At 22.6% G+C, this 144179-nt stretch overlaps 2 protein-coding genes across 5 annotated transcripts; one reads left to right on the top strand and one right to left on the bottom strand.

The window, feature by feature from the left end:
- The first annotated feature begins 38987 nt into the window (after positions 1 to 38987).
- On the top strand, positions 38988 to 131128 carry LOC129609301 (glutamate-gated chloride channel). 4 transcript variants are annotated; one of them, XM_055521245.1, is made up of 13 exons: positions 38988 to 39045; positions 79001 to 79741; positions 100243 to 100331; positions 100455 to 100519; positions 100592 to 100812; positions 100895 to 100977; positions 102227 to 102364; positions 103970 to 104122; positions 104400 to 104614; positions 109886 to 109924; positions 117637 to 117687; positions 128096 to 128206; positions 128505 to 131128. In XM_055521245.1, the coding sequence occupies exons 2-13, from the start codon at positions 79017 to 79019 to the stop codon at positions 128649 to 128651; spliced, it is 2037 nt and encodes a 678-aa protein (XP_055377220.1). In that variant the 5' UTR covers positions 38988 to 39045; positions 79001 to 79016; the 3' UTR covers positions 128652 to 131128. The 4 variants fall into 4 exon arrangements, with proteins under 4 accessions (XP_055377220.1, XP_055377221.1, XP_055377222.1 ...); XM_055521246.1 differs by lacking the exon at positions 109886 to 109924; XM_055521247.1 differs by lacking the exon at positions 117637 to 117687.
- An 8188-nt stretch (positions 131129 to 139316) lies between these two features.
- LOC129609066 (nibrin) lies at positions 139317 to 143123 on the bottom strand. The gene is made up of 4 exons (XM_055520926.1): positions 143014 to 143123; positions 142105 to 142917; positions 140508 to 141814; positions 139317 to 140433 (listed from the first exon to the last, which is right to left on the bottom strand). The coding sequence occupies exons 1-4, from the start codon at positions 143039 to 143041 to the stop codon at positions 140362 to 140364; spliced, it is 2220 nt and encodes a 739-aa protein (XP_055376901.1). The 5' UTR covers positions 143042 to 143123; the 3' UTR covers positions 139317 to 140361.
- Positions 143124 to 144179: the final 1056 nt, after the last annotated feature.

The following is a 144179-nucleotide window of genomic DNA, read 5'->3' as shown; positions in this document are numbered from 1 at the left end:
TGCACTTGTACGTTTGCCGTATTAAATTTTAAACTTCATAAATTTTAAACTTCATACGTTTGTATCAAGGATTTTAGGATTTGGTTTTGTATTCATGAAATAAGGTCTACGAACAAGATTTTATATACGGGTATGAATAGTTTGCTTGTTTTAAATTGATTTCGATATTATTATCGCAAATTTTTATCTGATTACTTAAGTATTACTTATATTTTTACTTAAAAAAGTAATTTGGTGTTTTAATATGGCGTTTTTGATAATTAGAAAATAAATTTCAAAACTCAGGTATTTTCTAAGAATTTTAATTAATGAAAAAATTTCATTCGAAATCAATAACCAAATTGTTCTAAAAGGACAAAATAATAATGAAAAATATATTTACAAGAGAATACAACAATAAACATACTTTCTTTTTAATATCAAATAATGATATTTAAATTATTAATACAGGAAATAATATATAATTTAGAAATTTTCATTGGAAAACTCGATATGTCATTAAAGAGCCTGTAATATCTTCATAGCTAATTTTAATTTTATTTCATATTCATATTCGTTGTAAATTTAAATTACATACCATGAAATATATTATCAAATATTCAATTAATCTATATATAATAATAGAGTATTATTAGAACAATATTACAATACGTATGAAGGTTTATAAATATTAATTAAAAATTTGTAGATATGAACAACAAACACGTACATAAGTAAATTCCTATTAATTGAATTAACGTAAATTTTGAATACTTTGCAAGCAAAAATAATAAAATAAAGTTTTCTATATTAATTTTTTTTTTTTGTTATTTATGAATATAAGACATAATTTTCTTTACATAAGTAATAAGAAGATAATCTCGCTAATATATGAAAATAATAATAAAAAATTTAGTTCTCATATTTTGAAGTTTGATTTAGAATTGAAATTCCCGTTAATGACTAATTTGTATGAAAATTATTAAAATTGAACCAACATCAAAAAGCTAAACAAACATTTGCATATTCTGGTCGAATGACACCTCGCTTAGCAAGAACAGTCCAACAATGACCCGGGAAATAATAGAAATTGCTCTAAATCGATCATATCCATGAAATGTTGGTATAACATGAATTTGTTATACCAACATTTCAAACAGTCTTGTTCAATTACAAATTTCTAAAATAATATTGAGACGGTTCAGAACAATTTCATTTCATTGAAAAATAGGATTGAGTTGGTTTGCGCTTCGTCACCTTCTTTGTAAGAATCCTATTTTTCTTCCTCCTTATGAGGACAGGCTCAAATTGATTGATTTACCCTCTTTAAGTAAAAGACATGATGTCGCGAACGTGATATTCATTTTTCAGTTTATGAAATCTGATTTGATTTCTTTCTATATTTTCAACAAAATCGTCATCAATTCTATTGTTATCTAATTATCATAGAACTAATTATTGGAAACACGAACATGTGAGTACAATGTTGAACCTGTGTAACAAATTAAAGAACATACTTGACAAAGTATGTTCTTGAACTTGTTACACAGGTTCACTTAAACAAAGGACGCTATAAAAAAACACTTATGTTCTTATAGATAATTCATCCTTTCTCTTGACGACTCTAACTTCATTAATAATAATACATGTATTGTCTGTAATAATATCTGTAATCTTCTCTATTGTTTTTATTTTCCATTTGGAATTTCATACAGATTTTGGTTTTCTGTAAATTAAAATATTTAAATGAATACGTATATTGTATTGTAATATCTTTGAGCTAAGCATGTAAAATAAAAATAAAAGAACAATTTATCAAATAACTTATTTCCACATTTACTTTACCAAAAATTTTAAAATTTTTTAATGAACTTCTAAAAAAACTAACATTCAAACAATATAAATGACAAATTATTCAAAAATTTCAGGTTATATTTTTATCAAAGGTCTGAAAATAAACCAAAAAGAAAATATCAATGTTCTTTAATAATTTTACGAGTTAATTCGAAAAATATTCTTCAACATTTTGCTATCAATTTTTTATTCACTTCTTGTTCTTTGCTTGAAATTTTTCAATCTTCTCATACACACTCTTTATTCTTTTATATCGTTTTCATACCAAACAAAGAAACCCTAAATCCAATTTAGTAAACAAAATGAAAAATAATCAGTTCCAAAAACAAATTTTTTTTCCCTTTTTATACCCTGCACTTCGTGAAGGGTATATTAACTTTGGTATGGAGTTTGTAACTACTTGAAGGAGTCATCTGCGGTATGGACATATATATATATTCTTGCTCAGCGTAAAATTCTGCGTCGATTTAGACATGTCCGTCTGTCCGTCCGTCCGTCCGTCCGTCCGTTCGCACGATAACTCAAAAACGAATAATGCTATTGACACCAAACTTTCACAAGTTTTTTCTTTTGTGCCAAGGACGAGCCCTATTGTTATTGGACTAATTCGGACAACGGGTTCGGGTAGCTGCCATACAACTCAAAGAGTTTATTTTGAATATTTCAAAAACTAATAAAGCTGTAAATATAAAACTTTGTACACATGTGTCCAATTATATTCTACACATGCTCTAAAAATTATAATGGGATAGCTGCACCGGTTCGGGTGGCTGCCATACAACTCCAACAGCAAATTTTTTATATTCGGCAAAATAATAAAGTCAGATTCATGAAACTTGGCAGTCATGTGTCCAATTATAGGTCAAATATACTTCTGAAGTTTTAGAGGAATTGCTTTACAGGTTCGGGTACCTGCCATACAACTCCAGAAGCTAATTTTAAATATTTGGAAAAATAATAAAGTCAGATTCATGAAACTTGGCAGTTGGATGTCCGATTATAGATCAGATATATTTGTGAAGTTTTAGAGGAATTGCTTGACAGGTTCGGGTAGCTGCCATACAACTCCAGAAGCTAATTTTAAATATTTGGAGAAATAATAAAGTCAGATTGATGAAACTTGGCAGTTGTGTGTCCAATTATAGGTCAGACATATTTCTAAAGTTTTAATGGGATTGCTTGACAGGTTCGAGTAGCTCCCATACAAGTCTTAAAGCTTATTCTTAATATTTGGAAAAATAATAAAGTCAGATTCATGAGACTTGGCAGTCGTGCGTCCAATTATAGGTCAGAAATATTTCTGAAGTTTTGGTGGAATCGCTTGACAGGTTCGAATAACAAGTACAAGTCCAAAAGCTTATTCTAAATATTTGGAAAAATAATAAAGTCACATTCACGAAACTTGGCAGTTGTGTGTCCGATTATAGATCATATATATTTGTGAAGTTTTAGTGGAATTGCTTGACAGGTTCGGGAACTTGCCAAACAACTCCAAAAGCATATTTTAAATATTTGGAAAAATAATAAAGTCAGATTCATGATACTTGGCAGTTGTGTGTCCGATTGTAGATCAGATATATTTGTGAAGTTTTGATGGAATTGTTTGACAGGTTCAGGTACTTGCCATACAACTCCAAAAGCTAATTTTAAATATTTGGAAAAATTATAAAGTCAGATTTATGAAACTTGGCAGTCGGATGTCCAATTATAGGTCAGACATATCCGTGAAGTTTCTATAGAATGACTTCACAGGTTCGAGTAATTGCTACACAATAACGAAAGGTGCAGGGTATTATTCAATCGGTTTATACCGACTGAAACGTTTTTACTTGTTAGTTTATTCATTACCACATGAATAGTGTAAATATATATTTATGTATATATGAACATATCGTAATTATCATCATGAAATTCATATGACTTTTATTATTACAATTTTCATCCTTATTTTCAATATTATCATATTCTTTTGTTTAAAAAATTATGTAAATTTATTTAAAATCCTTTCGGGAAGATTTTAATGTTTTTTTTTTGATTTTCTGCTTTTTTTTCGTTTATTTGTTTGTTACACAGGCAAACAAACATGCAAATGTGATGAATAGGTACATTTTTGTATATCTATTTTTTTTTCTTATCTCTCTTATGACACCAGACAACTTATTAATTCATATTTTACTTAAATTTCACATAATATTCATATACATCCATTCACATGGCATGTTAAATGATTATTAAGAGAAAAATAAATACATTCGAATAAAACTAAAGTTTTTCAAAGGATCAAATTTCCTTCTAAAAATTGAAAATACTAAAAAAAGCGATCCTTTATTAAAGTTATTCTCATCAATATATCAAAATATTTCAGAATCATTTTCATACCTTCAAAATCATTTCAATACCTTCAAAAATAGGTAGGGTGTGAGGAAAAATTTTTTTCTTTCAAAATTAATTATTCATTATTGTAAAGGATACAAAAACTTCGAATTCCTATATCATATCGTCTAAGAAAAAAATAATGATTAATATATGATTCGCTTTTATGAAAATTTCCCCTTAATATTTTCGTACTTGAAAATAAACTACTTAGATGTTTTCTAATAAAATCTGTATGAAGAGCCAATAATGGATCATTTTTTGCTATAAATTGAGTAACTTCTTCTATACTCCAGTTCTTTAAAGTTGATTTTAAAAAAGGTATTGAATTGTTAGAAGGAGCGGAAGAAAAGTAGATTTTAAATAAAAATGGGTTTTATGTAACAGTTAATTTGAATGATCAGTTTGTGACTGTAAAATTTCCTTTTCAAATGTTACGAATTATTTTTACAAAATGGCACATTTAAAATTTTAAGTGGTTTCAATTTTTTAACAGAAGCCGGTAGATAAAATATTTTTTTACAAAGGTTTCTCAATAACATCCGCTTGTTTATGCAATTTGATCTATCTATTTCAAATAGGGAAATATTATAATTTAGATTTTGTAAAAAGACGTTCCGTCGGACAAATTAAAATTAACAGCTGTATTTTTTTCAATTTAATTAAAAAATCTTTTAAAAATACCCAAAAAAAAAATCCATAAAAGTGATATAAATATTTTATATCTTAATAAGTCCCATAAAGGTAAACAGACACACAAATATATTATTTAATTAAAAGAAAATAAAAAAAAAGAAGAAAAATTAAAAGCGGTTACATGATACGAAGAAAATCATTTTATACATGTATGTGTGTGAATTCACACTTTATATAATAATCGCATATATACATGGACTATATACAAAACTATATAAGTAAATGAAATATAATGTGTTGATAATTATGCAAATAATATTTTTTATCCTTTTAATAGGCTTTCATCTCAGTTTATTTTTCATATAATAAATTAATATAGCAGATATATATAGCACTTAATGCCTCAAGTGTTTATTTTAATTAAAATAAAATTTGATAACCTAAAATTCTTATGTTGTCTTATAACAATTAAATGAAAATTTGATAACTTACAGATTGTTTTGTGGTATTTGTTTTTTTTTTTTTGTAAAAATACTCATGTAATAAAATTCTTGAATATATTGGATATATTGTCGTATGAGTAATTATTATGAGCTCTTAAAAATTAATTTTGATTCATAAATCATTGTACGTATTTATAATTATTTAATTCATTAATAAAGTTAATGAGCATCTCTCATTAGATAAATACTTTCGAGAAGTGTATAAAACGTAAAAATTATTTTTGGATAGAAAATTTAAGGACTAAACACCGATTTTAATAAAATCTGATTAAAAATGATTGAAGGAGTTGCAAATTTTTTAAACTTTTCTTGATTAACTTCAGCAATAACTTAATACGAAAACTCTTAATATATTAATTAAGTATTAATATATTTACAGGCAATTATTCAAGGAAAATTAATTTACATAAGGAAATGTATTGCTTTTATTCATCACTCTTGTCGAAGAAAACGGAATATTGAATATGAAATTAAGTGATATAATTTCTTTTTATTACAATTAATTTAAAATTTTTGTTTACCCAAGTGTACATATATATAATTATATACATATTATATAATTTACAAGGTATAAATTTTAAATTTTGGACAAAACTTTAAAAATTTTGTTGTTTACTTTTATTTTTATATGCACAAGTTTCAAAATTTTAACATTTCTTAAAAAATTTCTAAAGAAATACTTTGAGGCACGAATAAGATTTAGTAATATCCGTTTGGATAAAATTATATTGCATTTATCCAGCCCATTAAATTTCCTTGTAAAATAAACACATAATTCGTTGAATCAATTTCAAAGCAAATATATAATTTTATAGATTGGACATAATGCGTTATATATACTCATAGTTACTACATTTGACTTTTCGGAATATTTTAATTATTCATTTAATACATAATATAGACCGAGAATTATAAAAATCTAATTATAAAAATTATATTATCTCAATCTAATGTGAATCATCTAAGTGAATGTCTTAAACCTGTATAGTAAACCATGAATATGTATATACTTTACCTTTACATATATATTAAGGATTTAAGACATTTTTAATTTTATTTATTCATAAACTTATAATACATTCGAAAAAATTAATATTTTACATGAATATTACAAATAATTTATTAGTGTATTATAAAAATTCTGGAACATGATATGTGAACAACGCTTAAACCCCTATTAGACATATATATACATCGGTGATGTATACACAAAATACAATACCTTTATTATACAAGATAAATTTATTTTGAAATTAGCATATTTAATTACTTTTATTTTATAATCCTTTTTCATATTTTTTCCCACTTCTTGCATTTGTCTAAAGTTGGTAAATATGAAAATTTTTGTATTGATAAATTTTCTTTATTAGAAAATTCTCCATATATCCAAGATAGTTAACATAAAATATTGTCTTTCTAAAGGAATTTAAGATAATAGCCTTAAGGAAACCGAAAAATTCTCTTTCATCTTCGACATACACATAGTACAGTTCGTTATGTATTAGTTGTGTAACACATATTGTAATATGCATACATATATATTTCTTTTATATGTATACGTAAGAGCTTTAAATATATCGGCAGTTAAACTGGGTCGTTTTTATTCTTTATTGAAAGAGATTACATGTAAAAACACAAAAAAAAATAACAAACAATGAAAAGAAAAGGAAAGCTAGATAAGTATTTGTGTATACCCTTCAAATTTTATTATCAGTAAGAATGAATTTAAGTACCATTTCTATTATCCAACAATTCTTTGGCTATTATTCTTATGTAGTAAGAGGCATTTAAAATAAAGGTTTCTCTTTTAATTTTTTACTTATTTTTTTAAAAAAAAAAAAAAATAAAAATTATTATCAGACAAAAAACAAATTGAAATCCTTTTAATGTGTAAGCATTAAATATATTATAAACATATATATATATATAATTATACATACATTTTGACTATAACAATTTATTTGCAATATTTACACATACATTCAATTTTAAAAAGGGTTATTAAAATTGTATTCCTAATATGAAGACTGGTTTTTCATTAAAAGGACTTTGAAAAAATTAAATAATCTAATTAACTAATTATATTCTACATCTAATCTAAAAGCTTTGCGCATAAAATATTACAATATAGGAGTTCGCGGAAACTGTATTCCTTCCATAAAAATTTCAAATCTTACACTATGTGATAATTACATGCTACCATTTCAAATTTAATAGCTCGTACTCGCAAATTTTTACTTTTTTCTTACCTAAAATAATGAAATAAATTAAGGGGCTGGCATCTTATACAAAATTCTACTAAAACTTTTAGATATTTAGATGATATTTTTATCTTCGAAAAAATTAGTTAGTTAATATATGCAATTTTTTTCGAAATCCGAAAAATCATGTTTGGAATGAAGCAAATTTAAAATTTATTATATAGATTTATGGATTTTAAAAGTTGAGACTCAAATTAAAGAATAATATATCAGTTGGCAAATGCTTGAATAAAAACATGCATTTTTTGTGTGTTCAAGAAATAGTCTGAAATAATTTTTTAATGTTTGGAATAGAATCACATAAAAATTAGCATCTAATTTTGGTTTAGTGCTACGGAATTTGTGTATTAACACTACACCTTTACTCTTTTTAAATGATTTTTTCAAGGATTAGATAAATTCGATAAATGCAAACACTACATAATAATACAAGATAAAGCTATAATCCTTGTCTTGCTGACACAATAATTGTTGAAAAATTAAATTCATTCAATGAAGATTGGTCCTTCTTTAAAATTGAATTAACATCTAAAAATATATCGAGTAACAAAATGTAACAAAAAAAAATAATCATATTTTTATTACTTATTTAATAACCTTTTATATTACTCATGTACAATTCTTCGCACCCATCTTCTTTAGTATGTTATCATTTGCTGTATAATGTACATAATTCGCTATAATAATATAATATCATAACCCCCCTATCTTTTTGTCCTTTATTTCAAAAAAATTTTCTTTTACACACTTACCTCTTTTTGTACATGGTTCAATAAACATTATATTGATTATTAATGTGATCCATTTTGTTACTGTAATTTTCCACTATAGTACCCATGTACATATTGAAGTTTTTCCTCTTCGTATGCTATAGTATTCTTCGTACATTATAGTATTCGCCTTTACTTATGCTATATTAAGTGCATGTCTATAAAAAAAAGTAATAATAATAACAGGAAAAAAATTAGTATTTATATTCAATTATATTGTAAAAACTACTTTAGAGCTTAAGTGTAAAAACACACTTTAAAAATATTAAAGAGATGCATTTTCATTTTCATTTTTATTACATCCACTAGTATGGATATAAATATCCATAATATTTATAAATTATTTATCTTTTAACCTCATACATTCTTACATATTTATATATAGAAACAATAAAAAACAGTCATTTGCAAAATTATTTTATCATTGAATATTTTGTAAGTTTTAGTAAAAATACAAAAATAATGTCATTAAAATTTTATTTTAAATGAATTTAAAAAATTTGCATATTTCTAGGGGCACCTTTTTTTTATTTGAGACGATATATTTATATGATAAAATTTAAAACAGAAGATTAAAATGTAAAACTAGAGTTGATAAAAAGAAATAATCCAAGTTATTATCAAAAAAAATATTCGTTACGATAAACAACAGCTAAAAGATATCGTTATATAATCGATTTACAAACTTTCTACACTCTATCTTTTTTAAAATCGTTCAAACTTCTTCACGATCTTACTTACAATGTCAATAAAAATTAATTATTTCTTTAGAAATATTCCTTCAGCTTTGTTTAAGAGGAGGTCAAATTTATACCAGACTCCCAACAAGGTACAATTTTTCCACAAATGACTGTAAAAGTTGTACTCATAGTTATTAATGTATGCGTTTTTATTGCAAAAACAAAAAAAAATTTTTTTTAAATAAATTAACAAGTCGTATTGGAGAATTTTTTCACTTTGATGTTTATTTGTTTTTTTTTTTATTTGTGCATGTGTAATTGTGAAAATTTCTCTTATTAAAGCAATGAATTTTATTGAAATATTGAATTGTGTTGTTAGTTTAAAATGGAAGAAAAAGAATGGAAAAATTTAAGGCATTTGATTTAATCAAAAATTCTATTGATTTTGTTGTTTTCTTTCAAAATGTTTTGTAAATTCTTAATATTTTTGTAAACGTTTTTAAAATTTCTAAATTAAAAGTTCATTTTGACTGTTCATATGTGTAAACTTTAAATTGAATTTAAAATTTTAAATCGAATTTTCTCCAATATCTTTTATACTTCATATTTTATTACAAATTTTAAAATTGTTCATTTTTAATATGGTAAATGAAAATTTTTAACATTTATACCATTTAATGAATAAATTAATTTTTTAAGAATTATTAAAAAACTTTTAATGGCGAGTTTTAAATTTATAGGTATTTAAAATTTTTATGTAATTTAGGTTCGTATTGTTTCTTCTTGCTCGGGGACTTGGTTTTTTAGTTCGTTGAGCGGAATCTTATATATTATATAGGTTTAAATTCTAAAATGTCTCCAATTCTTTCTGATTGATGAAAGCTTTAATAATAAAAGAAATCTCATAACTAATATTTATTGCGATTCACCAAATTTAAAAAAAAAAAAGGTTTAAATTTTTTAAATTGTTTTTTTGATACAGAAATTGTCTTCCTCAATTTTCTAATTTAAATATCTTGAACTCAACTTAGTTTGACAGCCCCAATATAAACGATACTCTTTTTCATTAAATTTGCTAAAATTTAATATTTGCATTTATTAAGAGATTGTATTTGTACTTTAGTAGATGATGTTGAATATAAATGAAAAATTGAATATTTGGCAATTCATTAATTTTGCATGCCAAACAGTTTCTTTTTGATGTTATTAGGCACATTTTTCTGAAGCGAATCAGAACGATGAACTGAATCTAGAAGAACAGTGGATAATATATAAAAATTTTGTTTTTTCTACCCTCTCCTACCGTTCGCAAATTGTATGTGCTTTTACATTTTCGCTTGTAATTCAACAAGCATGACAAATACCAGGCGCCTTATTACAGTATTATTTTTATATCGTTGTTCGCTAATTTTACACTCAATTTTATAATATACACTAAACCTTATAATATCCATTTCACAAAACCTTATAATACCAGAGCTAAATATTAAAATTTACACACATACATATACACTTAAGCATCTACACCTATAAAAGTTCTAACTTTTACTAAATATTAAGAACCACAAATAATTTCATAAATTATACCATTTACAGTTTAAATAACGTATGTCTACATAATATATACATACATATAGAAAATAATTAGCAACATGTGCTTCAACATATAATTTTTAAATTAAATTTTACACATACCTATACGTTTTATAATTCATATGAATTTTTTTTTTAAATAATTACTTTCATTTTGCACGCATAGTACAAAAATAATTTTATATTCTTCTCTAAAGACTTTTATATTAAATTTATATTTTTATTATATATACATACATACGACACTCTACATATTATATAAGTGATATAATGCAGAGATGATATGAAGAGAATAAAACTTTCTATAACTTTTGATTATAATTATTTGCGTATGCGTGTATAAATTAAGCAGTAAACTTAATTAACACCAATACAATTACGTGCATATATAATGTAGAAAATTCCCAAAACACTTTATAAAACACAATATAATTTAGAAAATTTAGCACAGTTTTATTTATCTGTATATAAGGAAATATATAATGCACATATACTACGCACTTACAAAATATAATTTATATGGCTATATATGTGTTTGTATAAATATTCTGGTAACGAAATTCTGCAAAAATATTACATGCACTACAATACTTTACGGGCAACAGAGAAGAGCAAATAATAATGTGCGTTGTGTTTGTAGTTAATTAGGGCATTGATGCGTTAAAAATTGTTTTGTTCTTTTGCTTTTTCTTTTTTGAAAAATTTTATGTTATTGTTTCCCTTTTTCTCATACAATATTGTTTAGTTTAACATTTCTGAAAATGTATGAATTTAATTTGCAAATTTTAACAATTTTATGTTTTCCCGTTTGTGTTTAAAATTGTGATTGTGGTATTGATATATTGAACTCAAATATTATTACCCTATTATTTTTAATATTATTTTAATTCATTTTGATATAAAATTCTAGATAAATAATATTTAATAAATAATTTCTGTATTATTAAGTATAATCAATGTAATCTATTATGTAACAAACTATAAATTACGAAATATGTATGTATATCTCTTATTGCCCTGAAAGTATGCAATTTTTTAAAATTTCTAAAATATTTGAAAATAAGTGTAAATACTTGTTACTTTTCCTCTTTTCAACTACTTTAACGTCTCTAAAATTTTAAAATAAAATTAAAATTCAATTTTGATATTCTGAAATTCACTAACAATCCATTTGCGTGAATCAAACGTAGTACAAATATTTACAACTCGAGAATTCTACTGGTATTTAATTATTATTGACAAAAACATCGGTGCTATTGCTGTACTTTTATTGAAAAAACCTACGCGTTGAAATGTCTATACACAGCTAATGCTATATAAACGAAAAATATATAACATTCACATATTCCCACTATACGTATATAATATATTTTGGGTTTATTTATTCTGCGCCTATATAAAAAATAAATAAAAGAGGAGTAAAAAATTGTTTAATGTTTGGAAAATTATTTGTAAATATTTTCAGTGTACATTATGTATATTTGTGTAAACATTATAAAATACAAATTAAATCAATAAAGGTATTTTATTTTTTATATTAAGGGTTCAAAAACACATTGTAATGTCTTGACATTGTACTCGTATGTGCATAAATTACAATAATTTTTTTTTTTTGAAAAATTTAAAGGATAAATCCGGGAAAAAATAATACTTTTTCCTACTTCTTAAAAATTTTCCGCTAATCTTTAATTTATGCGTCCTTATATAATTCCCATTAGTCTTCATCAATAACACTATTCCTCCATTATGCTGCAATGCTCCCAAGCAAAGTACGAGTATTCAAATAATATAACAGTCCAACATTTCAATTCAAAGCAATTGTTTAAAAACTGCAGTAGATTACAGAATTGTATTGAATTATAATGAAGCATTTTGAATCTGCACATCCACATTTCTACAAAATTCTATAATATTTTACAATAATCTTAATTATTAGAAAAAATTCTTTGCAAAACTAAATGTATACATAAAGCAATAACACAATTGGAGAACTGTAATTGTTATTTTCACCTTTTTAAAATAAGTTTTCGAACCACGTACTTGTTTTTTGTTTCTTTACCTACCGCTTTTTAGCAGTTTTCCAAAAAAAATTTTGAAAAAAAAGTGCTTATTAGTTTCACTCTGTCCGTCCGTCCGTCTGTCCGTGTGTCTGTTTACAAAACTTCTACACCCTTTAAAATAGAAAGCTGAAATTTTGTATGTACATAGATCTTTACTAGAAACTTATTTCCGTAGAACAAAATTTTTACCTATCTCCCACCCTCTAGAAGTTATACCCCCCCAAAACCCTAAAAATGACCTTTTTTAATTATTTGTTGCAATGAAACCATAAGCATTTTTGAAATTTTGCAAACGCAAAAAGGCAGCGACTTGCTTCCCCTAGCGCGATATACTCTAGTTAATTTTTAGAAAAAGAAAGTGGCCGTTCAAATTTACCCTTATCTAAAGTCTTTTTTTTCCAAATTTTTGATTTCGTTTTTCTTCTAGACCCCAGCCTGTAGAAGCTTGAAATTTTAGTGGATTATTTGTTAATGTTTATTAACAAATAGTTCATTTCGTTAGAGGAAAATTTTTTTGCATCTCCACCCCCTCTCAAGTTATCGCCTCTTGAAATTTGTAAAATTTGAATTTTTGACACCCTATATTTCCGAAACCGCAAACGTTTGCAAATTTCTATAAACATAAAAAGCTAGCGGTAAATTCCATGACATTAAAAAATAAAATTATTTTTCTTAACACACAAAATTAACCCTTAAAATCGAGCATTATGTTAACCCCTCTTTATATTAATTTTTGCTTTATTTCAAAGACTGCATGAATGCATCATCCGAAATATATGCAATCCTAGAAATAGTTAAATATGAATGAAAATAATTTTAATAGTGTGATAGGTATCCGTAGATTGTATTTAAAAGCAGAATTTTCACTTGTTGAATGGAAAAGTGCTACAATACAAACCATTGGTTTGAACCAACTTTATTTAGATTATTGTTACTTAGCTTGCATTTAAAGTTAACTTAAAAAAGCTAACTTAAATTAAAGAAAATTTGCAATTTTATTCTTATTACGCCATTGTAATTTTATAACCAACGATTAAGAAACCAGACTATTTTGTAATTAAATAAAAAGTAAAGCAAATAAAATGCTGATAAGTTTGATATTTACTCAAATTAATTTATAGTACAAGACCTCATTCATTTTTAATTTTCTTAAACATATTTATATAACAATATGCATATATAGCATGTTATATAACATATTTATATAACAGTATTTTTCACAATTTCGATTTTACAAAGACAAAATTCCGATTGAATTTAATTATCAAAATTTTTTAATAGCTCCATAACGTTGGTAAAGTTAATTTTTATTTGAATGTTAGTAATAAAAAAATCCTTATATTGTATAAAAGCAAATAAAAATAAATAAAAATTACAAGAAAATATGAACAGTTAATTTGGTAGATTAATATTTTGAGTTCAATTTCAATTCTGACAAGAAAGTTATCAGGATGTCACTATTGAAGTATTGGGAATTCATGAACATTCTGTTACGGCAACACTACACAATTTTAGTTTTCTCATTTTAAAGTTAAAATTGTATGGATTCAGCGCATTTTCGAATGTTGTTGGAATTTCAAATGCAACTGAATTAAATTCAAGCTCAATAGTATTAGTTAAAAGTATAACAATACGAAAGAATCTGATGTAAAAGCACATAACCGACCGCTTGTTAAATACTTTTCTCTTATTTTTAGGACATTAGTAAGCTTATAATTAACACACCTAGAAAAATATAAATTTGGATCTTAGTAGAGTTTCGCTTTGTGCCAGCCGAATTCCCTGAAATGCTTGCCAGTTAGTTCCGGTAACAACCAGAACTCAAATATCAAATTTCAAGAAATTCCATAAATTCGTTCCGTAGATATGGTGAAAAATGTAAAATCGGCCCGCAGATCAGTTTTCGAGCCCCGATCTTTCAAAATGATTATATGTTCATTGTTTAATACCATGATAGAATTTAAATATTAAATTTCAATGACATCAGTTGATTATTTCTATTTATATACGCAAAAATGTATATTTGACTCGTAGTAAACGGAAAAGTGCGTTCCCACCGAAAACTCGATATGCAAAATTTGTTGCCATCACATAACAGTTTCGTAAAATTTTCTTAGATTTTTTATAATTTCAAAAATTTCTTATCTAACACTTCGTTATAATTTCTTTGTTAACTTTACTTTCTTATCTATCCATTTTATGTTGATTTATTCTGTCTTTTAAAATGCCAAAGCTTCTTTAACTTCGAAATTGAATAGAATCAAAATTGAACAGAAGTGAAGCCAATATTTTCGTCATTATTGCATAAATGTTGGACTTTATTTTGATTAAAATTCTCATAAAATTCTAACAAAAATAAGTAGCTCCCCCAGTGGTCGAAAACTTCATAAAATTTTACAGAAGCTCTTATTTTGGAAATGACTTTTATAAAAATAGAAACACTAAAACCAACGATGTCATTATTGTACAAAAGTTTTCTATCATTCACACTAAATCCATATTAAAAAGTGTATGAAATTTCAAATTTACTTAAGGAAAAATATTTAAAAAACCTTTTACATTGCATAGATTTTCATTTCTGTTTTTTTTTTGAGGATTAAATTGAAAAATTTTTATGTTTTTTTTTTTTCATTTCACAAAAAATGCATATTTAGATATTTTTTTTTTATTGAACGAAAAGAAATCCTTCTTGCTTTCAAGAAAAAACATTTCCAAAATAGGAAAAAAAAAACAACAGTACATGACGTATGTAAAAATATCCTTGAAAATTAACAGATTCTTTTTGTTTTTCTTTTAAGTAAAATATCAATATCCTTATACAAGTTTATTTAATTTTTTGTTTTTTTATTTCTATATTTAAAAAAAAAATATATAAAAAAACATAAAAGCACATTATTAAAGTACCGTATTATTAAAAAACTTTATGAAAATTGTAAAAACACAAGAAGAACAACAAGCAAGCAAAAAAAAAACACTGAGAGTGAAATTTTAATATGGTTCGATAGTTCAAACCCAACAGGGATATTCAAGACATATATATATGTATAAATAGCTTCAAAATCGATATTAAAGAAAATTGGTTTTCGAAAATAAGAAAAAAAAAATTATTTCTTTTCCAGGATTTCAAAATTGTTTCAAAAACATAATAAAAAAAAAGCAAGAATTTTCTCGAATGTTTTTCAAGGACACTTTAAATATACTTGTAATATACATTATACATATATGCATGTATGTAACATAAAGTGCATAAGTAATGAATATATTTTATATATGTAGTTCTACCCGTATATTTTAGATTTTAAATGATTTGAAAATTTTCTCTAAATTTTGAAATATTTCTACATGAATACCCTATTGCTCTATATTTTATATGTAATATTATAATAATGTTATAATGTTATTGGAATACTATTTCAAATTTCAAGATTCAACGAAGGTTAAGTTAATCGCCACAAGGTTTAAAATAAAGTAGTATAAAGTCACGAAAAGTTATTAGTTTATTCGGTCTCTTTTTTGAAGTTTATAAAACTGCATTTTATTTATATAAAACACAATATTGTATGAATAATTTTTATATATTTAATTAAAAATTTAAAAATTTCAATTGTAAATTTATTAATTAATATTTATTAAATTTTAAATTTTTTTATATAATTTAAACGGAAACTTATTTTTTAAGTATAATTTTATATTAATATTAAAATTTTATTAAAAAATTTTGAATTTCAATTAATTTAACCTGAACATGCAATGGCTATACCAAGCCACTGTATGTACATAGGTTAAATTATTAATTAGTCCTTGTGATTTTTAAAGACGGCCGTCTTATTTTTTCTTTTAAATGTAATTTTAAGAGTTTCTAAACTTTTTGTTAATATGGATTAAAAGGCGCTTATAACTAATAAGCGTTGAGACAGAATTTCTCTAAACTCAACTATAAAATTTAATCTAATAAAGAATTTATCTCTATATTTATCATTCTAAATTAAAAACTTTTAGAATATCATATACAATTGTTAGTTAGTATAAATTGTGTGGTGTACCTTGGGTAAATATATGTAGAGTATCGTAACTTGTAATATTTCCAAAATATTATATTAAAAATTTTTTATTAAATGTATTAAACATAAGTCCTAAAAATTCAAGAATTTCTAAAATATTCTTCTTTTCTCAAATTAAATGTAATTTATTCTACTTTATAATATAAAATACGTATACATATACATATGTATCTGTATTTCTTCTCGTTATTTCAAGAAGAATGTGTATATAATTTAAAACATATAACGAAATAATAATAAAAGATTTCAATTTCACACTAAATTAAAATTTAAATGGCAGGACATTTCTTTCAAGATTTCATGTATGTATGTATGTATATATATTCGTTTATATGAAGTATATTTCCACGTTTATGTATGCATTTAATATAATCATAGGTATGTACATATATTATACAATAATATAACTCTTTTATATTAAAGGATATTTTAACCACAATTATTTAGCCACAATTTAAATTGAACCTTCACATAACTATATAATATAATGTTTGTCCATATATAAGTAAAAATAATACATATGTATGTATGTAACTTAACAATTTATTTTATATTTCGTTCAGTTCAGATAGTTCAATATAGCAAGAAAAAAAAAACACAAAATAAATAAAATAATAACAATTATAATAATAATAACAATAGTAATAATAGTAATAACACTAATAATAAAAAAATAATAATAAAAATGTAAAAAAAAAATTAAAATAAAACTTAAAAAAATCTAGGTCAAAAATAATGAAAAAACAAAAAATAAATAAAACAAAAGCCTAAAAAATGAAACCATGACAAAAGAGGAAAATAAAATACAAAAAAAAAAAACAAATATACAAAAAGAACAAAATCAAATTGATGTGGATAATTACAAATCAACCGCAACATACACATAAATTTTTATACTATACAAGATATTCCATTTTAACAGTCAGTCAGACTATATCAACGTTAAAATATCAAAAAATATATGACGAACAAGAAAGTATTCAAAATATCCTTGTATTAGAATTAAAAGTTTTAAGAATTAGCATAATAAAATACGCTCAATTGATATTTGAACGTGCTCAATTGCACATAAAATTAAATTCGAATTACTTTTCTAATTATGTACTCCTGCCTCATAACAGCAAGAAGATATATGTAAAATTTTTACCATTTCAGGTAAATATTTCCGTGGCAATATGGAAAAAAAAACATACATAGGCCGTCATATCACAGAACCGAAGTATGAATATAATTTAAATTATAATTCTTTAGTTTCAAATTTAATTTTAAAATTTTTTTAAAAAAATGTTAGCATAAACTGCCTTTTCCAAACTGAGGTTGAACAATTAGAAAAAAATAAGAACTTATATTACGAACTTATATTAAGAACAGTCTTTCGAATAATTTTCAATACGGGGTAATAAGCCTTTTAAAACTAGAATTATTCGATAATATGAGTTATTGGTTTCACCACAGATTTTATTTTTGTAATTATAATATTTATATCTATTGCAATGCTCTTTGGCATACTTGATACTATGCACAAATTGTGATAGCAAAATTACTTTCTATTATAAAATCAAATGCCTTATATTAATTTCGATATTATAGCTCACATTAATTTTCACAATTCATATATTTATTTAATGTAAAATCTAAGAGCCCAATTCAGTTCGCCTTGTTGTACAATTATAAATTTAATCTAACTGGAATGTAACAAGAGTTCTCTTAATTTAAACCTGTAGAATTATTATTCTTCTACCTTATATTCACAAATATTTAAGCTGCATTTAATTGAAAATATGGATTCCTTATACATAATTCTTTTACATTTTAATAGTTCTTCTTATGTATTATATAAAAATTAAATTTACCACGACTTCTTCTTCGTAAAATTTCACACATTACCAACAGAGACAACTTGTATATTATTAAAACACGAACCATATTATATTACATGAACTATAACACAAAAAATAGAAAACGTCATAACATTATTATTGTATGCGCGCTTTAATAATAATACAGCAAAAATAAAAGGATATATCTTATGATTCATTACACCATAACCCGCATAAAGTAAAATTAACAATTTGTTTTTGTTTACCCTTCTTTTGTTTTCCCTGTAAGTCAAATCAGTGTCGAGCCTTTTGGAAATTCAACAAAAACAATATTTATATGCAAAAATACTCGTATATTACTTACATACATTTGTTTATGACGTATTCATTACCTTCACAATTTAATTGAAATTTTTTTCAATAAAATACAAAAACTTGTTCTCAATATTTTTTTTTGTTTTATAAAATTATTAAGAAGAAAATTAAAAAAAAAGTAAATAATATAATTGAAATATTACATTTTATTGAATAGTAATATTGATTGAGTTATACAATGATATTGGAACTATTTAAAAACTTAATTGGTATACAAGTATACAAATTGTTTATTGTATATATATATACTACATTATATTGACTTTCTCTATTTTATCACAGAAAAAGGGATTATAATAATCTATATGTTCAATTAAAAAAAAAATTAATTAAATTCTAAATCCAAAATTACTTTCTCATAATTCATAAATTTTAACAGAAATACAAAAAATCAAAAATATATAAGACTGATTTGTAAAAATCTTACAAGGTTGCAACTTCCATAACGCATAATTAAGAATATATGTACTTCTTATGTAAGGTAATAAGGTTTAAATTATAGAGGAAAGCAATTTGGAAATTTAACACTCAAACTTAATGACTTGCATATTTATAGGCTAGTTCGTATCAGAAAAGTTCAAAAAATAATTCTCTACATTTTGCAATATTTTTAGTGAATATTTTTAGTGAATGTTTTTAGTGAATGTTAATGAAAAAATGTGACTTTCTATCACAAGCAGTCAAGAAACTACAACGACCTTAATCACGTATAACAGCCCTTTATCACACATAATAGCAAATATACGAGTATACATATTACTGCTTGTGCTTCGATATTATAACTTCAACAATTTTTGAGACATAGCCAAATAAAGACATAGCCAAACAAAATAATTTTAAAGTTATAGGGTAACTATCCGAACCACAGCCTCGATTACATCCAATTCAAATATGTTTCCGCTATTTACTATATATAAATTATTAGCGAAAATTTGGTGGGCAAAGGCATCGTTAGAATGGACAAAGAAACAGGTGAACAGGACAGGCAAACAGACATGGTTAAATCGACTTAGAAACCGACGCTGATCAAAAATATATACTTAAATATGTCTATATCTCAGACCATTATTTCTTAACGTTACAAACGGTAGTGCAAATTTATAATACCCCTCGAACATATATTCGTACGTGTATAAAAATAAAATATTAAAAGTGCCATCTGCACATACGTATAAAAGTTGAACATATAAGAAATAATATAATTAATTTAACTTTATTTCTAATAAAATTTGTTTATATATCAATTTCCTTTCTAAATTTTTAAGCTGCAAATTAATTTAATTATATTTAGTATTTTGTTCTCGTTCTAATTTCTGTCATACTAATCCTATCAAATATCAATTATAGGCTTAATAGAAGATTTTATACTTAATTGTATAATTATATGGGAAAAAAAAATTCGGCATAAATATTGTTAGTTTATGTATAGATATCCTATATGCAGACACCTAAATGTCCTTATACAATGTGCTGTAGTACATATGTATATAAGGAACAATACATATAATTTCAATGAAAATAAAATAGTTAAAATAGCCATAAAAACGTTTTCATTTCGGATTTTTGGTTTTTCTGTTTTTATAATATTAAAAATGGGTTGGGTAAAATATACTAATGAATCCTGTATTGTGTTACCAATTTTAATTTTTTCAAGGTAGACATGCGAACCAAAAAACCACTATCAATTAAAATATTTTCTTCTATTTTGCTTTTTTTCATATGATATATACTTATGTGGATATAAAATCCAAATTTGTATTTATGTTTGTATTCACAATACACAATTACTCATATTATTTACAAATACATAGTCATATAAATGTACATACACACTGAATACGCGTATTTGTAGTCACAAACTTGTTAAAAAAAATTCTATAGAATCCTGTGTTATTTTATATTGTTTTTTTTTTCTTTAACTTTTGTTTTTGCTTTTTAAGAAATGAATAATTTTTTTATTACATGAAAGGTCATTCCTTGCGTGTATATTTTATAAATGTGCGTGTTTGTACATATGTTCTGTTTAAATTGTGGTATTGAAATTTTATTCTTTCTTTAAATTTGTAAAATAACAATGTATTGAAGAACGTTTTCGTTTTTCATAAAAATATTCTAAAAATAAAATTAACTGCATACAATTATAGGATATTTTCAACAAATTTCAACAATTAAATACAATAATAATTTGAAAATAACAAAAAAAAAGAAGAGAAAGGACGAAATATGAAAATAAAGGATATGTTATAAAATAAATTAAAATTTAATAAGACATTTAAGTTAAAAACTTAATAAAAATTTTTCATACATAGTAAGTAGACAGATTTTTTTTTATATATGTGTGTTTTGTGATAGTAAGGATAACTATGTATGTATATGAAGGAAATAAAATAATTTTATTATTACAAATAATACTGCACTGCTGTACAAAAAAAATTGATTAATGATGTAAGGAACTGAAAATAATGTACATTAATTTTTACATTGAGAATTTTTAATATTACCATCATGTCAGGATACAATTAATATTATTTTCCCTGTTTTTTTTCTAAGTGTATAATTAAAAACAAAATCCATCATGAAAATAATTTGCTGAAATACAATTATTAAATGTAACAATATTGTAAAATTTATAATTGGAAAATGCTTTAAAACAATTAAAATATTTAATTAATTTTATTATACGCGCTGCATGATCTCTTTAACTAGCTAGCAATTTTACATAATTATAGATTTCTTGAATAAAATTGAATTTTTGCTTAAAAAATGCGAAATAATTTTATTTTAATACAATTTTAATATTTAAATCAATACAATTGATGCATAACCAAATATTATAAGGTCTCTTAAATTTTCATAATGATAGTCAACTCAAAGGAAAATTATTAATCTTATTTAAACCAAAAATAAAATTATTTTAGGCATGACTCTTAAAAATATTATAAAACAACTGAAAAGTAGATAAAAACTTAATTGCATTATAAATGATTATTAAGCATACTAATTTAATATGTTTTTGTACTACATAATAATTGTTATTAAATAAAAACCGAAATAGAAAGGAGGAATTTAAATTTAATGGGAATTAAAACTCACACCTTTTTTAAGGTTAGGCATACAAAATTATTTAATTGTTGGGAAACTGATTAAACGTTTTACGCGGAATAAATTACTTTTTGTTTTGTTTGTAATTTGTTGTAATAAACTCTAGTGAGAATTGGAAATTTTAAGTTTTTCTTAAATTTTTCAACAGCTTCGGAAATGTTAGATTTATAAATTGCAATAGGATAAAAATTGTTTTTAAAAATCAATTTTTCATATTTGGAATCCCTTAAATTCATAAAATACTTTGATCAATATCACTTTATTGTTAGCATATTATTCAATTTTAAATTTCTTTAATTTTTTTTTACAACACAGACGTAATTATTAATACTTTAAATTTTAAGACGGTATAAATAACGTATACCTACACAATTCAATACAATATACAATGCTACAGTTATAATATGTATTATATACCCTGTAGATATGTAAATTTTCAAATTATAAAATAATTAAATATTTATTAATTCTTAACATTATTTTATTATTAAGAATTAAAAATTTATAACATTATTTCATTTCACGCCACTGATAATTGCGTGCTATTTTATAACGATATACTTACAATTTACATTCTTGAATGCACATTTGCGAGTATATTGCATACTCTAGTACAAGTTTATTATATACATACCTAAAATACAATGCAATTATTACACAATAAAATACTTTGAGATTTCACTTTTGAAAATTTTGAATAATAATCTCTTATGCTTTATACCTCCCCCTTTTCGAAACATAATTCCAAAGTTCTTAAATTATTAATAAATTCTAAGTAAATTTAAGAAAAAATATTTAAGAATATTTAAAATATTTAAGTATAGGTACTCACATTAGATGATTTGATTATATGTACTCACAACTTGAGATTATTAGATCAAAATATTAGAAACTTTTGAGAAAAACTAAGAAACCTTGCAAATGAAAAACGGGAAATAATTGAAATACTTATACATACTTAATTATCACTATTTATATTATTTTTCGTCGTCTGCAAACCTCTAATTTCAAACATATTATTTATGAACAATTGAGCAATAAGGCAATTTGATAAATTTTCCTGAAAATTAGATTTTAATTATGAAATTTGGTAGCGATATAACAAAAATACGTGTATCTTATGGTTGGTCAAGATAACCTTCTAGGTTTTGTCACCTTTTTCAATGTTGTAATTTAAAAAGAAAATATTTTCCTTATTTATTTTCATTGTATGTGTAAGAAAAAACGAAAACAAAAAAAAAACTTTTAATATGTACACAAGTACTTTTAATTTCTTTTAATCCTTTTCGTTGCGGTAAAAAACAAAATTCAGTTTGTAATGTGATTTTCTTTTTACTGAGAATTAAAAAAAAAACCAATGTATTTATGTACATAAGAGTGAATTAAAGGAAAAGAAAATTAAAACACAAAAAAAAATATATAAAAAATGCTCATACATTACACAAAATAGTGTGCGATAATTAAGTGTATATCCTTGTTTTAGTACTTATAAACATTAATTTCTTCATATATATATAACATGATGTATGTAACATATATATAAATGTTTATACACAATATATGAGTTATAACATAAAAGGATTAAATGAAATTTCAAGCAGGAAGAAAATAAAAGTAGGGAAATTAAATTATTGACTGTAATTCAAAATCTCAGATTGTACTTAAGTTTCACATATATACAATTATTTTTTATGTATTTATTTTAGTATATAAAAGTGTACATGTACACAAGGAAATTAACAAAAAAAAAATTGGTTTTTTGTGTTTTTAAGTTTCGAATAAAAAAATTTTAAGTTTTCTCTCACAATAATAGTGATTTTAAATTTAATTAATTGAAGAAAATATATTCATGGTCTTAAACGAAATAAAGGACAATTACAATTGAAAAGTTTAAGTTTTTCTAAGCTGAATTGTTTTAAGGCTGTCTGTAATTTGTATTTGTCTCACATTCATTGTTGTACACCATTATTACATTATGCTTATATAAAAATATACTCAAATTTTCGAAATTTTAAAAACATACTATCTGCCTCTAATTTCTTAAAGTTTAACAATTTTTTTTTCTGAATTATTAATTATAATTCCTTCGAATTTAAATATTTATATATGTATGTATATAATTGTAATTCAGAATTTAATCAAAAATTATGATTAAAGAAAATGAAAAGACGCAAAAGTTAATTATGCATTTCCCCATTAAGTTTTCTTTGTTTTTTCCTTCAAGGTTATATGGGAAAATAAACTATCTTGGAAAATAAATATTAAATGTATAAGAAATTTTGAATATTGAAATTTTTATTTTGTTTTCGAAATTTCATATTTTGTGTGAATGTGAACGTTAAAATATAATATTTGCATTTTGTAGAATATTACATAAAATTTTCATTTCTCATCGCTAAATTTAATTTGTATGAATTCTGCACCATTTGTATATTAAACAAAATTTTTTATAGAATAAATGTATTTTATAAAATTTAATTAACAAAAATTAAATAAAAGTGAAAAATGTTTATTTTTAATTATAGTTTGGAATACGATTCATTAAAATAAGCTTGAAATTTACAAAGTATTCTATATATTTTTCATGAAAATTGTTTTGATATAGAATGTGTACATTTTAAATTATACAATTATTTTAATTGGAAAATTCAAATAGCTTTCATTTATATTACATATTTTATTTTAAGACTGATTAACTTTTGGATAAAAAACATCCAGGAATTCTCGCAAAAGTTGCTACTTCAATTCGAAAAAAAAAATTGTAATTCCCATGCTCATTTTTATAAGAATTTTATAAGAATAGGTGGACACCTGAGCTTTCATTCAATACTTTTGAATTAAAATTAACCAAGTTTTTTCCCTGCACAGTTATTATTTTCCTATCTCGTCCTCCTTTCTTTTAAAAAACACTCGCCGAACTATATGATGTCTATATAGAAATTCAAGATTCCGAATTTGACTCCCATGCTTAATAATTATTAATAATTTTGAATAATTTACAAAGTACACATGTAAAAACAATTCCCTATGTTGATCAAAATGTCTTTTTATTTTTATTAACATAAAGTGCATCTATAAATATTTGTTATTAAAAAAAAATAAAATTAAATGGAATACGTCTTGTATTTTTTACTTTGTATGAATTTAATTTAATATTCCATATAATATACTCTAAAAATACATACATGATATCAATTAATAAATAGATTGAACGTTGTATAAGATCTATAAGTATGATTATAGTAAAATATTTAACTGCAATATTCAATTTAATTTAGAACATTTCATTTTTAATACCCAACTACTAAATGTAATAAAAACTCTACATGGTGCGGTAGTAAGTTTAAAATAAAACAATTTTTTATTAATAACTTAATCAAATATTGATTTTAAATTAAATAAAATGATAAGGATAATAACATAATAAAGTATATAATCGTATAAATATAAACAAATACTGACAAACAAGCAAATTTTCAACATTTAATATTCGATTCAATACATCCACCATATTGCATGTTAATTCGTGGTAAGCACTGAGACCAAATGAAATATGATCAAATCAGTTTTATTTACCATAGACCATAAATAAGAATTCATAAAATAAATATTTTATGAAGGAACTGTTGAAAAAAAAATTCAATTAAAATGTAGAAAATGAAGGTTTTACTTTGAAATATTTAAATTTAATTCTTCTTCATATTGTTTAAGTAACAAATTAAGATTACAGAATCCAAAAGTGTTAATAAAACGAGATTTCTTGAAATAGACAAAGATTCTATGACATATAAAAATTGTAATTGTTGCGTAGAATTTGGAAAATTCTATTCTACAAATTTTGGGCTACTTTTCTGTAATTGTTTTAAAATGTTTAAAACTCTTTCACACCACGAATTTGAAATTTTACGGAATATATTACTTTAGTATTATTTCCTATGATTTTGATATATATAAGAACAATCGCTTCTGAAACATTGTATATATATTGTTTACTACGCAGATACTAATTAAGTAAATTTGATAAATGAAATTAATTCTTTCATATACATGTATAGTACATACATGTACATATATGGATTTTCATATACACATAATAATATTTTCTACGCTTATTTGATGTACGTCATTACCTTCAAAATTCATATTTTACCCTATTGTCGTTTCGTTGAATATAAGGTCAAATCCCATACATATTTAAGAGTTGAAACTGGTATATGAAAATTATTAAAAATATTTTATTAATAGTGTACACGTTTCTCAACATTTTTTAAACTATTATACATCATAAAATAACATGTATAACAATAGTTTTTCTAATAATATATAGATAACTTAAAAGTTACCTTATTGCTCAATTTTTTACACTCTAAAAGTCGTTTATTAAAATCACAAATAGCAACTTTTTGGCAACAATTTTCACGTATTTCAGATAATTAAATACAAAAAGTAAAACATGATCACCTACATATTAAGTATATTAAAATTTTGTAACTGGATCTTAATGGGTTTCTTCATTGTAACTACTATAATTTGTGTACAAAGTATTAAATGTCAATTTATGTTTCTTGAAACACAATATTGAATGCAACATTGAACATTATTAATTTTACAGAAAAGTTAACAGAATACAAAATTTCGTCTTGTACACTCAGAAAGAATTACTTACAAAAATAAGATAAAGTAAAATTTACAAAAACAAAAAAAAGGCTTTGGAATCTTTATAGTCAATTACATCAATAATTAATTTCGCTTATACGTCATTTGAATTTGGCATAGTGCTAAAAATGAGTGGCTTATAATCTGTATCAAAATTTCATATTCCAAATTATTGAAACCTCTGGCATATTTATTTATTTATTCCTCTGAAGAGCAAGGCCTGCTCGTATAGAGTGTATGAATGCTTAATTACATAACAGCATATTTTATAAAGAAGCATATTTGAAAAATTAATCCGCTTTTTGTGAACAAAATTTCGAATATAGACTACCCTGCCTAATGCAGTGACATAATTAATTAACTTCTACATGTCTATAAGTAGAATAAATTATAAGGAAAGCCCTCGTTTATCCATACAATTATTATAAAATAAAATCATGTCTTATACTTCCCATGTTCTCGATTTAACATGATTTTATTCAAAAAATGTTAAAAAAAAATCTGATTAATTTGCGTAATAAAAAGGCAATTAAGACATGAAATCCAATTAGTTTGTTTTTTTTCTTGTGTTTCTCTCTTTTTTTTTGTAAATAAATGAACAAATTAACTGGTAGAAGACCATAAATCAGAAAAATAATTGTTGACATAAAAACATTGAAAGCTTTACTCTTTTTTATTTAATTTATAACAATTTTAAAATTATGCCGGACTATACTTACATGTTTTCGAATATATGAGAATTATTTTAATCATATTAATGAATAAAAATCATATATAATTTAAATCGTAATTTAAAAAAAAAATTAACTTATTTGGTAATAAAAATTGACTTAAAGTAGTTAAAAAATATTATATTTTAAAAATAGTCCAATGTATGATGCCACCAATTAATTGATATGTCTTTATGTAGGTCTACATTTATATAAAGTAAGGGAGTAATTGAATTGATGATTTTAAAATACACATTTGAATAATTGAAGTTGGAAAAGAATCTGGAAATTGTGAAAATTTTCCTTGAATAATTCGGAATCGCCATCAGTGTTATTTTGTTTTATTTGATTCTCCATAACTCAAATCCGGTTTTTAAGCTTGTCACCTTACTACAAAATTATTTTTGCTAATAAAGATTCAATGTCCAAAATATTTATTTCATTACTTATACTTATATCGTAAAAATATTTACTTAATCACATCAAATAATTTCTTTTGATTAAAATATTTTACTTAAAATTAGAAGGAATTTTTTTGAATATTACGATTCTGGCTGCCTCATAAATGATTAGAATAAATTTCTAATATAATCTTTAATAATATTTTCGGACCAAGGAGCTTATGTGATGGTACCAAAATTTTGGGTGTCGAATTTTCGATGAGAACGCACTTCCCTATGGTAGAGAAACGTTTATGCACTATTTTCTGAGAGATGTCGGTAAGTCGTTTTGTCTGTCAGTCTGTCGATCTGTCTGTCGGTTTTTGCGTGGGCAAATATCTTAAGTTCGATTGAATTGATTTTGATGAGATTTTATATGTGAGTTTATTTCGGTTATCGTCAGGTCTATATATCAGGCCTTGTAAATTGGATCTTTTTCTGCGCCGATTTAACATTATTGTCCATATTAAGAAAAACTATAGTTATATAACTATAGTATAAAATAATAAATAAATACGGGTCAGAGCTCGAAAACCGAACTATTAATTACAGTAGTCCAACTTTACATATTTACCGTATTTACAAAATTAACTTATGAAATTTCTCATTACAAATTTGAATTCGAAAAGCACAAAGCAAGAGTTTACTAAGTGTAAAATTTACATTTTTCTAAATATATTAATTAACAAATTACCAACTTCCTGACAATTGGTAAAACATGTTGAAAAGGCATTTTTTTACTTTTGTGTAACTAAATTAAACTCACTTTCCCTAAAATGAATAGCACACATTATTGTCGGTTTTATGCTGATTGATCACATCAGATTTTGTTTTGAGTTACAGTCAAATCAGCTTATTAACATTGCCTTTATACCAAAATTCCTTACAATGTTTTTTTATAAAATATTTCAATAAGCAATTCTGCCGAAAAAAAAATCAATATTTTTTTAAAGTGCTTTGATATTATGGATGCTATTGTTTCATAAAAATGAATTGAAGTTAATTTCTACTTATATAAAATTTTTATCGGGATATATCTGGTTCAGTTTGGATTTTTACACCGGGATCGGTAACAAGATCGATTTTCTAAATTTCTGATTTTCTTTCAACGGTCCCCTATATGACCACATTTAGCAGAATATTTGAATTTTGGCAGAAGAACGTCTGGAACGGATATTTTTTGCTCGAATACTGCGTTAACATCAATTGTTATCCACTAAATGTGAATTATAGTAAAAAACTGTTAAAATATCTAAATTAAATTAAAAAATTTTCAAAAGTAGAATTGTTTTTTAAAGTTCACTTTTTCTCATGGAATCACAGCTTTTATTTCTTTTTAATTTACGATCATGGAAAAATCATTATAAGAAAAATAATGCAACACAATACAAACTAATTTACCCTATTAATTAAAAAATAACCTGTTTTTTGTTAATTTATTTTTATAACCCTCATAATTATAGTGTTATAAGAATTAATTAGCTTCATCTTATTAAAAACTCCAAGAAAAAAAAGCCTCTTTAAATAATACTTTAACCTTTAAAAAGCCTCTAAAAAATGAATCACATCCTTTTATTTTCACGTTTTTATATTAAACATTCTTTAAATTAACAAATTACGTACAACTTAAAGAGAAATTATAAAATTATTCTGCAATTTAGCCAAAAAAAAAACAAAATAATTAGTAAAGCAAATTTTTTCATCTCATATTTATTAATAGCATATAATATACAAACAAAAGGTTCTTGTTATACCACAATTATGTGACTATTCTAATTAACCTACACACACATTTATGTTTTAAGTGGTTAATAATAATAAATTTTATTGTTTTTCGTCACAAATTTATATGTTCTATTATTTTATAAGTAAGAGGAAATGTCACATTGTATCCATGTTATACGATAATTATGCATACTATACGTGTATAACATTTATAACTTTCCACATACTTAACATTTTTACATACTCAAATTTCTCAACTCTTATAAAAAGCTTCCTTTTTTCCTTTTTTAAAAATAAAGGGTATTTAAGAAATCCTTCATTTCTTTATGTATGTGTATAACTTTTCTTAATATTTTTCTTTCATTATTTTATGAGGACATAAAATATAACAAAAAATAAAATAAAACAAAACACAAATGCACATCACACATTACGTAATTAAAGAACAAAATAAAAATAAAACATTTTAGTTTCTTATTTTGGTTTTTGTATTTTTTTTTTTTGCTTTGGTTTTCTCTGTATCCTTTCATTACATTAAAATGAGAGCTTACAAAGCAATTTACCATATACAAAGAAAATAAAACCATACACAGAATTAAAAAAACTACAAAACTACTACAAAATATTTAAAAGATCAAACAAAAGGAACTTTTTTTTCCTGTCAGGATATATCAGGATAAAAAAGAACTATGAATACTTTAGTTTTTTTATTTTATTCTTTGTTGTTGTTTTTATATTTTATTGTTGTTGTGCTCTGAAATTTCATTCTTGTTTATACATAAGTGTTGAACTCATTTATAAGCATTTTAGAGAGAAAAAAAAGAGTAGAGTATAAAAAAAAAATAAACTAAAAAAAATAGAAAAAAAAAATACAAGTGGATAGAAAACTTTTATATTTTTAATTGCTTTCCCCCAGCTTAAATTTTTATAATAATTTTGTAAAGCGAAAAACTTTTTTATATGATCAAATGGACTTTGGGATCTCGAAAATTTTATGAAAACAAAATTAAAATTTTTTTATCTATAATGAGAATTACCTAGGAATTTAGAATCGAAATACCAACATTAATCAATATAAGACTGTTATACAATAGTTTTTTATAGTTCCTGTGTTATATTGTGCTTGCGAACTATATGACTTATGCAAAAATTTAATTCAAGAAACAAAAAACAACCCTAAATACTGGCATCATTTCAAAACGGACAAAGAATTTGGTTCACATTTTCTTAAAATGTCTGACTAACGGCACGGTGATTCCTGATGTTCAATCTTCGACTGGTGATTGAAACTTGGGGTTGAAATTCCACCCTAATAGTAAAAATATATTCAGAAATTTTAATATATTCAAAAGTTTTGGCAAGCACTTATACATATCAGGCACAGGTAATCAGAATAATGAAAAAAATTGAAAAAGAAAACTTTTGCTTTCAACTCTAAAGAAAATTTTATCTTTAAATGAATCTAAATTTTACTTATTATTTTCTATATTTAAAAAAAAATATATTAAATTTGAAATAATTAGGTTAATGAGTTTACATAATGACTTTAATTTTTTCTTCAAACTAGTTTAAATACAAATTTTATGGGAGGAAACTTTGTCAAAGTGAAAAAATTTTTCCAAAATAACATGCCTTTTCAAACATGGTTTTCTATATGTAAATCAGTTTTTTTTAAATCAAAAGGATTTTTTTCTAGTAATTTATTCAATTATTTCGGCTATATTCAAATAATTCTACAAAAAACGCTCTTTAGTCACCATCGCAAAGGCATAAAATAATATTTTTTAATTGAAAAATTCAATAGAAAGAAATTGCACTTCAATATTATTTAATTTATTAAATTTGGTTCGTTCGATTTAAAAATATTGTTTTTTTTTCTTGCAAATTCTTTTGTATAAATTTCTAGAGTAAGGAGAATAAGTAGATTTGACAAACCAACGGACAGACGTGGTTAAATTGGCTCCGAATTTGATACAAAGCAAGAATATAATACACACATGCTTATATCTCAGGTACTTACTTACTAGCGTTACAAACGGAGTGACAAATCTGCAGGACCCCTCGAACATTCATTCGAATATGGGTAGAAAAGCAAAAACAAAATTAGTACACAGAAATGCTTTGCAGGTGAATTGGATAATTACGCTTATTCATTGTATTTGAAAAAATAGATTTATTATATACGATAACTATACATGAGACAGAGGTAAATGAATACACAAACGACTTTGCATAGATGATAAGTTATTGCATATTTCAAGTACAATCCTGTTAAAAGGTTCCATTTTGTGTTACAATGATATTGGCTAATGAATTGAAATCGAAATTCATACTCCTTCTTCGATTAAAATATTTCAACTCGATGTTCTATCCTCAACTTTTAATTTTTCATAAATTTTTTTTCATTATTAATAAAAAAATACTCATTTGAACATTCTCCACTGAACATAATTTACATACTACTTTATATTTCAAATATTTTTAGTTGTATATAGTAAAAATATTACACATATCTATTTATGTTATGTGTACATATTAGAGTTATTTTAAATAAAATACATAGATGCCCCAAAAAATATGCAATATTAAAATTTAATTTTTCTTAAATTAATTTTTGTTTTTAAAATCTTAAAATCTAAAGTACAAGTATTCTCACTATTAAAATTGTAATTAAAGTAGTGTTTCTTTTCGAATACACATAAGCTTATATGCACATATAAACATTGTATGTTAAATTTAAACAAGAGATTACAATTTAATTTGTTAATTTATCATCATGACAACTCCAGTTCCATCTTCATGTACATGCATATGTATATGTAATTCATTTCTTTTCATACCCACATTTTACATTTAAATAAGTTACATTGTATCATAACTGTTTAGTAGCAAATTTATATACATATACATCCATGATACATGTACATAAAATACCATTAGAGTAAATTTTAAATATATATAATAAGTTTTAAGTATGTATATATGAAAATGCAAAGGGTTCCTGAATAAATAACTATGTAGATAAAATGTGGTTTTCTTACATGGCAAAAAAATAACAGCAAGAATGTTACTTGATACAAAATTTTTACCTTTAAGCATCACTTACATGATGTCAGGATGTTTGCTTTTTTTTTATTTTAACTTTCTTTTTCTTTTTTTAAATTAAAGAACATACTTGCAAATGTATTTATGTATTAATGTAATGCAATTTATTTTTTTCCTGATGTTGTATAAAAAATAATACAAAATTTTCTTTATAGTTACTTACATCAATTTTGTGTCAGATCAAATGTTAAAAATGAGCAGCATTAAAAAGTATATTTGATTTAAAAAGTTTTAAAAAAAATAAAATGGCGGTCCAATTAATCAAATTTGCTTTGCTTGATTGATTATTATATTGGTAAATGCACTGAAGTTAGTTCAGTTTTTAAACGACAATTTTAGCTGGTAAGGAATTCATGGTGAATTAAATCTTATGCTATTACAAAACTACCTCTCTTATTGTACAAAATGCGGTCTGTTAAAATTAAAGTTGCGATGCGGTTATTATTAAATGATAAAATTATTTAACCAAATAAGAAAAATTTACTAATTTTAAATTGTTATTTGAATAATTATTCGTTGATCATAGTAGTATAGCGTTACGGTTTTCGAATATTGCTATAGATCGGATTTGGAGACCATGTAGTTAAATTATGTTACGTTAACGAATGCGAATTGTAAAATATAGTTTTACGTTTTCCCAAACAATATTCTCAGCATCAACATAAATTCACACAACATATTGAGTTTTAAAATTTGTTTTCTTAAACTAAAAAACAGTTTTTATAGAGTCCAAAGTCCCAATGGAATATGATTCGGAATATTTTTTCTATCATTTTAAACTCATTATCCTATTTTCTAACGCTACAGCTTTAATTTATATAACAAATAAACATAGATAAATTTCATTCAAATTTCTTTTCAAAATCTGCACTATTTTTAGTTTACTAGAAAATTTTTATTAAGCTACTGTTATTTTATGAACGTTTAATAGTGTATAATTATTAAATTTTCTTTTCTTCTTCATTTAATTTTTCTTTCGTCTTCTATATACAGCTACATTATAAGGCTCTAATATAGATAAAAACACCGTAACGGTAGTTGATTTTTCTACCTTATTTTTCAATTATTTTTTTTTTATTTTCGCATTTTGTTTAACGCTTATTTCTTTTTCTATTAGTACTCTACTCTTTAAGGTTTCGTTTAAAATGTGTATAGATAACGAAAACATCAAGTTTGCTATTTTAATAACTGGTATGTCCCACAGTTTTTCACTTGAAAATTTCCAAGGATTTTTATATTTAGAGTTGAATAGATCATATCACAGCACTTGAAGGAATTTTACGTTATACGTACATGTTCTTTTCATCTGAAATATTTTTTTTCTTTCGATAAAAATAAAAGTAAGAAGTCATTTCAAGGATATGCAACCACCAAAACTCGACAGTTTAAATACTTCATGATTTTAAAAAAGGAAAATGATTATACACAAACAAATCTGAGAGAGGAATGAAAAAAAAAAAGAAAAGGTAAATCTTATCAAGATTTTCAATTTTTAATGGAATTCTTGAGTTTAAAATAAAAAGAAAATCCTGTTTTTCCTTCCTGTTGTTAGAATATTTTTTTTCCTTTGTTTTATTTTTCCTGTTATTGTTTTTTCAAACATGTCTTGAATTATTTCATTACAGATTATTGTATACAAGCATTATTTTTCTGTTATATTCTATGTACGTTCAGCTATAAGAAAGTAAAAAATAAAAATAATGAAAAATTAAATAAAACAACAGTGTGTTGTTATGATTAAAAAGAAAATGTAATTTAAAATGAAAATCATATCTTTTAAAAAATTGAATAACTTTATATAAGTACAAATAAATAAGTGTGATAAGAAGTATGAAAAAGATTAGTAATTTTTGTTGAATAAAAAAAATATAATGGAAAATAAAAATATTTTGAACTTGTATGAACTCAAAATTTTAAGTTCATAAATTTAAATTAAATTTAAACTTAAATTTAGACTCAGCAGCAGCTCTGTTGTAAAACTAAAGAGATGAATAATTCAATAATAGGAGCGAACGTTAGGGATAGGCAAAATGAAGACAGTTTTTAATTTGTGAGGGATTACATTAAAAATTTTTTTAATTCATGAAGCTCTTTTGCGATTAGTCTTATTCTAATTTCGTATTATTAACTTTAATTTCTAATTTTAAATATTATCAATTACTTCAAACATGTGTGATAGCTTATATCGTAAACCATACCTTAAAATCTCTTTAATTAACATAAATTTTAACAGTGTCTAATGTGAACTATCTTTGGATTATACTCTTTTGAGAATATTTTGAAAATCTTTTGAGGGGCTGCACAGATAAATTGCATGGAGAATATTGAGTAAAGAAATTTGCTAAATACAATTACCATGCAATTCATAGGCATACTATTTTTATGCAAATATTTTATAAATTAAAATTTTACTCCTACATATTAAACTTCTGGTTTTAATTACTACTGAAATTGAAATAACTGAATTGATAATCATTGTATTGAAACTGGAAATTGTAAAAGAAATTAATTAAAATTCACAAGTCCAAGAACTGCTGCCTAAACAATCAGGAATTAAAACTTTATCATTAGACATTCTGAATCAAAATTTTGCTATTTTTGCTAAAATTCTAATAAGAGTAAAATAAATAACCATATACATGTATAAATTCCAATCATTTTTCACTTAAAATATTAATTAGATCTAATGCTTGCGATTATTAAGGTCGATTCTATTGCCATCGAAAATCAATTCATATTTTGTGATTTTATACCGAAAAAGAATTTCAAACCAAAAATTTTGTACAATATGTTTCAAGTCTTTATCATATTTTTTAAGATCCTTAAAGCTTCAAAATCAATTGAAAGTCAAATTTAACACTTTAAGGTATAAAAGTCATATGATTTTAGTTAAAAATAAGGACCACCAACTTTGTTTAAATTACTAACTTTAAAAATTTAATTCAAAAACTTTAGATAAAAAATTCGTTCAATTTATGTGAACAAATGCACTTTTAAGGTCAAAAATACTTTTTTGACATAATCGAAAATTTAATAAAATTTTTTCACAAATTTCCCGTAAAAGTTTTTTATATCAAGGCAACTACTGCTATAAAAATTTTTTAGTACATCTTTTGAGTAAAATACAATTATTACTATTGTTTGTATAAAAATACTAATAAAGGAAAAAAAATCCAAAATATGACGACTTGAATATTTTTATGATTTATTACATTTGTTTCATATATGCGGTGTACATAAATTTTGCGAATAACACCTTTTCACTTTACTATAATGTTTCATTTAAACAAAAAGGATACAAATTATAATAAAAGTCAATAAAACTAGAATAAAATTCGTGGTTTTTTGTTGTTAAATTGTAATGAATTTCTTTTATCCGCCATTAAAGAAATCAGGTAAATTTATAATTTATCATCGGTACTAGTATAGTGTACAACAACTTTTTATCTCTGAATTGAATATAATTTATTGGCGAAAGTTATAAAAGGATACATAAAATATAAGTTGTAATTTTCCCGGCTTTCAATTTTTGCAAGGAAAATGTAAATTTCTGTTATTTTCCGGCAATATAAATAATTTAAATGCGATCATTTCAAAATAAAGAACTCAAAGCAAGCAAATATTTATAAAACAAAATTAGTAAAACAATCCGCTTCCTTTATACTACTAAGTTTGTTGAGAAACATTGGTAATACCTACATTGGCTGAAAAGTATTCATACATTAAATTCATTACTGCATCGGATTACACTATAAAAAAAATATAAGAGAAAAAAAAAACATTAAAACTTAATAATCTTTAATATTTCAAAAAGAAAAATAGGAACAATAAACCACCAATTCAAACGTATAATAATCACGGGAGAGTAAAACCACTAACAATAACAATTTCTTACAATCAAGGTGAAAAAAAAACTTAAGAAATAACATTCTTTTTTAACACTAAAATATTTTCTCTAATTTTTTCCCTTTTATATTTTGAACGTTTCACCCAAAACTGTATACGTTATTTAAGGAATCTTCAAAAATGAAAACGTTTTTTTTTTTTTGTGCTATACACGCCCTCAAGAATTCTTCCAAAAGAAAAAACAACCACTTAGAATTTTATCTACAATATATTTTTCAAAAACTAAGATTTTAATACTAAAAAGGATACTGCAAAAGAATAAAACTATTATAAATGTAGGATATTAAACTGTTATACACTATATACGATATATGAATATTTATTATAATATTTATATTAAGCGAGAAAAAAAAAGTTTTTTTTTTTTGTAATATCCTTGAATTGCAAGCAAAAAAAGACAAAAGCAAAATATAATAACAAAAACATTGAAAGAAGAAGGAAGAAAAGAAATATTTAAGATGGTTGTTGCGGTTTCCCTTCTCATGGTGTTAAGACTGTATAGTAGAAAACTAAACTAACAAATATTATAACGTTGAATATTATGTAATTTGAAAAAAAAAAACATTTCCACATTTAATAACTTTAATAGTTTTGTGATTTGAAGAAAAAATTAAAGTGAAAATGAAGACTTTTAAAGATTATCTAAAACGATTATTTTCATGTTGGTTGCACTTTATGTGCAACATATATATACATATATATTTAGTATTATTATTATATGATGATTTATTTACACCCAAGTGCACTCAAGGTAATCTGTTATACGTGGGTATACGATGGTTTACAATATATAAAGAATTTTTCAATTTAAATTGTAAGTTATTTTTAGTTTTGGAAATTTAAAGATAGTTTTCTTGAGTTATGCAAACAGTGTGATATATATTACAAATTTTATGGAATATTTATTTAATATCCTGTAAATATCGATTATTTTTACAAGCTATTTTATTTTCAAAAATATTTTTTTTATATATATATATAAAGAAGATCTGTTTCATTTTTAATACAAAATATTTCCTATACTTATTACAGAGCTTTGAAAGAACTATTTCAATATTGCTTACAAAACTTACATACTAATTCAATATTTAAAATGAAGATTATAATCACATTCTTTAAGGTTGAAATCTTACGACATTCTGCTATATGTCAATTATATTCGAATATAATTTTGCGATATAAGAATTGCAATGTTATATTTCATTCTTTTACCATTAAAATAATTCATTATTTAAACAGCATAAATGATCACAAAATGATACAGAAGAATAAATATAAGCAGAAAACGAAAATTCAGACGTAATGATTTTTTTGTTAAAAATTTCAAAAATCAGCATTTATTATGACTTGTTTATTATTATTTATAACGCAATAAATTCGGGAAACCAATCAAGTACACTAAATTTCGTAAGCTTCATAACTTATGCAATCAATAAACTATTATAAAAAATATAAATAATTATGACAAAATATTAAGGTGGGGTTCAATTAACACAGCAAGCCCTCTTAAGAGTTATAACTCCCTCTTAATATGGGGTTCAGTTAAAACAACAAGCTCTTAAGAGGTAGTTTTCAATTCATGTCCAGGTTTAAAACTGCGGCAATTTTAAACAAAAAAATTATACTTTTGATTGAATTTGTATCTAATAGATATTGCCTTTAATATTTTTTAATATTTTTATGCAGAATTATTGCAATGAAGTTTTTAGTGAAAAAGTTAAATAAATATCAATATCCAATAGGATGGACCCTGTTTGTCTTAGAACATGAAACAGGTACAGCCTCGGCGAAATCAAATTTGTTAAAATTTTATTTAATAGATAATGAAAATTTAGTTTTCTTCCTTAGTTTTACTTTTTTCATCAAAAATTTCACCATTCTAAACTTAATATTATTGCAACATAATACAGTCACAAAATTTTCATTATTTTATACAACACAATGCGAAATTCATTTTCGCATGTTTGAATTAAAGGAAATATTTTGTACATTGAAAAATTAAAAAAAAAGATATTAATTTTAAAAATACTAGAGATACAATTCTTTTATTTTGATATTGCAGGATTCTCCGTAGTTCCCACTTTTTCCAGTTTTATTGTTCATATACATCTATACATACACATACATATTTAGGAATACATATATGAATGTACACATGTATTCATTTTTAAAATAATTTTTTCTTACAACTTCTAAGAACGTCAGAGATAAGATTGTATATTATATGTGTAGAATATACACTTAAAATGTCATCTCAAATAATTTTATTTTTTAAATTTAAAATTTAACAAAATGAAAATTCAATTGAAATCTATAAAAATAACAGAAATTAAATAAAAGCTGACTTTCTCTTTTAACATTTCGTTATTTTTTTTTATATTGCAGGAATTTTTATGGAAATAGCAACTAATATTTTGATATCATAATACGTCAAATGTAAGTACATACATATAAATTTTTAAATTCTTTTTTAAATAAAAATTTTTATTTCACTATAATTCTTTAATAGTTTTGTATAAAAATTAATAAATTCTCAGAAATCTTTAAGGTTTTGATGTGAACAATTTTTGCATACTTAGCAAAGTATACCATATTTTATTACTTATTATTCATTATTATACGAGTAAACCTTTTTAATTACATTAATGAATTCTGAAATCATAAATTTATTATTGTTTTTACAACCCTTGTATAAACCTCACACCGGATATTTGGGATTTTCTAACCGATTTTTAAGCTATTTCTACAAGTCCGATTAGCTTCAAATTCTGCACGGAGTTCTAAGTCTAATGACAATGCAATATTTTTGTTTTTTTTTATTGGAGGGGGTGGGAGCTCGGTTCGATGAGCTTCCATAAAACTCTCCTCTAGCGGAAACCGATATCTTTCAATCTATTCAAGTTCCATACTTCAAATTTTACCGAAAGTTGTCGAATAATGTACCTAAGTACATATATATTTGCATATAAAGATTATATTAAAAGGAGTTGTTCGGAAAGTTCAGTTTGATGAGCCACCGAACAATTCCATTTCTGCCCATCCTAATCTGTTACAGCAACATTTTTGAAATTAGAAATTTCAGTTTGTTGGGCTTACAAAGAATTTTTATTTCGTATGTGATCAAAATTATAAACTTAAAAATTTCATATGATATTGTCGAATATTGTGCCCAAAAATATACTTCAGTGTGGGGGTTTAAAAAAATGCTTTTACAAAAAATTTCGTTTAAAATTACATACATACGCATCTATGCACACATATGCATACGTAAAAAAGTTGGTTAAGGTCAATATTAAAATCGAAAAAACTATAGGTAGCAAGGTGCAATAGAAAATGTAGAATATGTTTTCGGCAAGAAAACATGTAAGAAACCTTGTGCAAAATGCAAGGAAATACTATATAAACGACACTGAAAAAATTTTCACTATTATTTTAATAAAATTGATATCAAATTAATAAAAATGTCATTAAAATACATCCAATAATGAATAACTATCAAATTAATAACGAATTATTAAAATAATAACACTTTAGAAGAGAGAGAATGAAAAATGAGAGAGAGCTTAATTTAAGTGTTGTTGTTGTAAATTAATTGCAATGATTATTAGTTTAATGCATAAAAACTTTATTTTAATTTTTTAAGACTATTGATTTAATAATAAATAATATTTTATTAAAAATTGATTGCTGTTGATTTAATAGCATCTACTATGGATTTAATAATAAGATTACTAATTTTAATAAAGAAATTTATTAAATTGATTGGCCAAAATGTCAATTTAATAAAATAAAATTTTTTGTTTAACAGTAGCAATTGTTAATTTAACAATACTCTCTATTAATTTAATTGCAAGTTAGGGTGATATTAATAGTAAAAACTGTTGATTTAATAAAAGGAATTGTGACTGTTAATTTAATAATTCGTTGATTATATTAACAATATTTATTATTATGAAATTGAATTGCTGTTGTTCCTAGTGAACAAAAAAATTAACAAATTTTTTCTATGCTAAAAAAATTTTTATCAAGATATAATAATTTTATTACCACATTCAAATTATTATCTTGGTAAAATCTTTTTTATCATAAAAAAATTTAACATTTTTTTTAATTACCAGGATCAACAACAATTCAGTTTGAAAGTAATAAGTATCGTTAATATAACCATCGAATTACTATCTTTACAGTAACAATTTCTCTTATTAAATAAATAATTTTACAATAACTTTCTAATTTAGAAAATAAAACATTATAGTTATACTTTGAAACTGAATTTAACCAAATTTTATTTTTCATTATTGATGAACTAATTCATGACACTATTTCATATTTCATATTATTCATTACATACAAAAATATTAAGCTCTGTAAAAGTTATTTTTTACATCTAAATTAATTAATAAATTGATTATTATATTAAATTTTTTATTGTTGGGTGTCCGTTATTTTCTTTTAATTCTTAAAACAAACTCTTGAAGAAAAGTCCAGAATGATGATGCTGGCTGAGTATATTTAAGATGAAAAACATGAAATAATTTGAAGCATATATCAATAGCCCTTGAATTAAAATGTTGAATTGAATAATCTGAAATTTAAATTAAAGTATTACAATAACAATTTACTTTCCCAATTAATTTCTCTTTGATAGAAAAAATAGTTTAAACTTACTTTCAATTTTTTACCAAAGCAAAATGCGTTCTTCTAAAAGCACTTGAGCTCCTAATTGTATATACTTCTATGTCTTAAATTAAAAAAAATATGGTGTGGCTGCAAGTGTAAAAACGTTTGCACATCTATGTTTGCTTCTACGTATACACATATTCAACAAGAAAAAAAATAATAAAATTTAATTTAATCTTTACGAAAATTTTCGTTTATTAACTTACCTTGAAAAATTTCCTTAATTTTACATTTTCCTTATTTTATTCTATTTTATAACTTATTTTATTTTTTTATTCCTTATTTTAAGTTATAAATACTTTAAAATTCTCACTAATTTTTTTTTTGACAATTAGAACTGAATTTTATTTAAAGTTTCACAATTGTTACTGCAACAATACAGAATATGTTGTTTGTTTTGCTTCTAGATGACTACTAAAATATTAAATGAGAAATTTGCAAAACTCTTTCTTTTTATTTTTATTTTGATAAATGTTTTTATTAAAATTATAACATTTCGTCAAAAATAATAAATTTGTTATTGAAATAATAAGCAAAGTTATTATTTAAACAACTTGAAATTTATATCTCTCAAAAAATCCCGTTATAAAGAAGTAGACAACTGTCTCCACTCCCAAAATATTTGAAAATTTTGTAAGTAATAACATTAACGTATAATGATATTTCAACAAAAATAATAAACTTGTTATTCGAATAATAAGCAATGCTATTATATTAATGACTTTAAACATACATTGCTCAAAAAACTCGAAAGATCTCTTGTTAATAATTTACATTATTCTCTCACTCTCAAAAATTTCGAAAATTTTATTGAAAAAATTATTAAACGAACAAATTGGCTATTATTTTAAAAATCGATTCTAATTTTAACAAGAAGTAACGTTATACTGATGATTCTTATTATTAATTCTATGACTTGCGATCGAAATAACAATTTTTGTGATCAAAATAATAATAAATATTTTTTTTTTAATAACAAATTTTAACAATTTTTGTTATTATTTCAAAAGTAATATTTTCAGAGACTATTTCGGAGAAGGTTGTACATTTGATAATTTTTTGCATAGTTTTAATAATAACGTTTATTATTTCAAAAACTTTGGTGATTATTTTAAAAATTTTGTTGTTTAAATGTAAGTTTGAATGGGCGATTATAAAAAAGATAATCTTTTACAGTTCAAATAATAATAAATGACATTACTTTCATAATAAATGACATTATTTTAATAAAAATGATTGTTAAGGTTTTTAATAAACTTTTTAACAATCGATTTATTAAAAAAATAGTGAAATTTTTTTGAGTGGAAGCTGTAATTGACCTTAAGTCTTCGTTGTTTCAACTTTTAACACAATATTTTAATGAAATTTTTTAACTTTGTTTTTATATGATGTATTTTCGAAATTTATTTTTTACCTTTTATTACATTTTTTAAAAGTTTTTTTGCATTTTATTTTAAAATTCAATTGTAAGGCTTTTAAGGCCTTTAATATAATAATTTTATTAATTATTAAAGTAATCATTATAATTTTATAATTATTACTTTAATAATTAAGTAGGAATCTACGGTTCCTTCTTAATTATTAAAGTAATCTTTGTTTTTTGTTATGACTATGAGTTTACATCAGTTTGGGGCTAACATCAGTTAACAGTTCTTATACATCTTTTCAATTTCTTTCACTTTTTAAATTCTTTACACAGTTTTTATAATTTTCTCTAATTTAAAATCAACATTAAAACGTAAAAATAATACTAAATCTGATTATTATCTAAATTATTATGCAAAATATTTAACTCTAAACTTAAGCGATAATATCAGGCGTATTTCATATAACAAATATAATTCAAATTAACGTTAGTACATATAGGTATTGAAAAATATTGTTAATTTCCCTAAAAGTATGCAATTAAATTTTAATATGTAAATTTAAAATTCGAATTTTTACAATTTATGAAAATGCTATAAATCACAAACACAATCATGAATATTTAAAGATATTGCTCATATTATTTTTGTAGTTGAACATCGTTGTATATAATAAAAACCCTTAATAATAAAGCAATCATAGAATATGTACAGGTACATCTAAATTCACATCTGATTTAAAGAAATTTAGAGCAAACACTTTTTTCTAAAAGAAATGCTTAAATTTAATAATGAGGTTACCCAATAAATAAAACTATTCAAAGCTTAGCGTTTATATAGTGTATTTTATAGTGAATCGTAAAATTGTGATTCCTTACATTAGTATACCAACAATTTTTCCATATTCTGTTATAAAAGTATAATGTAAATTAGCAGTACGTACAAATTTATATGCATCCGACCAATGCACTCAAAAATTGTCACTTAATTTCAATTTAATGAAAAAATTTCTTTTAAAGTCATGAAATCAAAAACAAATAAAAAGTTGTATCTAAATCAATTTCGAAAGCAAATCAAACACATAGGGAATAAAAAATTACATGAAATCTAATATCATGTAAATCCTTTTATTAAATATAAATATTTTTGCATTAAGTTGTTACATTATTAAAATCCGTTTATAGAATAGTAAATTTTTAATTTGAAATAAAACACTCAATAGTCGAAGGAATTAAGTTTTTAATGGAAATAATTTACTCTTTTTTATGAATAATAAATGCTCAACAAAATCTTTGTGAATTTAATAGTGCATGAAATGTAATAAATGTTTAAATACATGTTAATATTTCAAAGAATGTATAAATAAAATTGATATTACATTACATTGAGTGTTCAAATCAAAATATTAAATGCATATACAATTTACATACATTTACAGTTTAGGTACTAAAATATCTGTGCATTTCTGAATATTCAATTGATCTAGTTATAAATGTTTAAACACCTAATCGTTTTCATTAATTAAATATTAAAATTACACTTTTTTTTTGTACTTACGTATCACTAAATTATGCAAACTTTTCAATACTATTATAACAGAATTTTTAAAGTACCATAAGAATGAAACATTGCAAATAGCATGATTAACTTTTAACCAATTTAGTTACCTTTACAAATTAATCACTGTGCATAGCTTTAATTTCATATTAGATTTTTCTAAATTCCTAAAATTAATTGGAAAACTCGAATATTTATGAAAACTGATAAATGCTCTTCCTCAAATTTGACAAGACAATTGAATTTTAGATTAATCTTTTAATTAATAATTTTAGAAATTTCATATATATTTAGATCTTTACTAGAAACTTAAAAAAAAACCTAAAAGAAAATTTACGGAAATAAAAGTTTTATTCACCCGAAATCCTAAAAATACAATTTTTACCACTTTTCGAAAAAAATTTGGAAAAAGGAGTATTTATTAGTTTCATTATGTCCTTTCTTCCGTGGACATGTTTACAAAACTTTCACACACTTAGCATTACAAGCCATTTTTCAACTATTTATTATAGTGAAACCATAAGCATTTTCAAATTTTGCAAACGTACAAAAACAGTGGCTGGCTTCTTCTATCGCGCCATACCATACTTGACTTTAAAAAAATAACATGGCCGTTAAAATTTGCCATTACCTAAGACCCGCTTTTACCAAATTTTTGATATCGTTTTTCTTCTAGACCCCAGGTTGTGGGAGGGTGTTAACAGCTTTTAGGCACTAACAAATAGTTTAAGTTATTGCCTCTAGAAAATTTGTAAAATTTAAATTTTTGACACCTTATATTTCCGAAACCGTAAGCTTTTTCAAATTTCTATAAATGCAGAAAGCTAACCATTAATGTTATGCTATTAAAAAGTATAATTTTTCTTAACTCACGCAATTAACCCTTAAAATCGAGCAGAATATTAATCCCTCTTTAAAGTAATTTTTGTTTTATTTCAAAGACTATATAAATCATTAGTCCTAAATGTATGCAATCCTTGAAACAGTTTCGTATATAAATCAAAGTAGTTTTAATAATGTAATAGGTACATATAGATTGTTTTTAAAAGCATTTTTTTCAGGTGTTTAAGGAAAAAGTGCTGCATTGCAAATCATTGATTTGATCCAACTTTATTATTTTTACAATATAACTTCAAATTTTTATAATTTTAATATTTTAAGAAAGAGCCAACAAATTCAACATATTGATAGACATGAGAAGAGCATAATAATTCTAAAACTAAATAAATTATTGTTATTTAAAATGGTACTTTCGTCTATATAAGTTTTTATAGTACATTTATGCAAAATTTTCTTATTAAAGTCACAAAAGTTCCTTGCATATTAAATTAATAACAAAATATTTAACATCGAATTGATCTTTCTTGCAATTCTATTTGAAAATTTAATATAAATTTAAACAATTATTAGCTATTTTTAATTTAAAGTATCAATTAATAATAAAATCTTCTATAATTTCAACAAGTTTATTTATTCAAAAGTTTTGGTAACAAATTTTTCATATAAGAAAAACTTCAAGTACCAAATTTAATTTGTTGACAATAAATTATCATATAAATTAAAATTAAATTTTATTTCTATTTTTCAAATATTTAAATTTTTCAATTTTAACAAAATAAGTAAATATTTTAAAATGTATTTTTGTCCAAAATGGGAAGTATTCCATATTATACAATTTGATTATTTATATACAAATCACTCTATTATCCTCAAGAAAAACAAACAAATTTTTCAATTATTTTGACAAACAACCATTTATATTAGCTATCTATGTACTAGAACAAGTACTACCATTTTTTTTTGTGCTTATTGTATAAACAAGTATATATATATACAATTGAAATTATTTAAAGAATATTTAAGGATTTATTTTGTCTTCTTTTATATCGTACTGCAAATATATACATGATCTCACTATTATTACCCTTAATAGCTCTGTATAACAAGAACATCAATGTTATTTTACAAAAAAAAAAAAAACGTTCTATGTTCTGTTCCTTTTGAAAGAAAACTTTTTTTTTCAGACTTTCACATTCTATTTGAAATGAGAATATCCTTAAGAAATAATAAAGACCATGTAATAAAAACAAGAATATAGAAAAACAAAGTTAAAAAATAATTCAATGAATAATAGAATATAATAGAATAAAAAAAAATTTTTTTTTTTAAAGAACGCACGTTTGTCAATTAAATAACAATAAAAAAAGAAAAGAATCCTTGAAATAACATAAAGAATAGAATATTCAACCAGAAAAGCAAATAACAAAATTAAAATAGGCAACACTGTAATGCATATATTGTAAATACACACGTGTGTGTACAAATATAAAAAAAAACCTAATAATTCTCCTAGGCACGTTCAACCATTTACCTATTTAATCATTATTTTATTTGTGTGTTTCATCCCTTAAGGTAATTTTTATTCTCTTTTACATTTCGCTCTTTTATATAATTTTTCTTTACATTTTTTTTTTTTTGTTTTGTTTTTATTCCTTCAAGAGAATTTTTTTTTATTGCATATGCTTAGGAGCAATTGCTATTTAAAATAATATTTCATTTGTATATGGTACGTTTTAATATTATTATTTGTGTTAAAAACTTATGGTTTAATTATTTATTTTGAGAAAGCAGTCGAGTAAAAAATGAAAAAATAAAAATTAATTTTATGAGAACAAAGAGGGTTTATTTTTTTGTTTTGCCGCGGTTTATAAATATGAATTTTTTTGTTTGAACTTTTTATTTTATTAATTTTTTAATGTTTTGTATAAAAAAAAACTTAAGTTTATCATGACTTTGTTTTGAATATACATACGCAAAGCTATTTTTAATTGTAGTGAAATCGCATAAAACGTGTTCATAAATATAATAATATTTAATATAGAATATTGCAATTATAGGAGCAGTTATATAAAAGCGTAATTTAAGAAAAAATGCGGCTAAAATGGCGCACTCATTAATACAACTTAAATCTATCAATTTTCATAACGTAATTTAAAAAATTTTCGTTTTATTGAATTAAGGAATATTTTTGTATCTTGAAAAACAAATATCTATAGTGTTTTTCTCCTAAACTGTTTGATTATAGTAGGGATATAATTTGTATAACAATTACAACATACTTTTGTACCTACCTACCCTTCAAAGTTAAATTGATAAAAATTTGATATTTTTTTACAAAATTAAAAAAAAAATTTTATAGAATTCCTGAAATACGCCAATTGAATCAAAACATTTAAAAGAACCAATCAATTCAACTATTGAATTATAATAGCAAATATGAAAAGTAATTTAAAAACTTTATTAAACATTAAGAAATTTTAATTTTATTAACAATTTAATTGATTCTACTCAAATTTGAAGTTATAATTATATAATATGTTATTATATCACATGAATAACAGTAAAAAAACAAAGGACTTCTTTGAAATAAATAGGCATTAGAACATCAAATATGAGTACATACAAATTTTATAAATCAATAAAATTATATATGAAAAGTATGAATATTTTTAATTTTTTTAGGAATTTAAATTTTTAAATTTCTAATTTAATTTTTAATTATGTATTTTATTCTATTATATACAAATTGAACAAGTTGGACAAAATTTGAAATTAAATATAAAAATTTTCCATTGATGATGTGAAAATTTGCATAAGAAATTTTCCAGACTTGTAATCAAGTACTTGTTTTTAAAAAGAGATACTACAAAGGTCCTTATTCTTGCTTGAATTATAAACAACATAATACTAAAGAAAAATCTTATGAAAATTTTTAATTATCGTAAAATATGTAAATTTTTATTTTTTTTTTCTCTCTTACGATTTTCGTTAAAATCTTCCATTTATTCAAATATTGTTCGAATTATTCAATGAAATAAAAATTATCATTAATTTATTACAAAAAATAAAAATCAATTTTATAAAGTATAATTTCAATTTTTTTTTTTTTTCAAATTCAAAAGTTTACTTGTATTTTAAAATTAAATTCCAATGCAAATTATAATAATTTAGAATGCCGAATATTTATGTATGATGCCTCATAAAACCTAAGTATTTTAATTGAATACACAAATGCAATGGATGAAAATAAAACTGTAAATTACCATAAAAAAGAATGGAAAATTACAAGTATAGAAAATGGCGACTTTACAATGTTTTTTTCCTATTTTCAATTTACATATAATTTTATTATCCTGTTTTCTATAGAAGTGCTTTTTAATATCCTGTATATTTCTTTACGTTAACAGTAATTGAGAATATTGCAAAATGAAAATAATCAATTGCGTGTTAAATATAGGTTGATTGATCTTTTATTTCCTTTCTTCTTTCACTTTTATTTTACACTAATTTTCTCATCTCTTTTTTTCATCTCCTTTGTCTATTAAATGTACAGTATTTTATAATTTCTAATTTTGCAATTCTTACTTAGTAAAGAAACCGGCAATTGTTAACTGTGAGAATGCTATAATCACTTTAAATCCCAAACGTGAATTAATTTAAAAAATTGTGTTAATATAAATATTTTTTATAGCTCTGGAAATTTTTTTAGGTATTTATACTTTTTGAACAACACATTGTTTATAAATTGTAGAGCTTTTAGGAAATCAAAATTTTTCAAAATATTTGCGAAATTCACTAAAATTTGAAATCCAATAAAATAAAACTAGAGTGAATCTTAAATCTTACAGAGCATAATAGAAAAAAAAACACATTACTTAAGTACGAGCTGCAACAAACATTTGAAGAACATAACGAATATTGAAGTTATATAATATTTTTTTTTATAGATTGAATAAGCTGGAAATAATCAGTATCGCAATCAGTTAAGGTAATCCAAATGTCAAGCACTTTTGTTTAACCATTTCAAAGAGACCCTATCATTCTGTATACTGGTACATTGTAGTATTCTTTAAAGACCAGCCATTCTTTGTCACAATATTGTAGTGTACCTGGCCCTCCTTTCTATCGTGAGATTGTACCGTACTCTCTATTAGAAATAAAAATAGAGAGGCCAGTTTCGATTTCTCATAATTACAATCAAAAATATAATTTACGCCAACTTTGATTGCCGTTTTTCCTTAACTTTCTTTAAATGTAAAATGTCTATTGATATACAGCAAAAGCATTTTATATATGTGTTAAACAAAGTTTGAATTTTAATATAGCTGTAAAAATTTAACTAGTTTTTAATTATTTATTCTTAAAAAACGAATTAATTGAATTTTAACTCAATATACACAGCGATTACAATCATTCGTATATTTAAATACAAGTAACGTCTGCATGTATTTGTGCTGTTGGCATTTTACGCTTTCTAGAAATCTCTATTTTTTCAAATGAAAACAAAAACCGCATTTGCATTCCAAAACGTCATGTCATTAAAAATTTTATTTAATTTGAAAAGTTTAATAAATTCAAACATTTTTTAATGCATTTTATATTTATTGCAATTTCCCTTTCGTTCAACTATCTTAAATCACATACATATACATATAAATAATACCATTTTTATTCTGGAATCTGATTTTAATCTTTAATTCGTTCTACTTTTGAAATGTGTGCCTATTGTATACCACATTCATTGTAAAAATTTAACTATTTTAAAAGTATTTCTTTAATTTATTCAATCATTTTCTATTCCATTATAATTTTCTTATATTGGCTGTGCTATTTTATAAATAAATTTTCTCAGTTTTCATCGTTTTTTATTTAATCAATGAAGATATGTGTATTACCACCATTATGTAGAAAAATATTTTGTTTTACTCTTTCTTATTTTTCTTGTTAATTCAACAGCATTTTCAACTTGGAACTTAATAGTTTCAATAAATTTAATGTGAACATGTAGATGTAGATATAAGTTAATCTATATAATAATATCGTTATACATATTTATGTAAGTATATGTAAATAATGTTCCTTTTATGTAATTGAATTTCATTACATTATAGGTACATTGATACATTGGTATTTGTTAATTATTTTACTATTATGAAGATACACCAAACTTAATTTATACAATACTAGAATATATATTATGAGCTTATATTCATTGTACACAGGGTGTTTTGCATAAAGTGGCAAATAATTTCAGGGATGATTCTTTGATAAATTTCTATCAAAAAATTGAACGGTTGGGGGAGGGAGGGGGATATGCCTTTATCGCATGTTTTTTGAACACATTTAATACGTTTTACTACAAAAACTATGAAATTTCGAGTTTTGTGATAAAAAAAATTCAAAAGCAAAAATTCTGACTTTAACGAGCTGTATCTCGAAAACTACGGCTTAAATCAAATGAATTGCAAGACCAAATACAAAAGAACAATAAATCATCTGTAAGACAAACTCCTAATCATAACCCTGTGTCATATGGTTCGAATTTATAAGCATTTCTTTTTATGGAGTAACAGTCTGGTAGCTTTTTTTTTAACAGGCTAAACGGGTATTTGCACACCCCCCCCCCCCATACACCCATACAAGTTTGAGCTGAAAATTGATCAAAGAATCATCTCTGAAATTATTAGCAAGCTTATGCGAAACACCCTGTTTATAATATACATATGTGGAATATTACTATAGAAACTTAATACTGTTCTTACTGTATATAGAAATTTACTATATTGTATATAGTACTTATATGTTGATGATAGTTATATAGAAATATATTATTATTACTATTATATTCAAACTAATACAATGAAATCAATGAACGATATTAAGAATAAGTTATAAATTTATTCCTGAATATTTTTTGTAAATATTTTTACACAACATCGCATTTTGAATTTATTAATTAAACTTTTTATGTGTGTGTGCTTTAACTATCATTTAAATTTCTTTGTTATTGATTTAATTTAGGTATATTTACGCATATTATGAAAAAATTTTTTACAGATTTAATATTTGCTTTGAAAATACTATCTTTTTATGCCATTCAGGAACAATATTTATTCGAACAAAATAACCCTGAATGGTTAAATCGATCTCTTTAAATAAAATTCGACCAAGTATTTAATAAAAAAAGGTTACAATTTACAAAAACAAAATTGCTCTTTAACGCATTTCTTACTATTTTTTAAAGGTATAATGAATTTAACTTTCAAATAATCATTCGTTCCATAAATCTATATATTGTGCTCGTTTTTATTCTCAACTATTGGGCTATGCAATTTTTCTACATTTTGAATACCAAAATTAACCCTTTCATTTAGTCTGTGCTCCGATGAGAGGGAGTAGTAAACGCTAACCCACTTCCCGTGCTCATGTCTGGTTCTGGCAAACTCTAGGAAGGTATTTCTTGGGTCTTACTTCTTCGATTCTGCTGCGGACCTAGCGGATGTAAATGTTAGTCATCTTAGCCGATTTGTGGGGTAGAGATCTTAGCAAAAATCTTAGATTAAATGTGTACCCTTCTATTAAAGAATTCTAGCTCTTAGATTAAATGTGTACCCTTCGGGAAGTTAACCTAACCTAACCTGATCTAGTCTAAACTATTAAGAAGATGAGCTATCTAACTAACAAAATTTCATTTTCCTCTTACAACATAAATTTAAAATCGTAGTCTTTAACATTAAAATTATCAGCATTATAAAATTTTGTTCTTGTATAAAATATTGATTGGAACTAGGCCCCAATATAATAATATGTATTTCTAGTTTTTATGTAATAATATCTTTGATACGATATTAATTCTGCAGCACACTATAAATTAAATAAAATGCCTGTATTAGTTCTCACGATTTGTTTATATTATTTGCTTGTACAAAAGAAGAATTATTGTTGTTGTTCTTGCATACAGAAGATACCATTTGGACATTTAATTAAAATATGTGTATTGTGTTAAATATTAATGAATACCATATGAACATAAAAAATGTGACGTAAAGAACGGCATAATTATGTAAATCAGAAAGATTTTTATGTACATACACAATGCATGCATACAAAATGAATAATTAATTATGATTTTATTTTAGCTTCTTTTTATTCCTAGTTCACGTTTAATCATTTATTACTAGTGCATATACATACATAATATGTATTTAAATATATACAATTCTCATTTACATATATATAAACAATTATAAAAATAAATTTTGCATACTTTGTTAATTTATTGTACTTTGCTTTTAAAAATTTTGTTCTAGAATGGCCGCCAATTTTTAATTCTAAAAATAACTTAAATACATGTATATACTAAGATGTAAACAAGTATGAACGATGAAAACACTATAAAATTAATGAATGATCTAATTTTTTCAGAATACCTTAAATCGTATTGTTGTTTATAGGGTTTCGTCCTTGCACTAGTGTAAGGTAAATGAATTACAACAATGAATTTTTCAGCCAAAAAACAAAAAACGAAAAAAGCTCACAATATAAAAGGATATTTGAGTCTCCCCTTATTGTTAGCAGACTATTAATTATTTATGTCAGTTAAAAAAGGAAAAACCAAAAAAAAAAACAAAAAATAAAGAAATATATAAAAGAAAAAAAAATAAAATACAAATGTAGTGTGATGGGAAAATTACTCTAGAAATTGACTCATATAATATGAAAAGCTCATTCTCAATTTATATTCATGTATAAAAAAAATATAAAAAATAACATCTGTTGTATTTTTATAGTATAAAATTTACATTAATCTTTAAATAAATGAAAAGAAAGAAAAATGTTCATTATGAAAACTTTTACGCACTTGATATTTTAAACTCTTGGTTGAGTTATAACAGTTAAAAATAAGAATATTCGTTTTGCCTGATTCTCACTTTTTTTATTCAAATAACAACATTAAGATTTAACAGCCTACAACAAAAACAATGTTCTACTGACATATTTCATATATTATTACGGTAATTTTTCATACATATAGGACGTGTTTAATGTGATAATTTAAACTCTTTTTCTCATCTAATTAAAATTAAACTAAATTACTATTAAATTTGACTAAGGCATATAAGTTTAGCAGAAAAAAAGGTAATTTTTACTATATACTGCAATCAGTGTTGGGATATTCGGTCGAGAAAATTGTGCTAGATTAGGTACAATACAATGCCGTTTCATGCCAAATTTCAAAACGTTGGTAGTTTAATGAAGTTTAATTAGAATTACCCAAACAATTTCTATTTTATCTACCTTATAATCTTTAATTATGTAAATATATGAAACCATCTTTTTAGTTTTAACATTTAAAATAAAAAATGATAAATTTAGAAAATTCGAGCCAGTGGCAGATGTTGAATAAAATAGATAAAATACATATATTACACAACGAAAGCTGTCTATAAAAATTGAAATTTCTAGAACTTTTTTTTCAAAGATGTTTCAATGCTTTTGCAAAAAGTGATTATGTAAAACATGCACTTGATAACGAGAGTTCACTGTTCACAATTGCTCACTACCCTTTTATTAAATTTTCTTTTTACTTATTAATAAAAATAAAAAGTACAATGTACTCTTGTAAATAAATTTAATGTAAAATAATGAGTTGAGATAAAATTGATTGACAAATAATTATCGCACCATAGGCAATATCAAAGAAGGAGTACAGGACCTGCACTACATATTCATATATATATATATATATATATATATATATATATTAAAAATGAAGTGGTAACAAAAATATTTTAGTATAGACAGAAAAAGTAATAAATATTCAAGTGACATTTACAATGTATAATTGTGTATGTTAACAAATTACAGGGTTGTCTTAACATTAAAAATAATATTTTTTATTGTTTTTAATTTTTTTTTTTGTTTTCATTTTATTTACTAATAAATTAATTATGTTACTTACAACAGCGATATAATTAGAGTCAAAATAAAAATTATTATTAATTTAAGAATGGTTCTAAAAAATTTTTATTTTTAGTATTTTTATTTTTTGCTGTTTTATTCTGTCAATTCTATAGTAAATTATAAAAATAAGCTCAAGGTTTATTAACACTGTATATTGTAATACAAGAATAATACAAGAATGAAAATTGTTAAGTGAAATAAGTACATTTTTTTTGTAAATGAGAATTTTAGCTCTCATTACAACATAAAACAGAAAAAAGGCAGAATTTGATATTCCGTGAGCTTTATTATTTATTGTGTTCATGAAAATCAGATAAAAATATTGTTTTATTTTTTTCATTTATTATTATAAATTTTATTACAAGTTATGAAAATAAGAAGAGAATTCCGTTGTCATTAAACTTAATGCAATTAAACATAAAATAAATCTAAAAAATGACATATAAAATATATACAATTACCGAAAAAAGTATTAACACTGTACCATCCCTAGGTAGAAATAACTCTGGTTATCTTCAGCTTCTGAAATATTGTTTTTAATTGTCTTCGATTAAAAGAAAATTTATTAACCAAATTTGAAGAAAAATTAGAAAATTATTAATTATAATACTTATAATAAAAATCATGTAATTAATACAACTATAAGAGAATATGAAAAATATCATAGCTTCTCTTAATTTCACCAGATTATCATAGAGAATCAGAAAAAACTAAGCGATTTGAACTATAAATTATATTTAATTATTAATTTGAAACTGTTTTTGAACCACTGCTTAAGTTACTTTTAAAACTTATTACTTTTCTTTTTCTAAATATTATACTGATAAATTAATAGTAAGCCAAAAATATGCAATTTTCAATTAATTTTGTTTTTAAATAATAAAACTCGTTAATAATTGTTAAAGTATTTTTTCTAATTAATGCACAACATTCGAACTAAATGTCAAGTTTTAAGATAATAATTTTCAAACTACATTAATGTTGAAAAATTGAAGAATTTACGGATTCTTGCTCTTCAAAAAATCTTTTTAAAAATATACTTTATTTATTATTACATTTTTCATTTCCTAATTCAATAGCGTTTTTCATTAAGAAAGATGAATTTTCGAAATTGCATTCAGTTTTCTTTAGTTCAGTTACAAAATGCAAAAGGAATTGGTATTTCGGTGTTTTAATAATTTCAAACAGTTGCATTTTGTAGGGAAGACAGTTTCAGTATGTATTTAGTTTTCAACTAAAAAATTAGAATTATTGATAACATACCCAATATTATCAATCATATTATATAAGAAATAAAAATATTATTCAATTTTATATACATATATTATATGCTCAAATAAGTCAAAAACCAATATCAAAATATTAAAATATTACGAAAATATATACATATATATATATATATATATATATATGTAAGAAAATCCTATATTAGGCTGCAAAGTGTAAATTATATTTATTCTTAGAAATCTCAACAGGGTAAAATTTATCATCACCAAACATTGTCAATCATAATTTGCATAAATAAATTACCTAAATTTTTATATTCTATACAAAATATAGATGTACATCATGTACAAGCATACATATACTGTGAACATTACATTGATTTCATATATTATTATTAGTGATATACTAAATAAAAACAAGATATGTTTTAATTTCCAACTATATAAATAACACATACAAGTACTGTGTATCGACATTATATAGATTTCGTACTCATATTCAAGGTAACATTTTTTTCAAAAAAATTTAGTTGAGCTCATTTCTGAATTTCCTCATGATCAAATAAATATGACGAACAAGTATGGTGATCCAATATAGTAAAGTTGTTGGAAAACCTTATTTTCTTATCCAATTCTTAAAAAACTTTCATGATATATACATGCACACCTACTCCATTTTAATATTGTGCTAGCATAACAGAAAACTTTCAAATTGCTTTTGTGTAAAATTTCATTTTTCTTAAATTATAAAGAAGGTGCTCACCGCGATATCGATATTTTGTATGAATTTTACAAAAATTAAAAGGACATATTTTGTATAAAGTTTTGGTTTTTATTATCAGCAATTATTGAGGAATTGCTAATAATATATGCCATAAATTTGATAAATGTCATGTATATATGTATGCATGTATATTTATTTCATTTAACAAACCTTAACATAATAGGATTATATATTGTACTTTAAATTTAATAATTTAATCATACCTCCGTGTATGTATTCATATATGCATGCATATACACATATATTGTATGTAAATATATTAGTATAAATATAATAAAGTAAAATTTATTTAATATCCTGAAATAAAGTTTTATGCAAAACAAAAAAGTAGGAATAGGAAAAGCAGATAGCAGGATAAAAAAAAATATTTTCCTTTTTCTCAATTTTCCTCATATATTTATTAAAATTTTAATATTATATAGAAGAAAAAAAAATATATATATATACATAGTAACTTTAATAAACGTATGTCAAGCATAAAATTATGTTAAAAAGGATTTAGATTATGTATATGTAAAATTTATTAGAAAACCGCATTAAAAAAGAAAAAGAAAATAGATTTAAATGAAGAAAAACCCAATTCCATGTTGGGGATGAAAAATGTCAAAATGTATGACATATATATATTTTTTTTGAAATATAATATAGGAAAACAAATCTAAAATCGATTAGAAACCAATTTAAATATTTTGCTTTTGTAAATTTTATCTATATATTCGATTAATTTGCTTCTTGTAACAAAGTTCTTAAAAATAAGGGATTTTTATTCTATAAAATTTTTTATTGTTTTCGTTATTAAATATTCAGAACTTTATATCCTTTGTAAGTTTTGTAAATAATATATCTAATTTCCCATGAAGCAATTTATTTTCGAATTAATGTGTTTTTGGGACTATAAAATTTAATTTTCTTTTTCACAAATTTAATAAATTTTTTCAGTGTAATAAATGTAATTTTTGAAAAATTTATCAAAACTATTTTATTATTTAAACAATCTCAATTTATTCTTTAATTATAAATAAATTTATATCATAAATCATAAACATACAGCAAAATTTATTTACGGCGTAGTGATTTACGGTACAAAGATATTGTTTGCTTACAGGGGGTGTAATGCAGTATAGATATTACACAGGGTGTAATATCTAATTGATACTCTAATATTACGGTCTACAATTTAAAAATTTTAAAATACACATACTTTCTTAAATTTTTTTAAAGAATTTAAAACGTAATATTGCAATCTTCTAAGATAAATTCTGAATTCTTAAATTTTAATTAAAATTGATGAAAAGTGATAAAAATTCTAAATGAGTTTTCTTGTCTTACATGATAAATTTTTATATTTAAAATAAATTTATATAAAAATCAATACAATTTTTTTTTTGTTATCTAAAATCTAAGAATTAAATTAAACACCACAAAAGTAGGCCACTACATAATTACCCTCTCCTAAAACAAAATATAATAAAATTAAGAAATTCTGAATAATTTAACAATAATCGTATAAGAAGAGTAGCTTTATCATTTTTCATAATATTTTCTTAATATATTCATTTTCACAAAATACACAAATACTATATGTATATGCGATATATGTAAATTATATTTTATATAAGCTGTTCTTTTTATCCTTTTGACATCGCATAAAAGAGGCTACCACATTAATATTGAATTGCTTGTTTTGTTTTTCTTTGTCATAAAAGTTGTATCCTTTCGCCTGTTTTCTTTTGTTTTCTTTTCATTTTATTGTTTTGTGATTTTATTACATTTTTGTAAAGAAAATGTTATTCTTATACAGTTGTTTTTTTTTTCTTGTGTTTTTGCTTTTAGCTTATTTTCATTTTTTTTATTTAAGAAAAAGATGAGAATATTATATTCTTTCTCTTATTATTGTATTGATTAGACTGACGTATTCGATTTCAGTAATTGCTTGAATTTTCGATTGTAACAATTTTTGAGTATTTTATAGTTTTTATTTTCCGAATGCGGTTTAGCAAAGTAAATTTAAACTTTTCTTGCATCAAGAGCCCTTGTTACCTTAACTTAATTAATTTTATAATAATGAAATAGCAAAGCTCAGGCTGGTATGGCTTTTGGCTGAATTCCTGTTATCCATATCCTACTTATAAATTTGTGAATAAATATAATAGCCTTACTACATTTAACATTTGAAATAGCTTTAAACCAAATTAAACACAGTTTCAAACTGGAAAAAAACCTCAAAAAAAACCTCTGGTAAAATAATCCGCACAATTGAGTGGAACAAATGTGAATTTTTTTTTCTTTTGATTTTATTCAAATCCACTCTTCTTAATAAAGCTTCAAATAACCAAGAAGATCACGTTATCAAGTATGACAATAAAATAAAAGAAGAAAAGACACAAAAATAAAGAAATAATACAAAAAAAGAAAACTCAAATGCCATAAGCATAACAAAAAGCAGCAAAAAGATGCTAAAAAGAAAATAAATAAATAAAATATAAAAGTTTTCTTAAATGTAAAAATAAAATAACAGCAAAAATTTTCAGTCTGTATTTGTTTTCTATATACGTATGTATATATATAAGAAGTGAGATAAACAAAAAGAAATAATAATAAAAAAAGCAAAAAATTTAACTGGCATTTTCTTGTAAATTTTCCATTTTTGACTTTTGACAAAATAAACATTGTGTTTGAAGGATAGAATGCCGCATTCAACGCCAAATTTTAACAATTTAGAATTTTTTTCTTATAAAACATTTTATTTTTTTTCGTTTGTCTTGTAGCTGCGCTTATCAATTAAAATTTTATTTTTACAATGTTCTTATAGTTGTATAATTATTACATAAAACGATAAAAAATTAGCAAAACTTAATCAGTACATTGCCGAACCATAGCAACTGATTTACTACTATAGATATGGTGGGAGATACTTTGTTTCATCTGGAGTGGTTTCCGTAGCAACAAATTTCTTCAGGAATTCATTTAAATTGCTCTAGGAAGCAACAAAGAAACAACCGAAGGCTGTAGAAATTTGCAGCTTATAGACATTAATATAATTTCTCCATCCACTTATCTCAAATTATCTCCCCTAAAAATTAAACAAATTCCCGATTTTCGGGGTCTTGAAAATTTTGCGAAACTGCAATCTTTTCCAAGTTTCTATAAAATAAAAGGACTAACTGTAAATGCCATATAATTAACAAATATATTTGTTTACTTCAACTCACATATTTAACCGTCGATTACGCCAACTCTTTAATTTTGTTTTTCTCTCATCCCAAATGTATGCAATAATTTAATATCTTGGTATAAAAAGTACATAAATTGCGTTTTGGAAAAAGTGTTGTCAATTATATAAGGAAAACTGCTACTTTACAAACCATTGCTTTTGTTTAAATTTATTTAAATTCTAAATGCATAGGAAGCTTTTGATTTCGTTTATCTTATCCTTATAAAAAAGAAATTTATGAAAAACTGGAAATTTTTATTATGAAATTTTGAACAAAACGTGTGTGCATGAGTATTAATAAGGACTTAAAAGCCGCAACATTATGATAATCAACGAATATGTCAGTTTTTATAAAAGGAAAATGAATATTTTACTGAAAAATATTTTTCTGAATAAAATGCAATGACATTTTTTAATAAAAATTTCAAAATCATGACAATGTCATAAATGCAAGGCATACACCAGCGCCATCTACTGTTAAATTAGTATGAATGAAATTTACTTTTCACTGAAACTTATAATATTTAATTAATTAGTTTAATTTTTGTATTCAGATCATATTTTTCAATGCTATAAAGTAAAATAAATAACAAATTGGTTTATTTTAGGCTTCATTTACATTTATTCACATAAGTCATTTACAAATTTATATGCTTCGCATATTTAAGCCGAATTTGTTTATTATGTTTTCTTTCTAATACAATTGACCGAATAGTTTATTTTTCCAAATCCTCTTGTAAAAATTTTGTCCGTTGTAAATTCAGTGCTGTCTAAAATAAATTATAAAAAAAAAATTTTACACTTTTCTAAATAAATTAAAAATTAATCCCCACAGAACATGTTATGCAAGTTATTCGTTAGCTTTAAAAAAAGTAAAAAATTTCAATTTTACTTCACTTTTATTCGTTCTTAGAGGACACTTTTCATTTTTTACAACTCTCATACAATTCAACCCTTTATATGATTTCTTAGTTTCGTTTTTTTTTTTACGATACAAAATTTTTTTCTGTAAAACTTTTTATTGTTCCTTTGTGCCTAAGGATTGTAACCAGTGGGCTGTCAAACTTTATATACTTTTACTGTCTTTTTCACATTTTCTTTTTCTTTGTGACAGTTATTCTTTGAGACTCTTTATATATACTTACAATAATACTGATATTATTATGTATTAAAATTCTTTACAATTCTGTATTTTATTTTGTTCTCTTTCTGATTTATTGTTAAATCATAATAATTTTTCTTATTGTATGCCTTTATAATTGTTTATATTCAATATATGAATTGCTATTGTTTGAACTATATGAATAGTAGTTGCATATTGTGTGAGTAACTGAGTAACTTTACAACACTCAGTTGGATTTAATAATTTTATAATTGTATGCAGCGCTGGATCTACCATATATGCAAAGTGAGGATGTACAATGTACGATGGAGAGCTGAGGCTCTATTGAAAACTTAAAAAACCAAACTAAATTAAGTTTTTCAAAAATTTTTTGCTTTCTATTCAGAGCGAAATTAACTTTATATCATGTACCTATATGTACAAACATTGCAAAACAAAAACGTTGTTCATTGCATTGAAAGGGACGAAGAGGGATTGGGGAGAAAGACACACTTTTTGAAAACCGTATGGGGTGCCGAACACGTCAAAATCGGCACTGATTGTATGTATATTTAACTTCAGTCGTTCGTAAAATGCGTTTTTCAAAATTATTATTATTTATGTATGTACAAGTATATAAGAAATTTTTTATTCTTATACCTTTTGAATAAATAAGATTTAAAAAAGCCAAAACAATTTGTTCGTACAACTGCAGGGCACGTAGGAACCTGTGAAGATTCGAGACAGAAAATTTTAATATTTTTCTTCTTGAACTATTTGAAACACTGTATTTGAAACTCATAAGAAAATCAAAATTTGAATTTCAGATTCAAGTACTTTTAAAGTATTTTAATCAGTAATACAAATAAATATAATAACTTTAAAGTGAACACGGTCTTATTGTATTAATTTTTTGTTTCAAGTGTCCGGTTTTAGCTAAATTAAAACCAAAACTTATTAATTTAAATAAAAATTTCTGCATTTTTAGAATAATAAAACTCATAAGTTAGTTTTTGAAACGTACTTCAATCGGTTGTTTTCATAATTATTTTTGTCCTTTGTCTGATTTTTATTTATTCAAAGACGACAATTAATTAACTAAATAAAAAATTTTGTTTGACCAATTTTTTCTAATTTCTGATCAAATAATAGTGTCCTTAAATTTGGTTGAAGTCATTGCTACTACAAAAAAGAATAAAAATATTTGATTTTTAAGAAAAAATTTTTAGAATTATTTTGAAAGCAATTTTGAACATGGATAAATTTCAACGTTTATGTACTTCTAATATTATATAAGTATATAAAACACATTCATATTTATTTTCCTTTATTGTTTTTTTTATTTTAGAATATTCCTATACTTATAAAGAATTTTTCAATGAAAAATGACGTCATTTGAACTATTTTCTTATTCTTCTTAACTTCAATAACAGAAACAGAAATTATTCTCATTAGTTTAACATTTTTTCAAACTTAATAACATTTTTTTTTCTTTTTATTACTGCTTACTTTTTCAATAATCCTTAACATATAAAGAGGAAAAATCTATAACTTTAACTCACTTCCTTTAGTATTATATATTTACGTTCTTTCAAAAGTTTATCGTTTTATTATTATTTTCGAATTTAAATTCAATAATATTTGTGATTTCTGAAAAAAAGTTTTTTAATAAATTTAATATAAAAAATAAAGTTTTCCTTTATAGTTTTTGAACAAGGTGTCACGCATGTTCTACAAAACATGACCATATTTTAAATGTATAGCACTACAAAATACTTTCCAAAACATTCTGCTAACATTTTTTAAATAAAATTTCTATTGATATTCACATTTATATTTGAATTTTCCTTTAATTGTTAATGTTTTCAACTAATTTCATTCTTATGAATAAGACATACTCTGTACGTAATAAATTTTCTATGATTATAAAGATTTTGTTTCTTGTTCTGAACTATTATTGTTAAACTACATTTTCGCTTTACATAGTTAATTTTTCAAAAAAAAGAATTTAATAAAAATCAATACAAAAATTAAATAAAAAAAAAATTTTAAAATTTACAAAATTTTTTGATTTGTGCGAGAAAACAAGTACTTTATAATTTTGTTATTTACAAAGTAAGTTTTGGGATTATAGTTGGGTTGTAATGTAGCACTTTTCCCTTCAACAAGTGAATATACTGCTTTTAAAAGCAGTCCATGTATACCTACCACACTATTAAAAATATTTTCATTCATATACGAAACTATTTCTAGGATTGCATATATTTAGGATGAACGATTTATGCAGTCTTTGAAATAAAGCATAAATTAATTTAAAAAGAGCTTAACATAATGCTCGATTTTAAGGATTAATTGCGTGAGTTAAGAAAAATAATTATATTTTTTAATGTCATGGAATTTATCGTTAGCTTTGTGCGTTTATATAAATTTGAAAAAGCTTGCGGTTTTGGAAATTTAAAGCGTCAAAAATTCAGATTTTACAAATTTCAAGAGGCGATAACTTCAGAGGTGGTGGAAGTGGAAAAAGTTTTCTTCCTACGGAATACACCATTTTTTTGGTTCCTAAAAGCAGTTAAAATTTCGAACTTTTTAAATATGTATGGTCTAGAAGCAAAACGACATCAAAAGTTTTGCCATTTTGTTTTTTTTAGAGTTCGAATGATGTATGCCGCGGTAGACGAAACAAGCCACTGGTTTTCTGCGTTTGCAAAATTTGAAAAAAGCTTATGATTTCACTGCAATAAATAGTTAAAAAATGGCATTTTTAGGATATAATGGGACTTATAACTTTTAGACGGCGGAGGAGAGGTCTACAGGAATAAGTTTCTAGTAAAGATCTGTGTATATAAAATTTCAACTTTCTATCATCTAGGGTGTAGAAGTTTTGTAAACATGTTTATGGACGGACGCACGGACGGATAGAGTGAAACTAATAAGTGGAAAATGCTAAACAACACCAATACATCATTCATTCAAGTTTAATAGTTTGCATTATGGCCAACTCATTTAATTAAAAATTATTTTATTGCAAATATTTACGCTCAAATATTGTGGATATAGAACCACATCTGCATTTAGTTTAAATTAACAAAGGAAGTAGAATTAAAAATAATATGCAATTTGTACTGTACCAAAACTTACGAGGTAAGCAGTTGCACAAATTTATATTAAGGTGTTATATTGGAAATTTTTCAAAATATTGGCTTGAATCATGTTTTCAGTTCATGTATAACTTTTATTATTAAATTGCGTTTTCAAGACTTCTTCTCGAACCCTAAACGTTGCTTATCAAATTAAAAGAATTTTGTATTGCTCCCACGCTCTTCGAAAGAAATGGCAGATTGTGAATTTCTGCTTGTTCAGTCGCTATAAGCTTTGGTAAATTTTGATACTAATACATTCTCGTTTAAATCTCAGAAAAAAGAATGTTTGATATTTAAAATTTTGAGGAGAAAGATTGATTCCATTTCCTGACTTAATTGATTCTACATATTTTCAATCATTCAGAAATGAAAAATTTTTAAAAGTAAAAAACTTATTCTTTTTTCATCAACATTTTCAACAGGAAATTGCACAACTAAGAAAACTAATCACACCAAATTCAAAAAAAAAAAATTATTCAATTCATTGGAAAAACTATCAGACAATATGGAAAAAAAGCATTATATTTTCTTTAGTATAAATAAATATATCTCACCAATTTATGTATGTATACATGATGTTCATACAAATATATTGAGCAGAGCCGGTTTTTCAACGTCAGAAGGTTTGAAATGCATTTGGAATTAAGACTATTGTGTTTGGATTAAATCAATGACAAATACGAAAAGATCGTATTCTGTATATAAAAAGATCGTAAAGATGTGCTCCAATTTAATACATTTCCTTAAGATTTGTTGTTTTAATCACAAATCTTTTTTTTTTATTGCTGTTATCATGAATTCGAATATAATTCAAAATTTAATTTAAAATAAATAGTCTGTCTTATATGTAGTTAAACAAAAGATAATCTACTATTATAATATGTTTGAAACTAAGAGTAATTTTAAATACAGTATAAATATGAAATATAAGAAAATAACAAAATTATGAAATTACAAGTTTTGAATTGAGTCTGCATGCTAATTGTTTAAGTTTAGAACATATAGACATAAATTTTAGAAAATACACAATTTTCCAAACTGGCACACAATGTAATAAAAGAACTGACGCCGACGCTAATATATTGATTAATTTATTCATCCGAAGCTTTAACATTGCATATATCTATTAATACCCGCTTACTTTTGCATATACATACATATCCAATATTACACGAATTGTAAATGCACCAACATAATCAAGAATTCCTCCAGTTTTTTTTTCTGTATTTTTTCTTCTTAACATGTACGAACATCTGCAAAAATGTTTGGAGTTTTAATGGAAATCGTGCATAATCCTCATGCATGGTATTCTAAAAAGAAAGACAAATATTTGTAAAATTTAAATCATAAGAGTAAACTTAAAAGAATTACATAATAACGTATATATACATAATATATGTGTCAAATCTAACATATCAAAAGAAAAAAAAAATTTTTTCTAACGAGCAAATAAACGGGGGAAATTTTTTTTTCTGTTTCTTTGTTGTCGTATACCATTTCAAATTTTAATAAAATTTAAATTCCAAAATCCGTAAATATTTTTTTAAATATGTATGTATGTACTAAGAAATGCAGTGCTTCTTTAAAAAAAAAAGCTTGTAAAGGATTTAATTTTAGTTGTAAATCGATTTAATAATTTAGATTAAGCAATTGCGCTTTTCATTCTTTCGAAATTTTCTAGTTTAATCTCCTTTAAAAGAGGAATATTTTAAATTCGAGTATTTAATTTCTATACACTTGTAATTTAGGAAGCTTTGAAATATAAATTAACATTGTAAGAGCTGCGGTTTTAAAGAAAGAATTTCCAGCTCAAGGAATAATTTCCAAAACAAAATATGGTGTTTTCAGTGCTTTATTTATTGAACTATGTAAGACACACTAATCCAAACCTGGTTTGACCTATATATAGATATCTATAGATAATACTATAATATAAAGGACTAACTTCTTTGCTAGTAGTAATCACAGAAAAATAAAACTTTCCTTCAAATCTGCGTCATACCCAATATATCCAATACCATACCCAATATATTTTCCAAATAATTCATTAAATAATATTTTTCGTATTAAATCTAATATTACATATGTATAATTTAGTAGTTGTATAAAAAATAAATTATAAATTAAAGAAATTCCATTCACTCCCTCTCATATAAAAATAAAAAATTTATATAAAAATTTTATTTCTTTAATTCCAATAATAATAATTAGAATAACTCTCTCAAAAAAAAAATTTATTTTATCACATATAATACGAGTATTTTAACCTTGAATATGAAAATACGATATTTTATTTTTAATAATAAAAGTTAATTTTGTTTTGCTATAAAGTAAAAATAAATTTCTAATCTAAATCAATTTTTATTATAGAAACAATAGAAAAAAAAAAGCATACATACACAATATTTTATTTATTATCCTTATTTTATAATTTTCATATTATATTCAACAAAATATTATCAAAATTGTAACTTGATATAAATTTATCGTATGAATCAAAAAACAAAAAAAAAAACGAAAAACAGAAAAAATTTATGAACATCACACTATAAAAGAAAAATAAAGTACAACTGTATACAGAAATCTTTTATACACCAACACATATTTTATGCTAAAATATAACAGTATGACAGATAATCACGACATATTTACTATAAGTATATATTTATTATGCAAATGTTATACTACATAATATATATGTGTAGCAATAGCAAATATATTTTATAAATTATGTGGAAATGAATAATAACAAGCCTTGTTTGAAAATAATGTCAAAATTTATATTGAAAATAGAGGAAAACAGAAGTTATGAAAAAAATTACATATCCTTAAGTAATAACCATCATTTAATCTTCAATTTCAAAATACGTTATATAACACTCAATATATTGCAAAAATATAATTATCATGTAACAACAGACTTAGATAAATCGTATGAGTTCAATAGCTCTTCAACTCAAATTTAGTAGGTGAATATAGGGAAGGATAGAAATAGAATAATAATCTTTTTAAAATTTACATCATGGTATTTCAACTAAATATCTAGTGAGGCTTAAGCCTTTCTGAAATAGTAAATATACTTATACTTTTAATTATTGTCACTTCTCACCAATACAAAATCATTTCTACTTTCCTATAATATTACCGCTTTCTCTTGCCGACGCAAATTCTACATAACAATTTCTAAATTTTCATAACAATTTCAAATGTTGTGACATTCTTGTCGCATACACACAATATATTTTCCGAAAATTATTACCTCAATATTATGTACTTTCACCGCATATTACGTGAATATTGTAATAAATTATTATTTTCAAAAGAAAAGTAAATACCAAGAGAATAAAAAAAAATATTTTGTGTATATAGGGAAGAACCTTAGTAAATAAATTTATTTTATTTATTTATTTTTATTTTGTATTCATTTTCCCTCTCTTTTCAATCAACAGCTTTCACTTTTTTTTTTGATTTTTTCTTATATTTTTTCTATTTTTCATTTCTATTTTCCTGTTCGTAAAAAGAAAGCCCTCTTATTCATTTAAAATCTTTCATAATATCCTTTAGGACTGCTTTATTTAAAGTAAGTTTAAATTTCCGCACATTATATAGATTTAAATTAATAAATTCTATGATTTTCATAAATATCAGCTAAATTAAATTCGAATGCAACTTTCAGCCTGTTTTGTTTATATTTGTTCTCTTAATTAGTTAATTATCGTTAAAGATTTATTACAAACAGTCAAAGAATTATAATATAATCATAAGGCAATATTAAAATATCCGTATTTGACTTCTTATGTAGTAATTCTAAATTTTCTTTTAACTAAAACTGAAACTGAATACTATTTTATTACTATTTTATTACTATTCTAAAACTGAATACTATTTTAACTAAAATGTATGTAATTTCTATTTTACACAATCAAAAGCTAACCCAAAATCTAAATTTTTTTTACTTCAAATTTTCGGACTTCAATATTTTTTAAAAATTGTAATTTTTATAGTTTATACAAAACATCAAATCAGCATTTAATTTTGAAAATATAAATGGGATCATCTAATAATTAATATGAGGGACTTGGATCAAACATTATTACTTTACATTTATTATTGTACAAACAAAATATAACAATTAATCTATCGGAAAAAAGTGCCTATTATTCAATAAATTACTGCAATCCTCTTTTAATATTTTAGTAAATTGCTGTTTGTAAAAAATTAATATTTTTTAGTAATAAATACCCTCATCTGAAAGTTTGGCAGTTTTGCAATATCGTTGAATTATTACTGAACCTTGATCTCAAAACTCTGATATCGGTTTTCTTTATTTTTCTTGTTCCTATAAAATTTTCTTATACAATTTTTATACATTTAAATAAAAATCAACAGTGATCTTGTTCATAACAAAAATATGTGTTACTATATTATATATTCTCGTATACATATATATAAATAAGTAATGATAATTATTCAAATGTTGTGTATAACATAAATAAGTCAACATCCTTTCATAAGAAATAACATATCCCCCGACATTTGTTTGTATTATTATATATATTGTATTTTTACCTAATACAATTAGAGAGGCATTGTTATCACACCAAATTTTATAAATCTAGTTTTCAAAAAAATTTACGTTTCTCAATGTGTGGTAAAAGTAAATTAGCTTATTTGAGCGAGATAAATTATAGGTACTTCATATACAATATTGTTCAATTTTTAAAGAATTCAAATTCCAATATCAATTAATATTTATTTTTAAACCTTTACTACGGCCCGATTTTAATCAATTTTAAAAAAATAACTAACAGATTTTCTTGAAATATTTTTTACAAACTATATCTGCCAATATGGTTTTTGCAGATTTTGTTCAGAAAATGCACACTTCTGTTGATTATATACCGATCACATCAGATTTTTTTGATGATATAAATATATGTATATAAGAAATAAAGTTGATTTATTTGATATGGTGCTAATTTTTAGATTGCCAGATGTCATAGTTCCATGAAAAAGAGAATATTAACAACATAAATATTAACAATTGCTTAAACCAAAATAGGAAAAAAATGAGAAACAAAACAAAATGTAGATATACTGCTGTATTGCTATATAAATAGGCGTTCATTTGTTATTTCTATTTTAAAGACAGACATATTTTAAGCTAAATTTTGCTCTAATATACAGAAACTTTTGAAAATTCCAAACTTCTTATATAACACATAGTTATTCATATATTGTTTAAATAGGAATACAATTCATACAATATACAAGGATATACATATTAATTTTTCACATACGGATCATATAAAAAGAAACAATAATAACAATAAGAATAAAGGATATTATTATATCATATTATTATAATATACACATAATGTGTATGTGCGTGTGTAGTAAAATAAATTTAATATACAATGTGCGTCGGTACATTATATCAAATCTGTATATGTATATTTAATATTTATACTTAACACACAATATTATGTAGGCACATTTATTTAAGGAGGAAGAACAAAATTTTTAAGAATGAATGAATTTAAGTTTAATCCCCTTTTATAGCAAAGTAATAAGCATATACATAAATATATATATAACAGTTTAAATTCATGTAGGTATGTTCCTACAAAAATATAAAAATCTTATTGCTTCAGGTGAATTTTTATTCATAAAAATGAATCATAAAAAACAACAAATTTTCTTTTTTTTTTTCTGTTTTTTATTGAAAAGGATACGATTTTAATAATGTGCTACGAGAATTTATATTATTTGCAATAATTTTTCTAAATTTACATACAAAAAAAATATTATGAGTATAATATTTTTATAAAAATTAATATTGAGAAATATAAATAAATAATTTTGTCGCCTTAATTTTAAAATTGACTATTTGCGAATCTTAGAATTTTGAGATTAGTAAAGAAAAAGCGTTGTAGTATAAATTTCGTACAACTGGAAAAACTGAGTATGCCGTTCTTAAAAGAATAACTAATGAAAATTTCTTCATACAACTGCAGAATAAAAGAACGAGTTAAAGGCAGAAAAATTTTTCTGCTCGAAATGAACTCGAACCAGTGACTTACCGCCTTTTACGTGGACGCTCTACCAGCTACAGAGGTATGAAGAAATTACCGACGAATTGTACTTCACAATGCTTTATATTGTAATCCACATGATTACTAAGTATTGTATGCAATCTTCTATTTGAAACACATAATCACAAGAATATATTATAAATAGTTATCGTGCCTATTACATCAATATATTGAACTACTAAGACAACGTGTAGTTGTTTATAACTAATAAGTATTGTGATCAACAACATTCTGTTCTGCAGTTGGATGAAGAAATTTCCATTGAGTTAATATTATTAGTGTATAAAAAAACTAATAGTAACAATTGAAATCACAGTCAGAAGTCAAGTAACAAAAAACAAGATAATTTTTAGAAGCTAATTTTCAATTAAATTAAAATATATTGAGAGTATAATTATTTTTTGTTATGATAGTATTATAATAAAATTCAGTATTCCAATAGTTATTTAATACAAAATAATAAATGTTATAAATAATAAGTTATATATAAGAACGCATTAATTTTAATAAATCAGTTCATACATAAGTAATAGGCGTGTAACAATTGTCTTTTTATCACTATAATCTGGCATCTTTTTGCGTCAATAAAAACGAAAAAAAATTGAGCAAAATTTTAAATATTTTTTCTTTGTGTTTCAATTTATTTATTTTATTATTCTTCTTTTAATTGCTTTCTATTTTTCTTCTTCTTTATTTTCTTTTATTAACTACAATCAAATATATAGATTTTTTTCTCTTAGCTTTTATTACTATTCATAAATCTTTATGAAACTACCCATTTCATTTCTCTATTCTGTTTGTTTTCTCTTCATTTTAATGATATTTTACAGCAGCCAAAACTATACAATTGTTTATTTGTAGACAAAGAAATATATTATCTGTATGAATTTCAGAAATGTAGACAAAAAATTTGAAAAATATATATAGACATACATCATACACATCTAAAGTTCTATTTTACGACATTTATGAGGAAAGCAATATCCTTGACGCATTTATAAGTTCATATATGGCAATACAAACTCTTCCTTTTCTTTTGCAATCAAATTATTGTTTCTTTTTGTTATACAAACACAATATCTTAAATAGAAAAAACTTTAGATCACAAAGAATTAAAAAATAAAAAAAAACACTTTCTAAAATCAATAAAGAAATCAAATTAAAATCATAAAAGAAAAATATAAAAATTTATTTTAAAAATAACTTTTCCATATGTAATAATATAATAATATGTATGTATGATTCTATACTATGTGATCCGAATTGTAATCCAAATATAAATTTCATTCATACATTTTTTTGAATATGATTTTTTTTTGTAAAAGTTACAAAACTTTAATTCTCATACAAAAATTGTAATTTATTGCATATCTACATACATATTATTTTAATTGCATACTACTACATAATACAAACAAAAAATACTCTAAAATTCCTACTTTTTGTTTAAAAGAAAAAAAAAAGTAGCGGTATTATAAATTTGTTAAAACTAGCTAACTAGCTACTTGTAATTCGAAATCAAAATTAAAGAAAATTTAAACTAAAAAAGAAGTAAGAAAATTGCATATTGTACGGGGCATTTATTTTTACATACATTTCCTCTATCCTATCTACATATACAATCCTCTATATGTTTATCAACAAAACATTTACATTCCTCTATATGTTTTTTCTCTATCTCCTTTACCGTCAAAGATTTTTTAACTTTTAGTGGCTCAAATTTAAGCTTAAGAAATTGGCCAAAATTTCGTAAAAATTTAAAGTTTCAAAACATTTCACACGAAAATTGTCGGGATAAAGAGAACAACAAACATACAAAATCGAAAAAATTGGAATTTTTATAAAGTTTTATTGCTCGATATTTCAGAGGTACATAAAATCTAAAAATTCAATAATATGTCGATTTGAAATCCTTTTACTATCCCTTTCAAAAACTTGTTTGAAGTCAGTATCTTTTTTGTAACAGATGTATATGCATAAAAGCTTAAATTCCTGAAACCATTTAGATTTGACAAAAAGTTCTAAACAAAAATTTTAACTATTTTTGATACCCTAAACGATGCTATATAATATTGTGCTTTTTACCCGGGTGATTCGATGTATACATTCTCTATAATACAAAACATAAATGTAATGGAATTAGTGAAGGCCCACCAGACTTTCAACCTGTGACCTAGCTAAACATAAAAAAAAAACTAATAAAAATTTCTTGAATTGAGTAAATAATTTTTAAAAATTCAAGTACGCTTTTTATGCTGAGTTGCATAATCACACTTAATTTTCAGTATAAATTCAAAAATCAAATAGTTGCAGTAAGTCTTTGATAAATAGTATGACAAGAATATTTTTGTTGTATTTAATGTAGCGACTTTCTCTTCGAGTTTATCACTGCATCACAAACAACACTATAATATTTACTGGGACGACTAAATAAAAAAGATAAATACATTTAAGATGTTCCAGTGGTTTTATGGCTATGTTCATTATGAATTTTTCCCTTTAAAATTACAATTTCAAACATTGTATAAAATTTTTCCATTATATACGATATTTTTCTAACATTAATATTGAATAAACTAATTTATAATATGATCTTCTTCCTAAAAAAAAATTTTACATTCATACACTCAATATATTTCCAAAAACTATGATCAATAATAATCAATAACCCCCCCATATATGTAATTTTCATTTTAGTCATAACTAAACGCTTAATATACAAATACACATTCTGTGTAATTTAATCTAACAATTTAAGATTTTTCATGTATAAATTTCGTCCTACTTCTTTTATGTACGAGTAGTTTTTATAAAATTTTTCTTTTACTTTGTTGTTATCCTATTTTTGGTGTCATTGTTCACATTAAAGATTAAATGAGATTTTTCTATATTATAAGGATTATTTTTGAAAAGGATTCAAGGACTTTATTTTGTTGTTTTTACTTAACTACTGTATGCATAATAAAGTTTTTCGTAGATTTGTTTTTTTTTTCTTATTTTTACTTTTCTTTCATACTTTTTTTGTTGATTCTTTTTAAATTTGGCCTTTCGTAAAACATTAGAATCGATGATATGTTTGAAAAAGACTATTGGGAATTCGAAAAAGTTAAAAAGTTATAAAAGCAAACAAAAAATACAAAACGAAAAATCAAATTAGATAGCAATACGATTAATATCTTTACAGTTTAATACTTGTTTGGTTAGCAAATTTTCTATTTCATACAATTTTCCAAATCGAATTTAGAAAATCTTTCTTGTTACTCAACCAATCATTTGTATTATTTACATAGATTCGTGTTATATATGTAGATATTATCCAGTCCATACATATATGTACGTCGTTATAAGGGTAGAAAACAAATAGAAAAAATAAAATCTAATTATTATACCATATTGTATTAATTAGGAACTTCTTAATTCTCTATCAGGGGCGACTGATAATAAAAACGAAACGTAAAAATTTAAAGAATTTCTTTTCATGATTATTATGTGAAATTCATAATAACAATAACTGAAATAATCGAATAATTCTCGTTATTTTAAAAAATATTCAAAAAGGAATAAGTAAACATTTTCTTAAAAACTACTATCTAAGATTTATGTTAAGACCTCTTTCTTTTATTACTTAATAATTTTTTCCTTAAATATTAAGCGCAATGATTAAACAATCAACATACCAACGTGCCACCTTAAACTTTTACGTTTTGAAGCAAGAATACTAACTTTTGAAATAAAAACGTAAAAAATATAAAAATAATTTATGCAGTGAGCTCCGTCACTGAACACATATACACATTCTTCTTTTGAATGTTCAACATGCATTTAGAATTGATGAAATTTGCAAAAATTCTTATCTTTTTCACACAATTTTCATATGGAAATTCTCAAGTGTATATTATTCGAACATACGGTCAATAGGGAATCATTTTAACAATATGATTATCAAATATAAAATGAAGGCTAATGCTAATTGAATTGTAATTTATATAAAATCTTTTAAAGTCAAAAATATAGTTAAAGATAATGAATTTTTTAATAGGATGCTTAGGTCAATATAAAATTGAAATTGAAGATAATTACATTCCTCTACTATGTATATAAAATATTTGCATCCATGTTACTTTAAACAGGATTTTAATAATTTAAAGTATATACAGTTAAGTAAAATTTAAGTAAAAATAAAGTTTAAATTAAATTTGCTCTAAATTATTTAAGTTTAAAATTGAAAAATTCAATTCAAGTCAACAAGCATTAATAAAATATTTCAAAATTCTTATAAAATTTTGAACCATATTTTTCATTTTCGCCAAAATATTAAGCTTAAAGTAAATATTACATGAAAAAAGAAATAAAAATAAGAAATATCAACGTTTACATAACCCATTAAAATTATGTTCTATACGGTTTTATACATCGTAAAGCTCACAATTCACCTTGATAGCCAAAAATTTTAGACTCTGCGGTGTAACAATTTTTCGTAAATGCATTCTTGTGCATGAGCCCTTATGTTGCAAATTGTGGTTTTAATTAGCATATATAAAAAAAATATTTAATTCAACTTCTTTACAAAATTCAATAATTAAATAATTATTTTAAAAATATTTTTCTTCCATTACGTGTAATTAACGTAAATTCTTCAATTATATTATAGAAAAGGAAAATCATCTCAGGTACTTTTTCTTTCTATTTAAAATAACAATAGCTTTAAAATTATTGTATTATTTTTTTCGTCATAATCATACTTTAAAAATGTTAAAACAGGGACAATTTAGAATTTAAAATGAAATAAATTATAAAAAATATTACAATTTTTTTTTAAATATTTTAACATAATGAAAGGAAAACTCAACCAAACCACAACTATATTAGAATAAAACAAAATGCAAAATCTTTCCGCTTGTAAATTACTGAAATAATGCACATTTTCTTTTTTACTCATATAATTTCAACAAGGTATCTCAAAATTGGCGGCCTGCAAAATATTATTGAAATATCATAATAAATGTTTAGTTCAACTAATTTTTCGCTAATATCTTTGATTTCTCTCATTTCATAAAATAAATGAAATCAAATTTCTACTACACCTTTAATTATTAATCCTATTTCTTAAAATTAAAAATAGATTCGACAGCGTAAACTTTTACTAAGAATAATTTTATATATTTTTATTCTTCTATTTTGAAACACTTTGTTTAATTATAAAATACTTCAGGAAAATTTTTTATTCAAACTTAACTAAATTAATTGTACAATTCAAGAGCAATTTCCGCAAAGAAAATTAATTTAAGTTTTTAAAATAGTTTTTTTTTCCTCTTTTTTCACAAAAGAAATACGAGAAAAAAAGTTAATAGAAGAGCCTGAATACACCACAATTTTTTCAACTCTTTTTGTAACACAAAAAAAATATGACGGTCTGCCACGAAATTAAAAAGCTTTGAATAATAGGAGAATTTAATAAAATGTCATTCACTTTTTTCACTATTGTGCATTATAAGAACAAAAAATTTTTCAATTTTTTTGATTTTGTCACTGAAAAAGTTTAAAATTTTTTAATAAATTGCAAATAATAAAATAACATAATATAAAAATTTTCCTTCGACAATCATTATGTAACAAATTTAACTTGACCTTAACTTAAGAATTAAAAAATAATTTTAATATTTCTTATGTACTTAAGAATAATATTATCGCAGCAAACATAAAAAATTTTTTAAATTTTCTTGAATATCAAATACATACATTTCTGCCTTTAATAACAAGAAATTAGCTAACACAAATGAATAATTACAAATTGATTATAATTTTATTTCTTATTTTTCAATATATAAATCTACTTAAGGTTGACTCAAATTTACATACATACATATATACAGGGTGATTCAGAAAGGTATACAAAAACATATAACATTGGTTAGAAAATCGAAAATGGGTAATACTTTTATTCTGGACTGGGTGCCAAATTTTTGAAAAAAAATTTCCACTATAAATCATTATTTATTTTGAAACAAATTACAATTTATTCCAATAACTTGTTATCATTTTCCATCAATCACAAACTATAAAAATATCTTAAAAAATAAAATTATTGTAAATTTATTTGCAAATGTGAAAGCCAGAGGCATAACAATGTCGAATCATTTATGAGCTCAAAAAATAATTTATTATAAAATATGAGTAACAAGAAGACAAAAATTAAATAAAAAATAAAATGAATTGTTAAAATTGAAAATATTAATTTTATATTAATTGTGAATAATTATAAAAAAGAGGCATTTTCCCTTTTGTGACCTCCTTTTTGGGTTATGAGTTGGGTTACAGGACGAAAATTTAATATAAAATTAAAAGAAACAACAAAATAAGTTTTTCACAACAAGTTAATTAAAATCTTAATTATGTTGACCTAATTATCTATAATATTATTGAGAACATGAATAGACTTTAAATTGAATTTAACTAATTTTGCTAATAACCATTATTATTTTCTTCTTCTAATTATAAAAAAAAAATTGCGTTAAAAGAGAACAGTAATATACTGTTTATTAGTTCAGTATAACGTATAAAAACAATTGTTTTCCGTTAGTGTTGCCAGTTTTCGTTAATAAAAATTATTTTGTCTTCTATAAGCTCTTACAATTTCATTTCAAGGGAAAAACCCTTTATTTTTAGGATAATTTTAAAATTTAATAGAAGTAAGAACATTACATTTACATACAGCCACTTCAACTTTTTTAAAGATATTATTTAATTTAATCATATTATAATCTTTTATTAGAAAAATTCAGAACTGTTACAAATGGTTACTAAATTACTATATAATGACATTGCAGACTCATAAAAAATGGTATAAGCACGTACTCCACTTAGCTCAAATTTGCAAACATAATGAATTACTCTTTATAGTAATTTGGTGACAGTATCGTATCAATTCTTCTCTTCGTCTATTAAATTATAATTAGTGGGATATATTTTTGTGCAATTATTTTTTATATTTGCTTATTTAATTTTCAAGTACCAGGAATATTTCAAAAGTTCGGAAAGTTTCCGGCCTATATTACAATTGTTGTTGATACGCTCATCTGAAAACATAAACAGCCAGACATTAAAAATTTCTTAGGGCTTATTTCTATTAGCCTACTGAAATGAATACCTCACATATAAACGAATTACGAGGTTCTGGCAAGAGCTTTAAAAAAATTTACCGAATAATATGAAAATTATACTGAGTGAATCTTATTTTAGGTTTTAAATTTGTTAAATTAATTTTTCATACAAAAATTAAATAAAAAGGAGTACAAATTATTATTTATTCGTTTAATGTTAAAAATAAATAAAATATCTGTTCTATTTTTTTAGTAGTCCATAAAGTAGAATGTGACTGAAAATAATATTTAAGACAATACACATTATGCAACAAACAGAAATTGTTGCCTCTCTTTAGTCTCTGCATTTTCTATTTGTGTGTTTCTCTTTTAAAGCACCACAATTCAAAATGGCATTTCAATTTTCTGGTCATATTTTTGGTCATATTGCTATTGCTTTTATTACATTTTATAGTACGCCATTTGCCATTTTGCCATTTTTGTAGTTATACATCATATACAATTATTGTATGCTTTATATAATGTATGTATATAATTGGTATAGTGTTTTTTTCTTAATATTCAAAAGCAATTAACTAATTTGTTTTTTTTTATAAAAAATCACGATAATTATTTAACTATGCTAAAAAAAATTCTCTTTAAAGTGCTTGTTTTATTTTCTACTTGAGAAAATTTTCTAAGGATTAAAAGCAAATATAGAGATTCAAAATATGAAATTAACATTTTGTGGGAATTTTTACACTCCTTTAAAATGAAATCAAAAGATGAAAGGATTGAATAATAATAATTTTACAAAAAAGCAAATGAAAAAAAAAACAAAACAAACTTTTTTTTTGTAATTGGAAAAAGTTTTATTTTAGAAAATAATTATTTTTATTTAAAAAATTAACCATTCAAAATGAAAAAATAATAAAGAGAAAAAAAAATATTCTAAGTACACAACAAAGTTTAAATAATTTTAAATAAATTATTTTTATTATTTTAATAACCAACAAAAAATTAAAATAAAAAACAAATTAATGATTTGGAAAATTAAAATGAGTAGAATAATTGCCAAATTAAAGTTTTATTTTTATTAAAATTATTTTACATAATATTTTTTTATTTGAATTTGTTTCCGTAATGCTTTTTATAATGATGTTCTCAAATCTTGAGATGTGCTCATACATCCGATAAAACTTTTTCACAAAAAAAAATTTTAATAATAATTATACAGAAAACTTTAATTTTTAATGAACAAGAGTGCTTAGTGTAATTTGTGTGTTACCCCAAAAAAAAAATTTTTAATTTCAATTAAAATCTAGGTCATTCTTAATATTATAATCGAAGAAATTATATTATTGCGATTATGTAAGAAAAATTAACAGAATATCTATATTTAAAAGTTCTAAAAAAGATTATTCGGAGTACTTTAAAAATAATGGGAAATTAGAAGAGTATAAGAGAAATTTGATTGAATATACGAAGAAAATCAAAAAGTAGAGTTTCAAAATCAAAAATTATTCACAAATTTATTGTATTTGTGACATTTTGGTTCTAAATTTTAAATAATTTCAAAAAAAATTTCTGAATATTTATTTTGCTCTTTATTTCATATAAAACACTTATGTTGACATATTTCATTGTAATATAAAGTGTAAAAAAGCAAATGAAATTTATACTAAAATTAAAATTTAATATAACAAAGTTGTAAGTATTAAAACTTCTTTCATTTATATAGAAAAAAATTTCAAAAATTGCATATATTTCGGATGTGGCAAAAAAAAATTGAAAAAGGCGTTAATATAATGCTCAAATTTAAGGGTTAATTTGCGTGAATTAAGAAAAAATTTTTATAATAAAGTTGCTACTTAAGGACAGGCTCCCACAACCTGCGGTCTAGAAGAAAAACAATATCAAAACTTTTGCAATAAACGAATTTTAGAGAATGGTAAATGCAAAATTTGAAAAATGCTTACGGGAATGGATTACGCTACAATGTGTTATTAAAAAATGGAGGTCTATAACTTTCATAGGGCGGGAGGATAAATAAAAATTTTCTTCTACGCAAATAAGTGCCAAGTAAAGATCTATTTATATATGAAATTTCTAACTTCAAAGTTTTTAAGTTTTGTAAACATGCCATCAGACAAACCGACAGAGTTAAACTAATAAGCACTTTCTTCAGATTTTTTTTTGCAAAAGTGCTAAAAATTAATTTAATGTTAAGAAAATGATTAATATTATCGCAAATCAATTTATATTATTTCAACTTCCTATAAAATTACAATAATTTAATAAATATATTAATTATGTAATTATTTGTTTTTTTTTTATTTACAGATGTTTTTAAAATAATATGCGGTCCATATTTGACACATTAACAACAACAAAAACAGCAACAAAATTTGAATGTAATGATAATATTGTTAAGAGAAAGAAAAAAAATTCTTTAACATTTTTAAAAAATTTTCCATCATCATTTTTATTTAATATTATTAATTCAATTAATAATCAAAATAATAAAAATTGCCAAAATATTAATAATTATAATAATAACAATAATATAAATATAAATAACAATAATAATAATAAAACAAAATTATTATATAATAATCAAATAGAAAGAGATGTACAATCTCAATATTATATATTTCGTGAATATTGGAATAAAACTGCTCAGGAATATATGGAGGCTGGAAATAATTTAGCATTAAGATTAATTAATTTAGAAAATATCAAAAACTTATTATCATGTAGATATTATGATAAAAATATAAATAATAATAAAAATAATGATAATGAAAATAGCAATAAAATAAGTAAAAATATTAATATTAATAAAAATAATAATAAAAATTTATATAATGAAAAAAAGAATATTAATGTGAATAATGATAAAAAAATTAATGATAAAAATAATATAAATTTAACTAATAATATTAATAATACTAATAATAATAATAATCATAACGGTACGATTTATCGCTATTCATTAAGTTTATACACAGCGTCGAGCGTTATTTTAGCACTTTGTTATTTAACGACATCAGCTTTAGCCGCCTCAACTGATATTAATCCAATGTAAGTTTAAATTTTTTTTCTTTTTTGTATAATCTAAATAAGAAACATATATTATTCTTAAAAACATTTTACGTAATTTGAATAAAAGTATCTTAAGAATTTAATGAAGATCATTTACGTGTATGAAATTTTATCATTTTTAAATTATAAGTTCATCTATTGTAACTCTCCAAAACTATATTTAAAAATGATTTCAATACATATTTTACATGTAATTTATTTAAAATAAACAAATACCCATAAATATTTATTTGATCCTTTTAAACTTAATAATTTAAATCAAACAGAAATTTCTTGAATCATGGTCCTGAAATGTAAAAATTTTGAAAAATGAAAAATCAAGCATAATCGGGGTCGGCAATCATTTTCGGACGGCTGCCCATTTTCAAAATAAATTTTTTTATCTGGACCCCACATTCAAATATGATTTATATAGCGCTTTACTAAAAATAAATATAGAAAAAAAAATTTATTAAACAAAATTTCACAATTTCACAAAAAATTCGACAGAAAATGGAAAATACAACCACAGTAACATACATACATAATGTATTTAATACACATATATTATTAAATATAAAAATACGTACATATATGTATATTAAATATTAAGGAAAATAGTTTAGCTTTCATTAATATAAAATTCGTTGGGCCTTTTGTTCTTGAATATTGTTTGATAATTCATTTAAGTTCGGAAAATGAGTATCACAGTAAGAATATGCGAATGCTACACTTGCTAAATTAACTTTAGTGTTCGCTAATAAGGTGGGACTAAATTTACGCAATTAAATAGGTTTAAATTTAAATAAAACTTTATTTTCACTTGTTTTGATCTACATTATAGAAACTTTTACATTATTAATTTTTGCTTAGTTTTAGCCATGTCAGCTTTTATCTAATAAATCATATATAGTTTTGTTACAAAATTTTGGATTAATAATTTTTTAATTCTTAAATTTAACATGTTGGTATAGGAAAATTTTAAAAAAACCTAATATATGAAATGTATTGTAAACTTTTATACTAAACTTACATACTAAATCTTACAACTAACTTATAATCTAAATTATTATTAAATTTAAGCTTCTATTTGTAAATTTTTTTTAATTAGAAATACTAAGTACATCATTCACAAATTATGTTATCCGGTTTTGGCAACTTATGTTTAATACGAAATGAGTTATTATTATATATATTTTTGCCTAAACCTGATATTATTCTGTTGGAAGAATTTCTTAAATTATTATAAAAGGACATCGTTAATTTAGAAATAAATTGATCAACGGTTGGTAAAGCAGCTATGTGGTGCAAAACTTCAATTTTAGAAATATATGGCAAATTTAATGCCATCCGCAAACATTTGTTTTGTATTACTGGTATCTTTTTTTTGTGCATTTCAGCACAATTTGACATTAAATAGGTTTCACGCTATATTTCTGTTAGCACACATTTTTGTCATTAGTTACATTTCGACATGCTTACCGTCTAAGTTTGTTAATTTTAACTAAATAATACCGATCCCTGAAGTATATGATTGATGTTTTATAAAACAAATATAAGCAAAACTATAATAAAGATATCAAAAGCAGTAAATAATTAACAAAATTAAATGAGACGACGTAAACATTACAATTTAAACAACTATGTATTTACTTTCATTACAAAAAAAATTTCTTTTCATAAAACCTTTTTCTCTAGTTACCCTTCTAAGAGCTCTTTTACCTTACCTATTTTTGTAGTTGAACATTTATATGAAAAATTGTCAAAATATATTCTAAGGATATGATTAAAATACTTAATACAATATAAGTGAAAAGAGAAGGGTATTTTCAATATATTTTTCAAAGAAACCAAAAATAAAATGAAATTTTTTTTTTTTCGAATTTTTTGATTAATTTTTCTTATGCTCATTTCTCTCAACATTTTTCTTTACTTTTAGCCATAAAATCGAAAGTAGTTCGCCATTTAATTTAGTATTTGCATTAATTTTAAAAAACAAACAATATAACAAACCGAACTACTCAGGAGTAGGGGAGAATAGTTTGGAATTGGGACGTTATTTTCGGTGGAAATTGTTGTATACATCAGGAGTACAAACTTGACTTGCTTCTATTGGGGCTTAGATAGACATACAATTTTTAGTTTTGCAACTGTTTGATTGCTTATTTGTTTAGTTGGTTAAATACACGCGAAACGGTTCTAAAATCAAGTACTAATTTACACTACAACCAAGTAAAATTTGCATGTCAGCCTGAGTCCTGTAAGATTTTACGTTTTTTATATTACGATATGGAACCATCTATAGAAACAAATAAGGGAAATTACTTCTTTAATTTAACAAATTTAAAATTTTGGCTAAACAAGGGTTAAACGAAAAGGTATAATTAATTGAACATTTGAAAAAAAATTTTAAACAAATATTTCCGATGCGCAATATTTGAAAAGAATATTGAAAGAAAAATTTTAATTTTGCTTCCAAGTCAGTTGAACTAAGTTGTAAATAACACATTCACTCCCGAATTACAGAATTTCTGTAAAACAAATTTGTAAAATACATTCGAAAACCTTTTAAAATAATGTGTTATTTAGAATAAAATCAAAAATATTTAAAAAAGATTTTAAATTTCAAAGAATTTTTTCACTCTTTTCAATTCTTTAATAATAAATTTTCCATTTTTTCTTTAATTCAAGAACAAATTTGAAATTCACAAGCAAGAAAAAAAACCTTTGTTTTCATGTGATTATATTTTCAAATTCATGATTTCTTTCCCTTAGTCAATACGCATATGTTTTCTCTTTCACCTTATTACAACTTTTTACATTTTCAATTTAGCACGGAATATTATATATATTATGTATGTTTTAACATATTATGGATGTATACTTGTAATATATTTTGTTTTTCTCAATTTTAATGGAAAACTTTTAGATTACTTTCGAACTCTTTAAAGAACTTTTTATTTTTTTTACAAGAAAACTAAAAAAAATATTTCAAAAATATTTTGTAATCTAATTTGCATTTTCCACCTTCTATACAAATACCTGAGGTTATAATTTTAATATCTTCTTTTGTTTTTGTTTTTTTCATAAATTAAATTGAACATCTAAATAAATATTTTGTGTATTTTAAAGGAAAAATATGTTGGAAAAATATTGTAATACTGACTACATTATAAGATCAACATTGAATTATTAAGATTTTCGATGACAAATTACTTGAATTTATTTAAATTTAAATATTTTTTATATTTTTGAAGGTATATTTTGTAATACTCGTATAAGGTATGAAATATGAATAAATTTCGTTATACATCCTATAGGCATTTTAAAAATATAGTGATTAATTCAAAAATTGTATAATATTTTGATAAATAAATGACTTAATACGCGATGCTTCTTAATAATTCTATTTTATGCAAAATTATTTGAATTTTTAAATATTCTTCTCAAAATAATTTTAATATTATTAAAATTCTTAAAATTAAACCCATCAATTTAAAACATCACTCCAAGATTTACACAAAATGAAAATTTTGGTGTCAAACCTGTTATACAAATAATTTCGAATTGTTAAATAATTTTTAAAAAAATTCCACACGTTCATTTAATAAATTTCGTTCTCAATAAAAATAACAGCATTAACAATAATTTTTAATCAAAATGATTAAAAATTAAATGAATCAAAATTTAAATACACCTCTTCCGTAGTATTTACAAAAGCAAAAAAGCTAGCGATTCATAATTGATTAATTTCATCTTGAAAGAATATTGCTCTATAGCACTAATTTTAAAATAACAACAAAAATAACTACTCCAATTTCTGCACTGAAGCAAAACTACAAAGTTCTTATCAAAATTCACTGCACCTTTATTATCCTAATAATATTTGAATAAAAACAAAAATGTAAAGATTTATTCAAATATGTCACACTTTATAGCAGAAAATTTGATTTTATAACAGAAAAATTTTTCATATAAAACATAAAAATATATGCTGAAGGCGTTACAACTAGAACAAGGATAATTTAACAAAAAAAAATATCTATTTTTAACTTAACTCTAAATTTGGCTTAAAGACTTGGAAAAGAAATATTTATAATGTCATCCCATTAAATGAAAAATTAGGATCGCCCACAAAATGACTTAAAAAATTCATGTATACAGAGTATATTACCATAGAATTTAAAATTTTTACTCGTAAAAAATTAGAAAAAAAAAAATAGAACAAGAAACAAGTTTTTTTAAGAAGAATGGCACGTAAAAAAGTGAAAATTTTTTATATAAAAATGGGATCCTTTATATTAAAATGAAAATGACAGGTATAAGAAAAAAAAACAAAGTTAAATGTAAATTCAACATAAGCAGATTTAAAGAAATGAGGTTAAATTTTATTTACAATACATATTATATATGTTTTCAACGACATATAAATATGTGATATGCAATATGCTAAGAAAAAGACCTTGATAGTTATAGGAAAACCTCATTGAATTATATTGCATTTAGGCTCAATTCCTATTCTTTTTACCCCATATTTTGCACACCGTTCTTTTCTTTTCGATGTTTGAGGTAGAAGATACCTATAAAAAGAATTAACCTGTATTTATGCATTCTCTTCGCGGAATAAAAAAAAACACTCCAACAATATTTAATCTCTCATATGATGAATTAAACCCGGTTACCTTCTGTGACATACAAACTTTCATGACTGTTATTATTACTTCCTGTATGAGTGTACGTGATATAGACAACATTTAGTAAAGAATTTAAGCATTTTAGTTCGAATGAAGAAATATGAAATTTAATTATTACTTAATTACAAATACAAGTTTTCATGCAGGAAACTGTAATTGGTTATATCATGAAATCATTAATAAATTTTATAGTAAAAATAAACATTTTACTTTATCATTAGCACGAATTGGAAGTATTTTAAATATTCTGAATTAATTTGAATGGAAAATTTGGTAATTTTTATTATTCACATTGTCTCTAACTATTTGTCACCTGATTGCGATTTCAATCCATACGCCACTTTCGTGATTTTTGACTTAAGAACACTCCAATGAAGAAGATCATCTTTCAGAATATGCAACCGTTTTGTTATTCAAACATTATTTTGATCTTCCGCAATTTTTAAATCAGTTTGGGACGCATTTTGATTTATATCCAGAATCTTTGGCGTATTTATAATGCACAAATTTTAAAAATATTTACAAATTTTATAAAATACGCAAACGTATTTATAAAATTTGTGCATACGCAAACTATTTCCGGAGGGAAATTTCGATAAGAGAATTTGTAAACCGGAATTTTCCTTCGAATTTTTCTTTTTGGTTACACAAAATTTTCAAAGAATCAATAAGACTGATTTCAATGCTTTTTCAAGAGTCATATAGAAATCAATAATATTACAAAAATATATATGTATGTATATATTTTTTTAATTTTTATTATTATAATGTTCTTCTTTTGAATTCCACATTTATTCCTTTTAATTTTTAATATATGAAATGTTGAAATGTAATATAATCTTTTCATATGTATGTATATGTATGATGGAATATAAAATTTTCTTTTAGAGTGCACTTTGAAGCTGTAAATATTTGCATATTTTGTTCTTAATAACCTATTCTCTCTAGATATTTAAAAATAGAATCATAATATTTTTTTTATAGTATTCTTTACAAAAGTGATAAACTACTTTTTATGTTCTTAAGCGTTAATTCATAAAATTTAAAATATACATATAAACACAAATAAAAAAATATATAAGAAAAGTCCTAGAAGATGAAATAAGAAGATCATGTGAAATATTTTTTTTCTATAAATAAATACACATACATATACATGTTCATATTTCTGTGTACAGTAAGACTTTGTTGTATTTTATCTTTCTTAATTCTCTTGCTACTAGTAAATTGTAGTACTAGATTGGTTAAAATAGCATTATTATAAATGATGTGTCATATGTGTGTTGCTATAAATATATTTATAGAATAAGAATTTACATATATGTATGATTCAAAAAGCAAAAATGAAAAAAAAAAAAAAGAAATAAAATATAAAAAAATCGAGACACTTAAAAATGTTTACAGACAATAAAAAATGAAAAACGTATCCAACCAAGGAGGTCATATAAAATATACCAAAAAAAAAAATCTCACTTTATATTTATGTCCTATATTTTATTTATATACATACATATTATATGTACATAGTCTTATACTAAAATATTTTATATACATACATATTAAAGATATAGTTTATAATATGTATGTAGAACTTTGCTATATAAATAATAAAAAACAATCTGAAGCTTTATTCGAAATTGTTATTGTTTTTTTTTAATTTTTCACATATACCTATATGTATTTATATGCACACACACACATATATATACTGAGGTATATAATAAAATTAATGCTTCTAAGCACATATTTTAAAAAATGTAAATAAATTTCACTTTCTTTTCTAAAATTGTGTGAGTTTATAGATATAGAGAAGTATTATTCTTTCTCACGTTTTTTTCTACTTTACATCGCCTTCGAATAATTTCAACCTTTCTATATACTTAAAGTATGTTTTGCATTTATACATACATAGAATAAGAGTACAAAACCAGTATTGCAAGAACTTAAAGCTATTATAAAAATTGGCAATAATTTTCAAACGCAAAATATACAAAAATTTATATAGATACTTTGATGCAACCAGCTGAATTTTCAACCTTCATCTATTTTAACTACAGTTTGAAAGGGAAGAAAAATTTCATATCGGATATTGAAGAAATCTCTTATTATAAGATCAAACCAATCCACTAAAACCAATGGTTTTAAAAATTAAGATATTTTTCCTAAACAATTTAAATTTCTCAAAAACATTTTACAAAAAGCAACTTGCCTGCTTTTGTAATTTTATAATATCATGGAAATAAATAGGCAATAATTGGAATTTTGAAAAATTTGAATTCGAAAATCTATATGGAAAAATGATATCGACAGTAATAGATAAAAAATTTATCAAAACAATAGTTAATTTTCGCGGTTGTTTTGCTATAATTATATTTTTATTTACAAAAAGAAAAGAATATGTTGATACTAGTAGTTGCACCAAAATCGCCTCTTTAATATTTTAAGATAACATGGTATCCCTTCGAAAAGATAGTAAAAAAATATTTTTTTCAACATATGAATATTATGCAATATAGAAAGAGAAATGAAATTCTCATAAAATTTCACATGTAAAAAAATTTGTAAACCCATATGAAATTGCACCTTCCTATGCACGGGCAAAAGAACTGAATAAAATTGATAACAACATTTTCTCCCTATTTTCCATAATTAGCTTGAAATAATTTGAAACTTAAAAAAATCTCAGTTAAATTCTTACTCTTGTACAGCCATGCATGCATAATAATAAATTTTTTGTGAGTGAAAACATTAAAAATACAAAATGTAATTTTTTAAAACGATGTAGAAAATTCGTTTTGCAATTATATATTTCCTTATGATAAAGTATTCTAAAAACATAGGGCATCTGTTACTATACATGTAGGTTCTATATCTGTTACTATACATATTTGTACTTATGCATAGGTACTATACATAAGTACGAATAAGAATATGTAACGTGTTATAAAGATTTAATGTTTCTGGAATGTTAAAACTATATTACTTAGCCATAAGCAAACAAAACTGCAACATAATTTTTTCTTAAAAATTAATATTAATAACTTCCTTAAAAAATTTAATACCTACTGCTTTTTCATCTATAGTATGTACAATAGCATATAGGTATCCTGTTGTGCCCATACATGTAGCACCCTATAATACTCAACAGTTTATACAAATAAAGTACATGACTATATATATATGAATGAATTATTAGAAAATTTCTTTAAAGTACTATATTAAAAAATAAATAATGGCGAGTACAATAACAAGAACTAACAACCACACAAATAATATTCAAGGAACGTAAAGAAGTAGAAAATATGAAAATAAATAACAATATTTTAACTAATACCAAATAATGCACTGACACGAGTATCGTTAATATAAAATTTATAATTTATATGAAGAGAAATTTTGCGTTTTGTAAAGATTTTTATATACATGAGTAAATACTAAACTCAATATAGAATTTGTAGGAGTACTAAAGAAAATTTATTTTATATGCGTATTTGTGTGTATACTGTTCAAATAAAATAATTTTATTTTATAACTAATTTTAATACAATATATACACGTTGCTAGAAATAAATTATAGCGTAAGCATAAACCTAAATATTAAATAAAAAATAATATTAAATATAATATTTTCAAAATATTTTTGCTACGTACGGTTTATTTAAGAAACAAAGAATTCCAACGCGCATATTCACTGGTTTCACTTAAATTTTTCGCAACACAAAAATCGAAAAACTGCAAAACTAATAAAAATTCGGGTAAATTCAGTAAAATAACAGAAATAGCCTTAAAAATTTAAATTATTTGAATTATATTGCTTATAAAAATAATCCTGGATTTACTAGATTTAGAACAGTAATTTATGCTGGAATACATAATTTGTATTCCAGCTTACAAAACAAGTACCAAAAATTTTCATACGTAAATATCGGCGTTTATTTCAAATTTTTGATAGCATTTTCCTTCTAGAGGTTTAGTTTTAAAAGTCTATTATATTAAATTATTTATTTTGTTAGAAGAAAATTTTTTCCACCTCCATCCCTTCACAAGTTCTCCGACAACTTATATTTCTGAAACTGCAAACTCCTCCAAATACGACGGTTCTGCAAACTCCAAAACCGTGGTTAACGTTTCTTTATTTTTTATGATTATGTTAACGTTTCTTTAATTTTTGTTTTTGATATAGAATTATAAGGGAAAAGTGATACTTTAGAAACCGGTTTGACCTATAAATTTTAAAATAATATAGAACGAACTTCAACAAAATAATATAAACAACGATAATCAAGTTTCGTTATAAAATTTACGATTGAAATATTTACACTACACCCAATATTTAATAGCATTAATTTTGATCAAAATGTGAGAGTCAACAAAATTTGAGGATTCCTTTTGCAGAATAGTAGGACCCTGAACTACGTTACTTCAATTTTACTAGGAGTAACTAGTCTGTAAGTTGAACGCTTTTTTTTAAATACATAGGAACTTCGATATGCAGTAGGAAAAATTAAACTATAAATATAAAATTTCACGTATTCCATATAAAAATATGAAAATATCTGCCGTAATAAACTTTCGTAATTGAAATTTTCAAATACTTCTTTGTATAGGCTGTTGAAGTTGGAAATACGAATATTATAATCTGTAGTGTTATACAATACATTCAAAGTGCCATTCCTGTAAAAAGAACGCAGAAAATATCGTTTCGTTTAGTTTTAAAAAATGACATGAACAGAAACATTAACGCCGTGATTTATCAATAGTTAATTTAACTTAATCCAATCATTTATATGTATTTATTCTATATAATATTTTTTCCCTTTCTATATAATTATTGAGTTAAACATTTCCAAATAAATATAGTTCTGTTTAATACGAAAATCAAATAAATTGACAACAACAGCGAACTAAAAGTAGGTTTTTTCTGTCGTATAGAAGAAAGTAAACATTAATTTTCCTAATTGAACTACAAATTAATAAAATAACATAATTGAAAATAATGAATTAAAACTATAATTTTATTTTATAAATCATTATAAAAAATTAGATCAAGGCTATTAAGGTAAATTAAATTTATAAGCACATACGAGTATATCATAATTTAATTGTATACGTGATTTTTATTTGTTTGTTTTTACCTATGAATGTATGGTATCTTTATCTGGAGACAATGTTTTAATTTTTAAAATAAAAATATTTTAATAATATATGCTTTCTATATGTACATAATAATAAATATGAAATTTATTGATAAAATTTTAATGGGTTAAAATGATAATAGATTTTTAGACAAAAGGATTTTTTTTGTAATTATATATAAAGGAATATTGATAAAAAATCATTTTTAATATTTAATATAAACCATGAATTATCAATGAAGGAAAATAAAGAAAACCGTGGAATTATAGCCCATTTTCTACCCAAAAAAATTTGTGAAAAATTTCTCTCCCTCTTAAAAATTTCGATGAACTTGTAAATGTGTCATAAAATACTTCGACCTGGAAAAAATGTTCGCAAGCTTTTCTTTTTCTTTCTTTTGAATACAGCGTAAGTAAAAACTTTTCTAATATATGCAATATGCAATATCATTTTAATTCATAACAAGTAAAAACGTTTCAGTCGTCTGTACTTTGGCAATCTGATTTTAAAATTTGTTTTTGAAATATGTAGAATTAGCTTTCATTAATGTATAACATGTACTCGAATTTGTCAAACCATTCTATAGATACTTCACGGATATGTCTGACCCTCAATTGCACATACAACTGCCATGTTTCATTAATCTGACTTTATTATTTTCCCGAATATTTAAAATTAACTTTTGGTGTTGCATGACAGCTACCCGAACTCGTTGTCCGTTATACAACAACACATATCATTGGTAAGAGCATCTCCATATTTCAATATTTTTACCAATATAACGGTTCTTAAAATGTCAACTGCTTTCTAAAATGATTATTGTAATCAAAAATTAGTAATATTCGATAACTACAGCACTTAAAATTATTAAAAATCAAAATAGTGAAAATTTCTTGATATTTTACATTTTACTAGTGCTTGTAAAATCTGGAAGAAATGGTTTCTTTTTCTATATCTTCTGAACCATAAGTTCTTATATCTTAAGAACTTAAAATAAACCTTAAGCAGCTGGACAAAATGCTCTAAAAAGAAAATTGCAAAGTTCAAAAAAATTTCGTACGAAATTATCGGGATAGAAAAAACTACAAAAAATAGAAAAAGCGAAAAATTTTATTTTTAATAAAGTTCGAACGCTTGGTAGTCCATCAAAAGCACCTAAAAAATAAGAAAAAAAAAAAACTAACATGTTAGTTTTAAGCCTTTTACTAGGCCTTTCTAGGAAACTGTTTGTTTGAAGGCTCCATCTTTTTCTAAACGGAAGTTATAAGCAAAAACTCTTGGACAAGAAATTTTGTCAAAGTTCGTTAAAGTCCCTGTAACTCGGAAACCCTTGAGATATGGGTTCTAGTCCGGAACAAAGGTTTTACTTATTTTTGACCCTCTAACTAATGGTATTTGTTATTGTATACTTTTTAGAATCACTCTGTATACACAAACTGTTAGAATCTCAAGTTTTCAATTAAACAAAGTTTGTGGAAGTTTTCAACTGTAGGAATACAATAAAAACCCTCGCATGCACAAATATTAATTTCAAATTTCTAATTCTTTCCTTTCTTATCTGTGCATTCCAAAAACAAATGGACAGAAATGAAAATTGGTACATGATTATGTAAATTGAGACAAATCAAATATAACATGTTCATAAAATATAGGTGCGAATATAAAAATCAAATACATATGTATGTATAGGTAAAGTACACAAATAAAGTTCGATTAAATAAGTAATTCAAAAGTATGACTAGCAAATGCTTTAAATATTCTTATTTGAATTTTTTCTTTTCTGCGTTTATAAAACTTATTTTTAATTAGAACTTTTTAATTACAAAGAATATAAAATCATTAAAAAAAATTTTTCAACAAAACCAATACTGCCATCTAACATCCATACTCGTATTTTGTTATTTATAAATATTTTACGTGTACCTGTAAAATTATTTCTATACATTAGAGTTAAATGTAGAAAGTTGACGGACGCTTATTAATTTATATATGTATGTATTTGTACATAAATATAATTTATTTCTTATTTTCGTTTTTAAAAAGCACTTTACGGCAATTTTTTTTGTTTTCTGTTTCAAGTGCTTTAATTGAATTATTCGACTAAATGTAAACAATAGTAAAAAATATAAGAAAAAAAATAATAGAAAAATCAAAATTAGAATGATGATAAATTATTGTTGACATTTATTTTTTTTTCTTTTCATTTTCTTCTCTGTTTTTCTACTACAGTTATTTAGATATAAACATATATAAGTATGTATATTATGGGGGGCATATACATTTTGCAGCCTAAATATGATTATTGTGTGTATATAGAGTAAAAATGAAAGTTATTTTCAAAGATATTTTATCAATGTCAATATAAAAAATAAAGGAAAATCAAAATAGAAAATAATAGATATGTATGTACATACATACATCTATATGTACACACATATACAAAAAATTGATTATGAAAAACGAATGCTTATAGGAGAAAAGAAAAGAAAGAATGAAAAAGAAAATCTTGTACAAAAGAAAACATAAACAGAAAATATAACAAAAGGAAATTCTTTAATAGATTAAAAATGCTTGACTGCCAACGGCTTTTATTCACCTCTATATTCTTTTATAACATTTTTGGACATTCTATTTCTTATATAGTCGAAATATGTTTGTATTCTATTAGAAAGCTTGTTCTACTAAAAAAGATTTCTAATTTTTGAATTTTTCATCTTCTTTATCTTAATATAATAAGTTTAATCTAATGTCCAAAGAACACAAAGCCCGAATTTGCAACCGAAAATTTCATTCATATACCAACTTAAACTATTAATGCGGCTCATTTAAAAAGAAAGTTCAAGACGTACCCAATGCTTCATGATTGACTAACAGTATGCGAGTAAAAAATTTTCTTAATAAAATGTTTTCAAAACCTTACTCCAAAAGGACTGAGTATATGAGCGCTTTAAAATAAAAATGACAACTTTACGGAAAAAAAACTCTGGAAATCCAACATGAAAACTTGAACATATTCCAAGCAAATTTTCTGCGAATTATAATTAGGAATTCCATCAAGAATCCTAATTGAAATGTATGCTCTTTGTTCCTTCCACACCAACATGTCGTTAAGGGAGTTTTGAATCATTAAAGCAAATAGCACTATCGAAAACTGCGACGATCTTAAGACTCGTCAAACTTTTAAATTGTCGGTAATCATTGCACAAATTTCTTAACTTTTATTTTTCGAATTATGTTAAATGTTTGTTCTCAGATACATATTTCTCGATGAATTTTCTCTAAATTCTCAGTTTTATTTTTCAGGTATTGAAAATATACAAAAAAAATCTCAGATTCCAGTTATTTTGTCTTTTTTTTTTTCTAAAATAATTTTAAAGGTGTTCAAGTATTTGATTGATGATGATTTTGATGAATTTTTTTGTTTAAGAAATTTCTTTTTTCTTTTTGTTTTATTATTATTATTCTTTGACAAAGTAAAATAAGTTTTTAAGTCATTTTTCAAAAAGGATTAATGTCTTGTATACCATTATTTGTTCTGTAATAACACCATAACAAATTGAAATTGATTCCTAGAAAAATAAAAATTTTATGCATAAAAATATTCATAGATTTAAAAAAAAATTTTTTCTCATTTATAAAGTAATTTAATAAAAATAGGAATTAAAATAATTTTTGTTTCTGAATTAATTAAAATTTTTTCGGTCTAGCATAGCTATAACTATTTTTAAAATTCGAATTTACATAAAAAAAAATGGAAAAAGACTTTTGACTTTATTTTGTAGTTAACGTTTCTAATATTACAAAATAGCTTTTATGACGGAAGTGTCCATTTCAAGTTTTAAGAAAAAATTGATCCGTTTACAGAAATTTGCTTCGTAATTTATGTTCGTTTTAAAAGAACTTTGCCGGAATATTAAACTAAAGACTGCTGATGATATTACTTGAAAGAAAATTACCTTAATTTTTATAATATTTAAGGATTTCAGCTTCACTACATTCAACAATAATTTAATTTTATATTTTTAGCAATATAGACCTTTTTGTTAACAAGTGAATAAAAATTCATTTAAAGTTAGCTTTAACTTTATTAATTAAATAAATATGAAAAAAATTACCAAACATAATATGTGGTAAACATTATATTAACAAATATGATGGGATCAACGCATAACCGATCGCAACGTGAACTTGATGCACAAGAAAATGCCCTTTAAACGATTCAAATTTTAATAACGTTGACAATTTTTTTGCAAAATATTATTTGGATTTTTAGAAGTTCACTTTATATGCCACTCAAGTCCCTTAAAAGTGCGTCAATTAGTTTTGGCAGGAAATTGGTTTATTATTTCTCTTTACATTCACAAATATGTAAATTTGGCTCATATAGTGAAAATTCATTTGGTTGTTGACACCTAATTTTTTCTAAAAAATTTTATGTGTAAAATTTAAAGTTAATCTGCTGAAAGCTTTCTTAAAAATGTCAGCTCACTTCCTAAGGCCTGACAAAAATTTGATTAATCCGTAACACAATCAAAGTAAATTCACACATGAATTTGTCAACCAAATCGATGAAAACTTGAGATACAAGCATGCATACACAAAGTTGTAAGCAGACATCTTTCTTAAAATAGTTTATTGTAACGTCCGTGGGGTGCATTCTCCTTTATTTCTACTCTACCACCAAAACTCAATATGCGAAATTTGGTGCCATCATAGAACTTCACTTATTATATGCAATGCGGTTGGTAATAGAATATGTGTATATAAGGACATTGTATATATATAAAAGCCAGAAGGTAACAAATCTAATTTAAATATTTTAGTGATATAAATTTAATTGTAGATTTCATTGTTATTCATGCATATCATTAACATAAGTTATACACAAAAAATATTGCAGAATTATTTGCTAACAATAATTTGTCCATTAAAAAGTGGAAACATAATATCGAAGTAAATTTAGCAAAAGATGAAATGAATGTTATATGTATCTAACTTTTCCCATAAAAATTTCAAGATTTAACTCCTTTGAATTGTATAGTGCCTTTTAGAAATGAAATATATTCAAAATGAGTGTGATTTAAAATAAAATATTAATTGATGCCAAAATAAAAAAGAATCTCAAAAAAATATAATCAAAATTTTAGTTAAAGACGAGAAAAAAAATAGAGTTGACCTTGTCAACTCTGTGATACCCGTACGAATTTGTTATCCTATACGCGAATAACTAATGTGCCATAATTAACTATGGGACAGACTATGACTTTAAGTTGCCGTATTACCATATTAATTTATGCAAAATTTCAGTACTATGTGTTATTCAAAATACTGGTTGTGCCAAACTACTATTGATGTTGTATGGCACCTACCAGAAAGAGCCAAGAAATTTTAGCGAATTTTATCAAGCACATCGGCCCTACTAATATATTCACTTGTGTGAAATCTCAATATCACAGCTTTTATAGTTTCTGAGATATAGCCAAATAACTTTTGAAGTTGTATGGCAGGTACAAGAAGGAGCCCAGTAATTACAACGACTTTTATGAGACACATTGGCCCTACTAATATATTCGTTTGTGTGAAATTTCAATACTATAGCTTTAATAGTTTCTGAAATATAGTCAAATAACTTTTGAAGTTGTATGGCAGGTACCAGAAGGAGCCAAGTAATTTCAACGACTTTTACGAGACACATCGGCCCTACTAATATATTCACTTGTGTGAAATCTCAATATCACAGCTTTTATAGTTTTTGAGATATAGCCAAATAACTTTTGAAGTTGTATGGCAGGTACCAGAAGGAGCCAAGTAGTTTCAACGACTTTTATGTGGCATATTGGCCCTACTAATATATTCGTTTGTGTGAAATTTCAATACCATAACTTTTATTGTTTCTGAGATATAGCCAAATAAATTTTGAAGTTGTATGGCAGCTACCCGAACCGGTACCCCGATCATGTCCAATTTAAATAGGGTTCTGGCACTTACTACAATAAATCATTTGTGAAAATTTGGTGAACTTAGCTAAATTAGTTTTTGAGTTATCAGAAACAAACTCAGAATTTGACGCTGATCAAAAACATACACTTGAGTCTATATATAACACCGTTATTTCTTAGCGTTACAAACGGTAAGGCAAATTTAGTATACCCTTCGAACATACGTTCGTAAGGGTATAAAAATTTTGCATGGATTGTGATACTTTAAAATTTTCTTCCAGGATAATCTTCATATAAAAGTAATAGAGCTATACAAACCATTTTTATGTGCTTCTTATAGAAAATTGATTAATATCGAATATTCCTTGAAAAATTTAGTATTGAAAATCATTATGTAAAGTAAATTCTGTTAAATTTCTTATTTTTTCTGTCTTTTTTTATTTCTGGTTAAAATTTATGTGATATTTGATAATTTTAATGAATAATTATTTATTTTCAAATAAAAAATATTATGATAAAAAATAAAACTCTATAATTTGTTATCATAAATATTACGCCTCTTTGAAATATGAATATATTAAAGGATAACCATTTTTACCGACCGCATTGCATACAATAAGAAAGGTTTCGTGATGGCGCAAAATGTCGAAAGTCGAGCTTTCACTGAGAACGCACTTCTCCACAGTAAGGAAGCGTAAATAAACTACTTTAAGAAAGATGTCGGTGTATCGGACTATCGTCTATGTATGACCGAGTGCATCTCAAGTTCGACTTAACTGATTTTGATAAAACTTTATATCTGTGTTTATTTTAGCTATTTAACGGATTTATCTTTGTAGTATATGAGGCCTCGGAAACTGAATATTTTTGTGCATATAAAGAGAACTTATAAACCAAATTTCCTTAAAATTTGATATTAAATTTCGGGATGTTAAAGCAATGAATTTACAAATTTTTGAAAACATCAGAAATACCATTTAAGATAATTCAAATGGCACAAAGCAAAACCCTAAACACTTTCAGAAAACTATATTTAAAATAAATTAGGGTCGGTTATGTGCTGATCACATCAAATGTTTAATATTAACAAAAAACGATAATCAAATAAAATTTCTTTCTTGTACTATAAAAATTAATTTTTAAAAAATTAATCCTTTATTATTCATATTTCAAGAATTTATTTATGTTCTTGCAAATATTTCAATTTTAAATACACTAAATCTTTAAAATCAACATCTTTATTTAGCATATTTATTAAAAATCAAGAAAAAAATAATTTAATCACAAATGAAAGCGAAAAGGATCTTTATAGTTCTCATCATTTTGTATATAAACCACAACATATAATGAAAAAAAAAACTTACATAATAGAGACAAATTATAAATTTCAATGAATTACATAATTTCTTTGCTCCATGGTATTATGGCTATGTACAATCAAAAATAAACAAAGGTCGTTTTTTTTGTCTGTTTTTCTAATTTATTTCTTTTCAATTTTCAAAAGACTCAATGAAAATTATTATTTTTTGCGTTTGTTTCTTTTTTTTTCGAAAACTAAATAAAAAATTTTACTAACAGAATTAAGTGTTTTTTTTTTTTAATTTTATGGTTTTTTCATAAATGACCTAAAATTTTTGATTTAATAAAAAATAATATTTACAAAAAAAAATTTTTTTAATCTCATGAATCATCATAATATTATCTTCTTTATATCCTCAATCCCTCAACCCTTCCTTCTCTGACCGTATAAACCAGGCATGGGGAACCTGCGGCCTTAAGGCCGCATGCGGCCTTTTAACTGTTTTTTAGTGGCCTTTGTCCTTAAAAAAATTTATTTCTTATATTTCTTAAAAATTAAAATTTTGCTGCCAAATTTTCGAAAACAAATCAAACATTTAGAAAAATAAACCGTGCACATAAACTTTCAAATTTGAAAACTAAAAATTGGAAAATTCAAAGCCATGAAATTTCTAACAACGTTTGAATTCAAAATTTACATACATATTTGTTTGAAAACAAACCCATATTAATATTTGAATCCTATGTCCGGGCTTCTTTCAGAATAATTGTATGCCACGCTAGTAAACTTTTTCAATAATTTTCAATCACAGCAAAGTCATTGAAATAATGAACCATATTATTTTATTAATAATGTACATACTTACTTATCTATTTTTATTTATGAAATAAACTGTTTTATGTTATTTTTTATATTCTGACATAATTTTGTTTTCATCAACCTACACAAAGCAAAAATTTATAACCTTTGGACTTTTTTTAAACTTTGCGGCCTGATTGACTTTGCATTGACTAAAATTTGGCCTTATATAGAGAAAAGGTTCCCCATCCCTGGTATAAACAAAACTAAAACAAAAAACTATAAAAGAAAAATTGAAAGAATAGGAAATTCATTCTTATATCCTTTTGTTTGTAATTCCTTTTTGGTTGCGTCTCTTCCTCTTTCGTTTTCCTCTTGTTCCTCATTTTTCCTTGTATTTTCGCTTGTAAAATACTAGAGAATTTTATTCAATTTTTCGTTTTTAAAATTATAAAGCCAACTTATTTATTACAATATATTTTTCATTATGATTTCCTTCCTTACAATATCCGGTTTAAAACAGTCATCACAAAACAAAAAAATATTAAAACAATATAAGAATCTTATATAAACCACAAGCAAAATACGGAAATATTTAAAGTAAGATTTTGGTATAAAACGAAAAATATTGTGAAGAAAAAAGGATAATAATAATATCTATACCATATTATTTTTTTTCTAAATATTTAAATATTTTTCAAAAATACCAAATTCATGTAAAATTAAATACCAAAAAAAAAATTATATCATATGATCCGCTTTCAAAACAATAAAAATCACAAAAAAAAAACAAAAAATTCTGATTTTTAAAATCAAGAGTAAATTATTACAACGAAAGAGAAGACAACAAAAATGTAAAATATTCATTATGTCTTTCTTATACAAACACATACAAATTTTAACGGTAAAATATAAAAACTTTAACGAAAATTGTTTTTTTTTTTTTATTTTTATTCTTTAAATTTTGTTCTTATAATAATAGTGCAGTTTTTATTTTAAGCTCTACAGGTATACTACTTTTATATTATTCACAAACATAAGGGGAATAAAAGCTTTTAGAAAAAAATTTCCCATATATATTTTAAAATTTCCCCTATAGTATTTAAAAATTTCCCATATTTTTATTTAAATGTGTTTTTTTTTAAAGATAGGGGATTATACAGAGAGAATTTTCTCATCGAAAATAATAATTTTTCGTTGATTTACAAATACATTTAAAATTTGCATTATTCACGCACACAGTCAGACAAATTGAAAAAACTTTTATTTCTCTTTTTTGTCCTAATAATATTTTTTCTCTTGTCGTATGAAAAATAAATGGAAGGGGAGAGGGATTTTTAAGACTTAAGGTACACAATTCTTTGTAAATAAGAAAAAAAAGAGAAAAACATAAAAATAAAAGCATATAAGTTGCATTTATTTGTATTTTCTATTTGTTTATTTTGTATATGCAGTCATCTTATAAGTAAATCTTCTTTTCTGATTATTTGCTGGTTTTATTTTTTTAATTTTTCTGTTTATTTATTGTAAATAAGAAATTTCTGATATAATTTTTAATATTTACCTTTTATTTTTCGAATATATTAAAATATATATAAAAATGCATTATTTGCATAATAATGTAATATTGATAAGTATATAAAACAGTAGAACCATTTTTTATACAGAAATTTTATTTTTTGAAATTAAAAATTATATAAATTCAAGTTTAAATGTTTACGAAAGAAAATGGAAACAAACTTGAGAAATTCGAAACTAATATATTTTTTTAAAAAAGAGATTTAGTTCAAAACAATTATACACTATAAGTTTTCAAAACTAATACTATTAGAGCTTCGGCAGGCATGTAATTTTTAGTTTAGCCACTGTTTAATTGCTTATTTGTAATCCATAGGTTTGGATTGCAATTTTTAGTTGGCGCAATCGATTCGAATTCACGCAACAGTTCAGTTGCTTAACATTTGCTTAATTTTTAGTTTTGCAATTAAGCAGTAATTGCAAAACTAACAATCACATACCTGCTTGAGTCCTAAAATTCGTATTTTTTCGTTTTTAAAAAATTCTTGAGAACTATTCACACTACTTATAGAATTGATAGTTGATATTATGAAACTGCTAACTGACGTGAACTTTAATTAATACCGATAAAATGTTATAATTGACATATTAATAAATCTAAAATGTTAAGATGAAGGAAACAACTCACTATAAATTTATCAATTTTAAATTTTTAAAGCCATAAAAGGTTTTCTACACTGAAGAAACAAGTTATTACAATTTTTAATATGGGTTATTGTTGTGATATGGGAAAACATATAAATGTACATATGCAATTAGAATATATATTTCTAATTTTGTTCAAAGTCCCATTTTATTTGCGTGCCATATCGCAAAATATAGTTACCTCATTATTTTCTTGTTCAAATAACAATAAATTGTTGTTAAAATATTTGAAAATGAATCTTTGAAAACCCAAAATTTAAGTGTATTAAAACAAAATCGAATCCATTAAAATTATATTTCTTTAATTTTGCATTTAACTAAATGCATGAACCATGTACATAAATAAATTACATTCATTTAAAAATTACCTAATTATTAATTGATTTTCCTTTTTTAATAATATTATTTCAGATTCGATGAATCAAGCTCAGATAAAGAAATTTTAGATCACCTTTTAATGCAAAAAAGATATGATAAACGACTTTTACCTCCTGTAAACGGTATTTTAATTAATAAAAAATATTTTGTATATAAAATAAAAGTAAAAATCAAAACTTGAATAAAACAATTTATGAAAAAATAAAAGCAATTACAAAAATTATGTGAACATTTTTTTCTTTTAGGAACCTTAACTGTTAATCTAAATGTATTACTTCTTAGTTTAGCATCTCCGGATGAATCAAGTTTGGTAAGTATACACAAATTCAATTAGAATTTGAGTTCAATTTCACAATTTGATATTCACATATATAAATTATAGAAATATGAAGTTGAATTTCTATTAAATCAGCAATGGACTGATCCTCGCCTTCAATATGGTAATAGATCACAATATGATTTTTTAAATGCATTACATCATCACAACGATATATGGCTGCCAGATACATATTTTATAATGCATGGTGATTTTAAAGATCCATTAATACCAATGCATTTTGCCTTAAGAATATTTAGAAATGGAACAATTACTTATGCAATGAGGTATAATTTTATTTCATATAAATATACGATATTTAAGTATTAAATTAATTAACATTTTAATAAAATATTTAAATAATTTTAGGCGGCATTTAATATTGTCGTGTCAAGGAAGCCTACATATCTTTCCTTTTGACGATCCAAAATGCTCATTTTCCATGGAAAGCAGTAAGTCTTAATGAAATAAACTGTATATATTCGGTACCTTTATTTTTTAATTTCTCTTGTCAATAAAAAGTTATTGTACCCTTGTATGTGTCTCTATATAGGTATATGACATTAACATGGAGCCCATATACGAATAGATTGTTTTATTTAAAACTGAACTTTCTCAAACAATGACTTTTTGTGAGTAGGAAAAATTAATATGAGTATTGAAAAAAAATTGGTAGGTTTTGGTAGGCGAGCTAATAGGGCAAATTAAGTTTTCTTAATATAGATTATACAGATGCGACAACAGTGCACCGCGGCCAACATAAAGGATATATTTTGCCCTGCCTTAGGGTAACCTCTATAACACTAATTCGAGACCCAAACCTTTAATGAATTCGAGTAACGTGAAAGGTTTGGCAGACCATAGCTTTGTCGGAGTGTGTGCGTACTATCCTAATACTTCTCTTTTTCAGTTAAATATTATAGTATTATTTCTTTAAAATTAATTTACTGTAAAACTATAAAATACATACTTAGTTGCACTCAATCGACGAATAGAAATTTTACCTAAATAGAACCTTTTAAATTATGCCTTTAAATAAATACTATAGGCTATAAACGTGAATAATTCCAAAATTGTGAATAATTAAAATAAACAGCATTTTGAAGTCCTTTCACCTTTGTTTTCACAATCAAAATTTTCTCTCTTATGTCAATTAATAGTCACGTCTTAAATTCTTTGATTGTATTGCACATACTCCATATATACATGTAATTTTAGTTATTTATGAATCGTAAAAGATAAAAATTTCACTTTGTATATCACTATTCTATATATTTAACATGTCTATATACATTTATATATAATTAATTGTAAAAAAATCATTGAAATAGCATGACCTCTTGCGTGACTAGATTTTCGTTTTGTGTTACAATTTCATGATTCAATCAATGATTAAAACATCGTTTCTACACTTAAACTATATAAATTGATTACTTAATGTATGATACTACGTTTATATGTATAACAGTTTTCTTTTATGGAAAATTACAATTTTATTTTACTTTTTTATTTTTATTATAGTTTAATGTCCCTATTTTTCATTGTCTTTTATTCTGATTTCGTTTACTTCACCTCAAATTCAATTTTAATTTAAAGTGGTTTTTTTTTTTTTTAATCGAGGAAGTTTGGATAAAAAGTCTTTTACCTTAAACATAATTTATATGGTTTTATTATAATTTATATTTAATTCACATAATCTAGTTTCATACGAATTATCTCACATCAAATACATATGGAAAAATGATGATACAACTTTAAAGAATAGCCCCTCATTGACAGCTTTAAATGCATACCTTATATCAAATGCAACAATATTATGTCCAATTAAAAGTTGGCGAGGTAAGTAAATTGTTTTTTAATAAAATATTATCGTAATTTCTTTTAATTTTAATATAGTATACTTTGTTTTTTTTTTTTTTTGTATTTGTTAATTAAAAAATTTGGTGTACAAAAAATTGGAACAAAACCAATTATTTTAATCGGAAAGTAATTTTTTTTAGTAGTATTTCATTAACATATAATAATAATAATAATAATTGTAGTTTATGCATCGATTTAGAAAATGTATAATATATTATAGCAAGAACAATAATCATTTACATACATAATAATATTTTGCATTTTACATTAATATTTTTTTTTCTCTCCTATAAGTATGCAATCATGGGTTTATCAATATTTTATCATATTTTCCTTTCCGCATCTATTATTAATAATTGTTATTCGAATATAATCTTATACAATTAGAATTTTCGTTTATTTTTTTCTCTTCTAATATTTTTTAAATATCCTTTTTATATAATATTCATGTAAAAAATTTTGTTACCGATTTAATTGTGTCACAAAAAAAAAAACAATAGAAAACAAAGACGACAATGAAATAAATTAGAAATTATAATAGAAATTGCATGTGAAAAAATCTTATAAAATGAAAATTTTCGATATTATTCATCCTTGAATTATTACAACTATGAAGCAAAAACAGCTCTTTTTTTAAGGCATTTTATAACACTACAACATTTTATTAATCAAGAATATATAAATGCACGTAATTTAAAAGATGTTTCATTAATATTAAATGAAAATAAATAAAATTTAGTTATAATTATAATGTTACATTATCAAAATTCAATCACAAATAAGAACTAAATAAGATGGCAACTATAAAAATTAATAAGTGATTATTTTATAAAAGAAGGTATAATGTTACCAATAAGAGAAATCATTTAAGAGAATTTTAATTTTTTTAACAAAGAGTGTGCAAACTAAACGAAAGAAGGAATAAAATTTAATGAAGATGATCACAACATATTATTATTCAACAGAATTTTATTTACTAATTGGAAGAAATGTAATATGAATGCCAAATCAATTAAAACAAAATGAAGATGACATTAAAATAGCACTATATGAAGATGACATTAAATTCAGAAAATAGAATTCCAAAAATGAAAGTTTTTGATTTTCCATAATATGAACTAACAAATTTTAAAGAAATAGATGCGCTTTTACAAAATATTATAAATTTTTTACAATATAACAACTGTAATTGCAAATGAGCACAATTTATACAACAAACAAAAAAATATACAGTGCCTTTAAATTTAATGGAAACGATTTCAAATGCTACGATTGTTTGCATCATAAATAATTAAAAATTTTGTAGTAAATAACTCAGCAAGTATATAACACTCATTTTCATCATATTATTGTTATTATTACTATTAATTATTAAAAAAAAAAAAGTAATTTTGTGACACAACATTTTATTTCTACTGACATTTACTTAATTTCCTCTTAATGTTATTATACTTAGTGTTTTGAATATATTTAAATATTAAAAAGGAGAAGTTATATAATATGAATGATAATGACATGATATTATGGAATAGTAATTACCATTTTTGCAATTAAGTAATAATGATAATTTATTTATTATTTCAGGAAATTATAGTTGTCTTCGGGTAGACTTAACATTTACACGTGATCGTGCTTTTTATTTTACAACTGTTTTTATACCTGGAATCATATTAGTAACATCATCATTTATTACATTTTGGCTAGAATGGAATGCTGTTCCTGCTCGTGTTATGATAGGTTTGTTAATCAAACATTCTGAAAGAAAAATTTCCCTTATATCATCCCTTCCAATTTAATATAAAAAAAAAATAAACTAAAAAAACAAAAATGTTATTAAAAAAAAATAATAATAATTAAATATGTACAATTAAAAATTAAAAAAAAAAAACTTCCCTCTTTCATTTTCATCTTTAACTAAAAGAAAAGAAATATAAATTTCAAAATCAAAAATCAAAATTAAAATCAAAATTCACAAAAAAAAAAAAAGCAAAATATGTTTTACAAATTTTTTTAGGCGTAACAACAATGTTGAATTTTTTCACAACATCGAATGGTTTCAGAAGTACATTACCAGTTGTTTCAAATTTAACAGCAATGAACGTTTGGGATGGTGTTTGTATGTGTTTTATCTATGCATCATTATTAGAATTTGTATGTGTGAATTATGTTGGCAGAAAAAGACCATTACATAATGTAGTTTATAGACCAGGAGAAAATCCAGTTACGCAGGTGCAGTATATTACAATAATAAATGCATATTATATATGCAAATATATTTAATTTTATGTAATATATATATGTACATTTATATATAAGTATTTTTTATGTATAAATACTATATATATATATTGCGTTTTTTTATTTTTATGTTTAATATATTAAAAAAAAAAATTGAAAACTTTTTTAATATTTATAATATAATTTTTTATGTATGTACATTGTTAAGTATATAAAAATATATTAATATTTGGTATATACTTATACTTATGTATATTTTACGTATAAATGTATAAAATATATTTGCTTCGACATGAAATTAGATTTAAAATGTTTTACAAGAAAATTTTATTGATTTGAAAATTATCAAAAAGAAATTCTTTAATTTTATAACAAAAGTGTTAAATCCCTAAAAATATGCAATTTATCTTAATTAATAATTACTAATTTAGTCTAATTTTTCTGTATGAGTTTTTTTGTTTTTTCTTATATCCCTTTTTTCAAAATGCAATGCATAATTTTTCTTTTCAAAAAATTTGCCACTACATCAAAAAATAAAGCCGTGAATTAATTTTACCTAAAATTCATTTTTATTATGTTTTTTTTTCGTTAATGCACTAATTTTTCATTTTTCCATATAAAAGTTGTAATTAAATATTTCGTTGTTTTTAATTATTTCTCTACTTCTTTCTCCTTAACGTGGAACTATTATAAAAAACTTATAACTCTAAATCTATCATTTTATTTAAAATATCCTTTAAAATGAATTAAAAATTCCCTTTAATTTTGGCATAAAACATAAACTTTATTTAAAATTATAATTATTGTATTAAATTTTAAATTAACACTGTATGTTGAAATAACATTGCCCTAGAATTGCATACGTGTTATTTTAAGTAAAACTTTCATATACAAAAGCCAAGTTATTTTTGATTTAAATAAAAAATTTTAACAATATCTTACATTAATTTCTTACATTTAAGAATATTTTCAAATCATATTTTATAAATTAAGTTTAAAGCACTCTTTCGTCTTTCTATTGTATTTTTGCCATTAAAATGGTAAAATGATTATGATAGGTGGTATTAATTGAGTTGATGTTAACTGTTAATAAAAATAATATTCGTAAAAAATTCACTTAATTGTTTCATTAATTAAAATTTCTTATAAACGATATTGATCGAAATTCTAATTAAATAACTATTAAACTACAACTATTAACACTCTTGCCAATAGTTGTACTAAAAAATTGTGCCAATAATTCATTTTTTTTTACAACAAGCAAATTTTTTTGAAAGTGCCAAGAAGAACCAATTAATTTATTCTGAAAAATAAATTAAGCCTTAATTAAGGGTTCACCACGGTTCATTTTGCAATTTCGATTAGGACCAAGTTTTCTCAACTGTAAATTATTTAAAAAACAAAAATCGAATGAAATTAATTTATTTTTAAAGTAATTTTGTCTTATTTAATCAGTATAGTAAAAAAGCTCCTTGATAAAATTTTAAATATGTATTTCACGACTTAATATAAAAATTTCTCGGAAAATTTCAAAGGAAATGAAGTAATGCAATTACATGTTCACTATGACTACAGAAGAGCATGTACATGCATTAATTAATACTACATGATAGAGTCAAATGAATCATTATTTTTCTGACATTTTTTTCTTAAGAAATTGTTACTTTATCATATTAAGAAGAAAATTTAGCATCATTTGTTAAAAAAGTTTTACAGTTCTCTCTTTAAGTTGCTCTCTTAAGTCAATACGTTTTAAATATTGTTGCATTTGCAGGATCAAGTTCAATAATATTTTCTTGTAAATTTCCAAAAAATCTATATTTAATAAAATAATTAATTCATTCATTTAAAGCATTTATATTTTATATATTATATATTTGTAATTATATATTATATACTTTTACTTATATATACAAAATTGTTACGCTTTTAACAAAATTATATTTTATTTTTACATAATTTGACAATTTTTTAATTTTGTTTTCTTTTTTATTTAAAAAGTATATTGTAATTTAATTTTCATATTATTATTTAACAAAAAAAAATTTTAATTTATTTTTTTTTTATTTTTATCCTTACAATATACAATATTTAAGTATATAAATGTGTACAGATTTTATATAATGTACTAAACGGGGTGCTTATCTTTGAATTCTTCTTTTTATTCAGTTCTTTTTTTTTGAATATTATAATTTTATTTAAATATTATGATGAAAAAGACATCAATAACGCAAAAAAAAAACTATTTTATAAAATTATAACAATTTTTTCTTCTATATATATTTCTCGCTTTAGTTATATATAAAACTAAAATTAAAATACTAATTAAAAAAAAAAACAATTACACAATGGAATGAACTTGTATTATTAAATGGGAATTTTTTTCTTTAATTCAAAAACAAGCGGGCTTATTTTAATTATTTTTTTTTTGTTCGTATTTATTTGATTTTTTGACTGAAAACTCGCAAACAACAAAAAATAAAATAAATTATAAAAAATTTGTGTTTTTCCTTTATTTTTTTTTTTTGTAAATTATTCAGAAATTTTTTGAATGAAAAGCTTTAAAAATAGCTTTTTAAATAATAATTTTAAATATATAATTTTAATTATTTTATTTTCAATTCATGTTCATTGTGAAAATTAATTAAAAAAAAAAATTAAAATCATTTCTATGTGCTGTACAAAATAAAATAAGTGTTTTTAATTGGTCAAAATTTTAAGTATTTATAAGTTTAAATTTAACTTTAATACTTTACTAAAAACAAAAATTTCTTATAAATATTTAAATATTTAAAAATAAAAATTAATTAATATTATTATGACATTAAATTCTACGTTATTGAATATTACGGAGTAAAATGCCGCAACATTAAATTAAATTTAATAAAACAACAAAAACACAAATAGGATAATCTAAAAATATAAAAAATAAAAAAAAATTTTAAAAGGTTTGTATACTAAATGTTAGTATACGATTGCAATCAATATAATAATTAATTTATTATTTTAATTTTAATTTTTTTTTTGTTTTCAATTAAAATAAATATAAGAGGAAAAATCTCTTAGTTAAATTTAAAGAAACAAAAATTTTAGGTTTCAAAATTTTAGTATCTATTTCAAATTTCGATAAAAATCTAGGTTTAGTAAAAATCTAGTAAAAATTATTTAAATTCATAAAGGAATAATTAAATAAATAAATAATTAATAATTAGTAAAAATTGTCATAAAACTTTAAATTTTATATCAGAATATAAAATACAAGGAAAATATTTCATATAATCTTAATAAGTGTTTATTAACAACTCTATATGAATTAATTTATTTTTATATCACGGTTTCTATTAATCTAAATTTATGAACAAAAAATAATAAATCAAGATCAATAAATTAATTTTAATTTATTCTTAAACAGTACATAAATCCTGCATTATTAAAAATTTGAACTAAAATGAATTTAAAAAAATACATTATCAATTTTAATTTTGAGTATGTTAATATTAACAAAAAAAAATTATTGCAAACCATAGAAAACTTATTTTTATTATTAATATATTTGAACTAAAGAAAATTTTCTAATGCATTCAACGAGAACCTCTACATTTTTAATACTTAAATTTTTTTGTTTAAAATTTTCATTCAAATATTTTTATATTCAGTAGATTACTAGATCTAATGAAATATTCGATGAAAATAACATCAATTTTAATAAAAAATTTCATTTTTTCTGAGTTTTATTTATTGAAATAAAAATATTCAAATTTGTTTTCTAATTGCCATACAGGGTGTTTATTATAAGGTGAAAAATAACTTCAAGTTTAATTTCTTGTAATGTAAAATGCTGTAGTTTTTCTAGTTAAAATTTTATGTATGAAATTTGCATGTTTCGCATGTTAATCTATTTAACACGTTTTATTAGAGTGTTAAATATGTTTACATACGAGATAGAGGAAAATGTTATATGGGTTCACTTTAAGCTCTTATTATAGCGCATTGAAAAAAAAATCCAAAAATTGGAAAAGTTCTAAATTTTAAAAACAAAAAGTTAAAAAAAAAAATAACAAAAATTCTAACCTTGACGAGCTTTATTTCAAAAATTGTAGCTCAAATCTAATTGATTACAAAATAAAGAGCACTCAATTACTTGTAAAACCTCAAAAACCAGTGTATCTGCATACCCCTCCCCCCCCCCCCCCCCCGGCCACAACTAAACTATTTTTTGCTAATTAAATAATCATCCCAGAAATTATTTGCCACCTTCTACCAAACCTATTGTATATTTTCCATTAAAGTTTGTAAATTAGAATAACCAAAATATTTAAAAAGGTTAACACTTTATGCTAGCAAAGACTTTTAATAAATCTGAACTCCAAGACTTTTTGATAAATCTGAAATCCAAATATTTCTCAAAATGTCGAAAGTAATTCTGATTAAAGTAAAATTATTTCTTTAAATTATTTGTTTTCTCTCTTAAGGTTGAAGGTAAGTTTAATCAATCAAAAAATAAAACCAAAAACTGTGATCTTTTCCAATTATAGTTGATCAGTAAAAAATATTTTTGGTTTAAAACGAAATTTATTTAAAAAATCTGCAACTTAACATACTCAAAATAAAACAAAATAAAACAATTAAGCATATAAAATCACTTAATCAAACAATAAAACAAAAAAAAAAAAATTTTATTTATTTGCCCAAAAATTTGCAAAGGCGTATTTTTTTTTAAAAATTGAACAACAAGCCTATTATAGCCTATTATTTTTCTTTTTAATTTTAATTTATAACATATTATCATAATAGTTTTAATTAAATTGCAGCTTTTGCGCTCTCGATTAAAATTTATAGAAAGCTACACCATATTTTAATTATATTATATACAAATAATTTAATATATATATTATAATAATAAATAGAAAAAATTTGGCAGTACATTTTGAAATTTGATAAAAATCTACTTTTTCAAAAGAAAATTCTTGAAATACTGTTCACACGTATACAGTGATTTCTACATCAAGCACATATAATTGGAAAATTAGATTTATTTCTACCATCAAATCAATGAACAGCCAAAAAATATATGCAAAAATATTAAATAAATAATATTATATATTATTATTAATTAGCAAATATATTTTATTTATCATATATATATGACAAATAAATCATTAATTTTTTTATTCTCCAAATAATAATAATAAAATATTATAAATCAAAACATATATACCAAAGAAACAAAAAAAAAAAATTTTTATAATTCTTCATTTACAGAAAATGAAATCTTTCGGAGGGATGAGATTTTATAATGGGGTAATTTTTTAAGTAAATTTTTTTTAACAAATTATACAATTCTTTTTTTTTAAAATTCCATAATAAAAATTAATTAAAACAAAAAAATTATATAATACACATAAAATCAATTAAAACAAAAAAATTAAATTGTAATAAGAAAAGTATATCGAAGGATTTATTAATTTATCCTTAATTTTTATATAATTTTTTTTTTAACTTTTTACAATTTTGCAAAAACAAAAAAATATTAATAGTTTCTTTGATTATTTATTTTGATTTTTTTTTTTAATTTTTAATTTTTCCTTTATATATAAATCATATTTATTACTTCAATTTTATCAATATTTATTATTACAATTACAAAATATTCGTAGTTAATATTTTTAACTCATTAATCACCTAAAAACTATTTTTTAATAGAACAAATTTAAAACAAAAAATTCAAAAAGAAAAAAAAAGTCAAAAACCATAGAACAGTAATTAAAAAATGAATACCAAATATGAAACCTAAATTTGGGCAACTAAATTTATTATTAAAAAAACAACAAATTGGGGACTCGAAAAATTATTTTTTTTTTAATTAAAACAATTCAAATGCTAATGATATTATATTATATGTATATGTTTATATAAAAATATATACATATATATAACAAATTAATTAATTTATTTTCTTTTGTTTATTTTTATTAAATCTTTATTCCGAAGCATTAAATTTTAACATGTCTGTGTTGGAATGTATAAAACTTTTCTATTTTAACTTTTCATTCTTTTCAATTGATTTGCTCTTAAATATTATTAATTATACCTTAAATACCTACGTATAGTATAAATATTTATAGTTAATATGATGAGTTTCCTTTAATATATACCCTTGCATTTTCTTTTGTATGTATATGATATTCCCCAAAAACATTTTAGTTATATGTACTAATGTAGATATATAAAAAAAACAAAGAAATAACATTTACAACGCATATTATTGTTATTATGTTTCAGAGGTCTATTTTAAAAAATTCCAATAATTATTTTTGTTCTCTCTCTTTCTCTTTATATAATATTTATGAATATGTGAAGATTGCTTTGTTTTATTATTATTGTAATTAATTATCATATTTCACTTAAAATTTATAGCTTTCACAATTTTTACATATTATGATATTTTCACGATAGCAAAATTTGAAATATTTAATTATAAATAAGAAAAATTTTTATACATTTAAATTCTAGCACAATTCCCTTAAATTAAAAATTTAATATATAATTATTTTTTTATATATATATTGCTTCGAAGATTAAATATTCATAAGAAAATTCATTAAAATTATTATTCGTAATGAAAGCAAAATTTATGATCACAATAAAATCATTATAATATAATTTAAAGCACTAATATATAATAATAATGACACTTCGCTTATAAATGGCTTCGCTTAAAATAAATATTAAATTTATATACTTCAATTGAATTTGAAAGTATTTCATAGGAATTCCACCTACATAAATATAATAAGCTTGCATGTGAAATAATATTGTTCAGTCCCAAATTATATAAATATTTTGGAAAAACAAAATGAAATTAGCAAATTCTCATTTTTTCTGAAAAATAAATATTTATATTAAATATAAATTAAAAATTATTTTTAATATATATTAATATTTTAATATATAATATAATGTTTATCATAATTTCAATTTTTATATTAATATTATCATAATAAAATTTATCAAAAATATAATTAAAATTTTATTCATTGATCTAACTATTTTACAAACTCATTAAAACGTAAGTATGATTTTAATAATATTGTTTCAGAAGTTTCAACAATATTATAGGTATATATTTATTATTTAAAAATAAAATCTTTTATATAGATATTCCATATTCAGTATCTCAATACAATGTATAATTCCATCTAAAATTGATGAAACATTTCGTATGTTAAAACAGGAAATTAAGGGAAACTTAAAGTAGGATATATTTTTAATAAATGGAAAGTTTCTCTCTTAAGTCTTTTGATTTTAATATAAAATCATATTAAATTTTTAATATTAAACAGTTAAAAAATACATAACGTAATTTCAATATTATTTGACTTTATATCAAGAGAAATTCATATTAGGGAGAAGCATCAGTTTTTTGTTCATTTCATTTTAATTAAACGCACTTTAATTGACTACAATATTATTAAAAATAATTAAAAATTTATGAGTGTTTATACGAGTATAAATAAATGTGCTAACCTGGTTATTTAAAATAATAATCAATTATGGTTGGTAGTTAATATTTATGTGAGTAATTTAAATTTTCACCTTATTTATATTAACAAAAATATATCTATAGTTTTCACTATTAAAATAAACACATTTATTTTTTTTTTTTGATATTTTGTATATTGCTGCAAGCTGATTACGTATTAAATTTACAAAAATTTACACAAAATGAGTGCACAATAATAATTTTTGCTCTACAAATAAATTTATATTTTATATATTTAATGTTTAAAAATCAATAATTTTTGTTCATTGCAAAAAAAAAGAAACAAATCACGTAAAATAATCAAATTGTTATTATTATAATATAATATAATTTATATTATAAAATTTAATGTTAAAATAAATATAAAGTAATTTGTTATTGTAGAGGATTGAATGCTTATCAGGGATCGATGAATGTTTTTGTTTTTTTATAGTATATATCAAACCCAAAGTTTTATTGTTATTTTATTTAAGAACTTTTTTATAGACAATAAAATTACGAGTATAACTAATTATATAAATCGTTTAAAGTACGTGGAATATTATTATATCAAAATTATTAAATATTCTAACGATTCAAATTAGAAGAGCAAAATGAGAAGAATTAATTTTATAGCAAATTTTATTTTATAAGAGAAATAATTATACTTGCGCGTAGATTTCAGAATTTAAGTAGGATTTCAATTATATAATAATTTCCAAACACTTTTTTTTAAAAATTTTAACAACCACTTTATACGTTGAAAATATATTTATTTTTATTACATGAATTTTAATTCGTATAATTAAGAAATTCGTTGCATTTGTTTAAGAGAACTATTAAACAATGGTTCTATTAACTGACTGCAGTGGCCAGAACATATTTCTAAAGCCGCTACTGATATCTCTTTAATAAAAAGACTACGTTAGAAACAGTAGTTGGCTTTTTGATAAATTGAAATATACCTGTAATATAATAATTCTATCTTCAATATCCATACAATAAAAACAATTATATGTAAACTGCTATAAAAGAATTTGAGTACCTAATGTTATTTTCACGACTCGTGTTATTCATAATTCGTGTTCGTCGGCGAAGTTGAGAGAGGCTTTCATATAAATTAGTATTTGATTATATATTTTTTTTAAATTTCTTCAATAAGATCTATTTGTATGGAACGTCATATCTTCTAACTTATGCATTCATTCATAGTGCAATCGACAATATTGAATGCAAAATTTAAAACTTTTATTTGTTTTTTTATTTTCACTTTTTAGGAACCGCATTGCATATACAAAATTGAAATATGAGATTATTTAATATATGTATGTATGTGATAACACCAAATTTCGCATGTCGATTTTTTTCTTAATGGCGAAGTATAAATAAGCTAGTATTAGCGGAATGCCGATTTGTGTTTGCAACCGTATATCTCAATATCGACTAAACCGATTTTATATGCAACAGATTGATTTGAAATATTATATATAACACTTCATCAGAAAATACGAAAAGTCACCTTACTTTTCGTGGAAATCAGCAAATAATTCAGCTTTATCTTAAATGTCTTTTGCCAAAGACTCATCTGTTTTTTCCAATAGGAAGATTTGTTTAATAGGCTTCTTAGAATTTATTATTCGTTGCTTTCCAAAACAATTAATTTCTTTGCTTATCGGCGTAACTGTTCACATTTACGTCTTTCCCTTATTTTTGTAAATATTAAATCAAGTATCGCTTTAGGGTTATTATTTAATAAGGGTTTTATTCAGAGAATTTAGTATTCTTCCGGGCGACTATCTGTATTAATTTAATAAAGCCTTCCAAATTTCATGGCCTGTTAAAAAATTCTGTTTTCGACAAACTTGAAAACGAAATATTTTATTAAAGGACTATTTCGCATACATTTATATTAATGCAAAATATATTATTTAATATAAAATAAAAATTATTTAACACTAACATTAGAAAAATTCAATCTATATTATAATGCATATTGATATATGTATATATTATAGATATTTGTATATCTATAATATACATAATTACACACATGATTATATGTAATTAATTTTCTACATTATTATATTATTGTAAATCATCAATGTCGAAAAAAAACACAAATTTTGAGCTAAAAATTATATTACAAAAATTTATTATTGAAAAATTAAGTAAATGTATATTAAAAGAAGCTTTTATACACAAATTTTTAACAAACACAAAAAATTTAAACAAATATGTATTTTACTTTTATACAAATTTCAAAACACAAAATAATACACAAAATTGTCATACAAAAAAAAACTATTATACAAAAACTGTTATACATTAGACAAAACTGTTATACAGTATTGATAAAAAGCAACTCAGAAATTTTATGAATATTAAAATACATTCTTTTACACACAGTTTTACTGTCATAAATATTTTTTCCATACCGTATAAAAAAACTAAATAATTCAAAAATTATAAATAAAATAATAAAATGTAAATAAAAAATAAAAAATAATCAAATATTTACATAAACTTAAAATAAAAACATTAAAAAATTTTCTATTTATATAAATACTTTTGCACATTTTTTCCTATATTTTCAACACAATTAATATTTATGATTATATTATTGTAGAACACACACACATTTGTACATAAAAATTAGAATTTTAAAATTGTAATCTAAATAAACCTATTATATAACTATTATAGTATAAAAATTATATGAAATATAGAGTAATTATTCCTATTTCTGATAAAGTAATAAAATTATATAAAAAATCAAATTTATATATATAATAGTAAATTATCGCAACACATAAAATTATATTTTTCAAATAAAATTAGCAAATAGCATAGCAAAATTTATTTAAAACACAAAAATTCATTATTTATTTAGACACACAAAATGTGATATTTAGAAAAAAAGTGATATAAGAAAAAAGATAAAAAATTCCCATTTAAATATATATATTTATATATATGAAATTATACATATATAAATATATAGTATACATATAAGGAACTTTAAAATTGTAAAAAAAAAGCAAAACATAAAGTCAAATTAACTGGACCTATACACTTAATATATATATTACGATGTATATACATAAATATTTTTATATACCTACTTATTTACTTATTTTATTTGTATTTTTTTATAGATCTATTATTTATATATATATGTACATATTATTATTTGTATTACTAATAATATTACAAAATCAAATAATATAATAAAAATTTTGCAAATTATTTTCAAAATTTCTTAAATAAATCATTATTATTTACTAATTTTTTTTTGTTTTTTTTTTTACTCAAATATTTACTTTTAATTTTTAAAAATTTCTTTTCTTTATTAATATTTATTTTTCTTATAACATCGTTTTTAATCAAGTATATATACTAAATCCGACCTCTGAAACTTATGTATCAAAATATACAAAAAAAAACGAAAAAGAATAATTTAAATAATTAACAAAAAAAAAATATATGCTCAAAAATTATTTAATCAAAAAGAAAACAAAATATTGCTAATATAAAATAAATAAAATATTGACTAATTCGAATTTAAAAGAAAATTGATATAATTTTTGAATATAATTTTAAAATTTTATCACTTATATTTTTTTTTACTATACTTTCATTTTTTAGTCTTTCACTTTTTTTCATTTAATTTTTTTTTTAATATTTAAAATTCTTTAGAATATTTTTATTAAATATAAAGAATATTATTTACAAAGCACAACTTATATACAAGTGTTATATAACAATAAATACATTTGTTTATTGGTTTTATACCTACAAATATTTTTGTTTTAACTTTGTTTTCCTCCATATTTCTTTTCTTATTTTCTACATATATATATATATATATATATATACTCACATTATAAAAAAATTGTTATATAAATATTACAAAATTTTAGCTATTATACTTTTTTAGTTATTATTTTATTTTTATCAATTTATCTTTGTTAATTTTTTATATTATATACATAGAATAATAGTTTTATGTTTATTTTTTTTCTTTTTATTTTAAAATAACTTGCAATTTAAAACATTCAAGCAAAAAAAAAAACTATACCATGTTTTTTGCAATATTTTCATTCTCTATAATTCTATTCCTTTCGCTCTCTCTCTCTTTTCACTTTTTTTACTTCCTAAAGGGAAATATATATATATATATATATAACGTATATGTATTATATTGCATTGCTTAAGGAGGCTAATTGAAATAATGACGTAAAAAAAAATCTCAAACATTATGAATTTGCTTTAAAAAAATAAATGTTATTATAATGTACACATACCCGAGGAACAGTTATTTCCAACAAAGAATTCACAGTAGGCGCAAAAAAAATGTTAGTAAGACGCTGTTTTTTATCAAAACCAATTTCAAAGACCTTTAGCAAAGCATTTTAATATTAGTCACCCTGCCCTTCCTCCTCCTATATCCCATTTAAATCGAAATCTGAGTTAGCAATATCTATAAAATTATTAATAGATTTATATCTGTTCTTTAAAGTTTATAAATTATTTTGGCCTTTCCTCTCTTTATGTCTTTTTAATGCTATTCAACAATATGACTTCATTATGCAAGTTTGTTTCTATGTTCCTATTTGTACGGATCGTACAAGACCTAAAATCAATGTGAAAGGATCACTATTTTTTTAATGTAATATAAAGTATAATTTCAAAAAATGTTTGTAATATTTTGCACAGAACATAGATACTCTTGACTTATCCTATAAAAATTTAGAACATGTTAAACTAAATTTAGACTCAATAAAAATTTTCATGATTCTCCAAATTACATTTATATTAATTAATATAACTAATCTTTATAATAGGAATTTTTAAATATTAAAATTTCGTTATTTCTTTGTCTAAAAAGTGTACGGTAACTTCCTATTTTTGAATATTAAAATAAGCGCGGGCTAGCAGACCAAAAAATATTTCATGCCGCCAATTTAAACTTTACAAAAAATTATAAGATTTTAAGGAAATATTGTGCACTATCTTATAGAAATTGGCAGTATTAAAAAATTCTAATAAAGTTCCATTTTCCGGATTTGTCACTTAACAATTAGCCCCTACATATCAAAATACCACAGCAACACCAAAATCTTAAATATTAAATCAATTGCGACAAAATAAAAGAAAAATTTATTTAATTTAATTATTTTCCTTACACACAATTTTCTTATTTTTTTTTTCATTATCAATTCTCTGTATACGAAAAAAACGCATACGAAAATAAAAAGAAAATGAAAATTCTTTTGAATTAAAAAACAAAATTTTATGAATTTATTTTTTTTCTTAAATATTTGATTTCAATTTTAAGTTTAAAAGTTTGTTTCTCAATTAATTATTTATTATTGAAGTATTTAGTTTTTTTTTAGTTTAGTTTTTTCTTTTTATTTATATTTTATTTTCCTTATATCTTAATGTTTTTTAATGTGTTTTGTATGAAAAATTGTGTTCATAATTTTTCCAGCGTCTTCCAGCCGTTCTTAGCAGGATTGGAATTATTCTTGCAAGCCCTTTGGTAAGCTACCTATCCACCCTTCCTTAAAATTACACAAAAAAAACAAAGAACCGCTATTTAAAAACAATAAAATTAATTCGTTTCAAAACAAAAAATTTTCTTTCATTTCTTTCATACATATTGTATACCTATGTGCATTTATACATGTACATATTATTTATATCAATGAATACATAGGTATTAAAATATATTATATGCATATATATATATATATATATATATAAATATACATGTATGCATACATAATATGTATATTTAAAAAAAATATATGATATCATACTACTAAATTTCTTAAATTTATAAAATTTATAAAGCAAACTTATATACAAAATAATTTTTTAAATTGCAAAATTTATTATAAAATATTCCAAAAATATAAAAGCATATTCTTTAGTATTTAATTGCAAATTATTTAATTTTAAAATATATAATAGACTATTTAAATAATATTTGCATTAGTTATTTTATTTTTAAATATATTTAATAACCAAAAACAAAAAAAAATTATTTTAATTTTGAATAGCGCTTTAGAAAGTTTATAGATTAAATGCTTTTTTTATTGTATTGAAACATAATTATAATTTAAATAAAATTAATATTTTATTAAATAGCATACTAGTGAATTACATACATACACAAATATAATATATTATATTAATATTATTCTATACATATATATATCTAAATATATGTGTGTTATTCATTATATTATATATATATATTATATAGATATATCGATATAGTAATTTCCAAATAATAAAATCAACTTCTACATCGAGAGTAAATCAAAATAATTTAAAATATAAAAAGTGATTGAAATCTTAATTAATACAAATTCTTAATATTATTATACAAAACTTAATATTATTATTGATTTAATCATGTCTGCCCGTTTGTCCGTCCGTATCAATGATAACTTAAAAACTAATTGAGCTAAGTTCACCAAATTTTCACAAATGATTTCTTGACTGCTTGTGTTGGATGCCAAGCAACTTCATAAGTTGTTTGATTACAGCTTATTCAATTGTTAAAGTTGCAAAACTGAAATTTTGAACGAATTTGTTGATATTGACATCATTTCCAATAAAACTCTTTCAGATCGTATAGGTTTATTAGTTAATTAAATCTTAATTTTTATACAAAAACAAGCAAAATGCACCGAAAATATGAATATATATATCCTAAATTTTCAAAAGAAACTGCAAAATATTTATATTTTAAAAATAATGAAGTTGAGACCAAATTTTGATTAAATTAAGTTTTAATTTAATACAATTGAATAATTCAAATGGAATCTCTATGGTACTTTAAACGTTCTCTATATTGAAATTCCACTGTATTCAAAAAAATCTTTATTCCTTAGTTATAGCTCAAATAATTTTAAAAATTTTTATTTTTTAATTAAATTATTAATCACCAAAACTATTTTGAATGTTATTTGGAATTTAGCCTAAGATTATGTACATAATATTACAATACATATCAAAATTGTTAAATTTGTGATAATATGTTATAAAATTTTTAATACATAAAAAAAGAGAAAAAAAAAAAATTTATAAAAATATACAAATTTTTTTAACTTAAATTTTTATGTGAGTGTAAAAGTAAATAATCATAATATACTATCTATGTATATCCATAAAATATATATTACAACATAACACAACATTCTTATACAAAACAACCATTCACATTCTATGCAATTGTCACATTGTTATTCTTAGAGAAAACATAAAATAAAAACAAAATTTCATGCATTCATACATATATACATTTGTGTCTGTATACAAAATATATATTATATTAAATATATTTTACAAAAAAATTTTGAATAAGATCTTCCAAACCAAAAGCTATTAATTACAAATGAAAAAAGCCTACTTTATACAAATAAATTCATTATAAATCTATACAAATGAATTATAATTTACAATTTTCGTTAATAATACAATAATTTTACTACATATGTTGGTTTGCTGAAATCGATCTATCTCCTCTCAAAGAGCTATACATTTCAAAATTTTCTGAATTTTGTAGCTAACACAATTAATATTGTATGCTCAACAAAATCTCGTATACACATTTTATTATAATTACTCAAGTTTCCATTTTTAAAATGCCAATGAATTTTTTCGATCACTTAAGCATAGTGTTTCATAAATTACTCTTAAAATAACATCGTTATTTTATCAACTTCTATTTAAATTTATGAAAAATATTTTTACTTACACCTGTAATCAGAAAATATTAGTAAAAAGGTTCCCCAAAAAAGGAATGAGATTACTTGTTTAATTCAATTTTTAATAATTTAAAAAAATTATTTACTCATATAGTACCATTGATTTTTTGTAATATTTCAAGATCTAAGAAAGTATTTATTACGAGCGAAGAGATGAGCTTTCTCAAACAAATAAAATCTTTTTGACAATCCAAAAACTTTTTAGAATTTTAGAAATAAAGAGCATGAAAATCGCTTTTATTTAATTAATAATGAAAAAATTTAGAATTGTTTATCATATCGCACTGCGATAAAAGTTTATCTCCTGAAATAATAAGATTTACTATTTCAAGAGATAAACTTACGTTGGTATCATTTTAAAATATAAATATTATTAAAGCAAATATATAATATTATAACGTACGAATATTCTCAAATTATAACAGCAAGCAAAAATTGTAATAAAACAATTGAATAAATTCGTTGTAGATAAACACTGCTGATCATTATACTAAGTATGTCCATTTTAAATAAAATATTTTCATACCAAGTAAACACTATCTCTGAATAATACATCTGAATAATACCATCATTTCCATCTGAATAATACAAAATTATTAAATATGAAATAAATTAGTGTATAAAATAAAGATCCTCTCTAGTTAAATAAAATAAATTTTTTATTTAAATTTAAAAAGAATGCTTGCTTAGAAATTTACTCAAGACGAAGACTTACTTTAAAATGATTCGGAAACCAATTTTTTTTGAATACTTATAGATTTTACAGTGAATATATTATTAGAAATTATTGCTTTCAAATCAAAATTTAAAAAATTTTGAATAAATAAATAAAAATTGTATATATAATTAATTAAAATTGCATGCATGATATTATTTCTAAAAAAAAAAATGGCGCAAAATAGCACTAAATAATAATATGAATTTATCACCTATATATCACAAATTTATACATCTAATTATTTATAGAAATATAAATCTAATGAATAGTTTCCTTCCGAAGAAAAAATTTTCAATACAAATAAATTTAATAGAAAAGAAAATTAATTTTGAAAAGATATTCAAATCTAGTGCGAATAATATAGCTTCTAGTATAATAATTTTAATGCTCAATTTGTTATATCATGATTTTAAATATTTCAGTAGCTTATAGTTATTTTATTAAATTACAAACCTTTTTTATTTATCATTTTTGTAAGATACCTACAATATAGTTTTGATAATATTAAAATGTTAATTTTTTTTTTATATATAGTTACTGTTAATTTTTGATTGATTTATTATAAATATTTATATATAGAAAGAAAAACAATTTCAAAAAAAAAATTTATATATATTTTAGGCATTTGAATTGAATACAACTATATAGAATTGATAAAAACTAAATTAAACACAAAAATTCTTCAAATTAACTTCATATTTGAGAATATTAAAATCTTAATTTAGAAAATATCTCATAACAAGTTATTATAAAAATATAAATTTAATATAATTATGTATGTTACACCTATGTATATAAAGCATTTTCCACAATATTATTTATTACATAGCTATATATTTTATTATAGAAGCTTATGAAGCCTATCGTAAAATGCGTTCAAAATAATTATTAAATTACAAAGAAAAAATTGCATGCCAAACATTACAATAGCATTGACAATTTGAATGTTAATTTTGATTTTTCTAAAATGTAAAATATTACAAAATATTTTACTAAATATTACACTTTTAATCTTATATTTTTAGATTTTAATTAAAAAATAAAATTTGTAAATATACATGGGTGTAATATTCATGAATATGCAATTTATTTATTTCTTTCGTTCTTAATTTTAAATCATATTATAGAAACTAGACTCCAAATTTCATCCTTATATACAATTACAAAATTTTATAAAAAATATATTATTTTTGGTTAACATTTCATTAATATTCTTATATAGTAACATCAAAAGCACCTATTTTAAAATACAAAACATAATTTTATATTTTAATTTAAAAATTTTATTAAGAAACATGAAATTTTTTCAAATTTAATTCAGCCAATATAAAATCAATTGAATAAAATTTAAATAATAATTTTTTATTATTTTTTTCTTTTCACATTCAAAAAATATTATTTATTTAGTTCATCAGTTTGTTAATTTTTTATTTAAAATTTAAACTTAGAAATAATGTTAATAGAAATTATGTGATTTTAATTATAAAAAGTGGAAGTGAAAAAAAAAACTTAAATAATAATATTTATTTTTTATATAAAAATATAAGAAATTTGATCAAAATATTAATTTTAGATAAAATAATACAAGCAATCGTTGTCAATAAATAATCAATGTTTTTTGTCGACAAAATAATTTAATAATACGAGTATACAGTAGTAAATATTAGATATATATACATATGTAGGTATATTGTTATATATTTAGAATATTATTCAAATTATAAAAAGAGGTGTTATAGAAGAAGTATACCCACTATCAATATTAAAACGAAGAATATCAGCAAGCATTACTATAAAGCAATAAATCTACTGCAAATTTTAATAAATTTAAGGATGTAAATCGACATGAACGAATTAGTCCCTGTTTTTTTTAAAGAAAACCCATTATGTAAATATTTTCGAAATTTCAATATTTTCCATTACCAATCATGCACATGTATTTAATATCTCTTACGTACCTATATAATTTCTCTTATATATCGGTAACATATATAGAAAATCTTGAAAGAAGATAAAGGTGAAAATTGTTATTTATCAAGATGATTACAATTAAAATGACTTCTATAGATTAGAAGTATAATTTCGAAATAAGGAAAGAGGATAAGAGACATATTTATTAAAATATAAGAAAAGGTGTTCAAAAAGAGTAGTATACAGTTTTCAAATAACAAAAATTTTACTGTATATCAAACATTGCTAATACATGTAATTTATCTACTGCTAAAAGAAATTATTTGCTGAGAAGTGAAATATTCAATTTTTTGAAAATGTAATGGGTTCAAAAGAAAACTTTTCGTAATTTGCTTCATAATGCCATCCGCTCAAAATAAAACATTGTTTTTTAATTGTTCATTAAGACTTTAAATTATTTCAAGTTTTCAAAATTTTAACGATTAAAAATTATATTATTAATCGGTAATAATTAAAGTTTTTTAGTTAAGCCTAAGCAGAATGAAAAACTTATCTTGATTCTTTTTTTTTCATAATTTCCTGTTAATATTTTCAATTTTTTCCTTAAAATAATTGCAACAGTAAAATATATCGGTCAATAATTTTATATTAGCTATTATTTGTTATAATAAAACAGCGAATGCATAAATTTAGAATGTTAAGTGCCGGTCTAACATAATATTAAGAATATTCTTGAATTCAGCAGTAATATCTTCAATTTCTTCACAATAATATTCTTAAAATTTTTCAATCAAACAAATAATTTCTTCAAAACTATAGTTAAGAAATAAAATTTATTAAAATTGTCAAGCAGAACTTAATTCTTCTATCCATATTATAACTTAAACTTAATGTAATTTTATTAAATTTTCATTAGAATGTAAAATTAATGCTTTATTAATGAAATATACATTAAAATTAATATTATTTTTCAAATTAATAAAAATTTTTATTAAAACCAATTTACAACCATAACAACATAATGTTCAAGGATTGTATGGTTAACAGTAATGATTAATTTATTCAGTTCTCTTATGTTTTAATATTCTAAATTTTAATAAAATTACATAAACTCTTAATAATATTAAAATAAATTTTTTTTTTTAAGAATTTAATAATTTAATATACAATTTTATTGTACGTTATATATGTATATATGTATTTATTTAGATAGTACTATAAATTAATAATTAAAATAATAACTACGAAATCCACCCTTATTGTAAATCTCACTCGCAGTACTGAAATACGGAGAAATTACGTATTTCATATTGTGAATTCCGAAGCAGTAGAATTGTATTCTGAAATTTGTAATAGATAGTAATTAATTATGAATCACACTGGTAATAAAAATAAATGACAAAATTCTACTCAAGAAATTTTCAAACGTAGAAAACCAGTATTCAAGAGTGGTCTTGAGACGTCCATCGTTTTTTGAGACGTCTATTATTTTTTTAAATATTTACTATGAAATTTGAAAAATTGAAATGTTGACACTTGATAGCGATAATAAAATATCAATTATGATACTTCGAAAAATAATGTTGACATTGCAGGTTCATAATTTCTACGAGTGAAAAATTTATAATTACTCACAATTCTACGTGCGTAACTTAGTTTGAAATTCGTAGAATTCTATACGAGTGAGATTAACAATAAGGATGCAAATATACATAAATAATGTGAAAAATATTATAAAATTAAAAATAAATTTACATATTCAACGTATTTTGTTTTTTAAAATAAAAGGACATTTTACACAATTCTGCTCAAATAACTGTCATATTCTCTCTCTCTATATTTGCTTTAATTGTTCGTTTGAATTTCAATTTAATTTTTGTTTATTTTTTTTTTTCTTTTTGTTTTATTAAGTATATTTTTATTTGGCTATACAAGACAATTTTACTTAAAAATCGCTATATTTGTTTCATTTTCATTTCAAATGAAAAAAAAAATGTAACTGTCCTGCTTTGTACAAAACAATAAAAAACAAAAAAATTGTCATACTGATAACGGAACAAAATGTGTGTAAAAAAAAAACTTTTCTGTTTGTTCTTCTCTAAATAACTTTGTGAGTTTGTAAACAATTAAGCACTATAATTGTCTTCATTTTACATGTATATATATATATATATATATATATTATATACATATATAATTGTATTAAAATACATATATGTGTCTCTTTCTGTTAAGTGCAGGTAACAGTAATTTTATTGTTTTCTCTTTTCTATTTTCTCATTTTGTTTTTTCTGTTTTAATTTTTTAATTTTAATTTTTTTTCTTTTATTTATTTTTTTTTTAATTAAAATACAACGCTTTTAATTTGAAAGTGCAAAGTGAATCAAGTCTCAAATAAAGTACGATATAAAAACCTTTTATACATTTTATATTATGAGTTTTCGTTTTAGAATGAAAAAAAAATTGCATATTTTGAAATTTTTAAGACAAAAAGCGTATATAACAATTTTCTTTTCTAATAAAAATTGTTGTTTTTATAATTATGTTTTTTTGTTCTTTTTATTTGTGTACTTAAACAAGAAAAAATTAAATAAATAAACGAATAATAAAAGTTATACAATTAATATAATTAATATTAAAATATTTTAAAAAATAATAAAAAATTAATAAAATCAAAATTAAGAATGAGAAAAAGGTCGGAATTTTTTTTTTTGTTTTGTAAAAACAGAAACTGGACTTTGTAAATTGTATAATAATATTTTTAAACTCAATTTTTTTTTTATTACTTATATAATATTATATATGCAATGGAATTTTGTACATAAAATTCAAGATATTTAACGAATAATAAAAATATAAAACATACTTTCAATCTGTATGTTCATTGATGATAATTACTAAATTAATTATGATTTTCGGACATTAATTAACAAAATTTTATCACTAATTATATGATTGCATGCCTTAACTTTTTATGAAAGAAAATGGACAAAATTCAAATTATATACACCAAAGAATTATAAAATATCAAAACTCTAAATATGAATTTATTAATAAACCTATAGGTTTTAAATAGTCCCTGTTTCTTTAAAGAAAATCCATTGTAAATAAAATATTTTTGATTCCGAAATTACCACAATAACTATAATAAATAATTTAAAAATGATTATGCATAAATAATAATGATTAATTATGAAAATAATGTAAATTACATAATTTATTTTATAATTTGAGTTTTTCTATTTCTGCTATATATTATATTGTATATATTTATATATTTATATATATACATATATAAATATACATAAATCATGTAATTTCTCTGGGTACAATATTAATAAAATGTAGAAAAACTAAAAACTACATAAAATAAATCTAAAAATTTTGCCCAGTGTTATTTCTATGTTGAATAAAAATTTTTATTTAATTTTGATTTTTTTTTTGTGTTCTTATTTTTTTGTAATTTATATATTATATACATTGTTTAATGACATTTTCAATAATATTTTTCTTTTATTTTTATAGTTTTTTTTTTATGTTTTTGTTTCATTAACATATATTTAATTTTTCATAACTTAAACACAAAAATTTAAGCTAAGTTTATATAACAGTTCCTAACAAAATATTTCAAAAATTATTTGCATATTGTAAAATATAAATATGAATAAAACACACACTATTATGGGTAAATTTCAATGCGATTCGATATCAACAACATTTGTTTAATTATGGGATTTTATAATTAGACAAATAGATATAAACCACGAGATCAATTCGAAAAGTCGACTTGAAGAGAAATCCGGCTACTTTATGAACTACAAATAAAATTAACATTTCCAATTTTGCCTAAGATTTTAACATTTTTTAGAAATTAATAAATAGTAAATTGTGTCGAAATAGACCGTTTCTGTCTTTGTCTCCTTCAAATTTTTTTTTGTCCGAATTTCGTAAAATTTCAGTTTTCGTCTTCTTCTTTTTTCTACAAATTATAAGAGTAAATGTCTTTTCAACCGCTTCTTTTAATTTTTTAAATAATCCTAGAAGTATGCAATTTTGGTTTCTTCCATAACAATGACTACAATACAATCTATTACGATTACAATGTTAGTGAATATTTTGAATAATGAAAATTCTTTAAGTAAAACATTGTTTCCTTTTTTTTTTAATTTTACTTGTTCGATGAAAATATATTATTTTTTAAATTTTCGTCGGTTTGATTCGGTGGCTGCTAATAGTTGAAAAATGTTTTTAATATGTATTTATTATATCCTGCAACTATATGAAATTATATATTAACTTTGGTATGGAGTTCTGTCCGTCAATTCTGAAAGACGAAAAAATCAAACACCATCACACTTTAAGCAATTGTTACATTTCTGTCAAAGAATAATTTCTACTGCAATTGTGTCAATTTGAACAACGTCAGATAATTCCCATACAATTCAAATAAATTATTTTATATATTTCCAAAACTAATAAAGTTATTTTCAATAAATGTGGCAGTATGATTGAATAATCTGAAACATCAACTGAAACATTGTTGTTTGTTTTTATGTATCATTAGATTTCAAAAAATATTTACACTAAACGAGAATAAAATATTTACACAAATGAGTTTTTAATAAATTATTAAAATATTTACATTGATCAATTTTTAAATAATACAAAGAAAATATTTATTTTATGTGTAAAAAAATATCGATTCATAATATTATAGTTTACAAAATATGTTATACAAGTATAACAACGCATGATGTTGAATACTGTTAAATTAATATTTTAATTATTAAGACGCAAAAAAATTAAAATCGATTGAACAAAATTGTCAAATTATTTTTTTTTTAAATTTGAAAATTTGCAATAATTAATTATTGAAGTTTTACCAAATTTATTTTTAATTATTGCATTAGCTATTTGCAGTTATTTAACCAGCTATGAAAATATTCATGCAAGTAGTTAATTTAGAAATCCCATTTTTTTAGTTTTATGTTTTTTTCCTTAGTTTTCGCTTATGCTTCTTTAATGCTATAACATAATAACGAAATAAATCACCATTAACAAATCAGTGTATATAATTAATTACCTTTGATATTAAGAAACTATTGAGTGAAATTTTGCAAAAAATTTAAAATTTAACAAAAATTCAATAATTTCTTTTAACATTATATAAGAACTATATATAAACTTAGCTATCACTTATTTATATATACCTTATAGTTATAGTAATATTTAAAATAGACAAATTATCATTCATATATTAATTTCATCTTCTTTTAAAGTTTATGATGATTTTACTATAAAAATCTTTCAATATTTTATTTTAATTTTCTATGATTTTTCTAAATTAATTATAATTAATATATCCTTTTTAAACAAAACAAAATTTAAACACTATAATGTTATTAAATGCGATAATCCACAATATTTCGTTAAAGTAAAACAAATTATTTTTTTTTTTTAATTTAATTTTCAATTAGACCATATTTAATTTTTGGTTCGTTTTTTTTTCTTTTTACAATTTTATAAAAATATATTTTTAGGGTGAAAAACGCCGAGATATTGGAGGACCAAATGAAATTGTTGCATGTACCAGTTGTGGTGGTGGAACAAGTCCATGTACACATTCAGCTAATAATGGATGTGCCACGGAGGTAGGATTACATAATTAGTTAAAAACATAAAAAAGTTACCTTAACAATTTTCAAATATTTGTTATTTCGTTTAACAATAATATGATCTTTGAACAAACATCTTTATTATACAAATATTAATTAATAATTATTTTCTTGCATAAATTTTTCTTCCACAAGATATAAAATATTTATAATATTTATTAATTATTTTATACATTATTATCATTCAATAAATCTGTGGAAACTTTAAAATATTTTTTAAATATAAAATTGAATTTATTAAATTAATTTGATTTTTTTCATAAATATTTTACAGACATGTTTTGTACAAGTCAGAAAAAAGGAACCGCCCCATCCAATACGTGTAGCCAAAACAATAGATGTAATAGCTCGAATAACATTTCCAACAGCTTATGCAATTTTTCTAATATTCTTTTTTGTGCACTACAAAGGATTTTCCTAGAAATTATATTCTAATTGGTATAATTAATAAAAAAAAAACATACGCTTTATTACATATATTATCTATATATTTAAATATACAGAGGGAAAAAAATAATATATATGAAATATATATTAATATAGCTGTAAATATATATATGCATATAAATAAAATTAAAAAAAATTATGAATATTTATTTATATATAGAAATATATGCAAAACAAAAACATAAAGATGTAAATTGCAATTAAATTGTACCAATTATAACGATGAAAAATTTATTATATAATAATTACAGTCAAAAATTAAAAATCATTTAAAACCAAAACAAAAACACAGAAACAAGAAGAAATAATCAACATCCTATATATTGAAATTTCTAAATTAAAATAATAAAATTAAATTTCGAAAGTTGAAATTTCGGAAAAAAATTAATGTTTAAAAGAAACAAAAAAAAATAGTAGCGCATTAATTAAATTAAAAAATTTCTTTAAAACAAAATAAAAATTTTTTTTTGAGAACTATATTCGCCTGTTATATAAAAAATTTTGTAGAATCGGAAGAGTTCGTAGCTGTTTTATATTTCTGTAATAATTTTAGATCACGTTCTATGTAAAAAATGTTTTCATTGTATGAAAATTATAGAATAGAAAATTATTTTTATTTTCTCAATTTTTCCATAAAAAAATTCATGATTTTTACATAAATCACCTATTCGGAGTTATTTTATATTGCGCCCTATATAAAGTCACAAAATCGAAAAATTGTGGTACCTAAATGGATTTTATGGAATAACTTTTATGCTTTCGTAAGTATAGATAACCTATAAATTGTACTCATTTTGGAGACCAATGAATCTTCAAATAAAAATTTTGTTATACATTCAAAATTATTTTGTTAAATTTCATATTGAAATTTTTCTTTTTTTAGCATAAATATTATTTACTTAAAACTTGTTAGCCTTTAAACATTATTTGTTCATCTGAAATGTGAAAATATTTAAAATTGCTAACACTTACTTTTCAATGCAAATTATAGATTATAAGAAATAGAGAAAGAAGACAATATAGAAGAATAGAAATTTGTTATTTTTTGTTTTTGGTACCGAAATTTCGTAAACTTAAATTTGCTTCGAACTTCCAAACATCGAAATTGTATACATTTTCTGAAAGAACAACCACTGCAAGAAAATTAGTGTGAGCAAATAAAATATTATGCAATTTATCAGCTCATTTTTTAATTTTCATAATATTTTTATTTCTTATTCATGAAGTCTTATATACTATTAAAGTGAAGTAAAATATAAAAATCAAGGAATTTTCACGAATTTTTCAATTTCTTTAAATATTCAAGTAATTTTATATTATACAAAATTATTAACATATATAATAGTAACAGAGTACTAAAAATTAATTGTAATACTAAATCAGTTTATCTGCAATATACTAAAAATTAACTACAGAATAGAAACTGTTATATAAAGCAAAAAATATTAACATTTCGATTATACCAATTAAAAAATTATTTCTGTTATACCTTAAAATTATTTTGAGGGATATACATATATCTGTCATATATGTAAATTAATAGTAACTCACCAAAAAAATCAAAATAATTTCATGTACAGGCAACATTATTGTCAATTAAAATATAACAATATCATCTCTTAATGTAATAACATATATACAGAAGCCTTTTTCAATACATTTATTATTTTTTCATAATGTAGCATACTATTTAATTAAATGATTATTTAATATTATAGTCTAAACCTAATTATAAATGTATATTTTATTATTAAACTTTAGAATATCCTAAATCTCCGAAAAAAAAAACCATTATAATTTATTTATTTGATATACAACTCCTAAATTCTTTTCACGGTTCTCAAAAGAAAGAAAGAAAATAACTATAAATAATATTATGAGTGTATTAAAGAAATTAATATAAAAATAAAAATCATTTTTAATATATAAAATATAAACGTATACATATTAGTTACTGCTTTAAATAGGATTAAAGAAAAACCAAAAAAAAAAAATGTTATAATAAAATTCAATCAAATATATAGATAGTAATTTTATGCCTTGTACAAAAACCAAAAAACATTTAAAACTATTATGAAACAATTTGCTAGAAAAAAAAAATATAAAATATCTAAAATTAAAAAAAGAAAAACAAAAATCTCGAAATTTTAACTTTCGAAATTTTTTTTTTTTATTTTATATTATGTACTAAAAATTCATAAAATTCATAAATGAAAATTTCAAAATTAAAATTAAAATATAAATAAACAAAACAAACCAAATTTAATTATTCAAAAAAAAAAAAGAAATTATTTATCAGATCAACAAAAAAAAAAACAAAAATAATAATAATAACGATAATTTAGAATTTTTAGGGGGCTTTAGGTTATCAGCGCGCAGCAGCAGCATAAAAAAACAAAAAAGAAATATTTATATACCTACCAGCATTAAAAAAAGCATTAAAAACAAAAATTACCATATAAATTTACATAAAAAAATATCATTGAAAAATCTAAAGCAAAAATGCAAAAATTTAATTATAAAAAAAAATAAAATCACAAAAATAAAATATTATTTTTGAAAAATTAAAATTATTAAGTTTAGAACAGAAAAAAAAAACATTGAAAAGAACGAATTATTTTAGCAATAATATTTTTAAATTAATATTTATTAGTAATAAACAAAATTTATTAAAAACAAAAAAAAAATCAGAGAAATTTTAAATAAAAACAAAAACCTTTATTACAATTGTTGTTTTATGTTAAGTAAAAAATAATAATAAAAAAAAAAATAATTTGTAAAAGAAAACCAAAAAAATTTAATACAAAAAATTATTTGAAACCAAAACAAAAAAAAAATAATCGTTTTTAATATTCAAAAAGTTAAATAAAATATTTAAAAATAAAAATCTAAACTATAAAAAAATCACAAAGAAACAAAATAATGCTCTCTTATGTTTCACTTCAGAGCATTCAAGGAAAAAACAATTCTACCAAAAAAATTAAACCAAAAAACCATTTAAAAAATAATTAAAATTTAATTTAATAAAAAAAAATCGATATACAGGGTGTCTCGCGTAAGGTTGCAAATAATTTCAGAGATGATTCTTTAATCAATTTCCAGCAAAAAAATTTATTTGTTTGACGGAATGCAGGAATACTCGTTTTTGAGCTACAGACTGTCAAAAAAAAATAAGAGCCCAGATTTGTCCTTCATATATGAATAAATGTTAATATAACTTTAAAATTGTGCAACATAGAATAACAATTTGCCAATTGTCTTAAAGATAATTTAGGTGGATCTTTAGTCTAAATCTTACAATCTAATCTTTATTTAGATCTTTATTTTTAATTTTACATCTGACCTTTATTTTTTTAAATACGAAATTTCTCCGAAATTTTTGTCATTAAACTAAAAAATTTTTCGAGTTGCTACAATGAGAAATAAAAGTCCTTCTCACAGTATTTTTTTTTCAGTTTCTCATAGTTTTGGCAGTTATACGTTCAAAACTATAAAGACAATTTTCAGCTGAAATTTATTCAAAAAATCATCCCAGAAATCATTTTCAACCTTATAGGAAATACTCGCTGTATAGACACAATCATACAAATACATATATACTATAAATAATATAATATTTCTTCTTCTTTGTTTTTAAATATTATGATAGTGATATAAATTTTAATTATTGATTTGATTAGGTGATATAAAATTTGATGATTGATGCTTGCCAAAAAAAAAAATAAATGAAAAAAAAAACTATTATTGTACGATGCCATTTTGAGTTCAAATTTAATATAAAAAATTAAAAATATTTGAAAAAAAACAAAATAGAATAAAATTTACCTGCATTCATTTATGCCTATTCACATATGTACACTGTGGTCTTAATTATTATAACATACTTACAAGTCCACTTGTTAAATTGAACAATTCTCGAATAATATTAAATATCAACTAGAATTCTCAAAAAAAAAAACAACAAGTACAAATTCCATTTATTATGTAAAGTGCGAATATCGTTTTTCCCCGAATTTATTTTTAATAAAAAATTGCTCTTATTTTTTGGGAACAATAGTGATGCCTAAATGTAACTAAAAACAAATTTAATGATCAAATTTAATATGAATACAGGTGTCTTCATTTATATTACCGCCACTGTATATAGTTTCTACATATTACAAAATAAGAATGAATTTAAGAATTTCTTGTAAAAAAATTAATGAAAATTTTCTCTACTTATATTAAAAATCAACGTTACTTAGATACTATTTGCAGAACTTATAATTTTATTTTGAAATTTAAAAATTTTTATATATACAATACCTGTGCATATTATGGCGAACAAATAACAATTCTGATCTCTTGAATTATGATTGAACACAAACAAGAATTTGACTTTTCTAAATTTGAATTTTGTTAATTTCCAAAACTTTAAACTATTCATTTTTATAGCTTCATTAGTTAATAATATTCAAATATTTTAAAATAATTTTGTTATATAGCAAAATTAGTTTTAAATTGTCCATTGAATTAGAATTGAATAGAATTCTAATTATTATTACAATATTACAAAATATACTTAGACCATATCTGCTATTTCGTAATTTTTAATTTACTAAACAAATGTTTGTATGTATATTATTTTGTTTTAATTGTCACATTTCTGAAAACATTTTTATCTGAATTTTAAATAAATTTTATATAAATATCAAAATTCGTTTTAGGATCTTATAAGTTTTTACACAATTTATTACAAAATGGTTAATAACACTTACTACATAATATATACGAGTATATGCCATGTAGGCATTTGAGAAAATATTTAAATTTGAACTCAAAACAATAAATTGATATTTTGAAAAACTGTGATGAATCTTATCACCAATTAATTATATCACTATATATATATACACATATATATATTTATATAAAAAGTTATAGCAAATTACAAAAAATATATTTAATTATCTATATATATATTCTTAAATTCATTCAAAAATTATAAAATTTTCTTAGGTAAATCATAAAAATTAGATAACGGTAATATCTTAAAACAAGCGATGTTTTAAATATTATACATAATGCTTAATTATTCATTTATTTTATTTTAATAAAATGGAATCATTATTATAATTTCAAGTTCCTTCCTGTATGTAGAGACAATTTGCAAAATATTCAAATTATTGAATTGCTTCATTAATTGTTTAATTGGCTTCAAAATCAATAAAAAAATTAATTAAATTGAATATTGAAATTTTATAATAGATTATATAATTTATATTATTTAATTTGCTGCTTATCTGTAATTGAAATATAAGTTTGAAAAACTCATCATTTGCTGAATTTCAAAGTTTATTAAATTTTTAAGAAAAATAAAACTTCACATATCAATAGAGCTAAATAAATTTTAGCTCTAATCAAATCTAAACAAAATTACCAGTTTAATTTCTTTTTATTTTTAAGAAAAAAATTTTTAAGAGCAACTTTTTGACTTTAAAAACTTTAAAAGACATTAAAAAATTTCGATTTTATAGCTTCAATAGTTTAATATTGTTTTAACTTTTAAAAATAATTTAATTAAATGTTTAAATTTAATCCTTAATTTTCTGTTAATATTCGAATATTACTTTCAAAATTTTTAACCCTCTAAAATTTAACTTATAGTATTGTAAATTTTATTTCTTTTCAAATACGAATGAATTTAAGGAAAACAAATGTCCATAATTTTATCAAAAACTAGAAAATCCTGCTAAGCAAACTACATTATATTAAAGCTATGTAAATATTTAAAATAAAATTAAACCAAAAATCAGAGTAGTTAGTAAAATAAAAAAAAAAATAAATAAAATAATTAAATCTTTAAAATAAAATAAAAGATGAATTGAAACATTATAAAAAATAAACAGTCGAAAAAAAAACTCATTCACACAATATAATATAAATTATTTAAAATAAAAATCACATATATATACATATATATACATACATATATATGTAAAATATGTAAATATAAACTTAAAATATTTGGTATGGAGCACGATTTAGATGCTAAAATATATTGTATTGACTGCCTTTTTCATAGTAAATATTATATTTCAACAAAAAAAGTTTAAAAAAAAATAAAAAAAAAATTAAAAAAAAAAAACAAAAAAAAATCAAAAAATAACATAAAAAAGTAAGTAAAAAAAATTTTTGTACATTCTTCGTTTTTATTTAACGCATAAAAAAAATTAATTATAATATTATATAATATACATTTAATATAAATAAAATATATATGTAATAATTGTAAAATAGAAATGAAATTATTAAAAGTAAAAAAAAAAAAATAAATTAAACAAAAAGAAACAAAACACACATAAGAAAGTCTTACATCCTGAAATATACTCTTTCATTACAAAAGGATAAAACAAATTTTGCCCGCCATTTTTTTTTTAATTTACATGCATAATAATATATAGGCTTTTTTAATTTGCTGCATTGAATTTAATTCCAGGAATTAGAAAAATAATTTCAATATACATAATATATTGCGAGAATGTATATTCTTTTTTACTGTAACTTAAATCCACTTAACGTTAATAAATAATAAATTTAAAATTTAAATTTATAAATCGCTTATAATTCACAAATATCAAATCATCTATATTGAATACAATACACAATACATAATATGTCGAATAATAACATCATAAACTCGTGTTTGTATCGTATTTAAAATAAATATTTTAAAAAGTTTCAACTTAAATTAGATGACAAACGGCTTAGGTTAAATATTAATTAATAAATTGAAAATGTTAAATGGTTTCATAAATCGTTACTTTAAAAAATGATTTCCCAAAGAAATTTCGCTTACATTATATATTATATAGGTTCTTATGCTGTTAATTGGAAACGTTTCCTCAGAATTATCGGTTATTTAAATTGAATTAACATTTAAACTACTTTACAAACAACAGAGAACTCTTATCTCTCTTACATAGTTCCGATTCTTTTTACATTTACAAGTATTTTTTATTTTGTAAATTTGTAATATTAGATAGCAAATAATTGTTTCAAAATTACTCGTACCCATTTTCATGAATTTTCTTCGACTTTTATCTTTAATTTTCCTTTTTTTTCAATTTCCAATTCTTTTTATTAAATAATCAGTTTACGAATCATCATTATTTTGTTAGCATCAATATTAAATGAACTTATAATTATTAAAATAAATTTTATGAACCTACACATAATACGAGTATTACATTTTTAACTTGAATTGAAAATAGAAAATTTGCAAATAGTTTGTTTGTTTATTATCATGTTAACAGCTCAAATTTCATATTCTCGGAAAATTTTTTACTTGCCCCTTTTTGTATTAATAATTAATAATAGCGTATAGTATTATCTTATATGTAATTATCTGTACTTTAAAAATATAACTCCGACCTGAGAAAATTTTTGATTTAAGGCAAGAAAAATTTAAGTTTGAAAACTAATTAATATTTATATTGGACTATTTTATTCATATTCAAATAAAAAATTTAAAACATTCACACATATAGTAGGTATTTATTCGAAGTTCAATTGTAAATGTTGGGAAATTTTTATTTTATACCTATTTGATATGTCCGAAAATATTTTAATATTATGTACCATAGGTGTGATGTAATAATAAAATCTTTAATATTAAATTATTTACATACTTAATATGTATGTATAGAAAAATTAAAAACTAAAATAAAATATTATAAATAAATTTAAAAAAAAACGAATTAACAGCAACGAATTATTATCAATACTTTAAATGTTAACTAGAAAAAAAAATTGACTTTCAAAAATTCAAATGTTTTATTATGTTAAGAAAAAAATATATAAATGTATGTTTCGTTTTATATATTATAAACAAAAAAATATTTTTTTTTTTTGCGAACTTAATTAAATGCAAAAATAAATTTGATAGACGTGATTTTTAATGTTAATATTTAATACGTGCTTGGATTTTCATTATTAGCTAAGTAATATTATTAATCATTGGTTTTTATATTTATTAAATTCAAAAAATCAAACTCATTATCCATTCAGAAATAAATCAAATAAAATCCAAAATTACATACATACTTTAATTATTTTTTTATCTGTTATACGTATATTTTATTATGCCGATTTTATATTTGTATAATACGTATTTACATGTTTTTAATATAACGTAATGCTACCACATTATATATGCAATTCCCACCGATTATAAGATCGGACCACTTTAATTATACATTGCACACACAATATACAATACAAAATTTTCATACATTAATTTTTATTTCAATATTTATTATAGCCACCAATTTAAATTTAAACGTATTAAAAATTATTAAACGCATTATTATAAGTGTACAAATTACAAAAACAAAAAATTTTTAAAATCATTACAATCACAAATAATAAAAATTTTTCAATATTAATCCAGCTATTTTATTTTAACAAAAATATTTTTTGCTTCATCTTACTCTTATAAATTATTGGGTTTCTAATATTCAATTCCTAGATTCAAATTCTATGCAGTTGCTTTTTATTATATACATATAGTCATAATTATTATTAAATAATTAAAAAATAAAAAAAAATAAAACCGACAAAAATTAAACACAAATAAACAAAAAACATTGTTTTTTAGAGCAATTTTCAACTTTTTTCGTTTATTTATCGCCAATAATTGTTTTTTTTTTTTCTTTTCCTTACATTTTCATAATATTGTAAAATATTTCTATATTTTTTAATAATTTAGGAACAAAAAATGTAAAAAAAAAATAAAAAAAAAAAAAATTTTGCAAAAAAAAAAATAAAACTAATATTAAATATTTTTATAACTGTTTCCTTTTTCGCAACAGGATCAATTTGCGTAAAACAAAAATACAAAAAGAAAATTAAAAAAAAATATATATGAAAAAAATTTTATGGAATGTTTATTAATGAAATATTAAAAATTTTATAAAAGGGATCAACTTTTATTTTTTGAATTAATGTGAAAGAGCAATTTTCTTTTTTATTTAAAAGATTAAAATTGTGTCTAATTTTTCGATACAGAATAGTTATATAATTATTTATTCTAGTAAAATGAAAAAAGAAAGGCTTCACAATTTCGAAACTTAATTTGTAATATAGTATTATATAGAAAAATGATTACAACATACTAAAAACACAAATTAATTATTTATTTAAAGATGAAATTAATAAAAAAATTGATACCAAAATTTTTTTCTACTACATGTAATATGTTATCGACCAATTAATTTAATTCTTAAACCTAATATTACTGGTTAATAAAAAACAAATTTTAATTATAAATATTGCTGATTGATTTCTTTTTATTATTTTTATAATTAAATAATCTTTAAACAGATATTAAATTTTAATTTCATATAAGTACCGAATATACAAACATCAATTTATTCGTCTTGGTAAAATTAAATTATTTCATTAAAAAACATTCTCTTTAGATACATACATACATAATATATAAATATATTTTAGTGTATTTCACTTTCTTGTATATAAAACAAACAAAAAAAAAATATTAATTAATTTTAGTGATCGGTAAATTAAATCAATAAAACTGTACAAAATCAAATGTTAAATTATTTTAATATGAATCGATTTTGTTTTTTTTTTTTATTAATTTATATTTAAAATTTAAATTCTCACTATCCATTTTGCATTATTAGTAGTTAAGATCTACTTTTAATTATATTTAAGTCTTAGGAAATAATAGATACAATATTGTACATATTTAAATAAATTCGTAAGTTATGAATTTTGCGTTTTTTTTATCGTTTTATTATTTTTTAATATTATATAAACTGAATTTAAGAATAACTTTTTTTTTACTTTAATACTAAAAAATAAAAAGAAAAATAAGTTCATTCGAACTATTCCTAGAAATATAAGAAATTGTTTAAACGACCTAAAATTTAATTTAGAAAATACTCTCTGTTTTTATACCACTTACAATTCCAAAAAATTACAATATTTAATTATGAATGCATTGTTATTAAAGTTATACTATGTACATTATTATTGATTTATTTAAAGATCACTCAAAAATGAAAAAGCAAAAAAAAAAAAGAAACGATAATAGTACAGAGTAACCACTAAAAACACAAAAGATTAAAAATTAAAATTGGCTCTATTTAAAAATTTAAATAAAAAATAAAACGGTGCTCTATAGAGCTTGCGATACAATTTGTTAAGTTAAAACATATTTGTTTATATATTTATTTATATCCATTATTATATAGAGTAAAAATAAAAATTATAAATTACAATCCTGAATTGTTGTTTTATTTCTGCATTTTTAGTAGCAATATTATAAAATGCACATTTTGCAAATTTCCTTTAAAAGTAAAAGTGCTTGAAGTGATTGAAAATACACAGGCGGGTCAATACGATGTTGCTCAATGTTACTAGTTTCATAAAAATTTGTACAATGGTTGTAAATAATTATATGAAGTCAATGAAAGAAAAATTTTTATTTCTTTTATATAAACCAAATTGTTGAAATATACTGATATAAAAGTATTCTTTATACATACAAATCCACAGCATTTTAGCTTATTTCGTTTTAAATTTTCCGTAGCCTAAAATTAAATTATATGTATATCTTATAATAAAAATAAAATTTATTTTATTTTTAATGTCATTTATTCGAATTATCATTCATTATATTATGAAAAATATTACAATATATTGTTTACAATATTTTTGTACATACATTAGATTATGCATTTTGATGTTTTATTATTTGTTAATTGAGATATTAAAATGAAAAACAAAAAAAATCAATCCTTCCATTATCTTTAACTTAAAAATCTTTTTTAAGCATTAAAAAAAATTAATTAAAATTTACTTTTTACATAAGCTTATACATAAATATATAGGCAAATCTAAATAATTTTCAATTTGATATTTGTTACTTAATTTTTAAACTGGAAAATATGAATTTTCTTACTAAAGTAATACTGTGAGCAGTAATTAAAGTTCTAATAAGCTTCAAAAAAAATTATTTGCTTTTTATTTTTGTTATATAGGAGATGCCTATTAATTATTAAAGTTCTTATAACCTACACAACTTTTTTACATCACCTATATAATATTTTTATGTATACAATTTTATTTACGTGAATTATATGTTTAACTAAATGTTTAATTATAATTCTATGAAATTGTTAATATATGAAAATTTATATGGCTCACAAAATCAAATAAAAAATATTGCAATGTTGTTTTTTGTTTTATACCAAATTCATATATGAATGGTAATAAAATTTATTGATATGAAAACGAAAAAAAAAAATATATATAAGTTTATTTCACTCTTAAATATTAAAGTATCAAACAAGACAAAAATATTCGGTAGTTTTACCATTTATATAATTATTACATTGTATAACTTATCTTTAGAAAAATATAAAAGAACGTACTCTAATCTGATACACACGATATTAAGTAGCTTTATCATTTTGTTTAAATATTAAAAAGCTATGACAAAATGTGTTTTATTTGCTTTGCATTTTGTAAATGTTTTTTTTTCGGAATGCATTTATAAACTAAACTTTTACACACTTAAATCATAATTATTTCGTTATAATAAAACATTTAATAATTCTGTTATAGTTAAATGTTACAAAAAAGTAAAAAAATTAATGTAGCAACAATACACACTCCTAAAATGAAAAGCCTGTTACGTGATGCGGCACTGTTGTTAAAATTTCCTTTTGAGGTATGAAATTTTGTTTCTAAAAATACATAAAAATAGAAATAAATAATCATCTTAAATCTAACTGTTTTAAAAAATTTAAAAAAAAATTACTTTTGTAAAAGCTTTGAAATTTTTTCCATTTGTTGTACTTATAGTAGAACTACTATCCTCAAATGGCTGCACAGTATTCGATGCTGCTGGACATTTAGAAATTAAATGCATTTCCTTAACACGAACTTGAAAACCACCATTTAAAGATTCAATCCAATTTGTTTGATTTTCTTTTTTTACTGTTACATTTGCATTTTCTTTACATGTTATATCTGTATCATCTGTAGTACTTATTTCATCTTTAATTTTGATTTGATCGTTTTCATCTTTAATTTTGATTTTGATCATTTTTTTACATAACCAACCAGAAATTAATATTGGTTCTTCAGGAACATTTGATTTTTTCCATTCATTTGTGTAACCTTGCTTTGTACCATTTTTTAACATGGTTGAATTTACAGTTTTGGAGACCTCATTTAAATCTTTTGGTGGGGACACATTTCCTCGAGAAGCTTGAATAGAGTTGCTGGTTTTTCTTATATTAAATAGTTCATTTTCACTGTTATTACCACCCTGATCAACATCATCTTCAGAACTATCAATGTTAGGCCGACTTTTCTTACTTTTTGATTTGCCGAAATCAAAAAGATCACCTTCATCGTCGCCATCACTATCCAAATTTGCAAAACGTCCACGTTTCTTTTGACTTATAGAAGCTTGAGATGAACACTGACTAGAAGGATCCTGTGGTTTAGACATTTCAACATTTTTTCTTATTAAGCTTTTCTCCAAAAAGCCAGACAAAGCATTAGATTTTGAAATTGAACTGAATTCTGATTTATTTCCCGTGTCTAAATTAATTTTTTTGTTCTGATTGTTTATCGGGCTTGCTTCGCGTTTTCTCTTGTTTTGAAAATCTGCACTTGGTTTATCCAATAAATCTTGTGAGCTGTCATCATTTTTTTCACTTAACTTATTATTTTCCATATTTTTATTTTCTTTCCCTGCAACTATGTTTAAAATAACTTCTTGAGAATCTTGATCAATATTTTCTGAGTTTATTTTTTCAGACTCTTCGGCATCTGATTCTGTTAGGTCGTAAACTGCACTTCCAACACTCTCCGGAATTTCGATATCTGGTAAATGATTGCGAGGTTTTTTATCTTTCATTTCTGATAATGGGGTTTCCCTAGCTATAATATCATTGTTTTGGGACTCCGTAGAGCCAAATTCTGCGTTCTTTTCTTTGAAAATTTCTCTTTCGAAACTGTATTGAGCATTACAATACTTCTGAATGGAGCAATTTACTAATGCTATTCCTATTTCATAATCAGGAATTAATCTAAGATGATGCTTTTTAAGATATTCTAAAACACCAAAAAAATAAAAATTAATAAAAATTGAATTTAATACAATTTCTTTACTTATTGTATTTAAAAAGATAATTTTTTTTCACTAATGACTTTTTTTTACACAACAAAAATATGTATAACACAAAGTTTAATATTTTGTTTATATTTATAACCTTAAAGTGTTATACACTGATGCGCTATTTCCTAGAACTGTCATACTAATATTTATGTATACATGTTTGAAGTTTTCATAACCAAAATCATTACACTTCAAAAATAAAACAAAAAAAAAAGTAATATACAACCTGAAATTTTATCCAGCAATTGATCTGTGTCCTCACTTTGCGTTGTAGAAGTGTTTTGAATCACCACAATATTCTTTTTTATCAAATCAGAAAGTGGTACATTTTTCAATATTTTTGTTTGTCCACCAGCCTTTGTTATAATTGGATTGTAGATTTCATAAATATTTTTATTGAGAAAAACGAAAATCTTCTCCCGAAATAGTGTTTTACGTTCTTCTTTAAACGAAAGCATTTCTTTCGTTATATTCATAAAATTTTCTGCTACATCCGGAATATATTTTTGTGGGTCCGGTAAATTTTCTCCACTTCTTAAGCATTCCAAATAGTCTTTCCAAAAATTTAAATTAACAATTGAAATACCCTCTAAGAGAGCATGTAACAGTTTTATTGTTATAGTGATTCCACTCATTGTTAAATGTGTGCACTTTGGGGTTACTTCATCTTCAATTTGTCCTCTTATAATGCTCATAATTTTTGCTAAAATTTGCTTTTCATTCGAACTTAAAGCTGATGGAACCGTCACGATTTTCATTTTTGTCAATACATATTCACTATCCATTTGGCCAAACTTAATTCTTTCGCCATCTTTTAATTTATATCCTTGATTCTTCTCCATTGGAATTTTATTTTCAATGTTTTCATTACAGTACGTATTGAATTTAGAACCTACATCAATAGCTTCAATGTAATCAAGTGATGGTAACAAATAAGCGTGATTTCTACTGATTGAAGAATCATTTTTTATATTTAAATCACTGTTTTGTCTTCCAACAGTATACTTCTCCTTCTCTGGTAGCATGTAAAATACATCCCCTTTAAAATCCAATTGTAAAATTTACCATCAAACACATTATAAACTTTAACTTATCAAATAGTTTATTTTATTTATATTGATTAATAAAAAATTACCAGTGCTTTTGCTAACGGCTTTCCACATATTTTATTAAGAAAATATACTTGTTTAAATTTAAAATTTGTGCATCTTTTTAAAATGTCTTAAGATGACATTTAAACTGACATTAATGAAGAAGTTCGAACTCAGGGCTAACAACTTTACAATCAAGTCAAAAGATCCTCTAGTATCAACTAAATTCCTTTCATTGCTGTCAAATGTAGTGATTTATCATCATTTACACGTTTTTTAAATTTTACGTGATAATATATTAAGCAAAGCTTTTACATTTAGAGATTTTGGAAAGTAATTTTAAATCAAAAAGTCGAAAACAGTTCGTATCGTTAAATCTTTGTGTCTACTCTTTGTGTTGTCATGTCTTTAATGGTCTATCACTCTGTACACATCCAATTTCGTTAATTAGGGTTGAAAGAATGCTTTCGGTTAGCGTTGAAGAACGCCGAGGATTTAACCGTCGGCAATAAAATAGTCTCAAATAGTATTTTAAGCCTGGCGGCCTTTTTGTTATCATATTATGATATACAAAATACTGACAACTTGATTTTGGTATTCGTTTGCTGTTCTGGGTTTGAAATCCTCCACTGTATACGATCACTGTTTTTTTTTATTTTGAATTTTTATGATTTCAACTAAATCACCTTACAGCGCCGTTCCCCAGTTATTAAAGTAATAACAATTTTTTCTTTTACAATCAGAAATATAGTGCCGTAAACATTTAAGAATAATTTTGTGTAAATAAATACATATATTGTACAGCTGTGGAAGTATTTTAATATTGCACGGATAGCATATTCTTAGTATTCATTACTAAGTAATATGATTGGTACCATTTCTCTGATCGCCCATTTGGCATAGTTGTATTTGGCATATATGATCATAACTTATTAAAAGGCATATATTATGTTATTAGGCATATATAAAAAAATTTTTGTGATTGGTCAGTAATGGAACAAATAAAATTACGTTAATGTATACAATAAGACTTCTTTCAAATGATCTCGGTTTGATATGTAAACAGTCATTAAACATTTATTTAACCGAGCGTTCACATGGATAAGTTATTATAAAAATTTTACTAACTGAATGTTTACGTAGAGTTATTGCCAAATAAATTGGTGTAATATTAATTGCCATTTCCATTTTTTTGAAATGGCAAATTACA

Source organism: Condylostylus longicornis, unplaced genomic scaffold (genome assembly GCF_029603195.1).
Source record: "Condylostylus longicornis isolate FDR11 unplaced genomic scaffold, ASM2960319v2 ptg000038l, whole genome shotgun sequence".
In the NCBI taxonomy this organism is placed as follows: Eukaryota; Metazoa; Arthropoda; class Insecta; order Diptera; family Dolichopodidae; genus Condylostylus; species Condylostylus longicornis.
Note: the sequence above shows the minus strand (reverse complement) of the source record. Positions and strands in the feature narration are given on the sequence as shown.

Bases quoted from the DNA above. Each gene is read 5' to 3' on its own strand.
- LOC129609301 (XM_055521245.1), top strand. From the start codon at position 79,017: ATGCGGTCCATATTTGACACATTAACAACAACAAAAACAGCAACAAAA. The intron at 104,123-104,399 runs GTTTGTTAATCA...AAATTTTTTTAG, and splicing joins TCCTGCTCGTGTTATGATAG to GCGTAACAACAATGTTGAAT. The intron at 128,207-128,504 runs GTAGGATTACAT...AATATTTTACAG, and splicing joins ATAATGGATGTGCCACGGAG to ACATGTTTTGTACAAGTCAG.
- LOC129609066 (XM_055520926.1), bottom strand. From the start codon at position 143,041: ATGTGGAAAGCCGTTAGCAAAAGCACTG. The intron at 142,918-143,013 runs GTAATTTTTTAT...TGGATTTTAAAG, and splicing joins AGCCGTTAGCAAAAGCACTG to GGGATGTATTTTACATGCTA. The intron at 141,815-142,104 runs GTTGTATATTAC...TTGGTGTTTTAG, and splicing joins ATTGCTGGATAAAATTTCAG to AATATCTTAAAAAGCATCAT.